General features: G+C 44.9%; 2 protein-coding genes across 6 annotated transcripts in view; one reads left to right on the top strand and one right to left on the bottom strand.

The window, feature by feature from the left end:
- ARHGAP39 (Rho GTPase activating protein 39) overlaps positions 1–54,213 on the top strand; it is a 150,181-nt gene extending 95,968 nt beyond the window's left edge. Inside the window, exons 4-11 of one of the 3 annotated variants that reach the window (XM_070748376.1) lie at positions 13,834–15,229; positions 24,833–25,394; positions 36,500–36,592; positions 39,526–39,599; positions 43,119–43,318; positions 46,192–46,283; positions 47,652–47,821; positions 50,020–54,213. In XM_070748376.1, coding sequence (XP_070604477.1) covers positions 13,834–15,229; positions 24,833–25,394; positions 36,500–36,592; positions 39,526–39,599; positions 43,119–43,318; positions 46,192–46,283; positions 47,652–47,821; positions 50,020–50,214 — 2,782 coding nt within the window. In that variant the 3' untranslated portion in view covers positions 50,215–54,213. The remainder of the gene's footprint in view (positions 1–13,833; positions 15,230–24,832; positions 25,395–36,499; positions 36,593–39,525; positions 39,600–43,118; positions 43,319–46,191; positions 46,284–47,651; positions 47,822–50,019) is intronic. The other 2 variants (XR_011558767.1, XR_011558768.1) reach the window with 2 other exon arrangements.
- An 18,935-nt stretch (positions 54,214–73,148) lies between these two features.
- Positions 73,149–126,833, bottom strand: RHPN1 (rhophilin Rho GTPase binding protein 1). 3 transcript variants are annotated; one of them, XM_070748373.1, is made up of 15 exons: positions 126,286–126,833; positions 113,170–113,285; positions 110,091–110,219; positions 105,360–105,435; positions 102,898–102,975; positions 100,878–101,002; positions 98,437–98,603; positions 94,963–95,150; positions 92,925–93,081; positions 89,790–89,909; positions 87,182–87,376; positions 86,243–86,319; positions 83,386–83,532; positions 75,344–75,502; positions 73,149–73,562 (listed from the first exon to the last, which is right to left on the bottom strand). In XM_070748373.1, the coding sequence occupies exons 1-15, from the start codon at positions 126,376–126,378 to the stop codon at positions 73,362–73,364; spliced, it is 2,028 nt and encodes a 675-aa protein (XP_070604474.1). In that variant the 5' UTR covers positions 126,379–126,833; the 3' UTR covers positions 73,149–73,361. The 3 variants fall into 3 exon arrangements, with proteins under 3 accessions (XP_070604474.1, XP_070604475.1, XP_070604476.1); XM_070748374.1 differs by having other exon boundaries at positions 105,360–105,423; XM_070748375.1 differs by lacking the exon at positions 83,386–83,532.
- Positions 126,834–144,179: the final 17,346 nt, after the last annotated feature.

Genomic DNA, 144,179 nt, shown 5'->3' with positions numbered 1-144,179 from the left:
AGGGTCTTCCTCCTCCTTGGGGAGGATTTTAATTTCGTTCCTTTCTTTTTAGAACGTCTTCAAAATTCGAACGGCGGCTGCGAGCCCTAGTGGTTAGTGAAACCTCAGTTGCCCACGCATCTGCGTCATTTTCCGCCTATGTTTCGTGGCTTTTGGGTGACTCACTGAATGGGGGGTCTAAAGAGTTTGACTGCAGGAGAAACATAAGCGTTTGTCCTTCGGGGGGAGAAACCGGTCGAAAGCCGTCCGCCCGGTTCTCTGAGCCGGCAAAGGAGAGTTAAATAAATGTTAAGAGATGATTGGAAACCGGGAGAGAAAACACCAAAGGGCAAAATGTCACCGTGTTGATATATATAAGCTTTGGGCGGCAGTGACCTTCAAAATCCTGGAGACGGTCCTTTCGCTCGTCTTATAGCATGGAGGATTGTGGAGCAGAGGAGCGGCAGGTAAACATTGGAGGTAGAAGAAGGGACCCTAGAGGTCCTCTAGTCCAACTCCACTGCTCAAGCAAGAGACATCGCTGGGGATTCTTCCTCACCCAGATCCCAAAGGTGCTGTTCTGACCCAGCTCCCCAAACATGACAAAACCTCAATCAATGATTCCTTTATTAGGAGGGCCAGCAGCCCTGGCGAAAGTCTCTCTTTCTCTCACCACAGGCAACTATATATTTTATCCTTCAGCCCTTTAATCCTCTTTGTTGCTCATCTCTGCACTCTTTCTAGAGTCTCAACATCTATCTGTCTGTCTGTCTGTCTAGCTATCTGTCTATCTATCATCTCTATCTATCTGTCTGTCTGTCTGTCTGTCTATCTATCTACCTACCTACCTACCTACCTACCTACCTACCTAGCTAGCTCATCTATCTATCTATCTATCTATCTATCTATCTATCTATCTATCTATCTATCTATCTATCTACCTACCTACCTACCTACCTACCTACCAAGCTATCTCATCTACCTACCTACCTACCTACCTACCTACCAAGCTATCTCATCTACCTACCTACCTACCTACCTACCTACCTACCTACCTACCTACCTACCTACCTACCTACCTATCTATCTATCTATCTATCTATCTATCTATCTATCTACCTACCTACCTACCTACCTACCAAGCTATCTCATCTATCTATCTACCTATCTACCTACCTACCTACCTATCTATCTATCTATCTATCTATCTATCTATCTATCTATCTATCTATCTATCTATCATCTGTCTGTCTCTATCTATCTAACTATCTATCTATCTATCTATCTATCTATCTATCTATCTATCTATCTATCTATCTATCATCTCTATCTGTCTGTCTGTCTGTCTGTCTGTCTGTCTGTCTATCTATCTATCTATCTATCTATCTATCTTTCTATCTCTCTGCTATCTATCATCTATCTATCTATCTATCATCTATCTATCTATCTATCTATCTATCTATCTATCTATCATCTATCTATCATCTATCAATCAATTAATCAATCAATCAATCTATCTATCTACCTATCTATCTATCTGCTATCTATCTATCTATCTATCTATCTATCTATCTATCTATCTATCTATCTATTCACATTTATATGTAATAAGAATTCCCCAGTATTTCTCAGTTATTTTGTTGGATGGACTTTAACTCCCAGAATTTATTTATTTATTTGTCTGTCTGTCTGTCTGTCTGTCTATCATCTATTTATCATCTTCTAACATCTGCCTGCCTGTCCGTCTGTCCATCCGTCTGTCCATCCATCCATCCATCTCCCTCCCCCCCCCGAGATTAGGATTGCCCCCTCCCTCCTTGCCTTTCGCAAACTCCTGAAAACCCACCTCTGCCGTCAGGCAATGGGGAAATTGATTCTCCTGGGTCGTTTCCGTTTTATGTATGGTTTGTTTGAGATGTATGATTGTTTTTTATATTAAGGGTTTTAAATTGTTTTTAACTATTGGATTTGTACTGTTTTGCTGTTGTGAGTTGCTCCGAGTCGCCGGAGAGGGGCGGCATAGAAATCTAATTAATAATAATAATAATAATCATCATCATCCATCCATCCATCCATCCATCCATCCATCCATCCATCCATCCATCCATCCATTATCTGTCTGTCTGTCTATCTATCTCATGGCAACCAAAACTGAATGCAGTATTCTAAATGTGGCTCCTATTTAAATGGTTGTCCAGTAGGACTCCAAGATCCCTCTCACAGTTCCTACTGTTGAACAAGGTATCACATATATACTGTACCTGTGCATTCTTTGGTTCTAACGGAAGGAGCTTCTTGGATGAGAGGCCTTCAAAGAAAAGAAGAAAGAAAGTCCAGTTGCCTTTTAAAAAAATTAAAAGCAACTTTGAGCTAAGCCCACAATGCCTAATTTTAAGCTTGCAGCCTCAAGAAACGTTGGGGCGTAGTTTGCACAGACCTCCCGTACTTCCTGTTTAATGAGACAGAAGGAGAGAATTAATTACATATCAGCCTGGGGAGAAATCGCACTGACTATAATTAAGTTTGGAAGTACAGGAAACGCAAAGGAAAGGCACAGCCTCCTTTAAAAGCAAAACTTCAATTTTGGAAACACTGCATCATTTTCTGCGCAACTATGGATAGTTCTGAACTTGTGGCCAAAATTGAGGCATGAAATTCCGTTGCTAAGTGTTGTGGTTAGCTCTGGCCCAGCTCCTGCCCCAAGGAATGTGCAGGTGGATGTGGGGGAGACATCCACATGCCGCAGGCCTGTTTTGCTCCCAGTAGAATCTGCCGACGAAGCCTCCTTTGACAAAGGAAGCGTGAGTGACAGGGAAGAGAGGAGTTTGGCAGACAGCCCGGGAAGAGATCAGTAATCTGTATCATCCCTGGATTCTGAACAAGAATTAATGACACATCCATGCATGCGTAGAGTGATGCATAGGAGAGAACAACTGAAGAATTATTACAAGAGAAAATGAGGCCACCTGTGGTTTGGTGGGGTGGCTGTAATTAGTGCTACAGATAAAAGTGCAGCCTGGTGTTTTAGCCTCATGGCAGTTTATCTGATTCATTGTTTCATCAAGATTGTGGTTTTTGCTCTTCAGGATTGTGTGTGTGGACTCTCTGGACTTTAGAATTGGACTCAATTTTCCAGTTATTGGGTGAGCAATTGGACTGCATTTAACCTGTGCCTTGTGTGTACCAGAAAATCCCTTTGACATTTAAAAAGGGAGCTGTTTCTGTTTTTCTGTTTATAAAAACTTTTGGGTTTTCCTTTTATCGTGTGGTGTGTGTCTTCCTGGACTAATTACCCTGTGATTACGAGCGGTTGAGACACGCCGGCAGAACACTAAGTGAGGAAGAATTTGCGACCACAATTGCATACAATCGGTATGAATGATATCAGTAGTGAATCATGTATCAACCTAAAAAAGCATGGCAGACACGACAGCCCTACCAGGTAGAAATTCAGCTACTTACTTACGACCATTTGTTTAGCAACCATTGGAAGTTACGACATCACTGAATAAAAGGGATTTGCAACCTGGTCCTTGCAATTTGCAACTCTCGCAAGAGCTGCTGATCCAGTTCTACAGAGGAATTATTGAGTCTGTCATCTGCACCTCTATAATGGTCTGGTTTGGTTCTGCAACCCAACAGGACCGACACGAACTTCAGAAGAGAATCAGAACTGCAGAACAAAACAATGGCTTCCCACCTGCCTTCCATTGAGGACCTGTAGACTGCACGAGTCAAAAAGAGGGCGGGGAAAATATGTACTGACCCCTCGCATCCTGGACACAAACTGTTTCAACTCCTACCCTCAAAACATCACTACAGAGCACTGCACACCACAACAACTAGACACAAGAACAGGTCTTTCCCAAACGCCATCACTCTGCTAAACAAATCATTCCCTCAACACTTATTAAGTCTGCACTACTGTTATTACTAGTTTTTTCTCATCATTCCTATCACCCATCTCCTCCTACTTATGTCTAGGACTGTAACTTGTTGCTTTTTTATTAATATTGATTGTTCCCTCATTGCTTATTTGACCCCTATGACTATCATGAAGTGTTATCTCATGATTCTTGACAAATACATATTTTCTCTTATGTACATGGAAAGCATAAACACCAAAAGCAATTTCCTTGTGTTTCCAATCACATTTGGCCAATAAATCTCATCTCTTCTCTTCTCTTCTCTTCTCTACTCTACTCTACTCTACTCTACTCTACTCTACTCTACTCTACTCTACTCTACTCTACTCTACTCTACTCTACTCTACTCTACTCTACTCTACTCTACTCTTCTCTACTCTACTCTACTCTACTCTACTCTACTCTACTCTACTCCCTTTCCTTTCCTTTCCTTTCCATTCTATATTTTTCTCTTCTCTTCTCTACTCTACTCTACTCTACTCTACTCTACTCTACTCTACTCTACTCCCTTTCCTTTCCTTTCCATTCTATATTTTTCTCTACTCTACTCTACTCTACTCCCTTTCCTTTCCTTTCCATTCTATATTTTTCTCTTCTCTACTCTACTCTACTCTACTCTACTCTACTCTACTCTACTCCATTTCCTTTCCATTCCATTCTATATTCTACTCTACTCTACTCTATTCTATTCCATTCCATTCCATACATCCGTGTTCTCCAGAAGACATAAAATTAACAGAGTCGCATTTGGGCTCCGTTTGTACAAAGAGATATTAATCATCGGTGCTCAATCCGAATCCGTGTTCTTTGGCAAAGCAAACCCAGCAGTAAAAAATGGCACGAACATGTCCAGCCTGCAAGGCCCGGGTGACAGCTTGATGATGCATCGGGGTGGAGAGGCCACCTGGAAAACCCTCACCGAGCCGAGCAGCCGTGGCTTCGTTCCTGTCTGGGACCTCATGCGTCTCTTAAAAAGGGTTTTCAACGCTGGAAAATCACCTCCTTTTTTCTGTCCCACACGCAGCGAGCGTCACAATTAGGTGCAACTCCGATGCAAAGAGCGGAACCAGAGCCCAACTTGAGACGGGGAAAAGTGCAAAGTTCTTTTCTTTTTTCTTTTTCTAAATCATTGAGCAAATGTGGGAAAAAAACACAAATGGCTGCACCACCAACCACGGGCAAATTACTGTATTTTCCGGAGTATAAGACGCACCTTTTTTCCTCCCTAAAAGAGGCTGAACGTAACTTTTTTGAAGCTTTTTTTCTCCAGCCCTAATTAGGTGCTAACCATCTTCCCAGCTCTTTTTTTAAAATTATTTTTTATTTTGAAAAAAAGACAAAACTTTGACATACATACATAGAAAAAACAACAGTGCATACAAAAAAAGGAGCTCTAATCGCCCCGCTCTGTGAGGCTTCGCAGAGGCTTCTCCCCACCCTTTCCAGCTCTGTTTCCTCCCAGGAGATTCCTAGAGAGGCCCCATGGAGGCTTCTCCCCGCCTTTTCCCACCCTGTTTCCTCCCAGGAGATTCTTAGAGAGGCCCCACGGAGGCTTCTCCCTGCCTTTTCTGGCCCTGTTCCCTCCCAGGAGATTCCTAGAGAGGCCCCATGGAGGCTTCTCCCCACCTTTTCCCACCCTGTTTCCTCCCAGGAGATTCTTAGAGAGGCCCCACAGAGGCTTTCCCCCCCTTTTCTGGCCCTGTTTCCTCCCAGGAGATTCTTAGAGAGGCCCCACGGAGGCTTCTCCCTGCCTTTTCTGGCCCTGTTCCCTCCCAGGAGATTCCTAGAGAGGCCCCATGGAGGCTTCTCCCCGCCTTTTCCCACCCTGTTTCCTCCCAGGAGATTCTTAGAGAGGCCCCACAGAGGCTTTCCCCCCCATTTTCTGGCCCTGTTTCCTCCCAGGAGATTCTTAGAGAGGCCCCACGGAGGCTTCTCCCTGCCTTTTCTGGTTACAGTTTCAGAGGCTCGGGTTTGTAAGTGGAAAAAGGTTTTTGAGAAGAGGGAAAAAAAATCTTGAACAGCTGGTTTGTATCTAGAAAAGTTCATAAGTAGTGGTGTTCGTATACTCAAATAACACATCATAGATATGAATGAATAAAATATTCTCATTGAATCCTTTGTTCTATACAAAATTGAATGTGCACAACAGCAGGTGAAATTGATTGTTAATCAGTGTTCCTTCCTAAGTGGACAGTTTGATTTCACAGAAATTTGATTTGCTTGGAGTTATATTGTGTTGTTTAAGTGTTCCCTTTATTTTTTTGAGCAGTGTATATATATATATGTATGTATGAGTATATATATATATGTATATTAGAAATTTCTGGCGATGTTTCGACGAGGTCCCACTCGCGATCTTCAGGCTGGTGTTTCTGTCCTTGTTCTAGGGCAAACACAGCGAGACCTGAGCTGCCTTCCTTCTATAAATACTAGTGGCTGGGTGTGGTTTGATGGCTCAGCAATTGCCTGCTGTGTAGAAACTTCCTGGTGAGTCAGTGGGGTAACACGTGGGGTCATTGATGTAGCTGAAATATGCTGATTAGTTAATGGTTGTGGATTAGGGGTGATATCCTGAGTAGTTGGAGCTTGCAGGCTACTTGGTTGTTTTGCAATGTGTGTTCTGAGTCTGGTTTCAGTTTGAAACCAGTTTGAAACCGGTCTCGCTGTGTTCACCCTGGAACAGGGACAGAGGCACCAGCCTGAAGATGGCGAGTGGGACCTCGTCGAAACGTCGCCAGAAATTTCTAAATCCTACATGGGAAGAAACCCGAATGTACCAAGACCGTCATACCTGTACCCGTGAAATTCTACGAAAACAAATATATGTATATATATTTCTCCTGACGTTTATGGATAAAACCGAATCTCCACCAAGAGCTGATTTCAGGTCGGAACCAGCTTAAAGGAGCCTCGTTCTGTGCCACAGCTACAAGCAACATCAGATGCCATTTCTTTTCCTAATGGCTCCTGTGGCCGACGACCGACGGAGGTTTTTACACACTGGTGGGTTTTAATTACAACAGGTGTTTCCTGCCTGCTCTTTTTTGGAGGCATTTGGTAAACTTATTAATCCTGGGAATGAACAGATTGGCAGGCAGGGCCTCTGGCTAGATGAGTCCCAGCAGTTGAGAAAACTCGGTTGTGCCCGGAAGAGCGATGGCAACGGCAGAACCCAAGAGAAAGGGGTAGGATTCCCCCAACACCCACTCCTTCCCTTGCTCCAAACCAACCTTCAGAGATGCCTGAAGGAAGATGCTCTAAAGCTGGAAGAGAAACAGAGCTGGGAGAGACCTTGTCTACTCTACTCTTCATTGCATTATTCTACTCTACTCTACTCTACCGTACATTACCCTACTCTACCCTACTCTATTCTTCATTCCTGTACTCTATTCTACTCTACTGTACACTACTCTATTCTACTGTAATCTACTCTGCTCTTCATTCTCCCTATTTTATTCTATTCTATTCTTCTCTAGTCTATACTCTTTCTACTCTCCTCTCCTCTCCTCTTCATTCCTGTACTCTACTCTACTCTATTCTACTCTAATCTACTCTGCTCTTCATTCTTCCTATTCTATTCTATTCTATTCTTCTCTAGTCTATATTCTTTCTACTCTCCTCTCCTCTTCATTCCTGTACTCGATTCTATTCTTCATTCTTCCTATTCTACTTTACTCGACTTTATACTCTACTCTATATTCTTTTTATTCTATTCTACTCTACTCTGTTCTTCATTCCTTCTATTCTATTCTACTTTACTCTTCATTCTTCCTATTGTATTCTATTCTCTACTCTACATTCTTTCTACTCTACTCTACTCTAATATATTCTTGTCTAGTCTAGTCTAGTCTACTCTACTCTATATTCTTTCTATTCTACTCTGCTCTATTCTTAATTCCTTCTGTTCTATTCTATTCTATTCTACCCTACCCTACCCTACCCTACCCTACCCTACCCTGCCCTATTCAGTCTATTCTATTCTACCAACCCCTACCACTACCCCTATTCCTATTCCTATTTTTTTGCCTTTTTGGATATCTTATTAATCCATGCAGTGCTCATTTATAATACGAACACACACACACCACCACCCCAAAAGAGAACCATGCACATTTCAGATGCAAATATAGGCTTTGTAGTCCCGAGGACGAACATCCATACCCATCCTGCTGGCTTTTCTCTTTTTGGAGTGAGAAACACTAACGCGAAGGTACAGAGACAGGAGGGAAAGAACAATAAGCCGGAAGTAACGGTGGGCAGGAAATAAAAAGAGAAAAGAAAAGGCATTTTAATTTAGCCTCCACCAAAACCGTTCCATTTGTCTACCCTTTGCAAACAAAAATAAAATCCCTTTTCTTTCTCTCTTTCACCACTTCGTAGGTTGCTTTTTGTTCTTTATTGAACGAACACACTCGCCCTTTTCTCGACGGCGCTTTTATGAAAGCGTTCAGCGGTTAGGAAAACCCATTAGCGGTGCAGGACAATAAAAGCCGACTCTTCGCTGAGCGTTTTCTTCTTTCTTTCTTTTTTTCATTTTTTTTCTATCTTCTTAAATTTGGGAAGGACTGTAAAAATAGATAGAGGTTGTTGCAGTGCGGTTTGGAAATGAGAAGAGGCTTTGTCCTCTAACGCAGTATTTCCCAACCTTGGCAACTTGAAGATATTTGGACTTCAACTCCCAGAATTCCCCAGCCAGCAAACGCTGGCTGGGGAATTCTGGGAGTTGAAGTCCAAATATCTTCAAGTTGCCAAGGTTGGGAAACACTGCTCTAACATGAAGCTAAATGATCTCACGTTGTTGTGTTTTTCCCCCCAAAAGACTTTAAGATTAATCCCTGGATAGTTCAGTGGATTTCAAGCTGGCTGAAGCATAGACATCAGAGAGTTATTGTTAATGGCGAGTATTCTGAGCAGAGTCAGGTTACAAGTGATGTGCCACAAGGGTCTGTTCTGGGTCCTATTCTTTTTAATATGTTTGTGAGTGACATAGGGGAAGGTTTGGTAGGGAAGGTTTGCCTATTTGCCGATGACTCTAAAGTGTGCAATAGGGTAGATATTCCTGGAGGGGTCTGTAATATGGTAAATGATTTAGCTTTACTAGATAAATGGTCAAAGCAATGGAAACTGCAGTTTAATGTTTCCAAATGTAAAATAATGCACTTGGGGAAAAGGAATCCTCAATCGGAGTATTGCATTGGCAGTTCTGTGTTAGCAAAAACTTCAGAAGGGAAGGATTTAGGGGTAGTGATTTCTGACAGTCTCCAAATGGGTGAGCAGTGTGGTCGGGCAGTAGGAAAAGCAAGTAGGATGCCTGGCTGCATAGCTAGAGGTATAACAAGCAGGAAGAGGGAGATTGTGATCCCCTTATATAGAGCGCTGGTGAGACCACATTTGGAATACTGTGTTCAGGTCTGGAGACCTCACCTACAAAAAGATATTGACAAAATTGAACGGGTCCAAAGACGGGCTACAAGAATGGTGGAAGGTCTTAAGCATAAAACGTATCAGGAAAGACTTCATGAACTCAATCTGTAGAGTCTGGAGGACAGAAGGAAAAGGGGGGACATGATCGAAACATTTAAATATGTTAAAGGGTTAAATAAGGTTCAGGAGGGAAGTGTTTTTAATAGGAAAGTGAACACAAGAACAAGGGGACACAATCTGAAGTTAGTCGGGGAAAAGATCAAAAGCAACGTGAGAAAATATTATTTTACTGAAAGAGTAGTAGATCCTTGGAACAAACTTCCAGCAGACGTGGTTGGTAAATCCACAGGAACTGAATTTAAACATGCCTGGGATAAACATAGATCCATCCTAAGAAAAAACACAGGAAATAGTATAAGGGCAGACTAGATGGACCATGAGGTCTTTTTCTGCCGTCAGTCTTCTATGTTTCTATGTTTCTAAGATTACTGTTGCGAAGTAGGAAATGCTGCCACTCACCTTCCATTAGAGAGAAAAAAAACCAACCCAATTTTCAATATCTACCTGGCAGAGTTATGGATTCTCACGTGGGTAATTATATTAGTTACGATTATCCCACTAGGCGAGGCACAGCTTGCTCGGCTAGGTAGAAATGTTACTCCGGGCTTATTTTGAAGGATTGCAGAAGTAGGTGGCGAGGGAAGCCGCCTGGGGTGGGAGCGTCAGCAAATATAGTTCTAACATCCAGGTCCATTGATTTTTCCAGGAAACAAGCTCACTTAGAGGAATCTCAATCACACAAGGCACCAGGTCCTGTACTAGTGGTGGAGAACCTTTTTTCCCCCCTCGTGTGCCGAAAGCGAAAAGGGAGCTGCGGGCGGTTGCGCACGTCAGCATGAAATTTGGCTTTGGCACATGTTCCGGACAACAAATCTCACACGAGGATGTGCGCACGAGTGAGATTTCTGCAATTTCCAGTCGTTCTTTGCTTCTGCACATACAGCGATACCTCGTCATACAAACTTTTCGAGATACAAACCTGGGGTTTAAGATTTTTTTGCCTCTTCTTCCAAACTATTTTCACCTTACAAACCAAAGCCGCCGCCTCTGGGATGCCCCGCCTCCAGACTTCCGTTGCCAGCGAAGCCCCTGTTTTTGCGCTGCTGGGATTCCCCTGAGGCTCCCCTCCCCCCCTATCTGGACCGGGAGTCACTGCTCACAGTCACTCATGCCCTCATCACCTCAAGGCTCGACTACTGTAACGCTCTCTACAAAAGTGTTCGGAAACTTCAGATCATGCAGAATGCAGCTGCGAAAGCAATCATGGGCTTCCCCAAATATGCCCATGTTACTCCAACACTCCGCAGTCTGCATTGGTTGCTGATCAGTTTCCGGTCACAATTCAAAGTGTTGGTTATGACCTATAAAGCCCTTCATGGCATTGGACCAGAATATCTCCGGGACCGCCTTCTACCGCACGAATCCCAGCGACCGGTTAGGTCCCACAGAGTTGGCCTTCTCCTGGTCCCATCGACTAAACAATGTCGTCTGGCAGGACCCAGGAGAAGAGCCTTCTCTGTGGCGGCCCCGACCCTCTGGAACCAGCTCCCCCCAGATATCAGATTTGCCCCCACCCTCCTTGCCTTTCGCAAGCTCTTTAAAACTCACCTCTGTCGTCAGGCATGGGGGAATTGAAATTTTCCCTTTCCCCTAGGCTGATAGAATTTATACATGGTATGATTGTATGTATGATTGGTTCTTTAAATTGGGTTTTTAAAGATTATTTTTAATATTAAATTTGTTCACATTATCTTTTTTATTGTTGTTAGCCGCCCCGAGTCTTCGGAGAGGGGCGGCATACAAATCTAATAAATACAAATACAAATACAAACCCCACCTCCGGACTTCCGTGTTTTTGCGATGCTGCAGGGGAATCCCAGCAGCGCAAAAACGTGCGCTTCGCTGGCAACGGAAGTCCGGAGGTGGGGTTTCCCAGCGAGGGGAGCCTCAGCGAAATCGCAGGATCACAAAAACACGGAAGCCCGGAGGTGGGGTTTTGAGGATTCTGTATTTTTGCGATGCTGCAATTTCACTGAGGCTCCCCTCGCTGGGAAACCCCACCTCCAGACTTCCGTTGCCAGCGAACCGCCCATTTTTGCGCTGCTGGGATTCTCCTGCTGGGATTCCCCTGCAGCATCACAAAAACATGGAAATCCGGAGGTGGGGTTTCCCATGGAGGGGAACCTCAGGGGAATCCCAGCAGCACCAAAATGGGCGCTTCGGCTGGCAAAAGGGGTGAGTTTTGGGCTTGCATGCATTAATCGCTTTTCCATTGATTCCTTTTCCATTTTTTCACCCTACAAACCTCGTCCCGGAACCAATTAAGTTCGTAAGACAAGGTATCACTGTATATGGAATCAGAAAAATAACCGGAAATCTCGGAAATAGAAACCTAGAAGATTGACAGCAGAAAAAGACCTCCTGGTCCACCTAGTCTGGCCTTATACTAGTTCCTGTATTTTATCTTAGGATGGATATATGTTTATCCCAGGCATGTTTAAATCCAGTTACCAACCACGTCTGCTGGAAGTTTGTTCCAAGCATCTACTACTCGTGCGAATATTCCAAGCATCTACTACTAAATTTCATGCTTGTACATGTCCTCATGTTAAATTTGGTGTCCTGTGCATGTGTAGAAGCCAAATCTTACACTGATGTGCATGGGCAGGCAACGGAATTGCAGAGTTCTGTGGAAAGCACACCGTAAGTGGCCGGAAGTGCAGTCTGTCCCTAGCCCATACCCATAATGCAATAGCCTTCCTGCACATCCCGGTCTCTGCACATACATGCTCTGAGCCCCACTCATGCACATATGACCCCCCCCCCCATTTGGGCCTCACATCCCAAAACAGTGGTGGGAGTGAGGGAAAACTCCTTAAAACTCCCTCTGCCATCAGGCATGGGGGAATTGAGGCATTCCCCCTCCCCTGGGCCTATACAATTTATGTATGGTATGCCTGTGTGTATGTCTGGTTTAATAATGGGGTTTTTAAATGTTTTTTAAATTTATTAGACTTGTTGTGAATTGTTCTGTTGTATGTTGTGAGCCGCCCTGAGTCTACGGAGAGGGGCGGCATACAAATCTAATAAAATGAATGAATGAATGAATGAATAAATGAATAAATGAATAAATAAATAAAGCCTCCTGTCCCCAAATGGACCTCTGAGGGGGGGAAGCCTCCTCTTGTGACCTGTCCGTGTCCTGTGCAGCTGGTCACGGATCCCGAGGATCGAGAGACACCTTGGTGTGATGCCCTAGGCCCGTGCACCTGACACCTGAGTCCGATAGTGAGGAGGTTGGAGAGGATTTGGTGTCAGAGGCTGAAAGCCAACCAGGGCCTTCTGCACCTCCTGAGGTGCACATGAGTGACTCAGGGAAAGAGGAGGAGCGTCTTCTTGATGCTAGGGTATGCTGGGCTGCTAGAAGGAAGGAATGGCTAAGTAAGAGGAGGTCTCTTCGTGAATAGATCTGTAGAGGAATTGGCCACGTCCTTAGACTATTTAAGGCTTAGCCACATGATGCTTCAGTGCAGAGGATAACTTTGTTTTGTTCTGGTTTCTCCCTCCCTGCCCCCTCCCCCCCCCTCCCCTCTCTCCTGCATTTTTCTTTAGATTCTTTACAAACCGGCAAATTTCAGCTAATGACATCCGGGCTGTCTACCAAGCTATCATAAGTCCCAAAGAAGGAGATTGCTTTGATTAAAGTAATGATCTGCTTGTTTTGGTTTGTCTTTGGCCTCTGGCCAGTTGTGAAACATAGAAACATAGAAGACTGACGGCAGAAAAAGACCCCATGGTCCATCTAGTCTGCCCTTATACTATTTTCTGTACTTTATCTTAGGATGGATCTATGTTTATCCCAGGCATGTTTAAATTCAGTTACTGTGGATTTATCTACCACGTCTGCTGGAAGTTTGTTCCAAGGATCTACTGCTCTTTCAGTAAAATAATATTTTCTCACGTGGCTTCTGATCTTTCCCCCAACTCACCTCAGATTGTGTCCCCTTGTTCTTGTGTTCACTTTCCCATTAAAAACACTTCCCTCCTGAACCTTATTTCACCCTTTAACATATTTAAATGTTTCGATCATGTCCCCCCTTATTTCCTGAACTTTTAAAAAGATATTTATTATATCTCAGACTTGTTAACTTAGCAAAAATTCAGGAGTTTGAGAAATGAAATATATTGTTGGTTTTAAAACAGTAGCATTGGTATTAGTAGCAATGGTTGTATTAGTGTCATAGCAGGGCAAGTTCTCCAAATGTTTGCCGAAGTAGGAAGCCCCCATAGACAGGCTGGGTCATTTGGGGTTCTACCGATGAAGGCTCTTCTGTCCTGTCTCTTTTTGTGTTATGGATGTAGAGAGAAATGCGACGCCTGTGGACAAGAAGACATCTGTTGTGTTTCTTCCTGATCCCCATTCTTCTTTTTCTCCTCCACTCAGGGCCTCTTCTCTCCGATGGAACACGGGGACAAAGGAACGGATGCTGATCAAGGTGACGGACCGCGAGCCCAGCTTCCTGATGCACCAGGGTAACGGCTACACCCTTGACCATCAGCAGGGCACCCGGTCGCGGAGGCCCTCGGGCGGTCAGCCGTCTCCCAACCTCCAAACCTTTGCCACCGATTCCGACAACTCGGTCTTCTTCCCCGAGCGGAAGCAGTCGCCCTTCCTGAAACGGGCCGACCATGTGGGCAGCTGCTCCCCGCTACTGGGGCGGGGGGACCCTTTCTGCTCCCCAATGCAGGGCCAGCACCGCAAGCACTCCAGCGAGTCGCAGCCGTCCTCTCCGCGCTACGCCTACGAGCCGCCCTTGTACGAGGAGCCTCCCATGGAGTACCAGGCCCCCATCTACGACGAGCCGCCGGTGGATATGCAGTTCGAGGCCAGCGGGAGCTACAAAGCGGGCTCGCCCCAAAAATCCCCCATCCGCAAACCCCACCCGTTCCTGCAGTCGCCCAAACAGGGTTCCAACTCCCCCTACCAGCAGTTGGTATTGACCAAACAGAAAGGCTCGGACCGCTTCATGAGCCTGGAGTACAGCCCGGCGGGCAAGGAGTACGTGCGGCAACTGGTATACGTGGAGCAGGTGGGGTCCAGCCCTACCATGAAGAGTGCCCCCCGCCACAAATACTCCCCCAACCCTATCGGCGGCTCCTACTCGCTCCAGCACAGCCCCTGCCTGATGCGGGACCAGCGCCTGGAGATCAAGTCGGGCGATTACAGCAGCATGGAAGCCGCCGATTTCCGGCACAGCCCTCCGGCCGTCATGCCGCTGCAGGGGGAGGACTCCATGTCCTGCTCCAGCCAGCAGAACACGTTGTCGTCTACGGGTTACTCCCCGGGCAGCCGCAAACGCAAGAGCCGGAAGCCCGCCTTTTCGTACGACCCCAACACGTCGTCCACCGACGGCTCCGGCGAGCGCGACGAAGGCATGCTCGAGGACAGGCCCCTGTCTGCGTGCAGCCGTTCTCCGGGCGGGCGCCTGGAGAGCCGGTCGATGGAGGGAGACTCCTTCAGGGGTTCAGTGGAGCCCTTCCTGGCGCAGGCCCGGCTGGCTTGGGAAGCTCAGCAAGCCCACTACCACATGAGGCAGCGCAGCAGCTGGGACTCCCAAAAGGACGGTTCGGGGTACGAGAGCGACGGGGCCGTGCCGCTGCCGATGCCGGGGCCGGTGGTGCGCGCCTTCAGCGAGGACGAGGCTCTGGCGCAGCAGGAGAACAAGCACTGGAAACGCAACCCGTTTGAGAAGTTGGCCTTTCCGCAGATCCTGTTGGAGAAGAGCGTGTCCGTCCAGACGAATTTGGCCTCGCCTGAGCCGTACTTGCATCCCTCCCAGGTAAGTCCAGCAGGCCGAGGAGTGAGCAGGAAATCGAAGGAGGGCCGATGCTTAGGAGCCCTGGTGGCACGGTGGTTAGTATCTGAAAGAGTAGTAGATGCTTGGAACAAACTTCCAGCAGACGTGGTTCGTAAATCTACAGTCACTGAATTGAAACATGCCTGGGATAAACATATATCCATCGTAAGATGAAATACAGGAAATAGTATAAGGGCAGACTAGATGGACCATGAGGTCTTTTTCTGCCGTCAGTCTTCTATGTTTCCATATTTCTATCAGGGGCGGATTCAACTTACTTCCGCCACTGGTGAGCTCTGTGACTCCAGCGGGTCCGCGCATTGGAGCGAGATTTGGCTCCAGTGCATGCGCAGTGTTCTGTCGGGCTCTCTGGTAGAATCCTCCCAAAAATGCACAGATACAATTTCAGACACACACACGTTTGAAAATTCAAAACAATGTTCTTTATAATGAAAATTCCCTTAAACCAAGCCCTCTTTTGGGATAGCAAAGAGCCCTCGTCTCCAAACAAACTGGTAATTTGTACAAGTCCCTTATCAGTCCTGTGATACTTAGCTTGCAGCTGTGAGGCAATTCACAGTCCTTCTTCTTTCACAAAGTGAAAGCGGGGAAAAATCAGCACACAAAAAGTCAAAGTCAGCAAAGCAGTCACGAAACACAATGATCAGATAATCCTCCACAATGGCCAAACCCACAGGCTGCTCTTTATAGCAGCCTCACTAATTACCACAGCCCCACCCAACCACAGGTGGCCTCATTTTCTTTGATAATAATCTCTCAGTTGTTGCTGCCTATGCATCGCTCTCCGCATGCGTGGCTGTATCATTAATTCTTGTTCCAAATCCAAGGAGGAGAGAGATAATTGATCTCCTTCTGAGCTGTCTGCCACACTCTCCTCCTCCCTGTCACTCATGTCTTCTGGGTCAGAGGAGCCTTCATCAGCAGATTCCACCGGGGGCAAAACAGGCCTGCAGCATGTGGATGTCTCCCCCACATCCACAGTCCTTGGGGCAGGAGCTGGGCCAGAGCTAACCACAACACGCAGGAAGCAAAATCTAGGATTTGCATGTGTGTGAGATTTTGGCAGGGTTTTTTGCTTCCACGCATGCACAGAAACATGCGAAACCGCCCAAATGGTGCTTAGGGATATCTTGGATTGATGCTTATCAATGCTTATGACTTGATGCTTACGGACATCTTGGATTGGGTGGGCTGCCAAAAGGGGGTGTTGGGGTTTCTTTGTAATAGGCATCTTGGGCGCCTTTTTCCTTCAGACTTTGCGTAATGTCCAGCCTGCTTCGCTCAGAATTTAGGACAGCAAAACTCAGAGCCCATTTTGAACTTGGAAGGTCACTTTTACTAAATCAGAAGTGAAGGCAAAGAAAGAAAAAGAGGCTCACAAGATGCCTATGACAAAGTAACCCCAAAGCCCCCACGTTGGCAGCCCAGCCAATCCAATATGTCCATAAGCATCGGGTGGGCGCATCTTCGCTGCCCTGTCACACTACTGCAATGCTCTCTACATGGGGCTACCTTTGAAGAGTGTTCGGAAACTCCAGATCGTGCAGAATGCAGCTGCGAAAGCAATTATGGGCTTCCCCAAATATGCCCATGTTACTCCAACACTCCAACACTCCGCAGTCTGCATTGGTTGCTGATCAGTTTCCGGTCACAATTCAAAGTGTTGGTTATGACCTATAAAGCCCTTCATGGCACTGGACCAGAATACGCCCGGGTACCTGGCCGTGGCTTGGCTGCGTTCCTGCGAAGAACCAATAGGAAAGTCCCGTCGACTAAACAATGACATCTGGCAGGACCCAGGGGAAGAGCCTTTTCTGTGGCGGCCCCGACCCTCTGGAATCAACTCCCCCCCCGGAGACCAGGACTGCCCCCACCCTCCTTGCCTTCCGCAAACTCCTCAAAACCCACTTCAGTCGTCAGGCATGGGGTAATTGATTCCCCTGGGCCGTTTCTATTTTATGTATGGTCTCCAAAATAGAAACATAGAAACATAAAAGATTGACAGCAGAAAAAGACCTCATGGTCCATCTAGTCTGCCCTTATACTATTTTCTGTATTTTATCTTAGGATGGATCTATGTTTATCCCTGGCATGTTTAAATTCAGTTCCTGTGGATTTACCAACCACGTCTGCTGGAAGTTTGTTCCAAGGATCTACTACTCTTTCAGTGAAATAATATTTTCTCATGTTTCTTTTGATCTTTCCCCCAACTAACTTCAGATTGTGTCCCCTTGTTCTTGTGTTCACTTTCCTATTGAAAACACTTCCCTCCTGGACCTTATTTAACCCTTTCACATATTTAAATGTTTCGATCATGTCCCCCCTTTTCCTTCTGTCCTCCAGACTATACAGATTGAGTTCATGAAGTCTTTCCTGATACGTTTTATGCTTAAGACCTTCCACCATTCTTGTAGCCCGTCTTTGGACCCCTTCAATTTGATCCATATCTTTTTTTGGTGAGGTCTCCAGAACTGGACACAGTATTATTCCAAATGTGGTCTCACCAGCGCTCTATATAGCGGGATCACAATCTCCCTCTTCCTGCTTGTTATACCTCTAGCTATGCAGCCAAGCATCCTACTTGCTTTCTGTACCGCCCGACCACACTGCTCACCCATTTTGAGACTGTCAGAAATCACTACCCCTAAATCCTTCTCTTCTGAAGTTTTTGCTAACACAGAACTGCCAATACAATACTCAGATTGAGGATTCCTTTTCCCCAAGTGCATTATTTTACATTTGGAAACATTAAACTGCAGTTTCCATCTCTTCTAAAACGAGGACCCAAATTGTTGGGGACAACAGGTTGACTGTAAACATTTTCGAGAAGGCTGGAAATAAGTCTAAGTGCTATTGCTCCTTCTTTGGGTTCAGACCTGCATTGCTTCCCTTCTCTTTTTACTTTGAAATTGCTGCTGCTGCTGCTGTTGTTCTTGTGGTTACAGTCGGTGATGACAATGAGGATGTGATCCATTCGATCGTGCCAGATTCTTGCCAATCCTCTGGGATTTTGCTTGCTTGCGATGCTGCAGAAACTCAGAAATTGTGTATTTGTTTTGAGCTTTGGTAGCCTTGTGATATAACAAGGCCTAACTTATGTAATGTGTCACATTTGCGTCACTGCACAAATGATAACGGGTTATGCAAGTTGCACCAAGATATCCTTTGTATAGTCCGGTCGGGATGCTTTTGAGGTCAAACATACGGTTCCGAAGGGCAGTTTGGAGAAAACAAGCACCAAGCGAAAAATGGAGAAATTGTGTTTTAGAGAGAGAGAGAGAGAAAAAAAAGGAAAGAATGATTGAAAGCAAAGCAGAAGTCTTCGTTCTGTGGGATCCTTGGTGCTCTCTCAGGGTGATGGGTTGCTTGAAGACGTTTCATCACCCAGCTAGCTAACATCATCAGTGCTAAAAGAGAGTGGGGTTTACAGAAAGGAGGAGGAGGAGGAAGTCTATGACTGTGGGGTCTCTGAGCTTGCTTGTTTTCTTCCAAATGTTCCATTACCCTACAGGGTATCGTCATCAGTGCTAGAACAGAGTGAGGTTTGCACCTTCTAGCACTGATCATGTTACCTAATTTGGTAATGAAACGCCTGCAATAAAACAACCAAGTTCAGAGAGCATCAAGGACCCCATAGTTCTTCTTCTCAGTCCTTCTCTGCCTCCACCTCCTCCTCCCATATTATGGTTGGCTCCGGCCCAGCTCCTGCCCCAAGGAATGTGGATGTGGGGGAAACATCCACAGGCCACAGGTCTGTTTTGCTTCCGATAGAATCTCCTGACGAAGGCTCCTCTGACGAAGGAAGCGTGAGTAGCAGAGAAGGGGGGAGTTTGGCAGACAGCCCAGGAGGAGATCAATCATCCTTATCATCCCTGGATTCTGAACAAGAACTAATGACAGATCCACGCATGCGTAGAGTGATGCATAGGAGAGAACAACTGAAGGATTGGATCGTTTATAAAGGAGGAAATAAGGTACCTGTTCTGTCCCAGCGACGAGCCCCCCCCAAAATAGGCCCCCACAGACAGATTTTACAAGATTTAAGCATGTCATTCTAATATTTTTAGGAGCAGGAAGGTTTGGATTTAGAAATCCAGAAACAAAGCCAGAAATAAGTCTCCTTGGTGCCAGCTGCTATTTAGGGTCCAAAACAGAAAACCAAAAATTCACAGATATTTTCTTTGCTCACACAGCTCTCGTTAGCTGACTCACTCTAAGTTGGCAGGAAGCCCGGAGATAATGAGCCCAACTCCCCAGTTCGTAGTTCATCATTGAAAAAATAATATCCCAAGAGAGAAATCCGAGCAGACCTCTGGAACATGACGGAAGTTGACTTCCGCACTGAAGCATCACGTGGATCAACTTTAAATAGCCTAAGGGTGTGGCCACTTGTTCTAGAGATCTATTAGAAACATACAGAAAAAGACCTCATGGTCCATCTCGTCTGCCCTTATACTACTTCCTGTATTTTATCTTAGGATGGATCTATGTTTATCCCAGGCATGTTTCAATTCAGTTCCTGTGGATTTGTTTGTTTGTTTGTTTGTTTATTTATTTATTAGATTTGTATGCCGCCCCTCTTTGTAGACTCCGCAACCACATCTGCTGGAAGTTTGTTCCAAGCATCTACTACTCTTTCAGTGAAATAATATTTTTTCACATACAAGTCCAATAAATAAATAAATAAATAAATAATTTCTGGAGCCTTAGTTTACCAACCACATCTGCTGGAAGTTTGTTCCAAGCATCTACTACTCTTTCAGTAAAATAATATTTTTTCACATACAAGTCCAATAAATAAATGAATAAATATTTTCTGGAGAGCCTTAGTTTATTTACTGAAACTAATTAAAAAAACCTCCAAATTTTAACTAAGTAAAATTACAAACCATGTAAAAAAAAGTACAAACTAAGTTAAAAAAAAATCCAAATTTTACTTCTAAGGTTTACTTCCAAATTTCAACCATTCAATCCCTTTGTGTATATTATTCAGGCTGCTAAAGTTTAACCCCACAATTGGGTTGTGGGGGGTTTTTTTTTGCTTCTTCTTCTCTTTAGCAAGACTTAATAGAAAATCCGCCTACTTAAATCACCAACCACGGCTTGATCCTGAAGTCCATTTATTTATACCTTAAGGCTGGACACAATATAACTCCAAGTCAATCAAACTTCTGTGAAATCAAACTGTCCACTTAGGAAGCAACGCTGATTGACCATCAATTTCACCTGCTGTTGTGCACATTCAACTTTGTACAGAATAAAGTATTCAATCAAAATATTTCATTCATTCAGATCTAGGATGGGTTCTTTGAGGGTTCCCTTGATTTTTTTTGAGCAGTGTGTTTGTCTGTGTGTATAGTTTTTAATACATTTTAAATGTTCCAGAGATGGCAATGGCCTTTTCATTTATAAATACACCTGGAACTTGCATTTTTAGGACAATTCTTGATATGTGTGTATGTTTGTGGATATGTGTGTGTGTGTGTGTGTGTGTTCGTGAATTTTCACAGGTATAAGTATATAAGTCTTGGCATATTTGTTTTTCTTCCCGTGTAAGTTTCAGAGATTGCTGAGTTTCTGGCCTCCGATCTTGGAAAAGGGGATTAATGCCATTTGAAAGAAGGAAATTTTTTTTGTAAAAATCTTCCTGACAGAAGCTGTGGAAAGGATTTGCTTAAGTGGGGGAAGGAGGAAAGAAGGTTTCCAGAGAAATGAGGATGACTCATCTTTGGGGCCTGCTGGATAGCTTTAAATTTGGAGATCTTAGTCCGCGATGGAAAGCTTGCAGGAGAGACGCAGCAGACAGAAAACCTCTGTTAAATCTACCAAAAAAAATTTCCTTGGGTGCAGAAAGAGTGTGCATGCACGCTATCGCGCATGTACTAGTGCTCACACCCATAATTCAATGCCTGGGTAGGATGAAAACAGCTTCTCCTGTCCCCTGGAGGCTCTCTGGAAGCTGAAAACGCCCTCCCCGATTCCCTCCGGAGGCTCTCTGAAAGCCGAAAACGCCCTCCCCGATTCCCTCCGGAGGCTCTCTGGAAGCCGAAAACGCCCTCCCCGATTCCCTCCGGAGGCTCTCTGGAAGCCGAAAACGCCCTCCCCGATTCCCTCCGGAGGCTCTCTGGAAGCCAAAAACGCCCTCCCCGATTCCCTCCGGAGGCTCTCTGGAAGCCAGAAACGCCCTCCACGATTCCCTCCGGAGGCTCTTTGGAAGCCAAAAACGCCCTCCCCGATTCCTTCCGGAGGCTGTCTGGAAGCCAGAAATGCCCTCCCTGATTTCCTCCGGAGGCTCTCTGGAAGCCAGAAACGCCCTCCCCGATTCCCTCCGGAGGATCTCTGGAAGCCAAAAACACCCTCCCAGAACCTCTGTGCGAGCCAAAAATCAGCTGGCCAGCACACACACACACATTGGAGCTGAGCCAGGGCAACGACACACATGCCAGCAGATATGGCTCTGCATGTCACCTGTGACACCCATGCCATAGGTTCGCCATCACTGGTGTAGGGTTTCCTGCCTATTGTGATCCCGCTGTATAGAGCGCTGATGAGACCCCATTTGGATTACTGTGTCCAGTTCTGTAGACCTCACCTACAAAAAGATAGTGACGAAATTGAAGGGGTCCAAAGACGGGTTGCAAGAATGGTGGAAGTTCTTAAGCCTAAAACGTATCAGGAAAGACTTCATGAACTCAATCTGTATAGTCTGGAGGACAGAAGGGAAAGGGGGGACAGGATCAAAACATTGAAATATGTTAAAGGGTTAAATAAGGTCCAGGAAGGAAGTGTTTTTAATAGGAAAGTGAAACCAAGAACAAGGGGGCACAATCTGAGGTTAGTTGGGAGAAAGATCAGAAGCAACAGGAGAAAATATTATTTTATTGAAAGAGTAGTAGAGGCTTGGAACAAACTTCAGTCACTGAATGTAAACATGCCTGGGATAAACATAGATCCATCCTAAGATAAAATACAGGAAATAGTATAAGGGCAGACTAGATGGACCAGGAGGTCTTTTCTGCCATCAATCTTCTAGGTTTCTATGTTTCTAAGCATGGGGTTGGACTACAAGACCTCCAAGGATCCCTTCCAACACCGTTATGTCGTTAGTCTGTTTTCCTTAAACCATAAAAAGCCATATGCTTCTGCTATTCTGTTAAATTTGGCCTGCTCTCAACCCGTTTTATAATCCCACGAAGCTCTAAGCTTCTAACACATGTTTACCCTCTGCCTAAGATTGATTATAAGCTTGTCCCGAGCTGGTTTATTCTCTACTTGGAAGATGGTTCCAGCAAGAGAAGGAAGAAAGATATTCACCAAACACGGTTGCAAGAAACTCGGAGAATTCTCCCACACCCCTGCAGTGTTTGGAAAGGATTCAGTATCCTTTGGTCATCTTAAGTGTTGATGCAGTGGGAACAGGGGTCAGGAATATCTCTTGGGGGAGGTTTGACCTTAAATGGCAAACAGGTTTAAACTTTTCCTGCACGGAACCCTAGTAAATATTTGAAGGGTGTCACGAAACACTCCAAATCTCAAATTAAAAAACCCACTCCTGGCAAAGGACTGTATTCGCTAACACCACAATCACAGCCTGTGGTTTTAACTCTTTATTTTGCTCTGTGGAAAGTTAGCACGGAGTTCGTCAAAGTGAGATGCAACCCTGGGCACGGCTGGTTGTTTGAGAGAGCTCCTTCTGCTTCGTTAAAATGTTTAGCCTACTGAATTTTTTTAAAAAAAGTTAATTTGTAAGTGTTAATCCTGATTTTTAACCTCTGTTTTTTTCTGTTTCTGTTCAGGCGTTTCTATGGTTTTATATTGCAGAATAAGCCACCCAATTGGGTGAGATGTAAGAAACTTAATGCACAGTTGAGTGAACCAAATGAATAAAACAGAACTTTTAGAAATGTTTCTATTCTGAAGACAAATTTGAGTACATTTTAGCTAATAGGGCAGGTGGCAAGTGCCACCTGTAAAACATTTTACAAATATTTACAAATATTTACAAATATTGTATTGGGGTCGTGATTACTGACAGTCTCCAAATGGGTGAACAGTGCAGTTGGGCGATAGGGAAAGCAAGTGGAATGCTTGGCTGCATAGCTAGAGGTATAACAAGCAGGAAGAGAGAGATTGTGATCCCCTAATATAGAGCGCTGGTGAGACCCCATTTGGAATTATACTGTGTTCAGTTCTGGAGACTTCACCTACAAAAAGATATTGACAAAATTGAAGGGGTCCAAAGATGGGCTGCAAGAATGGTGGAGGTCTTAAGCATAAAACTGATCAGGAAAGACTTCATGAACTCAATCTGTATAGTCTGGAGGACAGAAGGGAAAGGGGGGACAGGATCGAAACATTTAAATATGTTAAAGGGTTAAATAAGGTTCAGGAGGGAAATGTTTTTAATAGGAAAGTGAACACAAGAACAAGGGGGCACAATCTGAGGTTAGTTGGGGGAAAGATCAGAAGCAACATGAGAAAATATTATTTTATTGAAAGAGTAGTAGATGCTTGGGACAAACTTCAGTCACTGAATGTAAACATGCCTGGGATAAACATATATCCATCCTAAGATAAAATACAGAAAATAGTATAAGGGCAGACTAGATGGACCATGAGGTCTTTTTCTGCCGTCAGACTTCTATGTTTCTATGTTTCTATTTTCCTTGTATGTGGATGCTATTGTTAATTTATAATTAATAGTCCATATTTTTTCTCTTTCATTTAAATTGATAGTATAGCCAAATTTTTGAGCCCATTCACACTTTTATCTATCTTTATCTCTTTAAAAAACACCTTTGGGACATCGATATCTCTTCTGTTTTTCCAATGTTGTTGGGAGTGGGGAAAGAAAATTTAGGGATGGGCTTCACCATTCCTTGGATGGTCTCATAGAAACATAGAAAATTGACGGCAGAAAAAGACCTCATGGTCTTATACTATTTTTTGTATTTTATCTTAGGATGGATCTATGTTTATCCCAGGCATGTTTAAATTCAGTTACTCTGGATTTATCTACCACGTCTGCTGGAAGTTTGTTCCAAGGATCTACTTCTCTTTCAGTCAAATAATATTTTCTCATGTTGCTTCTGATCTTTTCCCCAACCAACCTCAGATTGTGCCCCCTTGTTCTTGTGTTCACTTTCCTATTAAAAACACTTCCCTCTTGGACCTTATTTAACCCTTTAACATATTTAAATGTCTCGATCCTGTCCCCCCTTTTCCTTCCGTCCTCCAGACTATACAAATTGAGTTCATGAAGTCTTTTCTGATAGGTTTTATGCTTAAGTCCTTCCACCATTCTTGTAGCCCGTCTTTGGACCCCTTCAATTTTGTCAATATCTTTTTGTAGGTGAGGTCTCCAGAACTGGACACAGTATTATTCCAAATGGGGTCTTCCCACCGCTCTATACAGCAGGATCACAATCTCCCTCTTCCTGCTTGTTATAGCTCTAGCTATGCGGCCAGGCATTCTACTTGCATTCCCTACTGCCTGACTGCACTGTTCACCCTTACGCAAAGCCGTTCCGTCACTGTTTGTCCTTTCTTGCTTTGTCTCCCCAGTCAGAAGACCTTGGCGCCTGCGTCCAGTTTGAGAGCAGCCGCCAAAACCGGAACATGATGCCCAGCAACAGCTGCGTCTTCCCTACCTTCAACCTGAGGAAGCCCTCCTCGGAGACGGACATTGAGAACTGGGCCTCCAAACACTTCAACAAGCACACCCAGGGTCTCTTCCGACGCAAGATCTCCATCGCCAACATGCTGGCGTGGAGCAGCGAATCCATCAAGAAGCCCATGATCATGACCAGTGACCGCAACGTCAAGAAGGAAGCTTGCGAGATCTTCAAGCTCATCCAGATGTACATGGGCGACCGGCGGTCCAAGACGGATCAGCTCAACGTAGCTCTGGAGATCGCCACCAAAGGATGGAGCATGCAGGGCCTCCGAGATGAGCTCTACATCCAGCTGTGCCGGCAGACCACCGAGAACTTCCGCTATGAGAGCCTCGCCCGGGGTTGGGAGCTGATGTCCATCTGCTTGGCTTTCTTCCCACCGACGCCCAAATTCCATTCCTACTTAGAGGGATACATCTACAGGCACATGGACCCGGTGAACGACACCAAAGGTAAGAGGGACTCAACCCAACCGTTGACCTGGCTGTGGTTTTTTTTGTTGGGTACTCAGCTTCTTCCCCCACCAAAAGGCAGGGTTCAAATTTTAAGGCCGAAGGAAGACATAACAACAACAACAACAACAACAACAACAACAGAGTTGGAAGGGCCCTTGGAGGTCTTCTAGTCCAACCCCCTGCTCAGGCAGTGTTCTGTCGGGCTCTCTGGTAGACTGCTCCTAAAAATTCACAGGTACAAATTTCAGACACACACACGTTTGAAAATTCAAAACAATGTTCTTTATAATGAAAATTCACTTAAACCAAGCCCTCTTTTTGGTATAGCTAAGAGCACTGGTCTCCAAACAAACTGGTAATTGGTACAAGTCCCTTATCAGTTCTGTGATACTTAGCTTGCAGCTGTGAGGCAATTCACAGTCCTTCTTCTTTCACAAACTGAAACACACTTTGCTCTGGTTTAGTTTCAAAGCGGGGGAAAATCAGCACACAAAAGGTCAAAGTCAGTAAAGCAGGCACGAAACACACCAAAGGATCAGATAATCCTCCACAATGGCCAAATCCACAGGCTGCTATTTATAGCAGCCTCACTAATGACCACAGCCCCACCCAACCACAGGTGGCCTCATTTTCTTTGATAATCATCTCTCAGTTGTTGCTGCCTATGCATCGCTCTCCGCATGCGTGGCTGTATCATTAACTCTTGTTCTGAATCCAAGGAGGAGCTAGATAATTGATCTCCTTCTGAGCTGTCTGCCCCACTCTCCTCCTCCCTGTCACTCATGTCTTCTTGGTCAGAGAAGCCTTCATCATCAGATTCCACCGGCGGCAAAACAGGCCTGCAGCATGTGGATGTCTCCCCCACATCCACAGTCCTTGGGGCAGGAGCTGGGCCAGAGCTAACCACAACAGGCAGGAAACCCTACATTACTTCAGACAGATGGTTATCCAACATCTTCTTAAAAACTTCCAGTGTTGGGGCATTCACAACCTCTGGAGGCAAGCTGTTCCACATCTTGGTGGCCAACACTGGTGTTCCAAGCTGAGACGTAACAGAATTTGGAAGGGACCTTGGGGGTCTTCTAGTCCAACCCCTGACTCGAGCAAAAGACCCTATACCCGTGATGGCGAACCATGGCATGTGTGTCATAGATGGCATGCAGAGCCGTATCGGAGGGCACATGAGGCATTGCTCTGTGTCAGATCCAGCGCGCACTACTCAGCTAATGTTTGGCCTTGGGGAAGGCAGTTTCGCCCTTCAGAGGCTGCAAGGAAACTTCTCTAAAGCCCCGGAGTGCAAAAAACTGCCTAACGGACAAACTGGAAGTTTGGAAAAACAGACTTCCTGTTTGCCCTTTGTGCTGTTTTTCACACTCCGGAGACTTCAGGGAAGCTTTCTGAAGCCCCGGAGTGCAAAAAATTGTCCAGGAGACAAAACGGAAGTTCGGAAAAACAATTCCTGTTTGCCCGTTGTTTGTTTGTTTGTTTGCTTGCTTGCTTGCTTGCTTGCTCGCTCGCTCGCTCGCTCGCTCGCTCATTCATTCATTCATTCATTCATTCATTCATTCATTCATTCATTCATTCATTCATTCATTCATTCATTTATTTATTTATTTATTTATTTATTTATTTATTTATAGATTTGCATGCTGCCCCTCTCCGTAGACTCGCTATGCTGTTTTTCACACTCCGGAGGCTGCAAGGAAACTTCTCTAAAGCCCCGGAGTGCAAAAAACGGCCCAATGGACAAACCGGAAGTTCGGAAAAACAGACTTCCTGTTTGCCCGTTGTGCTGTTTTTCACACCCTGGAGGCTTCAGGGAAGCTTTCTGAAGCCCCGGGGGTGTAAAATCAGTCCAACGGGCAAACAGGAAGTTTGGAAAACAGACTTCCGGTTTCCCTATTGTGCAACGGGGCAAACCGGAAGTCTATTTTTCTGAACTTCCGGTTTGCCTATTTGCCTGTTTTTTCCGCTGTCCCAGGCTTTAGTGAGGCCTGCGCAGATGCTCAGGGTTGGGTGGGGTGGGGATCGTCTGAACATGTAGGGGCAGTGCGGGGAATGCACCTGCATGTGGGGGAGGGAGTGGGTGCGAGCACTGCGCACAGGCTAGCACATACACAAACCAAAACAGTTTCGCCATCACTGCCCTATACCATTTCCGACAAATGGTTGTCCAGTCTCTTCTTAAAAACCTCCAGTACAGTCCATTTAGCGACATATGTATGACCACTGCAGTGTCCAGGGGTCCTGATTCATACTTACGACGGTTGGGGTGTCCCAGTCACCTTCTGCGATGCCGGCTTCACTTAATGACCGTGTTTCTATATTAACATCCTGCAGCGACTCCCTTAACACAGTGTTTCCCAACCTTGGCAACTTGAAGAAATTTGGACTTCAACTCCCAGAATTCCCCAGCCAGCGAATGCTGGCTGGGGAATTCTGGGAGTTGAAGTCCAAATTTCTTCAAGTTGCCAAGGTTGGGAAACACTGCCTTAACAGACCGATAAAAAAAATACAATGCAGGCTTTTCAACGTATCACTTCAACCAAGTTGAGCAGAATCTCAAGACAGCTTTAAAAAACGATATTTTTTCTTTTCTTTCACTGAAGGGTATTTTGTCCACCTTGCAATATTTGCTGGGAAAAAAATCCTCCAGTTTTGGCCAGCCCTTTAAGCAAATGAACAACCCCTTCTCCAGACTTTCTACAAGAAAATAAACTTGTCTCGTAAAGCTACGTTACATAACTGGTCTACATAATGGCAAACAAATAAAATTCTTCTCTCTCTCTCTTTTTTTGGGTGTGTTTTATATAACTATATATTTTTAAAAATGCCTACGGTAAAAAACAGAACAAAGGAAAAAACAACAGCACAAGGAATTGTGAAATCGCCATCCTAAAATTAGACATGGGAGGCCTCGAAGAAATTTATACTAACAGATTTGCACAGCGGTTTTGATATAAAGGACGATTGTACCACGTCCAATTAATTGGTCTGCTTTGGGTGATATTTGTGTACAGTATTTGGAATGTGATCTTGGGAGTCATAGAATCATAGGACTGAAAGGGACCTCGGAGGTCTTCTAATCCAACCCCCTGCTCAGGTAGGCAACTCTGCACCACTTCATACAAATGGTCATCTAATCTCTTCTTAAAGACTTCCAATGTTGGAGCATTCACAACTTCTGGAGGCAAGCTGTTCCACGGATTAATTGGGAGGGAGGCAGGGAGGGAGGGAGGGCAGAGTGGTTAGAATGCAGTATTGCAGCCTAACTCTGCGCATTGCCAGCAGTCCGATCCTGACCATCTCAAGGTAGACTCAGCTTTCCATCCTTCTGAGATGGGTAAAATGAAGTTGGTTCACTGATGATGTTACCTAGTTGTGTAACAAAACATTTTCAAGAAAACCATTAAACTCGGAGAGTACTAAGAGGAAGAAGGAAGGAAGGTTGGTTCACTCAAGATGTTACCTAGTTGGATATGAAACATCTGTAAGAAAACCATTAAACTCGGAGAGTACCAAAGGGAGGGAGGGAGGGAAGGAAGGAGGGAAGGAAGGAAAGAGAAAGAAGAAAGGAAGAGAAGGAAGGAAGGAAGGATCATTTATGATGTTACCTAGTTGGGTATGAAACGTTTGCAAGAAAACCGCCAAACTCAGAGAGACCCAAGGACCTCCCAGTCCTCCTCCTCCGCTCCACACACCATTCTTCCTTCGAGCACTGATGCTGTTACATAGTTTGGTCTTGAAACGTCTGCAAGGTAACAACCCAGCTCAGAGAAAACCACGGAGCCCTCCTGCCAACCCCGAGCTACAAAGATTCTCCTTTTTTGGCCTTCATCAAAACCAGAATCACAACATCCCGACTTTGTTTTGGCTCAGAACCGGCCATTCCAAGTTTCTGACTCCCAGGACATTTGGTGGTGGGAGTTCCGCAGATGCAACATTTTGCTGTTCCTCGAGACAGGAGAAAGCTGATTTTCTCCTTGTCGTAGGGGTGTGTGTGTGTGTGTGTGTGTGTGTGTGTGTGTCCCATCCCCATTCCACACCCAACAGAGGCCGGCTTGTTCTGAGTTCGACTCAGCCCATCCTCGCCTCTGCCTACCCTCCCATGCCCGGCAGGCCCTGACATTACAACCCCTTGTTCTTTGCTTGTGGCCCTTTTGTGATGCAAGGTTGTGTGTGGGCAACGGCAAGTCGGCCACACAGGCCTTCTTTTGTGCTTTTGTTATTGTGCAGTCGAGACCGGACTGAGTTTCCTCCTCCTCCTCTGTTCCCAATTTAAAACTACAGCCTTGTTTAACCAACAATGGTGGGTTAAATCGAGGCTTATTTTTTTTCCTCTGGAGCCCCCTAGTGTCCTTAACAAAGGATTGGGTAGCATAGAAGTAAATTAAATTAAATTAAATTAAATTAAATTAAATTAAATTAAATTAAATTAAATTAAATTAAATTAAAATTTTAATTTAATTTAATTTAATTTTAAATTTAATTTAATTTTAAATTAAATTAAATTAAATTAAATATTAAATTAAATTAAATTAAATTAAATTGTTTGGATTTGTATACCGCCCCTCTCCGAGGACTTGGGGCGGCTCACAGCATATACAAAAACAGAACAATATTATAAATCCAATTAAAACTACATTAAAAACAACCATTAAATTGTATTAGAAGAAAGTAAAACCTATCAAACCAATCATTCAACACTCATACTTGAAACATTCATTGATCAGGGGGAAGATCTAAAAGTCCCAAGCCTGGTGGCAAAGATGAGTTGATTGATTGATTGATTGGATTTGTATGCCGTCCATCTCTGAGGACTCGGGGCGGATCACAACATATCAGAAACAATATAACAAATACATCTAAAAATCCAATTAATATGGCTAAAAAGATTTTAAAAAGCTCTAATCTGATTTTAAAACATTCATCACCATTCACGCAACAAAACATACTAATACAATCGTCGGTCAGGGGGCGAGGGTCTAATGGCCCCAAGCGTGGCGTCATAAATAAGTCTTTAAAGCTTTTACGGAAGGCGAGGAGGGTGGGGGCGGAGCGAATCTCCGGGGGGAGCTGATTCCAAGGGTCCGGGGCCCCCACAGAGAAGGCTCTTCTCCTAGGCGCCACCAAACGACATTGTCTGGTTGTCGGGACCCAGAGAAGGCCGACTTTGTGGGACCGGACCGGATGCTGGGATTGATGCAGCAGAAGGCAGTCTCGGAGGTAATCTGGCCCGATGCCATGTAGGGCTTTATCGGTCATAACCAACACTTTGAATTGGGTCCGGAAACTAATCGACAACCAATGCATTCCACAGAGTGATGGAGACATGTGGGCATTTCTTGGAAGGCCCATAACCGCTCGCGTGGCTGCATTTTGGACGATTTCAAGTTTCCGAACACTCTTCAAAGGTAGCCCCATGTAGAGAGCATTGCAGTAGTCAAACTTCAAGGTGATAAGGGCAAAGACTCCCTGTCCAGATAGGGCCATAACTGGTGCACCAGGCGGACCTGGGCAAACGCCCCCCTCGCCACAGCTGAAAGATGGTGCTCTAATGTTAGCTGTGGATCGAGGAGGACGCCCAAGTTGGAAACCCTCTCTGAGGGGGTCAACAATCTCCCTCCCCCCAGGGTAATGGATGGACAGATGGACGTGTCCTTGGGAGGTAATACCCACAGCTACTCCGTGTTGTCTGGATTGAGCCTGAGCCTGTTGACACCCATCCAGACCCCAACAGCCTCCAGACACAAGAGCAGTCTTCACATACTTGAGGGATTGCCACAGTGAGGAGGGGGTCACACTGTTTTCTAAGGCCCCAAAGGGCCGGACAAGGAGCAACGGATGGAAGCTGACCAAGGAGAGATTCAACCTGGAAATAAGGAAGAACTTTCTGAGAGCGATCAACCGGTGGAACGGCCTGCTACTGGAGGTTGTGAATGCCCCAACACTGGAGACATTTAAGAAGAGTCTGGAATGCCATATGTCTGGGATGGCATAGGGTCCCCTGCACCAGCAGGAGGTTGGACAGGGTCCCTTCCAAAATGAACTATAAATAAAAAAAAATAAAGTGATAGTAGTGCAGACTTAGTAAATAGTTTGACAGTGTTGAGGGAATAATTTGTTAAGCAGAGTGATGGCGTTTGGGAAAAACTGTTCTTGTGTCTAGTTGTCTTGGTGTAGTAGATGGGTAGATGTAGTCCACAAGTCTTAAAGGGGCCATGATTGGTCTAACGTTGAAGTCTTTCTTGGCAGGCATATTCCTAGGGTGGAAATCTGTCTGTCACTCGCTTCAAATTACTGCCCTGAAGCTGGAAATGTAACTGCTCCTTCTCCAGCAACCTTTGATTATCTCCGTGGGCTGCCCCATGGAAGCCTTTAATTAAATGACCAGGTTCCTGGAGTGACCAGCCATTAAATCAGAAAGGAGGCACCACCAAAATTGCCTGGTCCTGGGTGGGACATCTTGAAAGTGGCCCACGGAGACCTTGGCAAAAACCAGGTCTCGTGGGTGGGTTCACACCGCCTACTTAACACAAACCCATGATGAAGTTCTTAGGGCATGCAGGAAAGACAATATGTTTTTGGACTTAGCCTCCCTTTTTGGTTCAAAGCCCTGGGTTACAACTTCCAAGTTCAAGACACGGTTCCTCCAAAGATGTTGGCCTGACTCCCACAACATCCTGAGATACCGCTGAGCCAACTCCATTTTAAATTCACCTTGTGCAAGTCTAACCGTCCGTGTGATTGAACATGTTATTTTTCTTGAAGATGTTTCCTTACCAAACTAGGTAACATTGTCAGTGTTTAAAGGAAGTGGGGTTTAAGGAGAGGAGAAGATAGGGGAGGAGGAAGAGGAGGAGGAGATAGAGAAGGAAGTGATAGATGAGGGGGAGGAGGAGAAGGAGGAAGAAGAGGAGATAGACGAGGGAAAGATGTTAGAGGAGGAAGGGGGGATAGAGAAGGAGGAGGAGAGAGAAGGAGAAGGAAGATGAAGAGATAACCAAGGAGGAGGAGATGAGGAGATAGAGGAGGAAGAGGAGGAGATAGACAAGAAGGAGGAAAAGGTGTTAGATGAGGAGGAAGAGAAAGAAAGGAAGAGGAGGAGAAAGAAGAGATAGAGAGGGGGAGGAGAAGATAGAGGAGGAAGAGGAGGACATAGACAGGGAGGAGGAAGAGGAGATAAATTAGGAGGAGAGGAGATAGAGGAGGAGGAGGAAAAGTAGAAGGTAGAGGAGGAGGAGGAGGAGATAAGGAGGAGGAAGAAGAGGAGAAAGATGAGGAGGAGAAATAGGAGCTAGAGGAGGGGGAGATAGAGATAGACTAGGAAGAGGAGGAGGAAAAAGAAGAGAAGATACAGGAAAAGATAGAGGAAGAAGAGGAGATAGAGGAGGAAGAAGAGGAGGAAGAGGAGAAAATAGAGGAGGAGGAGGAGGAGAAGATAGAGGAGAAAGAAGAGGGGATAGAAGAAGATGAGGGGAGAGGAGGAGGAGGAGATAGACGAGGAGAAAGATGAGGAGGAGAAATAGGAGATAGATGAGGGGGAGATAGAGATGGACTAGGAAGAGGAGAAGGAAAAAGAAGGGAACATACTGGAAAAGATAGAGGAGGAAGAAGAGTAGGAAGAGGAGAAAATAGAGGAGGAGGAGGAGGAGACGATAGAGGAGGAAGATGAGGGAATAGAGGAGGAAAGGGAGGAGATCGACCAGGAGGTGGAGAAGGATGTGTCGGTGCCTGGAGGCTGTTGGGGTCTGGATGGGTGTCAACAGACTCAAACTCAACCCGGATAAGACGGAGTGGCTGTGGGTTTTGCCTCCCAAGGACAATTCCATCTGTCCGTCCATTACCCTGGGGGGGGAATTATTGACCCCCTCGGAGAGGGTCCGCAACTTGGGCGTCCTCCTCGATCCACAGCTCACATTAGAAAACCATCTCTCAGCTGTGGCGAGGGGGGCGTTTGCCCAGGTTCGCCTGGTGCACCAGTTGCGGCCCTATCTGGACCGGGACTCATTGCTCACAGTCACTCATGCCCTCATCACCTCGAGGCTCAACTACTGTAACGCTCTCTACATGGGGCTACCTTTGAAGAGTGTTCGGAAACTTCAGATTGTGCAGAATGCAGCTGCGAGAGCAGTCATGGGCTTACCTAGGTATGCCCATGTTTCGCCATCACTCCGCAGTCTGCATTGGCTGCCGATCAGTTTCCGGTCACAATTCAAAGTGTTGGTTATGACCTTTAAAGCCCTTCATGGCATCGGACCAGAATATCTCCGAGACCGCCTCCTGCCGCACGAATCCCAGCGACCGATTAGGTCCCACAGAGTGGGTCTTCTCCGGGTCCCGTCAACTAAACAATGTCGGTTGGCGGGTCCCAGGGGAAGAGCCTTCTCTGTGGCGGCACCGGCTCTCTGGAACCAGCTCCCCCCAGAGATTAGAACTGCCCCTACTCTTCCTGCCTTCCGTAAACTCCTTAAGACCCACCTTTGCCGTCAGGCATGGGGAAATTAAACATCTCCCCTGGGCACATTTAATTTATACATGATATGCTTGTGTGTGTGTCTGTTAGTATATGGGGGTTTTTAAATCTTTAAATATTTTAATTAATTGGATTATTATGATTGTTTCACTTGTTGTGAGCCGCCCCGAGTCTTCGGAGAGGGGCGGCATACAAATCCAAATAATAAATAAATAATAAATAAATAAATACACAGAACAGGGGACACCATGCCAATATGCTAGCAGCATCCCCATCAATGCACAGCCTGTGGAGGTCCCTCGTATCATCTCTGAGGCTTTCCAACGCAGGTCCAAGCCCCCGGATTGACAGCCAAGGAAGCCAACTCAAAGTACTGGACCTCCTCCCCTCCCTCAGGCACATTCCCATGTATGGTTGGACTTGCATAAGAAGACTGGAGTGTGGGTTGCAATGTGCTCCTGAATGGACTGTCTTGTTTCGCCCACAAGAACGGACGGGGGGGGGCAGCAATTCAGTGGGACGAGATGGTAACCCCGGGGGTGGGGCCCAGCTGGTCTTCAGAGCGTTTTTGTAGTCTAGAAAGAGTGCGAAGAAGAGTAACATAAATTATTGTGCGACTGGGGCTGAAACCTTACAATGAAAAGTAGCAGGAACGAGATACGTCCGATCTAGAAATAAGGAGACATTTCCTATTAGTGGGAACAACGGACCAGGGGGATGGCTTGCCTTCAGAAGGTATGGATGCTCCAACACTGGGGGGTTTCAAAAAGAGATATTAGAAGGAAATACTGGAAGGAAAATACAGTGTTCCCTCGATTTTCGCGGGGGATGCGTTCCGAGACCGCCCGCGAAAGTCGAATTTCCGCGAAGTAGAGATGCGGAAGTAAATACACCATTTTTGGCTATGAACAGTATCACAAGCCTTCCCTTAACACTTTAAACCCCTAAAGTGCAATTACCCATTCCCTTAACAACTATTTACTCACCATTATTACTGGTACTCACCATTGAATAAGACACTTAGTGATCCTGATATTTATAAACATAATTATTCATTAACAATAATTAATTTTTTGTTATTTATTTGCAAAATGTATTAGTTTGGCGATGACGTATGACGTCATCGGGTGGGAAAAACCGTGGTATAGAAAAAACCCCACAAAGTATTTTTTTAATTAATACTTTTTGAAAAACCGTGGTATAGGCTATTCACGAAGTTCGAACCCGCAAAAATCGAGGGAACACTGTAATACCCCATCTACCTTATACCTCATGAATAAAATACATGAATGTGCAGAACTAACTAAAATGACCTATGAACTGCAAGACAGAGACACATAAGACTTCTATCCAGCCTGGGATCGTTGGTATAATTGGCTGAAACATTACAAATATTCCAAATAAAAATTAATTAAAACTGAAAAGCTATCTTTCAGCTTTCTTAGAAATATTCCAAAAGTGACAAATCTGAAATACTATATACAAGAGAAACTGCAAACCTATCGATAGATGGCTATCCACAAATCATTAAGAACGTTATAAGCTAAAAAGGCTGGAAATAATCTGAACGAAATCTTTAAAGTCGCAGCTTAGCGGTCAACAATATAGTTGACAAATCAATAGTAAAGATCTTCGGATGGTATCATTACAATTCTAAAGAGTTTAAATTTGACTATATAAGATCCAAATACCACATCGTACGAACTCTCATCATACGAACTTTTTGAGATACAAACCCGGGGTTCGGAATTTTTTTGCCTCTTCTTGCGAACTTTTTTCACCTTACGAACCCGCCGCTGCTGCTGGGATGCCCCGTCTCTGGACTTCCGTTGCAAGCGAAGCGCCCGTTTTTGTGATCCTGGGATTCCCCTGAGGCTCCCCTCCATGGGAAACCCCACCTCAGGACTTCCGCGTTTTTGCAATGCTGTAGGGGAATCTCAGGAGGGGAATCCCAGGATTGCAAAAACGGATGCTCCGCTGGCAATGGAAGTCTGGGGGTGGGGTTTCCCAGCGAGGGGAGCCTCAGCGAAATTGCAGCATCGCAAAAACATGGAAGTCCTCGAAACCCCACCTCCGGACTTCCGTGTTTTTGCAGTGGTGTGAATGCCCTTAGCATTCAGGTAATGTATTACAGCACGCACTTTGCGCATGGAGGGAAACAGAATGAGGATGCTCATCTCTAACCTCCCCCACAACGCCAGTCGATGGTCTACTTACCCCTGGCATTGCTCGTTCTCTTCTGCTGGTTTCCTGCTACACAACAGTAGTACCAACTTCTCCCGGGAACATTCCCCGCGAGAGCTACGGGCCTTGTAACCTTACTTTCCCGATAATCCTCGTATTTGCTAGTTGCATTTTCCTGGCCTTGAAGAAATATATTTTGACCCGAAATCAAAACTCACAACTTCTCAAAATATCTTCATGGTGTCTTCTGTGGTGGAGAAGATAAGGAGGCAAGTTCCTTCTCTTTCCTGGGTCTCCTGGTGGGGCCACGGCAAAGAAGGCCTGTGACCTTCTCAAGAACCTTTTTTGAGTGTGCAAACTTTGGAAACGCGCATTGTCCCCACACCTTGTTCTGCCTTTGACTTCTGTCCCCATCATCCTCATCCTTCTCTTTGTTCCTCAGTGACTCAGCACATTAAAGACCTCCTGGAGAGAAACAGTAAGAAGAAGTCCAAATTGAGAAAAAAACCCAAACCTTATGTTGAAGACCACGATGGTAGGGCGCGAGAACCTAACCTTCCTTTAGCAGCTTTTTCTCCTTAGCTTAGACAACACACCTCCCTTTTTCTCTGCAGCTACTTGGTCTCTGCTTGGTCTCCCCATAACACGGCTTCCTTCTTCTTCTAGATGCTAATTTGGGGCGAGACTCTAGATCCTGATATTTTTTGGGTGGTGGTGGTGGAACCTACTTCTAATCACATTTTTCTCCAACACCTACTGACTTTCAAAGTGCTCATGATCGAGGTTGGCTCTTCCACAGGTTGTCCTCTGCAAGTTGACCTCCCACCTCACTGGGGAGTTAGGAATGTAGGGGCCAAGGGTTGAAAGAGGGAATGGCAATTTTCTTATGTAGGAAGGGGGACAGATCTCCTTCCATGTGCCCATCAGTTGTGTCATACCAATGTAACCCGTAATGCCGGTGTCAAAGTTCCAGGTAACATCTGAATTAAATCAGAGTCCTCAAAGTTCCAATTTATTGCCAGAGAACATCCTGGCACCTACGATGGGAAACCTGAATCTAATTTTCCCACTCAGTTGAAAATTCACATTCCACCACCCACAAGCTTGTCACATTGCCCACTCAGGTTGTGCCAGCGTGGCCACTCCTCCTTCTGCTTCCTCCCAGGTGGTGGGCATAGGATGGCCTTGAACCACTGGAGAGAATGCTTTGTGGCAGCATCTGTTCCTTCGTGAAAATCACCCCTCCCAAGTTCCCACAAACATCAGATAGTGTGGCAAGCCGTTAATTTCTCAACAACGTCTGCACCGGCTTGATAGTAAATTCACAGGTAACATAGTTGCACGCAGTGAACCTGTAACCCCAATGTGGGATTGACTGCACGATAACGTTATTTATGGAACCCAGGGTTACTGTGGAACCCATAACACGTCTGCAAAGTTTGATGGCTCCCGGCGGACCCCCTTGAGCAGGGGTCTCCAAACCTGGCAACTTTGAAAGAGTTGTGGTCTTCAATGCTCCCAGAATTCCTCAAAAATGCTGGATGGGGAATTCTGGGAGTTGAAGTCCACACATCTGCTAGGTATTTTCAGTGTCCTGGGAAGACAAGAGGGCAGAGTTGCAGTGGGGGGGCTCTTGCAAAGGGTATACCTGTGGTAGAGATGAGGGTAGGGGCAATGTTTGAGTGTGTCCACCTTCCTGGCAAAGGCTGGGTGTCCTGGACAGAAGACAAACTTCAAGGGCCCAGCCCACCATCCTTCAGGTAAGAAACCAACCAGGGGTAGTATATGTCTCAATCTTTCCACTGAGGGTCAGAGTTGGAGCCACAAGGGTCTTCCGAACATTCACAGACCCCTGGGATTCGACGTTTCTTCGGGAGCCCCAAAGAATCTGCCGTGTTGCCACGACGTTGGCCATGCCCCCCTCCTCAGCCTTTCCATTGCTAGGTGGTTTAATGAGTTTTGCCCCATTTTATGACTGCCTCGCCACTGTTGTTTTGCCGCCTACTAGCAATAGGGCAGGCCAGAATCACTTAACGACCGCCTTCCTAACTGAACACCTCGGGCAGTTCAGTTAACAACGGCGGCAAGAAATGTCGTAAGAAGGATGCAAACCTCACTTCACGACTATTTCGCTTAGCGACGGGAAATTTCAGAGTCAGTTGTGGTGGTAAGTCGAGGCGTACCTGGTTTCTGACTTTCTCAGGAACATTGGGTGAGCGTGTTTGCAAAAGCGGCTCTCCCGGTTTTAATTCCTTTATTGCCCAAGATTGTTGCATAAAATAAGGATGGGCTGGATTATTTGGGGAGAGACGGACGGCTGCAGCTGAAAATGCATTTATTAGAATTCTGCCAGGATATTTAACCCCCGCGTACTTAACCTGGCTGCTAATTTATCCATTTGGGGGTTTTCGTGCAACGTATCCCAAGCAAATCAAGGTCAAAGCTAACCATGCATGACATATAAATAGTAAATTGCAACCAGGAAGAAGGAAGTGAGGATCAGGAACATGCTGGGAGGGAGGGAGGGAGGGAGGGAGGAAGGATAGAAGGAAGAAAGGTAGGTAGGAAGGAAAGAAGGACAAAAAGAATGAAGGAAGGTTGGAAGGAGGGAAGGAAGGATAGAAGGAAGGAAGGGAAAGGGAAGGGAAGGAAAAGAAAGAAAGAAAGAGAAAGAAAGAAAGAAAGAAAGAAAGAAAGAAAGAAAGAAAGAGCGCCGGGGTGGCACAGTGGTTAGACTGCAGCATTTCAGGCTACTTCAGCTAACTGCTGCTGTAGTTCAGCAATTCAATTCTCACCACCGGCTCAAAGTTGACTCAGCCTTCCGTCCTTCCGAGATGGGTCAAATGAGGACCCAGATTGTAGGGGGCAAGAGGCTGATTCTATAAGCTGCTTAGAGAGGGCTAGAAAAGCACTAGGAAGCAGTATATAAGTCTAAATGTTATTGCCATTGCTAAGGAAAGAAGAGAGGGAGGGAAGGAGGAAGGGAAGGAATGATGGGAGGGAGGGGAGGGAATGGAGGAATGAAGGAAAGGGAGGAAGGAAGGGCCGAGGTGCCGCAGTGGTTAATGGGCAGCACCGCAGGCTGCTTCTGCTGATTGCTGGCTGTAGCTCACCAGTTCAAATCTCACCACCAGCTCAAGGTTGACTTGGCCTCCCATCCTTCCGAGGGCGATGTGCTGACTCTGTAAACCGCTTAGAGAAGGCTGTAAAGCACTGTGAAGCGGTATATAAGTACGGTAAGTACTACTGCTATTGTCTAAGCAGAGTCTCAGCTCCACAGACAGGAAGGAAGGATTGCTTGCCATGGGACCTCTTCTGCAGACCCCTCACTGTTTGCGTGGCTTCTTCTCACTCGTTGCTTGGGTCTTTTCTCTTTGGCTCTTCCTCCTGGGTTGGCGGGCTCATAAATTGTCTTTGCTCTGACTTCCTCTCCCTTTCTCTTTCTTCCTCCCTTCCTCTCTCTTGTAGGGGTGGCGGTAAGCACTTACGCCAAGTATTGCTACAGCAAGCTCCAGAAGGCAGCGTTGACTGGCGCCAAGAAGGTATCTCTTTCCCCTTTCCCTCTCTTTGTCTTTCGAGGTGGCCTTGGGACGCCTGATTTGGTGGCTATGTGATCCTGGGAATGCATGGGGTGGTTGGGTCAACGTTGAAAGCCAATCCCAAGACGTTGGCAGCGTCTCTCCCAAATCTTGACCTTGACGCATGTCAACGAGAGAGCCAAGACGTACAACTCAACCTTCTGGCCCCTTGTCCTTTTGCCCAAGAGGGGAAAGTTGGTGGAGAGGTTAACTCAAGAGCTTCTCGTCCAGATGTTATTTGGCTTACCAACAATTTCCGCCCCCCAAGGATTCAGAGGACATTGAGAACTCCAGAATCAAGGTCCATCAAAAACATCCCCTCAATGGTTGGGCTTTACTAGATAAGTGGTCAAAGCAATGGAAACTGCAGTTTAATGTTTCCAAATGTAAAATAATGCACTTGGGGAAAAGGAATCCTCAATCTGAGTATTGTATTGACAGTTCTGTGTTAGCAAAAACTTCAGAAGAAAAGGATTTAGGGGTCGTGATTTCTGACAGTCTCCAAATGGGTGAGCAGTGTGGTCGGGCAGTAGGAAAAGCAAGTAGAAAGAATACTTGGCTGCATAGCTAGAGGTATAACAAGCAGGAAGAGGTCTCACCAGCGCTCTGTACAGTGGAATCACAATATCCCTCTTCCTGCTTGTTATACCTCTAGCTATGCAGCCAAGCATTCTACTTGCTTTTCCTACCGCCTGACCGCACTGTTCACCCATTTTGAGACTGTCAGAAATCACTACCCCTAAATCCTTTTCTTCTGAAGTTTTTGCTAACACAGAACTGCCAATACAATACTCAGATTGAGGATTCCTTTTCCCCAAGTGCATTATTTTACATTTGGAAACATTAAACTCCAGTTTCCATTGCTTTGACCATTTATCTAGTAAAGCTAAATCATTTACCATATTACAGACCCCTCCAGGAATATCAACCCTATTGCACACTTTAGACTTATCGGCAAATAGGCAAACCTTCCCTACCAAACCTTTCCCTATGTCACTCACAAACACATTAAAAAGAATAGGACCCAGGACAGACCCTTCTGGCACACCGCTTGTAACCAGTTTCTGCTCAGAATACTCGCCATTAACAACAACTCTTTGATGTCTACGATTCAGCCAGCTGCAAGTCCACTGAACTATCCAGGGATTAAGTCCAATCTTCACTAATTTATCTATCAGCTCTTTATGTGGAACCGTATCAAAGGCTTTGTCGAAGTCCAGATAGGCAATATCCACTGCAAAAAGTATAATTTTTGCAGTGCGACGGCACACAGTAACTGAATTTAAACATGCCTTGGATAAACATATATCCATTGTAAGATAAAATACAGGAAATAGTATAAGGGCAGACTAGATGGACCATGAGGTCTTTTTCTGCCGCCAATCTTCTATGTTTCTATGTTGTTTGTAGTTCTGTCTCTCAGATTTAAAGGCAACTTCTACAGAGATGCAGAAATAAAGAAAACAAACCATGTCCCGAGTAGTGCCCGACCTCAATCCATGTATACAGTGAACCCTCGATTATCGCGAGGGTTCCGTTCCAAGACCCCTCGCGATAATCGATTTTTCGCGATGTAGGGTTGCGGAAGTAAAAACACCATCTGCGCATGCGCGCCCTTTTTTTTTCATGGCCACGCATGCGGAGATGGTGGAGGTGGGGAGCGACGAAAGTGCGGAAGCCGACAGATTGCTTTGAATGTCGGCTGCCCCCAGCACCCGCTCGCCCGCCGCTCGCCCGCCCTTCGCCCGGCCACCCGCCGTTCGCTCGCTGCTCGCCCGGCCACCCGGGTTCGGGGGGGTGCTGGGAAGCCCCCCAAGCCGGCTGCGACCTTTTAAAACAGCCGCGCCGCTTCCCAGCTGACTCCCGAAGCCAAACACGGAAGTGGGGTTTTTTTTTAATTAATTTTTTTTTTTAAATCGCGATATAGCGTTTTGCGAAGATCGAGATCGCGAAACTCGAGGGATCACTGTAAATGTTTTTTTTTCTACCACAAATTCTATTATCCTCTTTCCGTGGTGGGTTCTTTTACTGTGGAAATCATCTCCTTGGAGAAAGAATGTTAGTACAGTGGTACCTCTACTTAAGAACTTAATTTGTTCTGTGACCAGGTTCTTAAGTAGAAAAGTTTGTAAGTAGAAGCAATTTTTTCCATAGGAATCAATGTAAAAGCAAATAATTTATTTTATTTTATTTTATTTATTTATTTATTTATTAGATTTGTATGCCGCCCCTTTCCGTAGACTCGGGGCGGCTCACAACACAATAAAAACAGTTTATAACAAATCTAATAATTTACAATATAAAATATTTAAAAACCCCATTATTAAACAGACATACACACAAGCATACCATACATAAATTGTATAGGCCCGGGGGAGATATCTCAGTTCCCCCATGCCTGACGACAAAGGTGGGTTTTAAGGACTTTGCGAAAGGCGAGGAGGGTAGGGGCAGTTCTAATCTCTGGGGGGAGCTGGTTCCAGAGAGTCGGGGCCGCCACAGAGAAGGCTCTTCCCCTGGGGCCCGCCAACCAACATTGTTTAGTTGACGGGACCCGGAGAAGGCCCACTCTGTGGGACCTAATCGGTCGCTGGGATTCATGCGGCAGAATGCCTGCAAACCCATTAGGAAAGAAATCAAAGCTTGGAATTTGGGTGGGAAGAGAAGGAGGAAGAAGAGGAGGAGGACAGTCAGTGCTGAAGGAAGAAGGTGGGGTAAGGGGAGTCAAAAAAATCCAAAACTTTAAGGCTTTAAAAAAAAAAAGGAGGACTCTGAGGCTGCACCCAGAGAAATGAAAATGCTCCGTTCACTCTGGGCTGCCAGAGCCTCCTTAAGCGCCACCCAAAGGCTCCTCTGGCAGCCCAGAAAAGCCCAAGATGGCCTGGATTAAAGGGGGAATGGCAGAAAATTGGCCAGGCCTTTGTGCAGCTTTCAAATTGCCTGGGAAATTTTTCCAGGCTCGGGTTCTTAAGTAGAAAATGGTTCTTAAAAAGAGGCAAAAAAATATTTTTTTAAAAAAAATTTTAAAATATTTTTATTGAATATATACATTAAAAACAGGGTACAGAAAAGCAAAAGGGATATATATAATATGCATTCTAACATTTATAATTTACTTATATAGTACACGTAGGTGGGGAGGGAGAAAAGAAGAAAGGTAGGGGGTTGGGGAAGAAGGGAAAGAGATATAAGGGGAAGGGGGATAGGAAATTGGAACAAAAGGGGAGTGGTAAGAAGAGAAGGCCAGCGTTAGAGCTGGGGCTTTCATGCTTTGCGGCCTGTGGTTCTTAAAAAGAGGCAAAAAAATCTTGAACACCCGGTTCTTATCTAGAAAAGTTCTTAAGTAGAGAAGTTCTTAAGTAGAGGGACCACTGTACTGTTGTTGGTGCTACAGATGGTATTCCAGGTCAGTGGAGACCCCTTCCACCGGAGCATTGTGACAGCCCGTTCGCTACCTGTCCCAAATGTGCTCCTCCTTCGTAGGGTCTGAAGAAGCCGAACATCGAAGAGATCCGTCACGCCAAGAACGCCGTCTTCAACCCATCCATGTTTGGAAGCTCCCTCCAAGAAATCATGAACATGCAGAAGGAGAGGTACCCGGACCGCCAGCTCCCATGGGTCCAGACCAGGCTATCGGAAGAGGTGCTGGCGCTCAACGGAGACCAGACCGAGGGCATCTTCAGGTAATCTCCCGAGTCTGCGGAGAGGGGCGGCATACAAATCTAATTAATAATAATAATAATAATAATAATAATAATTATTATTATTATTATTATTATTATTATTATTATTATTATTATTATTATTATTATGTCAATACAACACAGCAAACGAGATCACTATGCTGGATTTCATATTTCATCACCAGTTGGGCGCTTCCCAAGCACCAAGGACTGCGTGATGTAGTTGTTGTTGTTGTTGTTGTTGTTGTTGTCATTATTATTATTATTATTATTATTATTATTATTATTATTATGTCAATACAACACAGCAAACGAGATCACTATGCTGGATTTCGTATTTCATCACCACTCGGGCGCTTCCCAAGCACCAAGGACTGCGTGATGTAGCGACGAATTATGTTTGCCGATCCCAGTAAAGTGGCCTTTTGCAATTGACAGGTGGAGATTTTGTCAATTCCGATGGTTTTCAAATGTCCGCTGAGATCCTTTGGCCCTACACCCAGCGTGCCAAGTACCACTGGGACCACTTTCATGGGCTTATGCCAGAGTCGTTGCAGCTCGATCAGAGACGCCGAGAAGCAAAGCAGGGTCACAGAACTTCCAGTTGATAACGCTCCACATGGCTGAAAGGGCTGGCCTGCCTTTTAAACCCTGCTGAGGAGAACCACACCCAAACCCAGTTGTTGCCAATTCAGTGATGCCAATACCTTTCTAATTGGTCCCATCTCTGAGCTGCACATCTCTGTCGCATGTCAATTATAGCCTGTGCTTCCTCATCCAATGAAGCCAGGCTACTGGCTGGGGAGAGCCCCCCCCCCCCCGGGGCTCTCAGGCTGCTCCCCCTCATCCTCTTCCTGACGTTCCTCTCCCCCATCTGCCTGGTCCTCCCCCTCCTGTTCACTGTCCTCCTCCTCTGGGCCTGGATCCAGCAGAGACGCAGCCGGTCCCTGAGGAGACTCAGGCTGAATCACAACACTAGGTGGGCGCGGCATAGATGTCCTGGGTTTCTGGCACCTGAGATGGACAGTGAAGAAGATGAGGGGTCTCAAACTCAATTTACCCGGGGGCCCCTAGAGGTAGAGTCTGGGCCACATCAGGTTTTCCACAAGAAAAGCTCTTACAAAAACATTCCAATGTCATCCAATGTCTTTATTTTTTCATCTTATTTTGTGTTAAAAAATAAAAATAAATTCATAAATTCATAAGGAAAAAATAAATAAATCAGTAATAAATAAATAAATGAAAATGATAATAATAATACAGCAGACATATATACTGAAGAAACATAGAAACACAGAAACATAGAAGTCTGACGGCAGAAAAAGACCTCATGGTCCATGTAGTCTGCCCTTAGACTATTTCCTGTATTTTATCTTAGGATGGATCTATGTTTATCCCAGGCATGTTTAAATTCAGTTGTACTGTGGATTTATCTACCACGTCTGCTGGAAGTTTGTTCCAAGGATCTACTACTCTTTCAGTAAAATAATATTTTCTCATGTTGCTTTTGATCTTTCCCCCAACTAACCTCAGATTGTGTCCCCTTGTTCTTGTGTTCACTTTCCTCCGCACACAACACTGGAAAGTGCCATTCGTATCAAACTCAGGCCGCGCTAACATTAAACTTTGATATTATTATTATTTATTAGATTTGTATGCCACCCCTCTCCGAAGACTCAGGGCGGCTCACAACAGTAATAGGAACAATATAACAGTGAGACAAATCTAATATTAAAATAAAACATATCTAAAACCCCAACAATTTTAAACCATACAACACATACATACCAAACATAAAATATAAAAGCCTGGGGGAGGATGTCTCAGTTCTCCCATGCCTGGCGGTATAGGTGGGTCTTGAGTAATTTGCGAAAGACAAGGAGGGTGGGGGCCATTCTAATCTCTGGGGGGAGTTGATTCCAGAGGGCCGGGGCCGCCACAGAGAAGGCTCTTCCCCTGGGTCCAGCCAAACGACATTGTTTGGTCGACGGGACCCGGAGAAGGCCAACTCTGTGGGACCTTATTGGCCTCTGGGATTCGTGCGGTAGAAGGCGGTTCCGAATGTATTCTGGTCCAATGCCATATTGAGGTGGGGGCCGCGAGTTTGAGACCCCTGGGGAAGAAGAGGAGGGGGTCAGGGCCAGCTGCCCTTCCCAGGTTTATTGAATCATCACTTCCTGTGAGGAATGACTTTGCATTTCCTGTGCTGAGTGACTCAGGAGAAGAGGAGGAGGATGCTAAAGTCGCCGAAAATTGGCAAAATCTCAGGCGCAAGAGTGTCCTCGCGTGAGCTTTGGCCTTCTGTGCATGCGCAGAAACTGAATTTCATGCCCACTGGCCTCTTACCGTTTCCAGGATGGCCACACGGGCCTGATCGGATCACATCGCGAGTCCAATCCGCCACGCGGGCCTTGGGTTTGACACCGAGTCTTCGGAGAGGGGCGGCATACAAATCTAATAAATAATAATAATAAGAGCCGAGGTGGCGCAGCAGGTAGAGTGCTGTACTGCAGGCCACTGAAGCTGACTGTAGATCTGTAGGTCAGCGGTTCAAATCTCACCACCGGCTCAAGGTTGACTCAGCCTTCCATCCTTCCGAGGGGGGTAAAATGAGGACCCGGATTGTGGGGGCAAGAGGCTGATTCTCTGTTAAAAAGTGGTGTTGCTAATATGTTGTAAGCCGCCCTGAGTCTAAGGAGAAGGGTGGCATAAAAATAAATAAATAAATAAATAAATAAATAAATAAATAAATAAATAAATAAATAAATAAATAAATAAATAAATAAATAAATGATAATAATAACAACAACAACAACTCCGGCCCGACGTGTCTTCCGTTTTCTCTGAAGCACTCCTTTCTCTCTCTTCTGCAGAGTTCCCGGGGACATCGATGAAGTCAACGCTCTCAAACTGCAGGTGGACCAGTGGAAAATCCCCACCGGTTTAGAAGACCCCCATGTTCCTGGTGAGGGTGACAATGTGAAGGACATCTCACTGGGAGCAATGAGAGCAAACTGGCGGCGGAGGCATCCCTCCCCTCTCCTCCTGCCCCTCCTGACCGGCTATGGTGGGGCCGGGAGGGTGTGCACGAGAGGGGGAGGAGGAGGAGGAGGTTGTGTCCATTGCTCTGCGAACCTGGCTTTCCAAAAGGAAGGTGAAAAAAAACCAGCCATCGAAAAGCCCAAAAGAAAGCAGGAAGGGCTTTTTGTTAAGTGTTAAAGAGTGTGCAGAGTAATCTCTTAGTAAAAAGATACACATACACAAAAGAAACATGGAGGTTTTGCAGATATCTAGCTTATAGCCCAAACGTACTATTAATAATTCAGTAATACAGTGGTACCTCTACCTACAAACGCCTCTGCTTACGAACTTTTCTAGATAAGAACCGGGTGTTCAAGATTTTTTTGCCTCTTCTCAAGAACCATTTTCCACTTACAAACCCCAGCCTCCGAAACTGTAACCAGAAAAGGCAGGGAGAAGCCTCTGTGGGGCCTCTCTAGGAATCTCCTGGGAGGAAACAGGGCCGGAAAGGGTGGGGAGAAGCCTCTGTGGACCCTCTCTAGGAATCTCCTGGGAGGAAACAGGGCCGGAAAAGGCGGGGAGAAGCCTCCTTGGGGCCTCTCTAGGAATCTCCTGGGAGGAAACAGGGCCTCCACCTTCCCTGTGGTTTCCCCAATCGCACGCATTATTTGCTTTTACATTGATTCCTTATGGGAAAAATTGCTTCTTCTTACAAACTTTTCTACTTAAAAACCTGCTCACAGAGTGAATTAAATTCGTAAGTAGAGGCACCACTGTAAAATCCAGATAGATTCACAGGGTGTCCAGCAAACCTGGAAGGAAAATAAGGGAATGATCAGGGATATCGGTGGTTCAGGGAAATATCAGGGAACTCGTGAAAAAAAGGGTGGGGGGAAAACAAACTATTAAAATGTTTAAAAGTCAGGGAAAAATCATGTCCAAAAAAAAAAAGGGATTGCGCTGCCTGGCAGAGTCAAGCAAAAATTAGCATGACTGTGGTGCTCAACTTGCTTCCTCAGCTACCGATATTTCTCCACGGCTTAGCCGTTTGGTATGACATCATTTACGAAGGTGCCTTAACTAGATCGCAAGTTAGAGGAAATGTCAGGGAAGTGTCGAGGTACACCCATAACAGCTCATGCGGCTACATTCTGGACTATTTGCAGTCTACGAACACTCTCCAAGGGTAGCCCCATGTAGAGTGCGTTGCAATAATCAAGTGATCCTTCTGGTCCAAATAGGGCCGCAACTGGCATACCAGGGGAACCTGGGCAAAGGTCCCCTTCCTGATTCCTCCCCTTTCTCCCCGCAGCCTCCTTGCTGAAGCTCTGGTACCGGGAACTCGAGGAGCCTCTGATCCCGCACGAGTTTTACGAAGAGTGCATCACCCACTACGAGAACCCCGAAGCTGCCATCGCTGTCGTCCACTCCCTGCCCAGGATCAACAAAATGGTGCTTTGCTACCTCATCCGTTTCCTCCAGGTAGGGCCGCTCCGGAGTCCAGCTTACTGAGGGCGGTGGTCTTCTACACATGTGCAGGAAGCGAAATCTTGTGAGAGGCTGTGTGAGATTTCAACAATTTCTTTGCTCCCATTTCTTTGCTCCCTGAGACTCCCCGAAATCTCGCACATGCGCGCATCCTCTCGTGAGATTTTACTTCCTGCATATGTGTAGAAGCCAAATCTAGTTTGGATGCGTGTGCCTGCCCGCCAGTCACCCGGAATTGCATGCACAACTCCGTTTTCACTACCGGTACACAGTGTGATATGAGTACTGGGTAGCAACCCATTACTGGTCACGTGACCATCCTTTGTGACTTTCTGACAAGTAAAGTCAATAATAATAATGATGATGATGATAATAATTTATTACATTTGTGTGCTGTCTCTCTCCGAGGACTCGGAGCGGCTCACAACAACAATACACAGTGTACAAATCTAACGTTAAAAGAACAATTTAAAACCCTTCTTATAAAAAACAAACACACAACCTAACAGACCATACATAAAAAAAACATAGGGGCATATCAGTTTCCCCATGCCTGGCAACATAAGTGGGTTTTCAGGAGCGTTTGAAAGGCAAGGAGGGTGGGGGTACTCCTAATCTCTGGGGGGAGTTGATTCCAGAGGACCAGGACCGCCACAGAGAAGGCTCTTCCCCTGGGTCCCGCCAGATGACATTATTTCGTCGATGGGACCCGGAGAAGGCCAACTCTGTGGGACCTGATCGGTCGCTGGGATTCGTGCGGCAGAAGGTGGTCCCGGAGATATTCTGGTCCGATGCCATGAAGGGCTTTATAGGTCATAACCAACACTTTGAATTGTGACCGGAAACTGATCGGCAGCCAATGCAGACTGCGGAGTGTTGGTGTAACATGGGCATATCTGGGAAAGCCCATGATTGCTCTCGCAGCTGCATTCTGCACGATATGAAGTTTCCGAACACTTTTCAAAGGTAGCCCCATGTAGAGAGTGTTGGGAATCTGGGGAAGCCAGATTCTTTTAACAACTGTGTTACTAATTTAACAACTGCAGGGATTCATTTAACAAATGTGTCCACACAGGTCTTAATATGGGACAAAACTCACTTAACACATTTTTTGCTTAACAATAAAAGTTTTGGGCTCCACTGTAATCGTAAGAACCTCAGTGGTGCAGTGGTTAGAGTGCAGTCCTGCAAGCTACTTCTGCTGATCAACGGCTGCCAGAAGTTTAGCAGATCGAATCTCAGTAGGCTCAAGGTTGACTCAGCCTTCCATCCCTCTGAGGTGGGTAAAATGAGGACCCAGATTGTTAGGTTGATTCTTTGTAAACTGCTTAGAGAGGGCTGCAGAGCACCGTGAAGTGGTATATAAGTCTAAATGCTATAATGCTATAATGTTAAGGGTGAGGACCACCAGCAGTATATAGATTTATTTTATTTATTTATTTATTTATTTATTTATTTATGTATTTATTTATTTATTTATTTATTTATTTATTTATTTATTTATTTATTTATTTATTTATTTATTTATTTATTTATTTATTTATTTATTTATTTATTTATTTATTTATTTATTTATTTATTTATTTATTTATTTATTTATTTGATTTTTATGCTGCCCTTCTCCTTAGACTCAGGGCGGCTTACAACATGTTAGCAGTAGCACTTTTCAACAGAGAATCAGCCTATTGCCCCCACAATCCGGATCCTCATTTTACCCACCTTGGAAGGATGGAAGGCTGAGTCAACCTTGAGCAAGTGATGAGATTTGATCCGCTGACCTTCAGATCTACAGTCAACTTCAGTGGCCTGCAGTACAGCAGTCTACCTGGTGCGCCACCCCGGCTCTTTATAGAAACATAGAAGACTGACGGCAGAAAAAGACCTCGTGGTCCATCTAGTCTGTCCTTATACTATTTCCTGTATTTTATCTTACGATGCATATATGTTTATCCCAGGCATCTTTAAATTCAGTTACTGTGGATTTACCAACCATGTCTGCTGGAAGTTTTTTCCAAGGATCTACTACTCTTTCAGTAAAATAATATTTTCTCATGTTGCTTTTGATCTTTCCCCCAACTAACTTCAGATTTTGTGCCCTTGTTCTTGTGTTCACTTTCCTATTCACTTATCTCAGCTGTGGGTTTGCGAACCTCAGAGTGACACCTCTTTTCCCCTCTTCTCTCTTCTCACAGGTGTTCGTGCAGCCGGGCAACGTGGCCATCACCAAGATGGACGTCAACAACCTTGCCATGGTGATGGCCCCCAACTGTCTGCGCTGCCAGTCAGACGACCCGCGGATTATTTTTGAAAACACCCGCAAGGAAATGTCCTTCATCCGGGTGCTCATCCAGCACCTGGACACAGGCTTCATGGAGGGAGTGCTATAGCCCCTGTGCCAACAGGACCGGACCGCAGTTGGACAACCACCACCTGGATCTTATCCCGTATCCCAAAGTCAGTCAGTGAGAACCATTTTTTTTCGATGCAGCAGGAGACGCCAACCTTGCGAAGCACACAAAGAGAAAGCGGTGGACCACTGACTTTGCCGTCTTGGCTAGGCCAACGTGGGCATCTGAAGTTACCCAGGGACCCCTTGGGGCCTGTGCGGTGGACAAAATGAGGACACCCTCCTGGCCACAACTTCATCTGGAGTGTCTAGACAAATGGACAATCCGACACCCTTCGGGAGAACTGTGAACCAAGGTAGAAAGGCCAGGAGGCCTGTCTACCCCCCCATCCCAACGAAATTAAGTCTGTCCTGTGGAAAAGGGGGGGGCACACAGTACCTGGTTTGGGTAGCCGAGGGAACGTTTGAATGGGTCGATGTGGGAGGGCCAATGTCCAAGATGGTAGATGAATCCTTGTCAGACGAATCAGAGGAGTAGGAGGGGACGAAAGATGATAGGATGCAGATCACAAAGACCGGCGTTGCGGGGAAAGTGGACTGGCCTCCCATGAGGTCAGTTAGTCTGACTGCTTCTGTGGAAGGGGAGGGGGGTGCATCAGATTGACCATTGAGAACTCTTAAGGGTGGGGCTTGGCACTTCCGGATGCTATGGATCAGCTGTTGGCGAGGCTCGGACACCTGCAGGCTTTTAAGATTTGAGGACAACGTCCCCGTCCTTTTTCCTTCCTTGTTGCAGCACAGTCACTGCCAAAAGGGGGCAAGCCATGCAGCTCCCCACCCCACCCACCCCCCAATCTCAACATCTCAGTGCCCCCCAAAAGGCCACCCTTGAAACGGGAAGGGAATAACGAGAAGGGGTTTCGTTCTGGTCACTCGTTTTTTCTTGTCGGACGGAGTTTTATACACTGTGATAGCAGAACCGGAGCACTTTCTTGACCTTGTCCTTAAATGAAGGGGCGTGTGTGTATGTGCGTAAAGGTTATCAGGCCCTCCTTGAGCCCCGCGGCTTTCCAGTTGAGTGGTGATGACGACAAGAAGTGGGGTGCCCCGATCCTGGCGTTGTCCATTCTCTCACCCAGCCTCATCCCAGCCTCCTTTCCTATACTCAGTGCTTCGGCGTTAGAGAAGATGGCTCCTGCTCAGGTCCACAACCAATTCCTCACGGCACCTTAAGTGATATACTTTAGTTGGATCTGGGGCATTCTCCACCACCAGGTTTTCAGATTTATTAATTTTTTCGTTCTCCCCGAAGAAAGGAGCCAAGTTCTATTCCATAGGCCAGAAATGAAAGGCGTCCAGCAGTAGTGGTGAAAATAAACCTTCCCATAAGGTGTCCTCTGTCCCAAATGCTTGTACCCAGGTATCTTGCACATCCTTATGGGGCAGGGGGGGAAATAAGGCATTTAGAGGTAGGGGTTATGGGGTGGAATGTTTTATGTAAGCCACATTTGAGCATGTTTAACATGCTTCTGCAAACATGGGAGATGGTTACTGATCCCTACCCAACCGTCTTCAAAAGGAGGGACTCTCCTCCTTTTCACGTTTATTTCTCACCTTCCACTGTTGAAATCTGATTTCTTCCCCCTTCAAGAAGCAAAGCCAGTTTCCCAAGACGAAAGAAAATCAGAGCAACAATTTGACTTTTGCCATCACGAAACATACGGGAGATGTAGTCTCTGGATCCGTAGAAACATAGCTCCTATCTCCCCCCCGGGTCCAGGAACGGACAATCTCGTCTTGCGTTTGTGCACATATGTGCGGAGGAGGAGGTAGGGCTCATCGAAGGGAAACTAGGTGGTCCTTGGATGGGACAGTTGGTGGAGAACATCCAGGATTCTGGCCTACAGAGGTAGAGAGTTCCGACACAACAGGGTGTCTGTCACACCACATGTTTCTTGCCCTCCTGCCTTCCTGATTCCTACAGTGCACCAGACCCATATCAGCCCTCTCTCCACTTGACCAAAGGCCAGGAAGGTGGCCTTTGAAGGTCTGTAGAGTTGAATGAGCTGTTGTAGTGAGGGGCCTCCTCCCACCAAGGCAAGTCCACTTCTGGGATACTTGTCGGCCGTGGTGGAGCTACCTACACATGTCTCACTTGCTGTGGTGAATAGCATCTTTCATTGCTTTTAGAGAAGGATGCAAGAATGCTCCCAGGGGATTGTTGGCTGCTCCTGGCCAACTGGAGGAGAGGGTCCCTTTCACCCCTTGGGTGCTAAGCAGTTCTTGGAGGAGCTTGTGGTTTCCAGAGAAAAGTGCCTTTTTATTCCAACGGACCAGAGCCCTCCCACCTGCAACTTCCTTCTTGAAAAAGAACAGCCCAGCCCATCCAACTCTCTTTATCTTGAAATAATTCCTGGTGCAGAGAGTTTACTCCTGAATCGCACCCTGGTGCAAGTTAAAGTACGGAGGAGCTACCTAGTTGGGCAACTCAAGGCCACCGATCATCTTGTTCATTGTTTGGGTTAGTGCTCCGCTCCCTTAAATGACCCGGCAAACACAGGAGGTGGAAAACAACGTGAGCGGAAGTGTTGACTTTCCCACTCGGGGACCAGTCCAGAAAAAGGTCGAGCTGATTGGCTGGAATGCCAAAGATTTGGCACGGGCAGCCTTTGCGATCAACATTGGGGGCTCCTCCACCCTCAGTAAACTGGAGTTCAGCTGGAACTCCAAGTGGGAAAACCAGGGCCGCCAGTCTTCCAGCCTGGATCGTAAGAATCCAACCGACTCCCTTCTATTCAGGAAGCCCTTTCCCGGCCTAGCAGCTTCAGTGGCGGGTTGTTACCAATGTGGGCCACACTATAACTCCAGTTGCAAACGCGCAGCTCTGGGTGACCAACGGGTGGGTGCGCGCATACGACAGAGATTTTGCTTCTGCGCATGCACCAGAAACAAAATCTTGCTCAAACGCATGCCCTCGCCCATCACCCGGAGCTGCGCATGGAGTGCATCAGTAGCGGCGGTAAATAGGAACACCCACCTGAGCAGCTCAGGTTCGCCGATGATCTTTTCGGCTGCGGGAATCCCTGCTTTGTTTGCACTTAGGGTCAGTGGGAAACAGCCAACAGCGTGGAAAGAGAGAAGGACCAAAGACTCCGAGCCCGGTTTGCAAAGCCCTCGGCCCCTCTTTTTTCAACAGTCGTCGATTTAATCGGCTTAGAAAGTCTCTGGCCATGATGCCTTTTGTTTTTTGTAAATAGGAAGGAAACCTGCCTCTTTTTACAGCTGTATTGGAATCTGAGTGGGGCTCTTTTTGGGGCGGTCAAGAAGAATGATGGTGGACAAACTGCCCTTCGCATCAGGGGCCTGGCTATGAATTTTGGGGAATTTGCAGGGTAGATAAACAGGTCAATCTGATGCAGATGAACGGAGAATAACCTCATCTTAACCGCAGGCACACAATTTCTGTCCTTGAGAGAATTTATTATATAGAGAGCAGGGTTTCCCAACTTTGGCCACTTTAAGATGAGTGGACTTCAACTCCCAGAATTCCCCAAGCCCAGGGAATTCTGAGAATTGAAGTCTACCCCATCTTAAAGCAACCAAGGTTGGGAAACACTGATAATAGAGGTATTATTCCCCCCAATCTGATATCCACCTCCAGCAGCGTTAGGATTGCAATTCCCAGCATCCTGGCTGTGGAGGATGGGAATTGCAGTCCCACCCCAGCTGAATTGTGTGTGTGTTCGGGGGGGTGAACAGGGGTTCAGTCACGTGGTTACAAAGCTATCACGGAAAACCGACGCGATCCGTTGGCTAACCACAGAACGGAGTTCCGGAGTTGTAAATATCATTCATGCCAACTTTTATTTTTCTTCGTGCGTGAGAAGAATGCTCTCTCTCTTCTTCTTTTTTTTTGTTATTTATTCGGTTGTTGCTTTCCAGCATTTTGCCTCCCCTCTCCCCCCACCCTTCAGAAATATATTTATTCCTGCTCTTGGGAATGAAGCTTTCCGATGACGATTAAAGGGTTACACGCAAAGTCTCCTAAGCAGCCTGGCTTTTGTTTCCCAGAAATAACGCATGGGTGGGCTACTACGGTTGGTGAAATTGGGATGGGTTGAATGGCCCATGGTAGACAAATGAAGAACCCACACGTGCACGCACTCACAAACACACACCATTTCCAGCTCATTAACAAAACAATACATTGGAAGGGACCTTTATTTTTATTTTATTTTATTAATTGGACTTACAGGACAAAAAAAGGGAAACACTTGACTTTTTGGCATCATAATGTTTGAACATGTTCAAATCAATCAAAACTTGACATATTTTAATGTTTTTAAAAAAAATTATGTTATTTGACAGAAATTTAAGGAAATGGGTTATAACCTTCTAGAAATGGCAAACCTCTGAGACTTTCAAAGAGGCCAAATTGTTGGTGCTCAAATGGCAGGCGCTGGTGTCACAGAAAGTGCCCGAGTGTTTGGCATTTCCAGAGGAAATGTCTCAAAAGTCATGACAGTTTTTGAAAAAGAAGGGAAAATGTCCTCAGCCAAGCACAGGTCTGGTCGAAAGTCGAAGTTGTCTGAGAGAGACCATCGGACTCTAAAGCGAATTGTTAGAGCGGATCGCAAGACCGAAACTCCTAAAATCACTGCAGGGCTCAATAGACACGTACAGAACCCAGTTTCCACGAAAACTGTTTGAAGGGAGCTTCACAAATCTGGATTCCACGGAAGAGCTGCAAGGTGTTTCCATTTCTTTGTCCACCCCCTGTAAATGACGTTCCTCTCCGTAGACATGGGGTGGCTTACAACATTTTGATAAAAATATATAATATATAAAACATTTTTAAGCCAATTAATAGAATAGTTAATTTAAAAATTATCTTAAAAACAAAAATCAAACTGTCACATACATACTATCACATCAAATACATTCATTGGGCAGAGGCTAGGGTCTAATGACAACATAAGTACGTTTTCAAAGTCTTACAGAAGGCAAGGAGGGTGGGGGCAGTGCCAATCTCTGGGGGGAGTTGATTCCAGAGGGCCGGGGCCACCACAGAGTAGGCTCTTCCCGGCATTGTCCGGTTGACAGGACCCTGAGGAGACCAACTCTGTGGGACCTAACCGGACACTGGGATTCGTGCGGCAGAAGGCAGTCTCGGAGATAATCTGGTCCTATGCCATGTAGAGCCTTAGCGGTCTTCTAGTCCTACCCTTTGTTCAAGCAGTGGACCCTATACCAAAATGGTTGGCTGGGGAATTCTGGGAGTTGACGTCTACAAGTATTAAAAGTTTTCAAGGTTGGACAAATGGTTGTTCTATACCAGTGATGGCGAACCTTTTTTGGTTCACATGTCAAAATGGTGTGTGTGCAAGTGCCCACACCCACAATTCAATGCCTGAGGAGGGCGAAATCAGCTTCCCCTGCCCCCTGGAGGCCCCCTGGAGGCTGGAAACGGCCTGTTTTCCAACTTCTGGTGGCTTCAGTAGGCTAGTGTTTTGCCCTCTCCAGACTCCAAAGGTAAAAGCGCCCTCCCTCATCTCCCCAGAGGCTCTCTGGACGCCAAAAACGCCCTCCCAGAGCCTCTATGCAAGCCTAAAATCAGCTGCTCATCACATGCACATTGGAGCTAAGCTAAGACAACTGCTCAAGTGCCAGCAGATATGGCTCCGTGTGCCACCCGTGGCACCCATGCCATAGGTATGCCATCACTGAACTAGACAGTAGGTAGTTTATTTATTTATTTATTTATTAGATTTGTATGCCTCCCCTCTCCGAAGATAATATGATAAGAACCTAAGAAGAGCCCTGCTGAACCAGGCCAAAGCCTATCGAGTCCAGCATTCTGTGTCACACAGTGACCCACCAATTGTCCATGGGGATCTTGAGGATGCTCTCAATCGTCCCTCTATAGCAGTGTTTCTCAATTGTTTTCTCTTGTGTCCCCCGAGGAAGAAGTAAACATTTCGCGCCCCAACTCTCCGCTGGGACAATTGTTTGCAATATTCAACAGGTTTTTGCTGAAAAAACTCAAGCGGCTTCTCAGCGTGTTTCGGATGTAATGTGTTTAAGTGACGCCTTAATTTATTTGGCTTCATGCTGTCCACTGTCAACATTTTTAGACACAGTAAACATACCGGTCTTTCCTCGTCTCCCACCGTAGCCAAGCGCTACATACGCTTCATCGTATTTTCTTGGAGGACTGATTCGGGGTTGTGGCCAGCTGGCGATCTCTGCCGGTTTGGCAAGGGGCAGCAAATTTCTGTCACCGGTTCAGGCGAACCAATCTGAACCGATAGCAACCCACCACTACCCTCAATCTACCAATAGCAACGTCATCCCTGCCTTTTCCTTCTCTGACCGAGACAAGAGTGCAATTCCTGCTTGGTAACTTCTGTGTGGATAACCAAAAAACACTGCATAGCCAGGAATAAAAGAACCCCCTAGTCTTGGTGTTTGGAGGTGGCGTGGTCATGTGTGCACACAATACACATCCCACATGGTGACTGTTCTGTCGAGCTCTCTGGTAGAATCCTCCCAAAAATGCACAGATACAGTTTCAGACATACACATGTTTGAAAATTCAAAACAATGTTCTTTATACCGAAAATGCAAATAAACTGAGCACTCTTTTTGTATAGCAAAGAGCACTTGTCTCCAAACAAATTGGTAATTTGTAAAAGTCCCTTATCAGTTCTGTGATACTTAGCTTGCAGCTGTGAGGCAATTCACAGTCCTTCTTTCACAAAGTGAAACACACTTTGCTCTGGTTTAGTTTCAAAGCGGGGAAAAATCAGCACAAAAAAGGTCAAAGTCAGTAAAGCAGTCACGAAACACAACGATCAGATAATCCTCCACAATGGCCAAACCCACAGGCTGCTATTTATAGCAGCCTCACTAATGACCACAGCCCCACCCAACCACAGGTGGCCCCATTTTCTTTGATAATAATCTCTCAGTTGTTGCTGCCTATGCATTGCTCTCCGCATGTGTGGCTGTATCATTAACTTCTTGTTCCGAATCCAAGGAGGAGTTAGATAATTGATCTCCTTCTGAGCTGTCTGCCCCACTCTCCTCCCTGTCACTCATGTCTTCTTGGTCAGAGGAGCCTCCATCAGCAGATTCCACCAGGGGCAAAACAGGCCTGCAGCATGTGGATGTCTTCCCCACATCCACAGTCCTTGGGGCAGGAGCTGGGCCAGAACTAACCACAACAGGTGACCTATGGAGATTCTTTATCATGCAGGTCATGGTTGTCCCAAAGGTGTTTTTCAAAAGGCAACTGGACTTCCTTTGTTTTTTCCTTGAAGTCATTTCACTTCTCCATTGCATCTGGAAGGAGAGTCCAACATGGGTATTACTCCAATCCTATTGGTAGAGACTGAGTTAGAAATTTACATATTTATTGAGCACCGCCCCCTCTGCTCTCCCCATGAGCCAGTTTTAAAAACTCAGTCAATGAGTAGAGACACACTGAGTTGTAGCTTAAGGTTTTAATGATGTACAAAAATAGAAAATAAATTGTGAATAAGTTGTTTTTTACCGTTTTAATCCCTTTGCTTTGTTTTTCAGGACATCAAGATGCAAGAGGATTCAGACGGTCTGGGGTCTCTGCCCTCAGCGGGCACCACCCCCAACGAACCTCCTCAGGGGTACGGCATTCCCCCAGAGGGAGCACCCCGCAGAGGAGCATCCAGCCGGGGGGTCCCTGGCCTCCGAGGCCATACCGAGGCTGTCAGCCGAAGGTGGGGGGGTCCGCCCCCCCCACTGGGAGGCTTGAAGCCGGCTCGGAATTGCCGACTTAGAGAGAAGGAGCCGAGCGCCTCACAGCTGATGGCAGCGAGCCGCTAAAAGGACAGCCGCCGCCGCGGCAGCCCCGAAACCGCCGATGCAGCGGAGCCGGACGGAGAGCCATGAAGGCAAGGAGCCTGCCGCCCCGGACCGGACTGAGAGGCCCCAAGGCCGGGGGAGACCCAGGCAATAGCCCACGAAGCCGCGGAGGCTGGGCGCGGCCATGTTGGGGCTAATTTAGGCGGCAAGCGCCGTTTAGGCGCGAGATCGGCTGGCGGCTGGCCAATTAGGCGCGAAAGGGCTGGGACGCCCTAATGCGCACGCGCAAATCCCGGGCAACCGAGGGCGCCATTTTTTCTGCCGAATTGTACTGACGAGGTGGGCCTGATAAGCTACCGGAGGTCAGAAAGCAAAGAAAACGTGATTTACAGTGCCTGGCAGCCGTGAGTAATATGGAGGACACCCAAGGGAAGGAGGTCCCGAGCTCTCCCGCACCATCTAAGGAGAAGGTTAAGGGGAAGCCTAAGGAAAAGGCTAAATCCCATTCATCTGCCTCCTCCTCCTCCATTAAGGAAGCTGAGAAGCGCATTAAAGCGCTGGAAAAGAAACTTGAGGCGGCATTGCAGGCATCCCCAGCGGGGCTCCCTTTGGGCCAGAGGCATTCTTCAGAACCCCTATCACCAGCTACCTTCGGGCCTACAGGGGTGACATCAGCAGGTGATTGGTCCCCAGACCGGCAAGTCCTGCCCCTGCCCCAGAGCATGCCTTCCCCCAGCACATCATGGGCTAGACCAGGCTCAGCAGGCCATGCTGGAGGGAGTTACCAGGGGCCAGCAGCCACATTCACCCCCACTGCAGCGGGCTTGCGATCCCAGCCTGGGGCGTGGCAGAATCTGCCTCCAGATCTACAAGAGCTCATAGTAAATGCTTACTCACAAAATGTGGCACCGGAGGCCCAACAGTACGGGAGGCCCCCCCAACAAACAATGGGTTCGTGGTCGGCACCGCCCCCCTCGGGTTTGGGGTCCTTGTTAGAGGAACAGGAGCAGTTTGAGGACAGCGATCCGGAATTTGGCTTTTCAGAAGATGAAAATGTTCCTGAGCAGCCACCTTCGATTGGCCTGTTTAAACCGGCGTTGTTTAGAACCTTGCTATCCAAAGCCAAGCAGGTAATGAACTTGCCGGGCGCTGCTAAAACAGCGGAGGCCGCTGAGTCAGAACAAGCCTCGGCCTCGCTCCTGGATGAACCCCAACCCGAGTCCGACCACTTTCCCGCTTCAGGCATATTCGTAAAGGGCATAAAGAGACCGTGGCAGCAGCCTGCAGCGGCACAGGGCCCTTCCAACATCGAGAGGAAATTTTACACCTTTGATGAAGAGGTGGAAAAGCTGCTGGAATTCCCGCCAATTGACCAGCCGGTCGTGACGCTTGTCTCCAGCGCCTTGGTCCCCTCCGAGACTGGGGAAAGTCTCAAACCAGAGGAGAGGAAAGCGGAAACGCTGCTGCGCAAGGCGCACCTGATGTCCGGCTGGGGATTCAGGGCGGCAGCAGCCGCGTCATTTATCAACAGAGCATCACTAATGTGGATCAAAGAGATGCAAGCTCGACTGGGACCCGAAGACGGACGTCTCCGCCAGGACTTAAGTAAATTGTTGGCGGCGACCGAGTTTTCGGCGGACGCTACCCTCCACGCGGCTAAATTCTCCACAAGGAGCATGGCAACCACGTTGTCATCACGCCGGCTTTTGTGGCTGAGAAACTGGCAGGCCGACCTTAAGTCTAAGTGGCGCCTCGCCTCCGGCCCCTTCCAGGGCTCCACCCTTTTTGGAGATCTTCTGGAAAAGGTCCTAGTGGAGGACAAGGATAAGAGGAAGGTCCTCCCTAGAGCCAACAGACGACCGGACAGAAGGTTCACTCCGTATTCACGGCGTCAGTCCTTTCGATGGGACTCCAACACGGCCTCTAACCAGGGCCAACGCTCCTTTTCCCAAGGCCAGTACAACCAACAGGCCTATAGGAGCGACCGCGGCGTCTTTCAGGACAGACAGAGAGGATATCATCAGTCCAGGAGACCCTTTCGCGGAAATAATTCGAGAGGGTTTAAACGCACGAAGTGACTCAGCCGCACTTCAACCCCTGGGAGGGAAACTGCAGGACTTTGGCAGAGCCTGGCAGGCAACCTCCTCCGACCAATGGGCTCTAGCTACAGTCACACAAGGACTCAGGCTGGAGTTTGTACAACCACCGCCAAGCCGCTTCTTACACTGCCCACTCATAAAGGACATTCAAAAGAAACTACAACTGCGCAAGGAGATCGCCCACTTACTCGACATTCGAGCGATAGAAGCGGTCCCGCAGCCGGAGGAGGGCAAGGGGTTCTACTCCATGATTTTCATCGTGCCCAAATCCTCAGGAGGCTGCAGGTTGATTCTCAACCTGAAGCAACTGAACCTATTTATAAAATACCGAAGGTTCAGGATGCACTCGCTGCAGACCATTCTAGCGTCCATCAGAAAGCAGGACACGTTAACATCCATAGACCTCAAGGAGGCCTACTTGCATGTCCCAATACATCCGGATCACCGCAGATTCCTGCGATTTTGCACCGAGGGACGGCACTTCCAATACAGAGCCATGCCGTTCGGCCTGTCATCGGCCCCTCGAACGTTTACCAAGCTCTTGGACGTGTTGACCGCCAGCCTACGGGCTCGATCCATCAGACTCATGGCCTACTTGGACGATATACTCATTTTGTCCAGGTCCAGAATAGCAGCAGAGAGAGATCTCATCGAGACACTGCGTACGCTGGAACTCCACGGGTTCACAGTCAATGTGGAGAAAAGCCAGTTGACACCTACCACCAGGCTCCTACACTTGGGAGCGATTATAGATACTCAAGAAGGCACTGTGTCACTATCACAGGAGAGACAGGACAATATCAAACAATTGATAGCCAGTATCCAACGGGGACCAGTCCAGCTTTCCTTGCTGTCAAAGGTACTGGGAACCCTAGTATCTGCCATTGGTATCGTTCCATGGGCCAGATTCCATATCAGGACATTGCAATGGTTCCTTTTACCGGTTCAGAGGACCAAGGAGAGTCATTCTCACAAACGGGTTCATTTGCCCCGGAAGGTCAGGGACTCCCTGAAATGGTGGACATCGGCAGCAATCAGCAGAGGATCTCCATTCCAGACAAGGGACCAGATAATCCTAACCACCGATGCCAGTCTTACCGGATGGGGTGCCCACGTCGGAGCTCACATGGCTCAGGGACTGTGGACGACAGAGGACCTTACATCAGGCAACATAAATTTCCTGGAATTAAGAGCGGTATTCTTGGCTCTGCAGACATTTGCACCTCTGGTTCAACATCAGCACGTGTTAGTGCTTACGGACAACGTGGCGACCAGGGCCCACCTGAATCATCAGGGGGGCACAAGGTCGCAGCGTCTCATGGAAGAGACGGAGGCTCTCTTTCTGTGGGCCGAACAACATTTACGGTCCCTAACAGCAGAGCACATTGCGGGCGTCAGCAATACACAAGCGGACTGGCTGAGTCGGTCCACCTTGGACCAGTCAGAGTGGAAGTTGGATCCAAGCCTTTTTCAACAAATAGTACAACGGTTTGGCCTTCCGCTGGTGGATCTCTTCGCCAGCCCCCGGAACACCCAGCTTCCAAGGTTTTACTCTCGATTCCCACAGCCAGGAGCGGAGGGGATCAACGCTCTCCGGACATACTGGCCGCCGGGACTGCTGTACGCGTTTCCGCCAACAAATCTGATACCACGAGTGGTGGACAAACTCCTGCGAGAGAGGGCGGAGGTGTTGTTAGTAGCCCCTCATTGGCCTCGGCGGCCGTGGTTCTCCGACCTGGTGGCACTGTCGGTGTCCCCGCCCTGGAGGATCCCGGACTGCCTGATATCGCTCAGCCAAGGGGAACTTCAACATCCCGATCCCCAGTGGCTCCAACTGACCGTTTGGCATTTGAACGGGTCAGGCTACAAGGATTGAAGCTACCAGAGAAGGTCATTGAGACAATGCAGGCCGCAAGACGTCCATCCACTTCACGGATCTATCAGTCGACATGGGCGGCCTTTTGCAGTTTCTGCGACAAAAGGAACCTCAATATTGAACAGGCTTCGGTCATTACAGTCCTGGAGTTTTTGCAGACGGGTCTTGATCGAGGACTAGCGCCCAACACCCTAAAACGACATGTGGCAGCACTCGCGACCATAATACGAGTGGAAGGAGTAAGATCATTGACTTACCATCCTTGGGTGAAGGATTTCCTGCGGGGAGCTTCGAACCAACACTCCCCACCGATTCGGCGGTTTCCCTCGTGGGACCTCCAGTTGGTCCTCAAGGCCTTGACGAAACCACCGTTTGAGCCCCTAAGATCTATTCCGCTGAGACTACTGTCACTTAAAACAGCCTTTCTAGTGGCAATTACGTCTGCTCGGAGAGTGTCAGAGTTGGCGGCCTTGTCGGTTCGCCCTGACCTTTGTATCTTTTACCCAGACCGAGTGGTGTTGAGATTAGATCCGTCCTTTATACCGAAGGTCAACTCGGAATTTCATAAGAAACAGGAATTAATTCTTCCAGACTTTTGTACACACGGCAGCCACCCGTCTGAATTGAGGTGGCATAAGATCGATGTACGCCGTGCGGTCAAGATTTATATCAGACGCACAGAAGGTTGTCGGAAGTCGGAAAAGTTGTTTGTTTCCTTTGCATCAGATAAGGAGGGACTTGGAGTTTCATCGGCGTCCATTAGTCGTTGGATCAGGGAATGTATTGCGGAGGCATACAGAGCCCGTAACCAACCGGTACCCCCAGGAGTGACGGCTCACTCAACAAGGAGTGCGGCGACCTCAGCGGCCTGGGCTACTCAGGCGTCCATAGATGACATCTGCAGAGCGGCAACATGGTCGACGCCGTCAACTTTCATTCGACATTACAAAGTGGACTCCTTCGCCTCAGCAGAGGCGGCTTTTGGGAGACGTGTTTTACAACGTGTTTGTTTATCTCCAACGTCCCTGACAAGACCTTCTCCCTCCCATGGGCCGTAAATCTCTGGTATATCCCATGTTGGACTCTCCTTCCAGATGCAATGGAGAAGAACCGTTGTACCTACCTGAATGGTCTTCTCAGTGCACTGGAAGGAGAGTCCAAACCCACCCGATACAGTTATGGGTGCAGGGACGCCGGAGTGGTCAGTTAGTCAGTTAATGGTTGTATAATAAAATTTGGTTATCCTCTTACTATGGTTTCTTTCGTTTTTAAAACTGGCTCATGGGGAGAGCAGAGGGGGCGGTGCTCAATAAATATGTAAATTTCTAACTCAGTCTCTACCAATAGGATTGGAGTAATACCCATGTTGGACTCTCCTTCCAGTGCACTGAGAAGACCGTTCAGGTAGGTACAACGGTTCTTCTCAATTAGAATAGAGCTGGAAGGGACCTTGAAGGTCTTCTAGTAAAGCCCCCTGCTCAACCCTATATATGTGATGGCGAACCTATGGTAGCATGCAAAACCATATCTGCTGCCTCATGAACCATTGCCCGAGCTCAGCTCCAGCACCCGGCTAATTTTTGGCTTGCGTGGAGGCTCTGGGAAAGCGTTTTCAACCTCTGGAGGGGTTGGGGAGGCTGATTTTGTCCTCCCCAGGCTCCAAGAAAATCCCTGGAATCTGGAGAGCTGGGCCAGCTAAACCCATTTCATTTTTTTCATCACCTTAGTTCAGTGATGGCGAACCTATGACGCGTGTCAGCACTGACACGCGTAGCCATTTTCGGTGACACGCGGCCGCCGGAGAAACAGGGAGCTTTAGGGAGTGCAATTGCAACCGCAATTATTATTATTATTTTTCCTCTCCCCTTAATTAAGAGGCCGCCGATATTTGCGATGGCTTGGAGGGGCGAGAACACCGCCTCCCAGCTGGGCGTGCCTGCGCAGAGCGCAGGCTCCCCAACACGCTGCCTTTGGCAGCACAAGCATGCCTGTCCGGCCGGGGGAAGAATCGCCCTAGCCGGACATCAGTTTCAGCTGGGGGGGGCGCTGCCTCCCAGCTGATTGGCGTGGCGCCAAGCGTCGGAGCCCACCACGAACGGTGGTTGGCTCGCAGGGGCCGCTGGGAGCGAGGGGAGGGGTTGCAGGCCTATTTCAGGGCCTGCACCCCTCGCCCCTCTGCTCCCTGCTCGCCTTCCAGAACGGTATTAAAGGAGACGGTGCTAAGGTAAACCCTTACCGGGTTATTAATTGGTAATTTAAAAAAATCATGCCGGGCTCGCAAAAAAGAGAGTCTGGAAAAAAAACCCTGCGTGGACGTCGCGCCATTTGCTTCCCCCTTTGGCGGCTCATAATTAGATTTTTACAACCCCCCACCCCCCTTGATAAGCTTTTACTTGAATCTGAACACTTTGGGGGTTCGCCAAAGAGAGAAACGTGAGCGAGAGGGAGAGAGAAAGGGAGGAAGAGAGAAAAGTGAACGAGAGGGAGAGAGAAAGGGAGGAAGAGAGGAAGAGATAAATATAAAGGGAGAGAGGGAGAAAGAGAGGGAGGGAGGGGAAGAGGGGAAGGAAGGAAAAGAGAGAGAGAAAGAAAAAAGTGGAAGGAAGAGAGAAGGAAAGAAAGGAAGGGAGAGAGAGAGCAAGAGAGAGAGAGAAGATAGGAAGGAAGAGAGAGAGGGAGAGAGAGCAAGAAAGAAAGAGTGAGAGAGGAGAGAGGAAGGAAGAGAGTGAGAGAGTGAGAGTGTTTTTTTCTCAAGGTGGCACACCACCCGAGTTATGCTCGGTTTTTTGGCGAATTTTGACACACCAAGCTCAAAAGGTTGCCCATCACTGCCTTAGTTGTTCTTCTCTGCATTTTTTCCAATGTCTCAACATCTTTTTTTAGATATGTAGTGGTGATCAGAATTAGATGCAGGGTTCCAGGTGTGACTTTACTATGGCTATAAAGTAAACAGAAGAAGAACTGAAGAAACTCCTTGGATCAGAAGAAAAATGTATTTAAGGGGGGGGAAACCCTAAAAAAGACCAGTTGTCTTTTGGAAGGCACTTTTGGGAATCAGGTGATCACATGATTGGCGGTCCACTCGCCTTTAATGTGACAGGCAGCATCTCGGTCTTATGAATGCAATCTTTGATGACTTTTTGCCAGTTTCTGGCCTTTGCTTTTAATTTCTGGCAAACCCCCCCCCCCCCACTCCAGCCGTTGGATAAAATGAATTTATGTAATAACAGCTGCGTTGTTTCATGCTTGAAAACAATGTTGTAAAATCAGGTCCAGCCACACGCGGTGAGCTGCTTAATGATCACAATGATTTATGACAGTAATTCCGGCCTCAGTTACAATTATAAGCCGAGAGTTATTATATCAGCCGCACACAACAGGTGGAAAGATTGCCACCCATTCCAGCAAACACCATTCAGTATTTTTCCTTGTTTTCAAAACTGAGGCTTGTGAAGAACTTTCCCATAGAATAAAAGCCAAATCGAAAAGAAAACAGGAAAGAGGGGTCTGAAAAAACAAGCAATTAAAAAGAAGGGGGGGGGGTAACCCTCCAAAGAAACATAGGACTGTCTTCTGGCCTTTTCAAATTATGATCTTATTGCAATCTCCCGCTTTGTCTTGAGTCTTATTTATTTGTTTGTTTGTTTGTGTGTTTATTATTTACTTACTTACTTACTTACTTACTTACTTACTTACTTACTTACTTACTTACTTACTTACTTACTTACTTACTTACTTACGTACTGTTCTGTCTGGGTGCCCCCAGACTTCAACACCAACTGGAAAAAACAGCCAGACACGCTGGTAAAAGCAAAGGCACTTTATAGTTTGGAAAATAAACACAGAGAAAAACCTGTTCTTCCCAACAGGCAGGCTATGAGGCTTCACAGCAGAGTCCTGATGGCCAGACAATACAGCAGACTTCTTGCTGGCACACACACCACTGTAGAGAATAAGACCCACGCCTTTCCCCCCAAGGTTTCAGCCTTCAAGGCCACAAGCCAGAATCAGAGACGCCAAAGATCACAGCCAGGTCCCAGGACTCCCAAAGATAATACTCCACAATACAGGAAGGGTGGGTCTGCCTTTTCAGCCTTTCTGGGGAGAACCACACCCAAACCCAGCTGTTGCCTATTTAGGGCTGGAAATACCTGGCTAATTGTCCCCTTCGTTGTGCTGCTCTTCTCTGCCTGAGATCGATGATGGCTTGTGCATTTTCATCTAAGGACTCCAGGCTGCTTGCTGGGGAGAGCTCCACCCCGGGGGACTCAGGCTGTTCTCCCTATCCCTCGGCCTGATATTCCTCCTCCCCGTCTGCCTGGGCCTCCTCCTCCTCCTCCTGTTCCTCCTCCTCCCTCTCTGAGCATGGAGCCGGCAGAGGTTCAGCCGTTCCCTGAGGAGCCTCAGACGGAATCACAACACGTACGTACATACGTACGTACGTACTTACTTACTTACTTACTTATTTGTATGCCTCCCCTCTCCGTAGACTCAGGGCGGCTATTTTATCTCTCCTTTAATCCACATTAAATTAATTTACAAATTTCAGGTTTTTTTCTCCCAGAGATTCCAAGTCAACTGAACACTGATACCTGTTATTTTTTCCCAAGACTTTGTTCCAAAGAGGCAACTGGATAGCGTTCTATCTAGGTGAGACACCAGCAGGAATTAAAGTTCACACAAACAGCCGGAAAGTATAAAATTGAGATATATTGCTTTGGAATAGAATAGAATAGAGTAGAGTAGAGGATCTTGCCTTCTCTTTCTGCTCAAGATCCCCATGGACAATTAGGGGGCCACTGTGGGACACATGGTATGGCTAAAATTCTGTAGAGATTCCCAGTCCTCAAATTGCAAACTACAGGAACCATTTACACCACTCAGGTGAAGAAGAGACAAACCTCCAAGTGGCCTAAACCACCCTCTAAAAGGATGCAAATGACCAGCTCCCTGCAAGGAATATAAATCCCATACCCCACCATCCAGTCAAAGCTGAAGAAGATCTCTGGGGTGAGAAGCAAGAACGTCTTCAGGGGAAAAAACAAGGAAGTCCAGTTGCCTCCTGAAAAAGCACCCTTGGAACTCAAAATTCCTCCCATTTCCCCAAAGCTACATTGCAATATCCATCCAGGAAGAAAAATTTGCAAAGGAAGAGGAAGATAAATATCAAGCGCTGTAGAGATAAACCTTGACTTACAACCACTCGCTTAGTGATAGAAGGCACTAAGGCGCTGAAGTGACTTATGACTACTTTTTCACACATAGAAACATAGAAGTCTGACGGCAGAAAAAGACCTCATGGTCCATCTAGTCTGCCCTTATACTATTTCCTGTATTTTATCTTAGGATGGATATATGTTTATCCCAGGCATGTTTAAATTCAGTTACTGTGGATTTATCTACCACATCTGCTGGAAGTTTGTTCCAAGGATCTACTACTCTTTCAGTAAAATAATATTTTCTCATGTTGCTTTTGATCTTTCCCCCAACTAACTTCAGATTGTGTCCCCTTGTGTTCACTTTCCTATTAAAAACACTTCCCTCCTGGACCTTATTTAACCCTTTCACATATTTAAATGTTTTGATCATGTCCCCTCTTTTCCTTCTGTCCTCCAGACTATACAGATTGAGTTCATGAAGTCTTTCCTGATACGTTTTATGCTTAAGACCTTCCACCATTCTTGTAGCCCGTCTTTGGACCCGTTCAATTTTGTCAATATCTTTTTATAGTTCAGGTCTCCAGAACTGAACACAGTATTCCAAATGTGGTCTCACCAGCACTCTATATAGCGGGATCATAATCTCCCTCTTCCTGCTTGTTATACCTCTAGCTATGCAGCCAAGCATCCTACTTGCTTTTCCTACTGCCTGACTGCACTGTTCACCCATTTTGAGATTGTCAGAAATCACTATTCCTAAATCCTTCTCTTCTGAAATTTTTGCTAACACAGAACTGCCAATGCAATACTCAGATTGAGGATTCCTTTTCCCCAAGTGCATTATTTTACATTTGGAAACATTAAACTGCAGTTTCCATTGCTTTGACCATTTATCTAGTAAAGCTAAATCATTTACCATATTACAGACGACTCCAGGAATAACCTCCCCAGGTTGTTCATGTGACCAAAATTCAAGATACTTGGCAACTTAGCACGTGAAGGAGGTAGCAGGTCACCCGAACAGGGTGGCTGGGCATGAACCTGCGGACGCAATAAGAGCGGGAAAATGTACCCATTTTGCCACCCGTATTGCCGTAAGTCCTAGTGTTCGGTTGGATTCGGATTTATTGGCTCTCCACTATCACTTAATTCACTTAACAACTATTGTTCTGTCTCAAGTTCCGAGTCCCCAATAATCAGATGCACACCAATTGTATAACTAATAAAAGGATTTAATATTTACAAAGTCTGAGTCTTTTAAGAGTCCTTTAAAAGTCTTTTCAAAAGGAGAACCAAATGTAGCAAAGTCTTCTCTCTGGCCAGAGTCCCAGAGAGAAGATAATGTCTGGATATATAGGTTACCTTATATGGTAACACAATGAAATATCATCCAGGATTGCTGATCATGACAGATAAACACAATAATAATCACCAAGTGAAGCAAGATTTCAAAGGTGTAGATATCAGAAGTTCACTGGATAGCCAAAACTAATTAGCAAAGCCGAGGATGAGCTCTTTCGGAACAGAAGCCGAATTTCAAGAGCTGATATGAGATATTTCCGAAATGAACTGCGTTGTTCTCTGCAAAGAGGCATGGCGTGCCTCACACTTAAATAGTGCGAGGGCATGACCCAATAGCCAGTAGTGCTACTCACATTCAAATCTCCTCCTAGCCACCCACTCATGTCTCTTAGATGCCCTGCGGACCCTGGCATCCAGAACAGGCTTCTCCTCTTCTCCTGAGTTACTCATCTTTGCGTGCCAAAAGGGATGTGTGTCGGTGTGCTAGCATGTGTATATGTGCCCACATCCCTTCCCTCCCTCCCCTCCACATGCGCAACTGGCGCGTTGCCCCCCCGTGGATGTGCACAGGTTTTTGTAGGTGAAAAAAAATGAGCAAACGGGTAAAACGGATGGGAAAACACACCTCTGGTTTGCCCACTGTGCTGTTTTTTGCACTGCTGGGCTTCAGGATTTTTTTGTTTTGCCTCTGAGGCTTCAGGGAAGCTTTCCTGGAGCATCTGGAGGTTGAAACAACCTTTCCCAAGGCAGAAAATGAGCTGCCCAGCAGGCACATGCATGCCCTCTGATATGGATCCACATGCCATGGGTGGCATGCATGCCATAGATTTACCATCATGGCCCTACACCATTTCAGACCAATGGAAGTAAAATTAACATCTGGTTCGCCTGAACCAGTCCAAACCAGCTGAATCTCACCCACGTTGGCCTCTTGCCTGAGCAGCAAAGGAAATTGAGGACCTCTCATGACTGGACCTTCTGGGATGCTGTTGAGCTCCAAAACAATTTATGGGGAGCAACCTTTTGTTGTAACATCACCTGACTATTGTTAATTATGAAGCATGGAAACATAAGTTCAACTCCATGTCATGTGAATAAAAGATAAAGGTGACCTTGAATCCAAGGCTTGACATTCTTGTCCCTCAAAGATGGTAATCTCTTGGATCAAAGGATCTTTGATTTGCGGGCTGTTTTGAGTGGTCCACATCCGGCTCAACTCGTCACAGATTTTGAGCACTAGGAAACAGATGAATACTGGCATCGCAGGCCAGTGTTCTTGCTATGAGAGTGAGAGTGGAAGGGAATTGGAGACTGGGGAACCACCAGAGACTGTAGCACCCCCAGTCAGGGGACTTAGTGAGTTAGAGGACAATGGGGAATCAGAGGAGGCCGCCGTTAGATGCAAGAGTCAGGAGAATGTGGTCTAGGCAGGAATATTTAGAGGAAGGGTTCTTGGCATTAATAGATCTATGGGACACTTGGCCACGCCTTGCCAGTATATAGGGACTTTCTAAGGGAACATAAGCATGGCAGACAACATTCCTCATCTTGGATGCCAGAGAATTGGAGCTGAGAGGATTTTCAGAGTTCCAATCCTTTCCCTTCATGCCTGTGTGATGCTCTGCACCTTTTTTTGCTGAACCGCGAGTCTGTTCAAGCTGCCGCAGACCCTTCAAGAGCTAAGATTTATAGGCCTCTGGCTCATAGTTCAGTCAGCAGGACATTCTTTAGAATTAACCAGCCAATTGCATGTTTTGTTTCCCAAGGAGAGGCCAACTTGGCAAGCTGGGCTTTGATGTACCCCAGCTATTCCTCCACAGGGAACAGTTCAAGCTGATGCTGATGGTATTGCGGGCACTCGCATGCCTGTTGGCGCAAGATTTCGCTTCTGCACAGGCACAGCAAGTGAAATCTCATTTCAACAGATTTCAATATTTTTGCTTCTGCGCATGTGCAGAAGCAAAAAATTGACGAAAACAGCTGAAATTTCACTTGCGCATCTTCATGCGAGATTTTGCTTGCTGCGCACGCACAGAAGCAAAATCTCACACAGGAGCACAGGGGCATGCATTGAAGGTGCGTAGCTAGGCATGCATCCCAAAAATCGCTACCGGAATGTAGCACCTTACTATTCCAGTAGTAGGCCATCACTGGTGGGTTCCACTTACCTTTGCCACTGATTCAGATAGCGATGTTTCGCACATGTGTGCATGCTCCACTTACATCCGCTTGCACAATTTTGCTTCTGGGTATGCTCAGTAGCAGGATTAAGCCCGAAACACAGTTGAAGAGTTGATCAGCTGTGCTTTCGGCAAAGAAATAAAGGTCAGTATTAACTGGGGGAGCATTGTGAGTGGTCCACGTCTGGCTCAGCTGGTCACGGATTTTGAGGACCAAGAGATGGATGAGTACTAGCATCACAGGCCAGTGTTCTTGCCATCTGAGACCGAGAGTGAGAGTGAAGGGGAGTTAGGGACTGAGGAACCACCAGAGACTGTAGCACCCCGAGTTAGGAGATTGAGTGAGTCAGAGGATGATGGGGAATTAGAGGAGCAGGACCCCCAGTTAGATGCAAGGGTCAGGAGGACGTGGTCCAGACATAAGTATCTGAAAAGAAGGGGTTCTTGGCATTAATAGGACACTTGGCCATGCCTTGACAATATATAAGGGACATTCTGAGGAGAAGCGGGAGTGGTGAACAACATTTATCATCATGGCGGTTGGTGAATCGAAGCTGAGTGAACTCTTTGCTTTCACAAACTTCTTATTTGTGCCAGTTGTCACTGAACTGTAAATTTGGTCAAGCTATCAGAGACACTTCAAGAACTGAGATTTATGACTCTTGGCTCGCAGCCCGGGGTCTGCTGTCTCTGCTCATTAACTGGGAACGCTGCTGTTGTGGTTAGCTCTGGCCCAGCTCCTGCCCCAAGGACTGTGGATGTGGGGGAGACATCCACATGCTGCAGGCCTGTTTTGCCCCCGGTGGAATCTGCTGATGAAGGCTCCTCTGACCAAGAAGACAAGAGTGACAGAGAGGAGGAGAGTGTGGCAGACAGCTCAGAAGGAGATCAATTATTTATCTCCTCCTTGGATTCAGAACAAGAGTTAATGATACAGCCACGCATGCGGAGAGCGATGCATAGGCAACAACAACTGAGAGATTATTATCAAAGAAAATGAGGCCACCTGTGGTTGGGTGGGGCTGTGGTCATTAGTGAGGCTGCTATAAAGAGCAGCCTGTGGGTTTGGCCATTGTGGAGGATTATCTGATCGTTGTGTTTCGTGACTGCTTTACTGACTTTTACCTTTTGTGTGCTGATTTTTCCCCGCTTTGAAACTAAACCAGAGCAAAGTGTGTTTCACTTTGTCAAAGAAGAAGGACTGTGAATTGCCTCACAGCTGCAAGCTAAGTATCACAGAACTGATAAGGGACTTGTACAAATTACCAGTTTGTTTGGAGGCGAGGGCTCTTTACTATCCCAAAAGAGGGCTTGGTTTAAGGGAATTTTCATTATAAAGAACATTGTTTTGAATTTTCAAACGTGTGTGTGTCTGAAATTTGTACCTGTGCATTTTTGGGAGGATTCTACCAGAGAGCCCGACAGAACAGCTGACAGCATGAGATGCTTCTGAGTTAACTAGTTGATGGCCTGAATTTGTTAAACAATAATACTTTTGCCATGATCCATGTTTGAAGCATGTGTGGCCTTTCTTTCTGCTCGTTGACCCATCCGGACAGAACAGGGGGTAGGCAGGAGGGCCCTTTTCCAAGCCATCCATAGAGGGAAAGAAAAGGAAAAATTCCCTATTTTTTTTTAAAAAAAGATGGCTGTGCCCACGAATTGGCACTGACCAGCGAGCCGCTACAGGTTCGGGCGAGTAATGCGTACAGTTGGAGTCCTGTGTACAGTTCTGGTCCCTGCACCTCAAGGAGGATAGAATGGAACTGGAAAAGGTGCAAAAAAGGGGCAACAAGAATGATCAAGGAAATGGAGCACCTCCCTTATGAAACCAGGTTGCAACGCCTTGGTCTCTTCAGCCTTGAAAGACGGCATTTAAGGGGTGACTTGATCGACGTGTATAAAATCATGCATGCGATAGAAAAGGTGGATGGAGAAAAATTATTTTCTCTATTACACAATGCTAGGACAAGGGGACCCTCCCTAAAGCTCATAGGTAGGAAACTGAGGACAAATCAAGGCAAATATTTCTTCCCCCAGAGGGTCGTTAGTTGATGGAATTCCCTTCCAGAAGAGGTCGTGACAGCTGTCAGCCTGGAGAGATTCAAGGCAGGATTAGACAGATTCAGGGAGGCCAAGTGTATCATACGTGGTTATTGAAACGGATGTCCATGTGCCGCCTCTATGTTGGTTGAGGCAGGTAGGATTCCCTTGGGTCCCATTTGTTGGGGGTCAAGGAAAAGGGAGGGTCTTGCCTTCTCTTTCTGCTGAAGATCCCCATGGACAATTGGTGGGCCACTGTGGGACACAGAATGGTGGACTCGATGGGCTTTGGCTCGATTCAGCATGGCTCTTCTTATGTTCTTCTGAAGCCACCCCAGATCATTCCTAATCTCCAATAATGCCCAGCCCAATGCCTCCAGAAAAAGATCTATCAACTAAGCCAGTTGGCCACAACTGGCTCCCCAATCTCTGGTTTTATAGAGGCAGACAACCCATAACGACAAAGCTTCATCTTAAGTCATCAGGATGTTTAGTGGTGCAGAATTAATTTTTCTCCTAAGGCACATTCCTACCCCCCCAACCCCCCCCCCCCAAAGCAAGGCAATAACAACTCTGGTCCACCTTCCCAAAAATGAGTCTCATTTGAAGAGGTCCCCAAAACGTCTCCTGTAATGGACGCTCGTTTCTCCTCTTCTCCAGTCCAGGGATGATGGATCTGGGCAGCATCAGTGGGTCAGTGTGTTATCGCCCACAGTGAAAGGGAGGGTGGCGGATCCGCAGCTTTTGCTGCGCTTGGTCTTCCGTCCCCAGGCGAGGAGACCCCCGGAGGCCTTGCTTGGTAGGGGGGTCTTGCGGCTGTTCTCTTTGTTGCTTTTCAGCACAGATCCCGCTCCGGAGGTCGCGGCTGTCGGCTTCTTGTCCACTTTCTGGAGAAAAAAGGGAAGGCCAGATGTTCAAGGATAGTGTCAACCTTGAAGGCATGACGAAATAAAGAGAATCTTACATTTCCGATTGTACAAGGGGGAAATTGCAATACTGAGTACAGTGGTACCTCTACCTACAAACGCCTCTACTTACGAACCTTTCTAGATAAGAACCGGGTGTTCCAAGATTTTTTTGCCTCTTCTCAAGAACCATTTTCTACTTACAAAAGCGAAACTCTGAAACTGTACCCGGAAAAGGCAGGGAGAAGCCTCCGTGGGGTCTCTCTAGGAATCTCCTGGGAGGAAACAGAGCTGGAAAGGGTGGGGAGAAGCCTCTGTGGGGCCTCTCTAAGAATCTCCTGGGAGGAAACAGGACCAGAAAAGGCAGGGAGAAACCTCTGTGGGGCCTCTCTAGGAATCTCCTGGGAGGAAACAGGGCCGGAAAAGGCGGGGAGAAGCCTCTGTGGGGCCTCTCTATGAATCTCCTGGGAGGAAACAGGTCCAGAGAAGGTGGCAAGAAGCCTCCATGGGGCCTTCCTAGGAATCTCCTGGGAGGAAACAGGGCCAGAAAAGGCGGGGAGAAGCCTCTGTGGGGCCTCTCTAGGAATCTCCTGGGAGGAAACAGAGCTGGAAAAGGTGGGGAGAAGCCTCCATGGGGCCTCATTGGAATCTCCTGGGAGGAAACAGAGCTGGAAAAGGCAGGGAGAAGCCTCCGTGGGGCCTCATTGGAATCTCCTGGGAGGAAACAGAGCTGGAAAGGGTGGGGAGAAGCCTATGTGGGGCCTATCTAGGAATCTCCTGGGAGGAAACAGAGCCGGAAAAGGCAGGGAGAAGCCTCCGTGGGGCCTATCTAGGAATCTCCTGGGAGGAAACAGAGCTGGAAAAGGCAGGGAGAAGCCTCCGTGGGGCCTCTCTAGGAATCTCCTGGGAGGAAACAGGGCATCCACCCTCCCTGTGGTTTCTCCAATCGCACACATGATTTGTTTTTACATTGATTCCTATGGGAAAACTTGCTTCTTCTTACAAACTTTTCTACTTAAGAACCTGGCCATGGAAAGAATTAAGTTTTAAAGTAGAGGTACCACTGTATAGTGATGATGAACCTTCTTTCCCTCAGATGCCAAAAGAATGTGTGTGCATGCTATTGTGTATGTGCGAGTGCCCACACCCATCATTCAATGTTAGGTCCACAATGGAGCCCCAAATTGATGTGGCTAAGTGAGACAGTTGTTAAGTGAGTTTTTCCCCATTCTACAACCTTCCTGGCCACCGTCACTTAGTGAATCACCGCAGCAGTTAAATTAGCCACCCGGGTTGTTAAACAAAATTGGCTTCTCCATGGAGTTTGCTTTCCAAGAGGTGGCACAAAATGAGGATGGTGCAACGGTTGTTAAGTATGAAAAATGGTCACAAGTCTGATATAACTAGATGTAAAAGACTGCAAATGATAGCAATAGCATTTAGACCTATAGACTGCTTCATAGCGCTTTCCCAGCCTTCTCTAAGAGGTTGACAGAATCAGCCTCTTGTCCCCAACAATCTGGGTCCTCATTTGACCCACCTGGGAAGGACGGAAGCCTGAGTCAACCTGGAGCCGGTGGTGAGATTTGAACTGCTGAACTGCAGCTGGCAGTTTGCTGAAGGAGCCTGCAGTGCTGCACTCTAACCTCTGCGCCACTCGGGCACTTTCAAACCCTGTCTTGGAGACCCCTAGGGTCCCAGAAAAGTTGGGTTCCACCCTACTCCATCATTCCCCCCCCGCCCCCCCATTCTCCTGGCCTTACCGCGCTCTGTCCTTCCGGGGGCAGCAGAGTGATAACGCCCACCGTCACCCCTTCCTCTCCGGCCACCTTCAACAGCTGCACCACATCTGCGTGTTTGGACCACCGGCAATCTTGGTCATTGATGGAGACAATGTAGTCTCCTTCCTTCAGACCAGCTTCCTGTCGAGGTGAAAAATGGATATAATTTGCTAGAGTTGGTTTAAATGAGAGGAGAGAGGCTGGGAAGGAGAGGGGAGGGAGGTTAAAGCCTATTAGAAATAACAAGAACAGAGTTAGAAGGGACCTTGGAGGTCTTCTAGTCCAACCCCCTGCCTAGGCAGAAAACCCTACACTACTTCAGACACATACCCAACATCTTAAAAACTTCTAGTGTTGGAGCATTCACAACTTATGGAGGCAACTTTAATTGTTCTCCCCGTCAGGAAATTTCTCCTTAGTTCCAAGTTGCTTCTCTCCTGGGTTTATTTATTTATTTATTGTTAGAGTTGAAAGGGACCATGAAGGCCATCAAGTTCAACCCTCTGCCCAAGAAGGAACCCTATAGTACACCAGTCAAGTGGCAGTTCAATATTCTCTTAAAAATGTCCAGAGTGTTGGAGTTCACAACATCCGCTGGTACGTTGTTCCATAGGTTGATCGCTCTGACCGTCAGGAAGTTCCTCCTTATCTCCATGTTGAATCTCTCCTTGGTCAGCTTCCAGCCGTTGTTCCTCGTCCGGCCCTCCCGTGCCCTGGAGAATAAAATGACCCCCTCCTCTCTGTGACATCCCCTCGTATACTTGTAGACTGCTATCATGTCCGCTCTGGCCCTCCTTTTCTCCAGGTTATCCATGCCCAGTTCCCCCAGTCTCTCTTCGTAAGTCTTGGTTTCCAATCCCTTAATCATCTTGGTTGCTCTTTTTTGCACCTTCTCCAGAGTTTCAATGTCTCTTTTGAAGTGTGGTGACCAGAACTGAATACAGTACTCCAGGTGTGGCCGGACCAGGGCGTAGTAGAGTGGTATTAAGACTTCCCTGGTCTTGGAGTGTATCCCCCTGTTGATGCAGCTTAGGATTGTGTTGGCTTTTTTGGCTGCTGCTGCACATTGTTAGTTTCCACCCGTTGCTTCTCGTTCTACCCTCGGTTGCTTTGGAGAATAGCTTGACTCTCTCTTCTTTGTGGCAACCCCTGAGAGATATTGGAAGGCTGCTATCATGTCTCCCCAGGTCCTTCTTTTCATTCAACTAGCCATGCCCAGTTCCTGCAACTGTTCTTCATATGTTTTAGCCTCCAGTCCCCTCATCATCTTTGTTGCTCTTCTCTGCACTCTTTCTAGAGTCTCAACATCCTTTTTACATCGTTGTAAAAAGTGAATGCAGTATTCCAAGTGTGGCCTTACCACACTACAGTGTTCCCTCGATTTTTGCGGGGATGCGTTCTGAGACCGCCCGCAAAAGTCGAATTTCCGCGAAGTAGAGATGCGGAAGTAAATACACTATTTTTGGCTATGAACAGTATCACAAGCCTTCCCTTAACACTTTAAACCCCTAAACTGCAATTTTCCATTCCCCTAGCAACCATTCAGATTATTACTCACCATGTTTATTTATTAAAGTTTATTAAAAAAATATTTATTAAAGGCGGACGAAAGTTTGGTGATGACGTATGACGTCATCGGGCGGGAAAAAACGTGGTATAGGGAAAAAACCCATGAAGTATTTTTTAATTAATATTTTTGAAAAACCGTGGTATAGACTTTTTGCGAAGTTCAAACCCGCGAAAATCGAGGGAACACTGTATACATATATGCACATGAAGAATGCTTGCAGGTACTGGGTATGGCTAGCCTAGGGAAGAGAAGGACTAGGGGATTCGGGATAGCAATCTTCCAATATTTGAAGGTGTTGTGATTCAGCCTGAGGCTCCTCAGGGACCGGCTGCGTCTCTGCTGGATCCATGCCCAGAGGAGGAGGACAGTGAACAGGAGGGGGAGGACCAGGCAGACGGGGGAGAGGAAAGTCAGGAAGAGGAGGAGGGAGAGCAGCCTGAGAGCCCCGGGGGGGGGGCTCTCCCCAGCTAGTAGCCTGGACTCATTGGATGAAGAAGCACAGGCTATAATTGACATGAGACAGCGACGTGCAGCTCAGAGACGGGACCAATTAGAAAGGTATTTGCATCACTGAATTGGCAACAGCTGGGTTTGGGTGTGGTTCTCCTCAGCAGGGTTTAAAAGGCAGGCCCGCCCTTGCAGCCTTGTGGAGCGTTATCAACTGGAAGTTCTGTGACCCTGCTTTGCTTCTCGGCGTCTCTGATCTTGGCTTGTGGCCTAGAAGTCTGGAAGACTTGGGGGAGGCGTGGGTTTGTTATCTCCAGCGTTGTTTTTGACAGCAAGAATCCTGTTTTATTTCATGGCCTTTGTGAAACCTCTGTGAAGTTCCAGTGTGTACCTGTCTGTAAGAACAGTTTTTGTTACCTGTGTTTGCTTTGCATTATATAAACTGCCTTTGCTTTTTACCAGTGTGTCTGGCTTCTCTTTTTGGTTGGTGTTGGCTTCTGGAGGGACCCAGACAGAACAGAAGGGCTGTCACAGAGAGAAAAGGATCAAGCTATTCTTCAAGGCAGCCCGAAGGCCAGACAGGAAACTACGGGTGGAAACTGATTAAGGAGAGATTCAACCTGGAAATGAGGACAAACCTTCTGACAGTGAGGACTATCAACCAAAGGAACCAGTGAGGACTTCCCCCAGAGGGTCCTTGGTTGATGGAATTCCCTTCCAGAAGAGGTTGTGACAGCTGTCAGCCTTGATAGGTCCAGAAGGGAAGTGTTTTTAATAGGAAAGTGAACACAAGAACAAGGGGGCACAATCTGAAGTTAGTTGGGGGAAAGATCAGAAGCAACATGAGAAAATATTATTTTACTGAAATAGTAGTAGATCCTTGGAACAAACTTCCAGCAGACGTGGTTGGTCAATCCACAGTGACTGAATTGAAACATGCCTGAGATAAACATATATCAATCCTAAGATAAAATACAGAAAATAGTATAAGGGCAGACTAGATGGACCATGAGGTCTTTTTCTGCCGTCAGTCTTCCATGTTTCTATGATAGCTTCAGGGCAGGATGAGACAGATTCATGGATGTCAAGTGTATCATAGGTGGTGATTGAAACGGATGTCCATGTGCCGCCTCTATGTTGGTTGAAGCAGGCAGCGTTCCCTTGGGTCCCATTTGTTGGGGGTCAAGGGACAGGGAGGGTCTTGCCTTCTCTTTCTGCTCAAGATCCCCATGGACAATTGGTGGGCCACAGAATGCTGGACTCGATGGGCTTTGGCCTGATTCAGCTGGGCTCTTCTTAGGTTCTTATGAACAGAAGTTGTCTTCGGAAGTTGTGGGAACGTCAACCCTGGAGGCTTTGAAGAAGAGATTGGACTGCCACCTGTCAGAAACGGTGTAGGTTTCCTGCTTGGGTAGGGGGTGTGGACTAGACTAGATGATCTACCAGGTCCCTTCCAACTCTGTTAACCTGTAATAATAATAATAATAATAATAATAATAATAAAAACCTTGGGGAGGTGGAAGAGGAAAGAGGAATGACACCGGACCAGATTATCTCAGGGACCGCCTTCTGCTGCACGAATCCCAGCGACCGGTTAGGTCCCACAGAGTCGGCCTTCTCCGGGTCCCGTTGACTAAACAATGTTGTCTGATGGGACCCAGGGGAAGAGCCTTCTCTGTGGAGGCCCCGACCTCTGGAACCAGCTCCCCCCTGAAATTCGAACTGCCCCCACCCTCCTTGTCTTTCGGAAACTGTAATAATACAGTATTGGATTTGTTATTATGTATTGTTTTTATCTTGTTGTGAGCCGCCCCGAGTTTTCGGAGAGGGGCGGCATATAAATCCAATAAATCTAATCTAATCTAATCTAATCTAACTTCTTAAAACCCAACTCTGCCGCCAGGGATGGAGGAACTGGTATGGTATGTGTTGTATGGTTTTTTAACTATTGAGGTTTTATCTATCTGTCTGTCTGTCTGTCTATTTCTTTTAATATTAGATTTGTTTTACTATTATGGTCTTTTACTATTGTTGTGAGCCACCCTGAGTCTTCGGAGAGGGGCGGCATACAAATTAATAATAATAATAATAATAATAATAATAATAATAATAATAATAATAGAGACATCTCCCCCGGGCCTATACAGTTTATGTATGGTATGTTTGTATGTATGTTTTTCTTTTTAATAAGGGGTTTTTAATGAGTTTTAATTATTATATTTGTTATATATTTTGTTATTATTGTTGTGAGCCACCCTGAGTCTACGGAGAGGAGCCGACCGGAGTTTGCGGAGAGGGGTGGCATATAAATCCAATAAATCTAATCTAATCTAATAAATTGAATTGAATTGCATTGAATTGGGGACTATCAACCAAAGGAACAGAAGTTGCCTTTGGAGGTTGTGGGAACGTCATCCCTGGAGGCTTTGAAGAAGAGATTGGACTGCCACCTGTCAGAAACGGTGTAGGTTTCCTGCTTGGGTAGGGAATTTGGACTAGACTAGATGATCTACCAGGTCCCTTCCAACTCTGTTAACCTGTAATAATAATAATAAAAAACCTTGGGGAGGTGGAAGAGGAAAGAGAAAGGCAAGAGGGGGGGGGCATGGAAAATGAGGTGGGAGGTTGGGAAACACACCACCGAAATAGCTCCATCAAAACAAAACTTTTTCCTGTTGTTTGCCATCTGGCAGCTGGTCTTCTGGACATAAAGCACGGCCGCTGGGTCAGGCCGATCGGTTTACCTCTCATGGCTCATGGCTCCTGACAAACTATCCTCCTGGGCCATTAATTTTGCATGCTCCTCCATTGAAGTTCCACACAGTGGCCGAGGTCACCACATTCTTTGTGACTTGGGCGATGAAAGTCCTTCTCTTTGTGTCCAAGGACTCGGGTTCCATCAATCTGTTCTCCCAGGCCCTGGAGTTCTCAGAGGAACGCCGGACGACCAGTTTTGGAGATGAAGAGATGGCTCTTTAGTAGTTGAAACCCAAGCTAACTGGCCGAGAACCAACTGACCGTTTGATCAACTTTGTTGGGGGTTCTTCGGCTTCTATGCAACTTCTCCCACAGCACATTCTCACCCTGACCCAAGACTAACCCTGCAGTTGCAGCTCACAAGATAACACTTAATGACAGTCATAGGGGTCAAATAAGCAATGAGGGAACAATCAATATTAATAAAAAACTTAAGACATAAGCAACAGGTTACAGTCCTATGCATAAGTGGGAGGAGATGGGTGATAGGAATGATGAGAAAAAACTAGTAGTAACAGTAGTGCAGACTTAATAAGTGTTGAGGGAATTATTTGTTTAGCAGAGTGATGGCGTTTGGGAAAAACTTGTTCTTGTGTCTAGTTGTCTTGGTGTGCAGGGCTCTGTAGCGACATTTTGAGGGTTGGAGTTGAAAAAGTTTATGTCCAGGATACGAGGGGTCAGTACATATTTTCCCCGCCCTCTTTTTGACTCGTGTAGTATACAGGTCCTCAATGGAAGGCAGGTTGGCAGCAATTGTTTCTTCTGCAGTTCTGATTCTGTGTCGGTCTTGTTGGGTTGCAGAACCAAACCAGACAGTGATAGAGGTGCAGATGACATACTCAATGATTCCTCTGTAGAACTGGATCAGCAGCTCCTGCGAGAGTTACAAATTGCAAGGACCAGGTTGCAAATCCCTTTTATTCAGTGATGTCGTAACTTCCAGTGGTTGCTAAACAAATGGTCATAAGTAAGTAGCTGAATTTCTACCTGGTAGGGCTGTCGTGTCTGCCATGCTTTTTTAGATTGATACATGATTCACTACCGATATCATTCATACCGATTGTATGCAGTTGTGGTCGCAAATTCTTCCTCACTTAGTGTTCTGCCGGCATGTCTCAACTGCCCGTAATTACAGGGTGATTAGTCCAGGAAGACACACACCACACGATAAAAGGAAAACCCAAAAGTTTTTATAAACAGAAAAACAGAAACGGCTCCCTTTTTAAATATCAAAGGGATTTTCTGGTACACACAAGGCACAGGTTAAATGCAGTCCAATTGCTCACCCAATAACTGGGAAATTGAGTCCAATTCTAAAGTCCAGAGAGTCCACACACAATCTTGAACAGCACAAAAACCACGATCTTGACGAAACAATGAATCAGATAAACTGCCATGAGGCTAAAACACCAGGCTGCATTTTTATCTGTAGCACTAATTACAGCAGCCCCACCCAACCACAGGTGGCCTCAATTTCTCTTGTAATAATCCTTCAGTTGTTGTCTCCGATGCATGTGTGGATGTGTCATTAATTCTTGTTCAGAATCCAGGGATGATACAGATGATTGATCTCCTCCTGGGCTGTCTGCCAAACTCCCCTCTTCCCTGTCACTCACGCTTCCTTGGTCAGAGGAGACTTCGTGGGCAGATTCTACAGGGAGCAAAATAGGCCTGCGGCATGTGGATGTCTCCCCCACTACACCTCCACATTCCTTGGGGCAGGAGCTGGACCAGAGCTAACCACAACACAAAAGTAACTGCTATATCTCCCTGAGATGCTGTTTCAAGGTCACCCCACTCAGGGAAGAAGGCAGGTACATATCAACTTAAAGTCATGGTTCTCAAAATATTGTTCGTTTATTTTGTCAAGTATGTATTGGTGGTATACAAAGATATAATAATATTCATATACATGATACTAGTAAGAGAGAAACATTAGGACAGGGGACGGAAGGCACGCTGGTGCACTTATGCACGCCCCTTGCTGACCTCTAAGGAATCGGGAGAGGTCAACAGTGGATAGTCTAAGGGTCAAGTTTTGGGGGTTAGGTGACGATACTACAGAGTCTGGTAGTGAGTTTCATGCATCAACTACTCGGTTACTAAAGTTGTATTTCCTGCAGTCGAGTTTAGAGCAGTTTACTTTAAGTTTGTATCTATTGTGTGCTCGTGTGATGTTGTGGTTGAAGCTGAAGTAGTCGTTGACAAGAAGGACGTTGTAGCGGATGATTTTATGGGCTATTCTTAGGTCGTGTTTAAGGCGACGTAGTTCTAAACTTTCTAAACCTAGGATTGTAAGTCTAGTTGCATAGAGTATTGTGTTGCAAGTAGAAGAATGGAGGGCTCTTCTAGTAAAGTATCTCTGGACATTTTTTAATTTCCAAAATGCGGCGCGGGTTCCAGACAGATCCTGCTTGAACTTGATTGGCCATAGAGGGAATCAGTGATGGGAGACAATGAAGGAAGGAAATAGATGTATTTAGGATTTTGGCGCACAATCTTCAGTTCCAGCTATGTGTTAGAGAAAAGTAAAGATTCCCCTGCAAATCTGTGAGCGCTCCAACACTAATGACACAATCTGAAGACGTGGTTGGTAAATCCACAGTAACTGAATTGAAACATGCCTGGGATAAACATATATCCACTGTAAGATGAAATACAGGAAATAGTATAAGGGCAGACAAGATGGACCATGGGGTCTTTTTCTGCCATCAGTCTTCTATGTTTCTATGTTTCTAAAGGGTTAAATAAGGTTCAGGAGGGAAGTGTTTTCAATAGGAAAGTGAACACAAGAACAAGGGGACACAATCTGTGTTTAGTTGGCGGAAAGATCAGAAGCAACAGGAGAAAATATTATTTTACTGAAAGAGTAGTAGATGCTTGAAATAAACTTCCAGCAGACATGGTTGGTAAATCCACAGTAACTGAATTTAAACATGCCTGGGACAAACATATATCCATCCTAAGATAAAATACAGGAAATAGTATAAGGGCAGACTAGATGGACCAGGAGGTCTTTTTCTGCCGTCAGTCTTCTATGTTTCTAATGACCTTCAAGAAAAGACTGGACTGCTATTGGACTAGCGTGATGTAGCGTCTCCTGCTCCAGCAACGGGTTGGACTAGATGACCTGCAAGGTCCCTTCCAACTCTAATAATAAGTAATAAATAAAACACACTGGGAACTCCTCTTAAGATTTCCAAAGCAACCCTGGATCCCAGCTTGGCTGTTAAAAGGAGGGGTAACTCACCGCTGCACATCCACCAGCGATGACCCCAGCAACCAGGACCGGAGAATCGCCTCGCAGGGTGAATCCAAAGCCGTTCGCTCCGCGGACCAAGCGCACCGTCCGTGTGGCATGCCACTTATTCTTGGCAGAGAAAACGGAGAGGGGTCCCTGGGGAGGGGAGGGAGGAAGGAAAAAAAACCATGGAGCTGGTTTCAGGAGCCACCACGCTGAAGTTGGGTTGGGCAGAGCTACTTGGCCCATAATCTATTGGGCAGAGTGAGAGTTTTGCTACAGTCTTTGGTTGTTCCTCAGTCTCTAACTCCTCCTCACTCTCAGACTGAAGTGTCCATCTCCCAGTCTCGAAATTGTGATCAGGTGAGCTGGTGGTGGACCAGTCACAACACTTTTGGCACACGTGCCATACGTTCGTAGCCACGGGCCTAGGCAAAATTATTCTACTGGCAGAATGGAAAGATTAATTAATTGATTGATTGATTGATTGATTTGATTTGATTTGTATGCCGCCCCTCTCCGAAGACTCGGAGCGGCTCACAACAAGAAAACAAAATACAAATCCAATGATTAAAACAGGAAAACAGTTAAAACCCTTGATTTAGAAACATAGAAGACTGACGGCAGAAAAAGACCTCCTGGTCCATCTAGTCTGCCCTTATACTATTTCTGTATTTTATCTTAGAATGGATCTACGTTTATCCCAGGCATGTTTAAATTCAGTTACTGTGGATTTACCAACCACGTCTGCTGGAAGTTTGTTCCAAGCATCTACGACTCTTTCAGTAAAATAATATTTTCTCACGCTGCATATGATCTTTAACCCAAGAAAAGATTTAAAAACACTCCTACAACCCAAACAAACCACACATAAAAATGCATGGGCTGAATGTCCAGCCTCGCTGAAAAACCTTTGGAAGAGCTACAGATTACTCTTGGAAAAGTTGAGAGCTGGATGGACAGAATCAAAGGGATGATTTCCAGCAGGCGTGGTTGGTAAATCCACAGGAACTGAATTGAAACATGCCTGGGATAAACATAGATCCACCCTAAGATAAAATACAGGAAATAGTATAATGGCAGACTAGATGGACCATGAGGTCTTTTTCTGCCATCAATCTTCTAGGTTTCTATGACCACTGTCCTTGGAACAGCTATTATCCCGCTGTATAGAGTGCTGGTGAGACCACATTTGGAAAACTGTGTTTAGTTCTGGAGACCTCACCTACAAAAACATGTGGATCAAATTGAACGGGTCCAAAGACGGGCTACAAAAATGGTGGAAGGTCTTAAGCATAAAACATATCAGGAAAGACTTAATGAACTCAATCTGTATAGTCTGGAGGACAGAAGGGAAAGGGGGGACATGATCGAAACATTTAAATAGGTTCAAGGGTTAAATAAGGTTCAGGAGGGAAGTGTTTTTAATAGGAAGGTGAACACAAGAAGAAGGGAGTACAATCTGAGGTTAGTTGGGGGAAAGATCAGAAGCAACGTGAGAAAATATTATTTCATTGAAAGAGTCGTGGATGCTTTGAACAAACTCCCAGCAGACGTGGTTGGTAAATCCACAGGAACTGAATTTAAAATGCCTGGGATAAACATAGATCCACCCTAAGATAAAATGCAAGAAATAGTGATGGACCATGAAGTCTTTTTCTGCCGTCAATCTTCTATGTTTCTATGTTTCTATGTATTAACTATTCCTGGAGACAAGTGGAGATGGTGAACATTGGTTAATGCAACACTTGATAGCAACTAAGTCTATGAGAAAATTACGATTTTACTCTTGTGTCCATCAATTTTCTTGGGTGAATGTGAATTCTTGCATTATGAAAGTGGGAGAACCATGTAGAAACATAGAAACATAGAAGTCTGACGGCAGAAAAAGGCCTCATGGCCCATCGAGTCTGCCCTTATACTATTTTCTGTATTTTATCTTAGGATGGATATATGTTTATCCCAGGCATGTTTAAATTCAGTTACTGTGGATTTATCTACCACGTCTGCTGGAAGTTTGTTCCAAGGATCTACTACTCTTTCAGTAAAATAATATTTTCTCATGTTGCTCTTGATCGTTCCCCCAACTAACTTCAGATTGTGTCCCCTTGTTCTTGTGGATACTTTCCTATTAAAAACACTTTCCTCCTGGACCTTATTTAACCCTTTAATATATTTAAATGTTTTGATCATGTCCCCCCTTTTCCTTCTGTCCTCCAGACTATACAGATTGAGTTCATTAAGTCTTTCCTGATACATTTTATGCTTAAGGCCTTCCACCATTCTTGTAGCCCGTCTTTGGACCCGTTCAATTTTGTCTATATCTTTTTGTAGGTGAGGTCTCCAGAACTGAACACAGTATTCCAAATGTGGTCTCACCAGCATTCTATATAGCGGGATCATAATCTCCCTCTTCCTGCTTGTTATACCTCTAGCTATGCAGCCAAGCATCCTACTTGCTTTCCCTACCGCCTGACTGCACTGTTCACCCATTTTGAGACTGTCAGAAATCACCACCCCTAAATCCTTTTCTTTTGAAGTATTTGCTAACACAGAACTGCCAATACAATACTCAGATTGAGGATTCCTTTTCCCCAAGTGCATTATTTTACATTTGGAAATATTAAACTGCAGTTTCCATTGCTTTTACCATTTATCTAGTAAAGCTAAATCATTTACCATATTACAGACGCCTCCAGGAATATCAACCCTATTGCACACTTTAGAGTCATCGGCAAATAGGCAAACGTAGCGGTGTAGCGGAGTGTACACTGGAAATCATAACACACAGGTCTGTGGTTCTATGAGGGCGAGGTCTTTGTTGTCCACACCAACACAATTCTCTCACAGTAGGTATCATACTTACCAGTCTATGAAAGATGTCTATGACCTTCACCTTGGAGAAGTTGGGAGATTTGATTTCAGGTCTCTGATGGGTTTTGGCTAGAACAACACAACAGGAAGGAAAAGGTTACAACTTTGGAACTTGGCTTCTTCCATACTTTAGTTCATACTGAAGATGGATCCAAGATTTTTAAAAAAGTCCATGCACTCAAATACAGACTTTGACCCTGGGCAAGTTAGCAACAGCAATCACATTTAGACTTATATACTGCTTAAACTGCTTTTACAGACCTCTCTAAGCCATTTACAGAATCAGCCTCTTTCCCCCCAACAATCTGGGTCCTCATTTGACCAACCTTGGAAGGATGGAAGGCTGAGTCAACCTTGAGCCGGTGGTGAGATTTGAACTGCTGAACTACAGCTAGCTGGTAGCTGAAGTAGCCTGTAGTGCTGCGCTCTAACCACTGTGCCATTCCGGCTCTTAGATAGAAAGAAAGAAAGAAAGAAAGAAAGAAAGATAGATAGATAGATAGATAGATAGATATAGATAGATAGAAAGATAGATGATAGATAGATAGATAGATGGGTAGATAGGTAGATAGGTAGATAGATAGATAGGTAGATAGATAGATAGATAGATAGATAGAAAGATATATGATAGATAGCAATAGAATTTAGACTTATCTACTGCTTCATAATGCTTTTCCAGCTGTGTCTAAGTGGTTTACAGAATCAGCCTCTTGCCCCCAACAATCTGGGTCCTCATTTGACCCACCTTGGAAGGCTGGAAGGCTGAGTCAACCTTGAGCCGGTGGTGAGATTTGAACTGCTGAACTACAGGGGCATGAAGTGCTGCACTCTAACCACACCGACTCTTTAGGATATGACTGGCAAGGGCTGCCATCTGACGGATCACAACCTGTTGGCAGACAAAGCCCAACGCACCCACTTCTTCACTTACGATGGATGTCCGGAGCTTCTGCGGTTTCAAAGAAATCTTCTTCGTGGTCAATTTCGGAGTATTTGCCGAGGGACCGTTTGTGGGCCAGGGAGAGGACCTCCTGCAAGATATCCATCTTCCTCAAGACCTTGCACAAGCTGTGGATCCTCATGGCCTCCTCGTGACCGATTATGGCTTTCTTGAGGTGGGCTTTCCCTGCAAAAACACAACACAGGTGGGTCCACCTTGGAGAACCAGACCCTACAGCCCTTGGGTTGACCACTTTTCTGAAAGGAGATGGTTGATCCTTTTCTACCTTTGAAGAGTGTTTGGAGACTGCAGGTAGTACAGAACGCAGCCGCGCGAGCGATCCTGGGCCTCCCGAGATATTTATTTTATTTATTTTTATTTTATTTATTTATTTTGTCCAATAAACAATACACGAATCCCAACGACCAGTTAGGTCCAACAGAGTGGGTCTTCTCCGGGTCCCGTCAACTAAACAATGCCGCTTGGCGGGACCCAAGGGAAGAGCCTTCTCTGTGGCGGCCCCGGCCCTCTGGAACCAACTCCCCCCAGAGATTAGAATTGCCCCCACTCTTCTTGCCTTTCGTAAGCTACTTAAAACCCACCTCTGCCGCCAGGCATGGGGGAATTGAGATACCCTTTCCCCCTGGGCCTTTACAATTTTATGCATAGTATGTCTGTATGTATGTTTGGGGTTTTTTTTTTACTATAATGGGTTTTAATTGTTTTTAGTATTGGATTATTGTTATATGCTGTCTTATTATTGCTGTTAGCCACCCCGAGTCTCCAGAGAGGGGCGGCATACAAATCCAATAAATAAATAAATAAATAAAATATTCAAGAGGGTAGACATGAAGTATTATATATAAAGAAAAGATATAAAAGTAGAGGAGAAGATATATGAAAGGAAGAAAAGATATATGATATATGGGATAAGGAGAGACAATTGGACAGGGGACGAAAGGCACACTAGTGCACTTATGTACGCCCCTTACTGACCTCTTAGGAACCTGAAGAGGTCAATCGTGGAGAGTCTAAGGAAGAAATGTTGGGGGTTAGGGGTTGACACTACTGAGTCCGGTAATGAGTTCCACGCTTCGACAACTTGATTGCTAAAGTCATATTTTTTACAGTCAAGCTTGGAGCGATTAATATTAAGTTTGAATTTGTTGCGTGCTCTTGTGTTGTTGCGGTTGAAGCTGAAGTAGTCATTGACAGGCAGGATGTTGCAGCACATGATATGCCCATGTCTCTACAACAGTGTTTCCCAACCTTGGCCACTTGAAGATATCTGGACTTCAACTCCCAGAATTCCCCAGCCAGCAAATGCTGGCTGGGGAATTCTGGGAGTTGAAGTCCAAATATCTTCAAGTGGCCAAGGTTGGGAAACACTGCTCTACAACACTCTGAGAGCTGCACGGGTTGCCGATTAGTCTCAGAACACAATTCAAAGTGTTGGTTATGACCTATAAAGCCCTACATGCCATGGGACCAGATGACTTATGGGGCCATCTTCAGCCTCATACATTGCCTCTTCATTTATAAATACACCTGGAACTTGCATTTTTAGGACAATTCTTGAAAAATAAAATAAAAGAAACCTTTCAGTGCCCAGGAAGAGTCACACCTGCTCCACCCATCAACACAACTGCCTAGCAAAATGGTCCTCTAAATTGTGACAGTTGACAGCTAAAAATTCTAGCAACTCTTACTCTAAATTTAAATACAACCTGCCGAGCCGACGGAAACGAGCTGAATTTTTTTATAAAATGGAAGTGGTTCTACGAGAAGAAAGTTCTCCAATTCACACCAACAAAAAAATGTTGCCCCTCTTATAGGAGGCAAGTCTACGTTCTGGATGTGAAAGCGGAGCCTTCCGGAATTCATGACACAAACTAATGTCACAATATAAAAGTTCTGCTTTGTTGGCTAGGGGACAAGAGTCCGAAAGAGAGAGAAACATAGAAACATAGAAGTCTCAGGGCAGAAAAAGACCTCCTGGTCCATCTAGTCTGCCCTTATACTATTTCCTGTATTTTATCTTAAGATGGATATATGTTTATCCCAGGCATGTTTAAATTCAGTTACTGTGGATTTACCGACCACGTCTGCTGGAAGTTTGTTCCAAGCGTCTACTACTCTTTCAGTCAAATAATATTTTCTCATGTTGCGTTTGATCTTTCCCCCAACTAACCTCAGATTGTGTCCCCTTGTTCTTGTGTTCACCTTCCTATTAAAAACACTTCCCCCCTGAACCTTATTTAACCCTTTGACATATTTAAGTATTTCAATCATGTCCCCCCTTTCCCTTCTGTCCTCCAGACTAGACAGATTGAGTTCATGAAGTCTTTCCTGATACGTTTTATGCTTAAGACCTTCCACCATTGATGGTGGCCTTTTGACTTTGCTCACGGGACCTTGGGACACTACAATCCATCATAAATCCTGTATAAGCCACTTGCCAAGCTAACTATTGGTTGTAATTGAGGAGTGCCTAACACTATTAGCAGCCTAGGTCTAAGAGATGCCCCTGTTCCTGTTTGACTTCTGACTTTCATTTCTGCACCCTGGTGTTTTTCAGGGGGTGGTGGGTGTCACTTACCTAGTCGCCGCCGTGCTTCCTGGTCTTGCAAAAGTAAGGAAGGAGCCGGTCCTTCTGGCATGGAGACGTGAAACTGGAGGAATGTTTTTTCATGCTTGGGAAAATCCACCTCTGGTGTAGCTACAGAAATAGAGAAGATAGGAAGGAAGGATGGAAATATGCTGGACCTTTCTTGTCTTAGATTAGATCAGTGCTTCTATTTCCCCCCCCCCCTTCCAACAGATTATTTTATTTTTATTTATTTTTATTTTATTTTATTGATTTTGTCCAATACACAATGAGGGTTTTAGTGGGTATACAGTATATCTATATACACAGTAAAATACATGATGAAGGTTATACAAACATAGAAACATAGAAGACTGACGGCAGAAAAAGACCTCATGGTCCCTCTAGTCTGCCCTTATACTATTTCCTGTATTTTATCTTAGGATGGATGGATGTTTATCCCAGGCATGTTTACATTCCGTTTCTGTGGATTTACCAACCACGTCTGCTGGAAGTTTGTTCCAAGGATCTACTACTCTTTCAGTCAAATAATATTTTCTCACGTTACTTTTGATCTTTCCCCCAACTAACTTCAGATTGTGTCCCCTTGTTCTTGTGTTCACTTTCCTTTTAAAAACATTTCCCTCCTGAACCTTATTTAACCCTTTAACATATTTAAATGTTTCGATCATGTCCCCCCTTTTCCTTCTGTCCTCCAGACTACTATGAGGAGATACTCATAGTAAAATATATCTAAGAAAGAAGAGAAGAGAAGATATAGGAATAGAACATATTTATTTATTTTTTATTTATTTTGTCCAATACACAATGAGGGTTTTAGTGGGTATATATCTATATACACATAGTAAAATACATGATGGAGGTCATAGAGGAGATACTCATAGTAAAATATATCTAAGAAATAATAGAAAAGAAGATATAGTAATAGAACATATCAATGAAAGAATAAAAGACGAGATATAGGAATAGAAGAAAGGTATAGGAGATATAGGAGAGCAATAGGACAGGGGACGGAAGGCACTCTAGTGCACTTGTACTCGCCCTTTACTGACCTCTTAGAAATCTGGATAGGTCAACCATGGATAATCTAAGGGTAAAGTGTTGGGGGTTTGGGGATGATACTATGGAGTCCGGTAATGAGTTCCACACTTCGAGAACTCGGTTACTGAAGTCATATTTTTTACAGTCAAGATTGGAGCGGTTAATATTAAGTTTAAATCTGTTGTGTGCTCTTGTGTTGTTGTGGTTGAAGCTGAAGTAGTCGCCGACAGGCAGGACGTTGCAGCATATGATCTTGTGGGCAATACTTAGATCTTGTTTAAGGTGTCTTAGTTTTAAGATTTCTAGGCCCAGGATTGAAAGTCTAGTCTCGTAGGATGTTCTGTTTCGAGTGGAGGAGTGAAAGGCTCTTCTGGTGAAGTATCTTTGGACATTTTCAAGGGTGTTAATGTCTGAGATGCGATATGGGTCCAAACGGATGAGCTGTATTCAAGGATGGGTCTGGCAAAAGTTTTGTAAACTCTGGTAAGTAGTGTGAGATTGCCAGAGCAGAAGCTATGTAGGATTAGGTTTACAACTCTTGAAGCCTTCTTGGCTATGTTGTTGCAGTGGGCTTTGGCACTTAAATCTTTTGTTATTAGTATACCGAGGTCTTTAACCGAGTGGGGATTATCTGTGATAATTTGATTATTCAGTTTGTATTTGGAGTTCAGATTCTTCTTCCCAATGTGTAGGACAGAGCATTAACTAATTGAGATTTGGAGTTGCCATGTGTTAGACCACTCAGAAACAGCGTCAAGGTCTTTTTGGAGAGTAGTTGTGTTATTGGTGGTGTTGAAGAGTTTAACATCGTCGGCGAAGAGGACACAGTTGCTTGTGTTGTAATCGCAAAGGTCATTGATGTAGAGAATGAAGAAGATTGGTCCCAGTACACTACCTTGGGGGACACCGCTTTTATCTCCCAAAGGACTCTGGAAAGATACATCATCATGGCTGACCCATTCAATGTTCCTTTTTAAATGTTGCTTCTAAATCAGGGGTAGGTCAAGTTGGCTCTTCTATAACATGTGGACTTCAACTTCCAGAATTCCTGAGCTAGCATGATTGGCTTAGGGATTCTGAGAATTGAAGTCCACAAGTCACAGAAGAGCCAACTTTGCCTACGCCTGTTCTAAATCCTTTAAGAAGGAGGGAGGGAGAGAGAGAGAGGAAGATAAAAAGGAAGGAAGGAGGAAGGGAAAGGCAGAGAAGGAAGGGAAGGAGGAGAGAAGTGGAAGAGAGGAAGATGAGAAGGGAAAGGGAAGAAAGAAGGGAGGGAGGGAAACAAAGAGGAAGGAAAAAAGGAACGATTGAAAAGGAAGAGGAGGAAGAGAAGTGGGAGGGAAAAGATGAGAAGGGGAAGGAAAGGAGGAAAGAAGGGGGGAGGAAGGAAGATGAGAGGAGGAAGGGAAGGGAAGAAGGGAGGGAAATAGAAAAGGAAGGAGGAAGGGAAAGGAAGGGAAGGGAGGGAGGGAGAAGTGGGAGGGAGGGAGATGAGAAGGGAAAGGGAAGAAAAGGAATGGAGGGAAAGAATGAGGAAGAAAAGAAAGAAGGAAAGAAAGACCAAAAAGAAAGGAAGGAAGGAGGGAGAGAAGTGGGTGGGAGGAAGATGAGAAAGTGACGGGAAGAAGCAAGGGAGGAAAGAAGAAGGAAGATGAAAGGAGGAAAGGAAAAGGGAAGAAGGGAGGGAGGTGGAGAAGAAGATAAGAAGGAACGAAGGAGGAAGGGAAGGGAAAGAAAGGGAAGGAAGGGAGGAAGGAGAGAAGGAGGAGGGAGGAAGAAGGGTAAGGGAAGGCAGGAGAGAAGGTGGGTGGGAGGGAGGAAATTGAGAAAGAATAGGGAAGGGAAGGGAAGGGAAGAAGGGAAGAAAGAAGGAAGGGTGGTAGGAAGGAAAAAAAATAAATAAATAAAGAAAGAAAGAAAGAAAGAAAGAGGGGGTATGAAAAGAAAAGAACAGAGGGAGGAAAAATAACCAGAGACTTCACCATATAACACGAGTGCTCTACCTACAGCTCAAACCTGGTTCTTCCCTACACCATTAGAGTTCAGGCAGAACAAGTGAAGCTCTTGGCAACCGTGGTTACTCACCGGGGCAGTCGCAAAGTGCAACCGCAGCGTAGTAGTGCGAGAGGGCCTTGAAGTGCTGGGCTTTGACATGCACCATGGAGGCCCAGGAGAAAGGCACGTAGTCCTTGACGTGGGGCTGGGCCATGGTCTGGTGCACCAAGGAGTACACCTCTTCCACCTGTGGAGGCAAGAAGAGGGGGCAAGCTGAAGAAGGGAAGTCCAAGGAAGAGGACAAGCATCCCTTGAGGGCCACCAGAAGGACATCTGGCTTGGCTTCCATAGCTAAGATGCTGGGTTCGCGATGGGGAATTTCTTGCAGCTGGGGTGGAAGATTAAGATACAGGTTGGGTGACGTTAGGTGAGGGTCATTGGGAGGGGATTTGATGGATGGGGAGAGACTGCGTGGGTTGGTACTCCACAAGCAACTCCATCAACAGACCCATCTGTTCTGTCTAAGCGAGAAGCCCCCCAAGAAATAGGTCCAAACACTGCCGGAGTATACTGTTGTGAGTGGGTCACATCCGACTGAGCTGGTCATGGATTTTGAAGAGAACGAGCCGGGTTCGTCTGGCTATCCTAGGCCAGCTGAGTCTGAGAGTGAGAGTGAAGGGGAGTTGGAACCTGGGGAACCACTAGAGACTTAGAACACCTAGCTATAGTAGTGTCTGAGTGTGAGGATGATGAGGACGTGGAGGACCCTATGTTAGATGGGAGAGTCAGAAGAACGAGAGTCAGGCATGAATATCTCTATAGACGAGGGTCTAGGCATTGAATATCTCTATGGGACATTTGGCCACCTCTGGCAGGGTGTGTGGAAAAACAACGCTCCAAAAATGGAGAGCAGAAGCTGGAAGCTGAGAGCCTCCTCTCCTAATTCCCTGGATTTTGAAATCTGCTTTTGACGGGAGCTAGAAAAACTGTCTCTGAACTAAGTGAGTAATTTGTCAAAGCAAAGACTTGATGACTGAGAATTTATGACCCTATCCTGGCGGGCATCCCGGACTTGTTCATTTCTGAGCTTCTGGCAGGCCCATTGGGGTCATTTTTCACCCCCTTCCTCAAGCCTATGGGTGGCAAAAACCTGACCCAAAGGGCCAATCAGAAGTTCATTTCTGAGCTTCCAGTAGGCCCATTGGGTCCATTTTTCACCTTCTGCCTGTGGATGGTGAAAAGCGGACACAACGGGCCTAGCCGAAAGTTCATTTCTGAGCTTCTGGTTGGCCCGTTGGGTCTGTTTTTTACCATCCACAGGCCCCGGAGGCTTTCCTGAAGCCTGAAGTGGCTGAAAATGGCCTCTCCCACCCCACCCTTTGGAAGGCCGAAAATCAGCTGGCTAGCGCGTTGCAACTGACATAGGGCAATAATAATAATAATAATAATAATAATAATAATAATAATAATAATTTATTAGATTTGTATGCCGCTCCTCTCCGAGAACTCGGGGCAGCTCACAACTATAATAACAAAGTACAAATCCAATATTTTAAAACACAATTAAAAAAAACACCCTTTTTAATAAAATAATCACAGAACCCAACCAAACTACACATAAAAAAGTAGTTAGGGGACGTGTCAATTTCCCCCATGCCTGGCAGCAAAGGTGAGTTTTCAACAACTTATGAAAGGCAAGGAGGGTGGGGGCGGTTCTGATTTCCGGGGTGAGTTGGTTCCAGAGGGCTGGGGCCGCCACAGAGAAGGCTCTTCCGCTGGGTCCTGCCAGACGACATTGCTTAGTCGACGGGACCCGGAGAAGGCCAACTCTGTGGGACCTAATAGGCTGCTGGGATTCGTGTGGCAGAAGACAGTCCCGGAGGTAATGCCCCGAGTGCCCTCAGGTATATGGCTCCACTTGCCACCTGTGCCACCGCGCACCACAGTTTCGCCACCTCGGCTCTAAACTCTACTGAAGCCGTTACCTAGAAAGGTAACAAAATGTTCGGAAACCAACCCCCCACAAGCTTGGGGAAGGAAGCTTTCTCTCCAGCTCACTGTGCTTGGTCCTCTCTGGTGGGACTCAAGAGGCCTCTGTTCCCGTGCCCCCCATCCTCGGATACCCTACCCGGGCTGCTTCTTGGGCGAGTTGCAGGTAGACGAGGAAGTCGCTCTGGGCTCTAAGCAGAAGAACCTTCTCGAAGACGCATTCCTGCACCTGGGCGATCATCAGACGGACCAGCATGTTGAGGGAAGGGCTGCTCATGTCGAGGCTGGGGGCGTTGGAGAAGTTCTCCTTCAGGTAGTTGAAGGCGCCTGTAAAACGAGAGCCCTGAGGAGGTCTTCCACTTAGGACCATGTTTCCACCACTAAGCGGGAACGTTTTGCAACCTTTCTCGATGTGAGAACCAGAGCCACTGTGAACCAGAGCCACTGTGTAAGTTATTCGCCTGGTTGTAATTGTTTCCCTGTTGTCCGTTTGCTTACCCAAAGGTCGCAAAAGTGAACCAGAGCCACTGTGTAAGTTATTCGCCTGGTTGTAATTGTTTCCCTGTTGTCCGTTTGCTTACCCAAAGGTCGCAAAAGGGGAATTATTTATTTATTTATTTATTGGATTTGTATGCCGCCCCTCTCCGTAGACTTGGGGCGGCTAACAACAGTAATAAAAACAGCATATAAACAATCCAATATTAAAACAGTTAAAAACCCTTATTATAAAACCAAACATACATACAGACATACCATGCATGAAATTGTAAATGCCCAGGGGGAAAGAGCATCTCAATTCCCCCATCCCTGGCGGCAGAGGTGGGTTTTAAGAAGCTTACGAAAGGCAAGGAGGGTGGGGGCAATTCTAATCTCTGGGGGGAATTGGTTCCAGAGGGCCGGTGCCACCACAGAGAAGGCTCTTCTCCTGCGTCCCGCCAAGCAACATTGTTTAGTTGACGGGACCCGGAGAAGGCCCACTCTGTGGGATCTAACTGGTTGCTGGGATTCGTGCGGCAGAAGGCAGAAGTCAGAAGGAATGGCATGACTTGGGGACAACGCAACAGGCACAAGTACATGCCAGTTTCCAAGCATGTCGGTTTTGGTCACGTGACTGTAGGGAGGCGGCAACGGTTGTAAAGGTGAAAAACGGTCCTAAGTCACATTTTTTCACGGCTATGGGAAAGGGAAAGATTTGAATTCACACCCTGGGTTAAATTAAGCTGTACTGAGTCGGGGGGGGCGGGGATTTGCATTCTAGTGGGGAGCCCCCACCACAACACTGGCGTCTATAAACTTGGCCAGTTTAAAACGTGTGGACTTCAACTCCCAGAACTCTGAATTCAGCAAGGGAATTCTGGGAATTGAAGTCTACAAGTCATAAAGTCCCCACGTTTGGAGACATCAATCTTAGCCAATTGGAGATTTTATTCAGTTGTGGAAATGGTTTATTTCTTTTTTTTTCTTTAAAAAAAATAAATTTATTAATCATTAACACCAAAAAGAAGACAAGACAAATACAGAACAAAGACAAACCCCCCCCCAAAAAACCCACCCAAAAATAAAACAAACATAAATTTTCCAACCTACATGTTAGCATTGCTACTACAGCGTTCAAACTATTATTTTCTATATTCATTTACATGAGTCTTGGCCGTGTTAATTTCACACTTATATCCAGTATTTTACATTAAAGGAATAATAAAGAATAACAAGATTGCTAAAAAATAACATATTTGACTGTAATGTAAATGTTTAAAATTTTAAATATTTTTTTGGGTCAGCCCGATTATACCATCTATTCCATGACTGGTAGAATTCTGTGTTGTCTTTTTGTCGAATTTCCATTGTCATTTTGTTCATTTTCTGCAATTTCATAGATTTTATTTATTATATTTAAGGTTGATGGAATGTTACTTAATTTCCAGGTTTGCGCAAATGTGATTCTGGCCACAGTAATTATGTGTATTATTAAGTATCTGTCCTCTTTTGATATTTTTTGCTTAATAATTCAAAGCATGTAAACCAAGAAATGGTTTATTTCTAGTCCTCGACTTACAATGTTTTGTGTAGTAGCCCCCCAAAAAGAACTAAACAATATAGGTTGGCAGGACCGCAGGGGAGAGTCTTCTCTGTGGCTGCCCCGGCTCTATAAAACCAACTGCCACCTGCCCCCGATGTTCAGGGTTATTTTAGCTGGGTTTATAATTGGGGTTTTATAATTATTGTTATATTTGACTTCCTTTTATTATTGTACTACTGTATTGTTTTAAGCCGCCCTGATGGTATTGGGCGGCATAGAAGTCCAATAAATTAAATTAACATAGAAACCTAGAAGATTGACGGCAGAAAAAGACCTCCTGGTCCATCTAGTCTGCCCTTATACTATTTCCTGTATTTTATCTTAGGATGGATCGATGTTTATCCCAGGCATGTTTAGATTCAGTGACTGTGGATTCGCCAACCACGTCTGCTGGAAGTTTGTTCCAAGCATCTACTACTCTTTCAGTAAAATAATATTTTCTCACATTGCTTCTGATCTTTCCCCCAACTAATTTCAGATTGTGCCCCCTGGTTCTTGGGTTCACTTTCCTATTGAAAACACTTCTCTCCTGAATCTTATTTAACCTTTTAACATATTTAAATGTCCTCCAGACTATACAGATTGAATTCATTAAATCTTTCCTGATAAGTTTTATGCTTAAGACCGTCCACCATTTTTGTAGCCCGTCTTTCAATTCAATTCAATCTAATTTATTAGATTTGTATGCCGCCCCTCTCCGAAGACTCAGGGCGGCTCACAACAATAATAAAAACAATATTCCAGCGGAAGCAAATCTAATATTAAAAAGCACATAAAAACCCTATCATATTTAAAAAAGCAAACAACATATACATACCCAAACATAAATATTAAAAAGCCTGGGGGAAAGGTGTCTCAACACCCCCATGCCTGGCGGTATAGATGGGTCTTGAGTAATTTACAAAAGACAAGGAGTGTGGGGGCAGTTCTAATCTCCGGGGGGAGTTGATTCCAGAGGGCCGGGGCCGCCACAGAGAAGGCTCTTCCCCTGGGGCCCGCCAAACGACATTGTTTGGGACCCGGAGAAGGCCAACTCTGTGGGACCTTATCGGTTGCTGGGATTCGTGCGGTAGCAGGCGGTTCCGGAGGTATTCTGGTCCAATGCCATGTAGGGCTTTAAAGGTCATTACCAACACTTTGAATTGTGAGCAGAAACTGATCGGCAGCCAATGCAGACCACAGAGTATTGCAGAAACGTCTTTGGACCTGTTCAATTTGATCAATATTAATAATTAAATTAAATTAAATTAAAAGATTGTTGTGGCATTCCTGTAAATCACAGAACCAAAATTCAAAGCACTTGGCCAACTGGCATGTATTCTGTTCCCTTAAGCAAAACCTCGCTTAAGAACAGAAACTCTGCTCCCAATGTTCGTCATAAGTCGAGGAACTACCCGTATATATGAAGATCGAGCCGTGTCCTGCTAATCTTGGTGCGGAATATCACGTTGCATGAATCCCACCTCGACACTAGGTGCTCCTCCAACTCCCAACTGGAAGAGTTGAGAGAAAACTTCCCCAAGGTCAACCTACCCGATGCCTTTTGGAAGGCTTCAATGGCGCAGTCCACCCCCTGCAAAGTGGTGCGGTCCTGGCGTGCCCCGATCTGGGTGTGCAAGGCTCCGATATTGAAAAGCACGCTTCCTTTCTCAAAAGCCAGAGCCCGCTGGTGAGAGGGCACGCCCGTCAGCGAATCGTACCTGGGAAGAAGAGCGGAGCAGTAGCATTTATAACCTTTAGACTTATATACCGCTTCACAGTGCTTTACAGCCCTCTCTAAGCGGTTGACAGAATCAGCCTCTTGCCCCCAATAATATGGGTCCTTGAACCATCTCAGAAGGAACGATGGATGGATGGATGAATAGATGGATGGATGGAAAGCATTTAGACTTATATGTCGCTTCCTAATGCTTTTACAGCCCTCTAAAGCTATTTACAGCCTCTTGCCCCCAACAATCTGGGTCCTCATTTCACCCACCTCGGAAGGATGGATGGATGGATAGATAGATAGATGGATGGATAGAATTTAGACTTATATGTCGCTTCCTAATGCTTTTACAGCCCTCTCTCAGCTATTTATAGTCTCTTGCCCCCAACAATCTGGGTCCTCATTTCACCCACCTCGGAAGGATGGAAGGCTGAGTCAACCTGGAGCCGGTGGTGAGATTTGAGCAGTTAACTGAAGTAGCCTGCACTGACCACTGCAACACTCTGGCTCTATCCATCCATTCATTCATCATCCATCCATCCATCCATCCATCTTTCTCTCTCTCTCTTTCTTTCTTTCTCTGGAGTGCATTTTTCTGAACTTATTATTATTTATTATTATTATTTATTGGATTTGTATGCCGCCCCTCTCCGTAGACTCGGGGCAGCTAACAACAGTAATAAAAAACAGCATGTAAATCCAATACTAAAACAACTAAAAAACCCTTATTGTAAAACCAAACATACATACAAACAAACAAACATACCATGCATAAATTGTAAAGGACTAGGGGGAAAGAATATCTCAGTTCCCCCATGCCTGATGGCAGAGGTGGGTTTTAAGGAGCTTACGAAAGGCGAGGAGGGTGGGGGCTATTCTAATCTCCAGGGGGAGTTGGTTCCAGAGGGCCGGGGCTGCCACAGAGAAGGCTCTTCCCCTGGGCCCTGCCAAATGACATTGTTTTGTTGACGGGACCCGGAGAAGGCCCACTCTTTGGGACCTAACCGGTCGCTGGGATTCGTGCGGCAGAAGGCGGTCTCATAGATACCCTGGTCCAGTGCCATGAAGGGCTTTATAGGTGATGACCAACAACTTCCGGTTTGTCCGGTGGGGGATTCTTTTGCCTCTGGAGCATCCGGGGGACGAAACAGCCTTTCTCAAAGCCGAAAATCAGCTGGCCAGCACACGCATGCACGCTGGAACTGATGCGGGGCAAAGTCTTGCGTGCGCTCTGATACGGCTCTGTGTGCTACCTATGCCATAAGTTCGCCATCATGGCCCTAGGGAGTTCGGCAGCGTAGAAATATAACTAAATCTGTTTGGAAACAGTTCGCTTAAATATGTGAGTCAACGGAAACAGTTGACCAATAATATCTCTGTCTCTCTTTCTTTTTCTATCTTTCCCTTTCTTTCTTTCCTTTCCTTTCCTTTCCTTTATTATGTACAAATTCAATTTAGGCCTATGTGATAAACTATAACAAATATATAGAAACATAGAAGCATAGAAGACTGACGGCAGAAAAAGACCTCATGGTCCATCTACTCTGCCCTTATACTATTTCCTGTATTTTATCTTACAATGGATCTATGTTTATCCCAGGCATGTTTAAATTCAGGTACTGTGGATTTACCAACCACGTCTGATGGAAGTTTGTTCCAAGGATCTACTACTCTTTCAGTAAAATAATATTTTCTCATGTTGCCTTTGATCTTTCCCCCAACTAACTTCAGATTGTGTCCCCTTGTTCTTGTGTTCACTTTCCTATTAAAAACACTTCCCTCCTGAACCTTATTTAACCCTTTAAGATATTTAAATGTTTCGATCATGTCCCCCCTTTCCCTTCTGTCCTCCAGACTCTACAGATTGAGTTCATGAAGTCTTTCCTGATACGTTTTATACTTCAGACCTTCCACCATTCTTGTAGCCCGTCTTTGGACCCGTTCAATTTTGTCAATATCTTTTTGTAGGTGAGGTCTCCAGAACTGGACACAGGATTCCTAATGTGGTCTCACCGCTCTATATTTAACGGATTTAGAATCTATATAAAAAAAAGAATGGTAAACTGCTGAAATGCAAGCCTAAAAACTTCAACCAATGTGTTTGTCAACTTTGTTTATTTTAATTGTTCAATAAAATCTATCTTTTAAATTCAAAAGAAAAAAGTAAAAGAAAAGAAATATAACTAAATAACTAAAAACGTGCATACATGGATACATACATACATACGTACATACATACATACATACTGGAAAAGGCCCCACTGACCAGTGGAAGTAAAGTCCCAGGTTGTGATGGGGTGAGAAGAAACGGTTCTCGAGGAAGTAGAGCTGGCTGTAATATTCCATCAGGAGTTCAAGGCCCGCCTTGTTCCGGCTGGGTGTCCGCATGGCCTTTTCGGAGGTACAAGAATGGGAAAAAGATAAAGAGCCATGAGTAACAGAATAAAACAGTTGGAAAGGGGCCTTGGAGGTCATCAAATCCACCCCTCTACTCAAGCAGGAGACCCTATCTATTCCATTCCAGGCAATCTCTTTTTAAAACACTTCCAGTGTTGGGAGCATTCACAGCTTCCGGAGGCCAGTAGTTCCACTGGTTAACTGTTCTGTCAATAGAGATATGCAGTTAACAGAAGTGGAAGGGACCTCGGAGGTCATCTAGTCCAACCCCCTGCTCGAGCAGGAGATCCTATCCCATTTTTGACAAACTGGTTGTCCCATCTCTTCTTTCAAAGCTTCAAAGCGATGGAACAGCAGGTTGCATTCCGAAGGGAACACCTTATTTTAGCACAGGTGAGAACTCCAAATTCAATCTCCCCCTCATATAGAGAAACACCTTTCGGCTGTGGTGAGGGGGGTGTTTGCCCAGGTTCGCCTGGTGCACCAGTTGCGGCCCTATTTGGACCGGGAGTCACTGCTCACAGTCACTCATGCCCTCATCACCTCGAGGCTCGACTACTGTAACGCTCTCTACATGGGGCTACCTTTGAAAAGTGTTCGGAAACTTCAGATCGTGCAGAATGCAGCTGCGAGAGCAATCATGGGCTTCCCCAAATATGCCCATGTTACACCAACACTCCGCAGTCTGCATTGGTTGCCGATCAGTTTCCGGTCACAATTCAAAGTGTTGGTTATGACCTATAAGCCCCTAAGATAATCTTTCCCCCTAGGCTTCTACAATTTATTGCATGATATGTTTGTATGTATGATTGGTTTTATAACAAGGGTTTTTAGCTATTTTAGTATTGGATTGTTACATTCTGTTTTTATCACTATTGTTAGCCGCCCTGAGTCTACGGAGAGGGCGGCATACAAATCCAATAAATAAATAAATAAATAAATAAATAAAATAAATAAATATGACATTTACAGTCACAAACACTCTCACACACAAACACTCTCACACACGTACACACAGAGGGCTGGTAAGTATGTGAACATCTAGAAGGTGCATCATTGAGACTCAAATTCAATTGGTTGCCGATCAATTTCAATTCAAAGTGTTGGTTATGACCTATAAAGCTCTTCATGGCATCGGACCAGAATATCTCCGGGACCGCCTTCTGCTGCACGAATCCCAGCGACCGATTAGGTCCCACAGAGTTGGCCTTCTCCGGATCCCGTCGACTAAACAATGTCGTTTGGCGGGGCCCAGGGGAAGAGCCTTCTCTGTGGTGGCCCCGATCCTCTGGAACCAGCTCCCCCCTGAGATTAGAACTGCCCCCACCCTCCTGGCCTTTCGTAAGCTCCTTAAAACCCACCTCTGCCGTCAGGCATGGGGGAACTGAGATAACTTCCCCAGGTCTATACTGTTTATGTATGGTATGTTATGTGCATGTTTTCTTAAATTATGGGTTTTTAGTTTTAATTATTAGATTTGTATTGTACACTGTTTTTCTATTACTGTTGTGAGCCGCCCCGAGTCTACGGAGAGAGGCGGCATACTAATTTAATTAATAATAATAATAATAATAATAATAATAATAATAAATTCTGGAGTTCTCATTGCGATGCTATGCCTGCCATGTTGCCAACTTGCCCCCCCCACACACTACATCCACTCACAACACACAACACCCACCCCTATCCCAGATGCCTTTGCCGAAAGGTGTGCAAACATCTGGAAGGCTGCAGGTGAGACACTGCAACTGAAATTCTTGAGTTCCTCATTGCGGTGCTACAACTGCCATCTTGCAAACTGTTCTCCCCACACAACACAACACACCCACGCAGACAGAAAGACCAGATGCCTTTTGCCCTCAAAGTCTTCTTGCTCAAAAATCACACACCTGCCGCAAATCCACCAAGGTTTTCAGCTCAACCTCGTAAGAGTTTTCGTCTTCCTTGTAATGTTCTTTAATGACGGCCTGGAATCACGCACAAAATAGAAACACAGTTGTTATAATCTCCGGTGGAAAATATATTGATTGATAAAAGATATGCAGATGTGCAGATATGGAGAAATTGAACCATAGAATTGAAAGGACAAAATGAGTTGGACTGTTATAAGGTTTGCACGAAATGAGATGGGAAAAATAAGAGTAAAACAGCATGGCGGTGTGGAAAAAGACTAAGAATCGGTACAATGGAAAGATATGATATATTGTGTTGTGGTTAGCTCTGGCCCAGCTCCTGCCCCAAGCACTGTGGATGTGGGGGAGACATCCACATGCTGCAGGCCTGTTTTGCCCCCGATGGAATCTGCTGATGAAGGCTCCTCTGACCAAGAAGACATGAGTGACAGGGAGGAGGAGAGTGGGACAGACAGCTCAGAAGGAGATCAATTATCTAGCTCCTCCTTGGATTCAGAACAAGAGTTAATGATACAGCCACACATGCGGAGAGCGATGCATAGGCAGCAGCAACTGAGAGATTATTATCAAAGAAAATGAGGCCACCTGTGGTTGGGTGGGGCTGTGGTCATTAGTGAGGCTGCTATAAAGAGCAGCCTGTGGGTTTGGCCATTGTGGAGGATTATCTGATCGTTGTGTTTCCTGCCTGCTTTACTGACTTTGACCTTTTGTGTGCTGATTTTTTCCCGCTTTGAAACTAAACCAGAGCAAAGTGTGTTTCACTTTGTGAAAGAAGAAGGACTGTGAATTGCCTCACAGCTGCAAGCTAAGTATCACAGAACTGATAAGGGACTTGTACAAATTACCAGTTTGTTTGGAGACGAGTGCTCTTGGCTATACCAAAAGAGGGCTTAGGTTAAGGGAATTTTCATTATAAAGAACATTGTTTTGAATTTTCAAACGTGTGTGTGTCTGAAATTGTATCTGTGCATTTTTGGGAGGAGTCTACCAGAGAGCTTGACAGAACAATATGTGAATTGTAAAATATGAAATTTGGGTGTGGATTTTTGGGGAAAAAATGTTATAAAGATAAAAAATCAATAAAAAATTTAAAAAACATAGTGGTTATTGTTAGCTTGCTTGCCTGAAATTCCCGCTTTCGAGGTCAATGCAAAATCAAGTCCTTGACTTAAGACCAGAATGGAGTTTTCTGTTCTGCGAGAAGTTTAATTAAATCCATTTTGTGACATTTTTAATCACAATTTTTGCCACTGCAGCAAGTGAATCATGGCAGTTGTTAAATTAGTCACAGTGTTGTTAAGTGAGCTTTGCTGGTCAGGAGGTTGAAAAAGGAAGTCACGTAATGCAATATACCTTTCTATTTCCATTACAATAATATGCAATGTTGTGTTAGTAACTTATGTATAATCCCCCCAAATTCTTGGTCCATACCTATTTAATTTCGGTAGAAATCATTTTTCCACACTGCAAACTCTCTAATTTTGTCCTCCAACTAAACCAATTATCCTCTAATTAAATTTTATCACTGATATTATTCCTTCAAATGTTTAATACAAACAATATTTCTAACTTGTTAAATACTAAGCCTTAGTGCCTCCTTCCTCTCCATATACGAGTCTACGGAGAGGGGCGGCATACAAATCTAATTATTATTATTATTATTATTATTATTATTATTATTATTATTATTATTATTAATAATACATTTTTCTAAAAACTAAAAACCTCTATATAGCCTATCTATTATTGAAGACTAAAAACAAATACGAACAAACAAATTTCAGTTTTTTTTCATCTCCCTCTTGGTGGTATAGAATCCCAAATTTTTAGATGTGTTCCAAACCCAATTAACACAACTCCTATCAGTATTAAAAGTCCTAAATTTTACTCTAAATTCACATGTATATTTCACAAATTTGATATCTCATACAATGTAATTACAAAAAGAAAAAAAATTAAAGCACCTCAGCACCATTATTTTAATTTTTATCAATCTTTTAGGTCATCCTTATTGTTGTATTCCATACTTTCATAATACTTATCGAATTCATCTTATTTCCTATTAATATATTTCATTCATTTTACAAGCGTCTGAATTTTGATCACACGACCATGGGTAATTTTTTGCAACAGTCGTAACTCTGGAAAAACAGCCATAAATAACTTTTTCCAGAGCCGTCATAACTTTGAACGGTCACTAAACGGACTGTTCTAAGTCGAGGACAACCTGTAAATTGCTTTCTTCAATTCTATCTCCACCACCAAAACCAGAGAATTTCACCCCAGTTCCCCCCCCCCCAAGGGAAACTCAAGTTTTAGGAGAATAGGAATGAATGAGAAGGCCAGCAGATGTAAGGGCTGTTTGGTAGCCATCTCTTTGCATCCCTTAAAAGGCTGGAGATTGGATCACCAGATCACCTTCTGCCAGATCTCCTTACCTTCAGAGGAGCTGCCCAGTCCAGTTCTTTGGTCTCCTTCAACCCCAAGGGGATCATCGGGACGCTAATGGAGTCACTGAAAAAGAGAGAGAGGGAGAGGAAGAGGAAGAAAGAGAGAGGGAAAGAAACAGAGGGGGTGAGAAAGGAAGAGAGCAAGAGAGAGAGAGAAAAAGAGGGAAAAAGAGAGCAAGAGAGAGATAGGAGGGAGGGAAAGAAAGAAAGAGGAGAGGGAGGGGAGAGAGAGAAAGAGAGGGAGGGAGAGAAAGCAAGAGAAAAGAGAGAGGGGAGAGAGGGAGAAAAAGAGGGGAAAGAGAGCAAGAAAGAGATGAGAGCGAAAGAGAGAAAAAGGAGAGACAGAGAGACAGAAAGAGAGACAGAAAGGGGAGAGGGTGGAGAAAGAGGGAGAGAGAAAAGAGGGGGAAAAGAGGGCCAGAGAGAGAGAGGAAAGAGAGATAGGAGAGAGAGAAAGAGATAAAGAGAAGAGAGAGAGAAAGAGCAGGAGGAAGAGAAAGAGAGGGAGAAAGGAAGAGAGAGAGAAAAGAGAAAAAGAGAGCAAGAGAGAGAGAGAGAAGAGAGAGATAGGAGGGAGAGAGAGAGAAAGAAAGAGAAGAGAGAGAGAGAAAGAGAGAAAGAGAGAGAGGAAAAAAGGAAGAAAGAGAGAGAGAAAAGAGAAAAAGAGCAAGAGAGAGATAGAGAGAAGAGAGAGATAGGAGGGAGAGAAAGAGAGAAAGAGAAGAGAGAGAGAGGAAGAGCGGGAGTAAGAGAAAGAGAGAAAGAGAGAGAGGAAAAAAGGAAGAAAGAGAGAGAGAAAAGAGAAAAAGAGAGCAAGAGAGAGAGAGAAGAGAGAGATAGGAGGGAGAGAAAGAGAGAAAGAGAGGATGGAGAGACCGAGAGAGACCGAGAGAGGGGGAGAGAAAGTGAAAGGGGGAAAGAGAGCAGACGGGGGGGAGAAAACGAGGGGGGAGAGAGGGAGAGAGAAAGAGAAGAAAGCGAGAGAGAGAGGGGCAGAGTGAAAAAGTAAGGGAAAGAGAGAGAGAGGGGGAGAAGGATGAGAGCAAATTTTGGAGGGGCCACACAGGCCCAATTACAGATATTTCTCAGCATAAAACTGTTCATTTAGTGACCATTCAGAATTATAACCGCACCGAGAAAGGAATGTTTTTCACTGTTTTACGAGTGTTTGAAGCATCCCCATAATCATGTGATCCAAACTGGGATGCTCGTCAACTGGTCCATACTTATGACGGCCGCAGACGATTCGCCTAACAACCGGGTCCTTTACTTAACAGCTGCAGTGATTCTCTCAATCAACGTGGCAAGGGAAGTCATAAACCGGGGAAAAACATCTCACTTAACAACCAGCTCACTTAGCGACCTAAATTTCGGACTTCATTGTGGGCTTTTGACTTCACTTGGGATCACGTATGAATCAGTTGCCAAGTATCCGGATTTTGATCCCGTGATTGTGAGGAACGCTGTCACGCCCGTTAAGTGTGAAAACCGGGCCCAAGTCCCTTTTTTGTAACCGCCGTCGTAACTTCGAACCTTTGCTAAACGAACGTTCGTAAGCCAAGGACCTCAATTATGGCAAAATTCTCTCCCAAACGTTTAAGTCTTCGGAGAGGGGCGGCATACAAATCTAATAAATTATTATTATTATTATAATTATTATTATATTTTTATTATTATTATTATTATTATTATTATTATTATTATTATTATTATTATTATTATTATTACTATTTCTATTACTATTATTACTGTTACTGTTGTTGTTATTGTTATTGTTATTATTGTTGTTGTTATTATTATTATTATTATTATTATTATTATTATTATTATTATTATTATGTCAGTACAGCACAGCAAACGAGATCACTATGCTGGATTTCGTATTTCATCACCAGTCGGGCGCTTCCCAAGCACCTAGGACTGCGTGATGTAGCGGCGAATGATGTTTGCCGATCCCAGTAAAGCGGCCTTTTGCAATTGACCGATGGAGATTTTGTCAATTCCAATGGTTTTCAAATGTCCGCTGAGATCCTTTGGCACTGCGCCCAGCGTGCCAAGTTCCACTGGGACCACTTTCACGGGCTTATGCCAGAGTCATTGCAGCTCAATTTTTAAATCTTCGTATTTCACTAATTTCTGTAGCTGCTTCTCCTCAATTCTGCTGTCTCCTGGGATTGCGATGTCGATGATCCATACTTTCTTTTTCTCCACAATCACAATGTCTGGTGTGTTATGCTTCAGAATTCGGTCAGTCTGAAGTCGGAAGTCCCACAGTAGTTTTGCTTGCTCATTTTCGACCACTTTTTTGGGCTTATGATCCCACCAGTTCTTTGCCACTGGTAAATGGTAGTTCCGGCACAAGTTCCAGTGGATCATCTGTGCCACAGCATCATGTCTATGCTTGTAGTCAGTCTGTGTGATCTTTTTGCAGCAGCTGAGTATGTGATCGATTGTTTCATCTGTTTCTTTACAGAGTCTGCACTTTGGATCGTCTGTTGATTTTTCAATTCTGGCTTTGACAGCATTTGTTCTAATGGCCTGTTCTTGTGCCGCCAGTATTAGTCCTTCTGTCTCCTTTTTGAGTGTTGCACTTGTAAGTCATGACCAGGTCTTTTCTTTATCCACTTTGCCTTCAATCTTCTCCAAGAACTGGCCATGCAATGCTTTGTTCCGCCAACTGTCCATACGACATTGAGTTACAGTTTTTCTGTACTGGTCCTTCGTTTGCTTCACAATTATTATTATTATTACTGTATTATTATTATTATTATTATTATTATTATTATTATTACTACTACTACTACTACTACTACTACTACTACTACTACAGTGGAACCTCGACATACGAGCAGCTCTACTTACGAGCTACTCAAGATAAGAGCTGGGAGGGGAGTGACATTTTTGTTCGCCTCCCGAGCTCACATTCGGGATACGAGCGCCAAGGAGCTGTCTCCTGAAGCCGAAAGCTAACTTCCGCGTTCGGCTTCAGGAGACAGCTCCTTGGCGCTCGTATCCCGCGTGTTTTAAAAGGTTTCAGCCGGCCTGGGGGGCTCGGGGGGGGGTGCTGGCAAGCCCCCCAGGCCGGCTGCAACCTTTTAAAACACGCGCGCCGCTTTGCAGCTGTCTCCTGAAGCCGGAACGCTAACTTCCGCGTTCGGCTTCAGAAGACAGCTGCAAAGCGGCGCGCGTGATTTAAAATGTGGCAGCCGGCCTGGGGGGCTCGGGGGCTTCCCCCCGAGCCCCCCAGGCCGGCTGTGACGTTTTAAAACACGCGCGCCGCTTTGCAGCTGTCTCCTGAAGCGGGAACGCTAACTTCCGCGTTCGGCTTCAGAAGACAGCTGCAAAGCGGCGCGGGTGTTTTAAAACGTCACAGCCGGCCTGGGGGGCTCGGGGGGAAGCCCTCGAGCCCCCCAGGCTGGCTGCCACGTTTTAAAACACGCGCGCCGCTTCGCAACTGTCTCTGAACGCTAACTTCCGCGTTTGGCGGCAGCGGTTTTTTTTGTTGTTGCACGGATTAATTGACTTTACATTGTTTCCTATGGGAAACAATGTTTCGTCATACGAGCGTTCTGACTTACGAGCCTCTTTCCGGAACCAATTAGTCTCGTAAGTCGGGGTTCTACTGTACTATTATTATTATTATTAACAAGCTGGTTAAAAGTGAGTCAGATGATCTTGTTTGTTCCAGGACATGTTCTCAACCCCGTCGAAGTTCGTCACTGCGTGAGTCAAATGTGGAAAATTGGCCAGAGGATTTTGAAAGTCAGGAAGTCCGCTGGGAGGATTCCAATTCTCTTCACTCCGAAGAAAAAGGCTTATTTCCAAAGCTTATTGGGGTTTACTTCTCAGGAAGAAAACAGCAAACGTATGACCACAAACATTTCAGTCCTTAAGTGAGCTTTGCTCCACATTATACGACCTTTCCTTGCCGTCAGCGGTTAAGGGGAATCGATGCAAGGGAATAAAGTTCATAAAGTCTTCGGAGAGGGGCGGCATACAAATCCAAGTAATAATAATAATAATAATAATAATAAAAATGGCACGTGATGGCTGGACCCCAGGAAAAAATAGTTGTATTCTGTATATAAGGTGCACCAACATTTCCACCCTCTCTTAAGGGGGCAAAAGGTGCATCTTATACTCTGAAAAATACGCTACGTTGCAAAGGACAACTTACCGTATTTTTCAGACTATAAGACGCCCCGGTGTATAAGACATGCCAAGATTTCAAAGAGGTAAGAAAAAAAAAGTTTTTCTCCTTGGCGGATTCCAGGAGTACTCTGCAGGCCTTCCAAAACCTCTGCGCACCCTGTTTTTCACAAAAATGGACCCATTTTTTACCTGTTTTTGCAAAATATGGGACACATTGGTCTGAGAAATCTACAGAGGGCTCCTGGGGGCTGGTGGAAGGCAAAAATGCCTGTTTTGTGAATTTTTTGCCCGTGGTTTTTTTTTTGCAAAAATGGGAGTGTTTTTGCCTTCCCCCAGCCCCCAGGAGCCCTCTGCAGGCCTCCCAAACCCCCTTTGCAAAAAATGGGCCCATATTTTTGCAAGAAAAGGGACGTGGGGGCAAGGCTTTGGGAGGCCAAAAACGGCTATGCACAAGACAAACATTTCTACCCTCTTTTACTCTGAAAAATATGGTTAGTTGCAAAGGGCTACTTCATTTCCCAACCCCTGAAGTCCACCGACAGGCTTGACAGCTGCCAATCCCCTCACCTGTCATTCTGGTAGACCTCCATGCAACTGTTCAACTCTTCCAGTTCCTCCTTCAGGAGCTGCAAGTTGGAGTTGACGTAGCTGAGTTCCAAAGCAATCGTCTCTTTGACTTTGTGGTTACTCGTGGCCCTGAGACGAAAGGGAAGAAAAGAGGGGGGGGGGAATGAATTAAACTCCTACAATTTAGTCCGCGGTGTACAACGGTCCATTTTGCGACCGTTCAAAGTGACGATGGTACTGGGAGAAGAGGCTGACGACTGTTTTTCAGAGTTACGACCGTTCCAGTTTCACACTTACAACGGCTGCAGCGTCCCAAGCAGGTGTGGATTCCCAATTCTGCTGCTACGGGTGCGTTTGTGCGCAGCTTTGCTTCTGCTATGGGCGCAGGCATCCCAGCGAGATTTTGCTTCTGCGCATGCGCGGAAGGAAAAATTCACCAAAAATCGCTGAAATCTCACACGTGCGCGGTTGTTCTCATGAGATTTTGCTTCCTGTGCATGCACAAATGCCAAACCACACTCGGTTACCTGGAGTTGTGCACGCAATTTCATTTTTGCTACCGGTGCAGTGTCCCCTGTCATTCCCCCCAATATAGAAACATGGAAGATTGACGGCAGAAAAAGACCTCCTGGTCCATCTAGTCTGCCCTTATACTATTTCCTGTATTTTATCTTAGGATGGGTAGATGTTTATCCCAGGCATGTTTGCATTCAGTTTCTGTGGATTCACCAACCACGTCTGCTGGAAGTTTGTTCCAAGCATCTACTACTCTTTCAGTAAAATAATATTTTCTCATGTTGCTTCTGATCTTTCCCCCAACTCACCTCAGACTGTGCCCCCTTGTTCTTGGGTTCACTTTCCTATTGAAAACACTTCTCTCCTGAATCTTATTTAACCCTTTAACATATTTAAATGTCCTCCAGACTATACAGATTGAATTCATTAAATCTTTCCTGATAAGTTTTATGCTTAAGACCGTCCACCATTTTTGTAGCCCGTCTTTCAATTCAATTCAATCCAATTTATTAGATTTGTATGCCGCCCCTCTCCGAAGACTCAGGGCGGCTCACAACAATAATAAAAACAATATTCCAGCGGAAGCAAATCTAATATTAAAAAGCACATAAAACCCTATCATATTTAAAAAAGGGTGAAAATTATTATTATTATTATTAATTAGATTTGTATGCCGCCCCTCTCCGAAGACTCAGAGCAGCTCACAACATGCAATATACAGAGTACAAATCCAATATTAAAAACAGTATTTAAAACCCTTATAATAAAAAACAATCATACAACCCACATAAACCATACATAAATCATAATAGCTGAGGGGTATATTAATTTCCCTATGCCTGGTGACATACGAAAGGCAAGGAGGGTGGGGGCAGTCCTGATCTCCGGGGGGAGTTGATTCCAGAGGGCCGGGCCCGCCACAGAAAAGGCTCTTCCCCTGGGTCCTGCCAGACGGCATTGCTTAGTCGACGGGACCTGGAGAAGGTCAACTCTGTGGGACCTAATCGGTCGCTGGGATTCGTGAAGGGAGGGGTGGGTTGTGTGGGCCCAGCCAGGAATGGGATTTGGGGGTAGTAGCATATTGCTACCGATACAGTAAAGGATGGCGCACCGGTAGTGATCGCTGCACTGCACATGCAACTTTAGTTAGCTTGTGTGTCTGTCCTGGTGTGTTTTTGCTCCCGCGCATGTGGGGATGTGCGCACGAGGTTTTGGTAATTTTTTGCTTCCCGGGGTGTCCAGTAAACCTGGAAAACAGGGAAATCGGGGAATTATCAGGGAGATTATCAGGGCATTCGTAAAAAAAATATGGAATTTATCAGGGGGGGAAATCAAACTGTATTAAAATGTTTAAAAGTCAAGGAAAAATCATGTTAAAAAAAACAAAAAACAGATCGCGCTGCCTGGCAGAGTCAAGCAAAAATGAGCATAACTGGTAACAACTTGCTTCTTCAGCTACTGATATTTCTCCATGGCTTAGCCGTTTGGTATGATGTCATCTACGATCGCACCTTAACTAGATCGCGGGAAAATGTTAGGAAAATATCAGGGAATTTCAAAATGCTTTCTACCTGGACACCTTAGAAACATAGAAACATAGAAGACTGACAGCAGAAAAAGACCTCATGGTCCATCTAATCTGCCCTTATTCTATTTCCTGTATTTTATCTTAGGATGGATCTATGTTTATCCCAGGCATGTTTCAATTCAGTTACATTGGATTTACCGACCACGTCTGCTGGAAGTTTATTCCAAGCATCTACTACTCTTTCAGTAAAATAATATTTTCTCATGTTGCTTTTGATCTTTCCCCCAACTAACTTCAGATTGTGTCCCCTTGTTCTTGTGTTCACTTTCCTATTAAAAACACTTCCCTCCGAGACCTTATTTAACCCTTTAACATATTTAAATGTTTCGATCATGTCCCCCCTTTCCCTTCCGTCCTCCAGACTATACAGATTGAGTTCATGAAGTTTTTCCTGCTACGTTTTATGCTTAAGACCTTCCACCATTCTTGTAGCCCGTCTTTGGACCCGTTCAATTTTGTCAATACCTTTTTGTAGGTGAGGTCTCCAGAACTGAACACAATATTCCAAATGTGGTCTCACCAGCGCTCTATACAGAGGGGTCACAATCTCCCTCTTCCTGCTTGTTATACCTCTAGCTATGCAGCCAAGCATCCTACTCGCTTTCCCTACCGCCTGACTGCACTGTTCACCCATTTTGAGACTGTCAGAAATCACTACCCCTAAATCCTTTTCTTCTGAAGTTTTTGCTAACACAGAACTGCCAATACAACAACCTTGGCTTTCTCTCATGCACAGAAGCAAAAAAATCGGTGAAATGTCTCACACGCATGTCCCCTCACAAGACTTTGCTTCCAAAGCTGCACATGCAACGCATTGGTAGCAGCGGTAATAGGAATCCGTCCCTGTTTGGGTGTTTTCCGAGCTGCACCGAATTTTAGCTAGAGGTTCTCCCGAACCCCTGCGCACCCCCAGCAGCTCCACCCCAAACATTATTCGGGTTTGCCCTTAGGATGCTACTTTTACCCCACGCAAACCTGAACAGATTCTCGGCCCCGGTTCTCATCCTCATCTCTTTGTTGATCTGCTGGTTGATTCTGGCGCGGCGGTGTTGCAACTTGGTGCGTTGGGTCTGGGCCAAGGAGTCGCAACCCTGCCGAAAAAAAGAGAAAAAAAGAAAAGAAAAAGAACTTAAGCATAAATGATCTGAAAGCAGAAACAAGGGCTGGTTTTCAGCCAAGTGAAATTTAATATTTTTTTAACAACCTTGGAAGGGACCTTGGAGGTCTTCTAGCCCACCCAATGCTTAGGCAGGAAACCCTACACCACTTCAGGCAAATGGTTAAAACTCTTCTTTAAAAGAGTTTCCAGTGTTGAAGCATTTACAACTTCTGAAGGCACATAACATAGAAACATAGAAACATAGAAACATAGAAACATAGAAACATAGAAACATAGAAACATAGAAACATAGAAGACAGACGGCAGAAAAAGACCTCATGGTCCATCTAGTCTGCCCTTATACTATTTCCTGTATTTATCTTACAATGGATCTATGTTTATCCCAGGCATGTTTAAATTCAGTTACTGTGGATTTACCAACCATGTCTGCTGAAAGTTTGTTCCAAGGATCTACTACTCTTTCAGTAAGATATTATTTTCTCATGTTGCTTTTGATCTTTCCCCCAACTAACTTCAGTTTGTGTCCCCTTGTTCTTGTGTTCACTTTCCTATTAAACACACTTCCCTCCTGAACCCTATTTAACCCTTTAACATATTTAAATGTTTCGATCATGTCCCCCCTTTTCCTTCTGTCCTCCAGACTCTACAGATTGAGTTCATGAAGTCTTTCCTGATACGTTTTATGCTTAAGACCTTCCACCATTCTTGTAGCCCGTCTTTGGACCCGTTCAATTTTGTCAATATCTTTTTGTAGGTAAGGTTTCCAGAACTGAACACAGTATTCCAAATGTGGTCTCACCAGCGCTGTATATAAGGGGATCACAATCTCCCTCTTCCTGCTTGTTATACCTCTAGCTATACAGCCAAGCATCCTACTTGCTTTTCCTACTGCCTGACCACACTGCTCACCCATTTTGAGACTGTCAGAAATCACTACCCCTCAATCCTTCTCTTCTGAAGTTTTTGCTAACACAGAACTGCCAATACAATACTCAGATTGAGGATTCCTTTTCCCCAAGTGCATTATTTTACATTTGGAAACATTAAACTGCAGTTTCCATTGCTTTGACCATTTATCTACTAAAGCTAAATCATTTACCATATTACAGACCCCTCCAGGAATATCAACCCTATTGCACACTTTAGAGTCATCGGCAAATAGGCAAACCTTCCCTACCAAACCTTCCCCTATGTCACTCACAAACATATTAAAAAGAATAGGACCCAGAACAGACCCTTGTGGCACGCCACTTGTAACCTGTCTCTGCTCAGAATACTCGCCATTAACAATAACTGATGTCTACGCTAACTGAGGCAGAGTACCAGCAAATAGCCCGAGCCTGCAAAGATAAGTTGAATATCTGACTTAATTTTCATATTTTTCCAGCTGGATCTTCCAAGCACAAATTAAATTAAAAGCATGGGTAATATTTACCCAGCAGCTTCCAGAGTGTGCTAAGTGGTTCACACATACATTACAGGTAATATTGTGTCCCTGTTTATACAGCAGATGAAAAATGTTTTTTTTTAATTTATGTAGTGATCTTGCCAGAATGAATTTACTTTGCAAGACTGATTTTAGATGTGGGAGTAACACGCAGGGTTGTCTCAACTTTCAGGATATTTTCTGATAAATCTCCTTACGATGTGTTCTCGAGGAAGGAGGCTTAGGGCTTTAATGCTGCAAAGGGAATCATGTGTTGATCTTCCAGCTTCATTTCTAGAAAATGCACTCATAATTGTCAGAAGTGAAAACAAAAGTAAACTTCCACTACCACCACCTGCCCGACTCGGATGAGTTCTGGGTCCTGTTGCTGCCGGTTTGCTCAGGGTTGCACCATGTGTGTGCGCCCACAGCGATGAAAAATAGCTTCTGCACATGCACAGAAGCAAAAATTGCCTTCTGCGGATGGGCAGAAGCAAAATCCAAGATGGCGGCACACGCGGAGATACCAACAGAATTAGATCCGTGATGTCATCACCGAATTATTAATGGTTCTAAAGAACCAGTTAAAACCAGTACGGACCCACCTCTGCCCCCACTTCCAATAAAAATTGAATCTTTCCATCGAGATACAGTGGTTACTCCACTTAAGAACTTAATTCGTTCCGTGATCAGGTTCCTAAGTAGAAAAGTGTATATGGAGAAGCAATTTTTCCCATAGGAATCAATGTAAAAGCAAATAATGCGTGCAAACCCATTAGGAAAGAAATAAAAGCTCTGAATTTGGGTGGGAGGAGGAGGAAGAAGAAGAGGAGGAGGACAGTCGCTGCCCAGAGCGAAGGGAGAATTTCTTTTCTCTGGGAGCTGGCAGAGGTTTATTCCCTCTCCAAGCGCCCAGAGAAAGAAAAATGCTTCGTTCACTCTGGGATGACAAAGCCTCATTAAGCACCACCGAAAGGCTCCTCTGGCAGCCCAGAAAAGCCTGAGATGGCTGGGATTAAAGGAGGAATGGCAGGAAACTGGCCGGGCCTTCGTGCCGCTCTCAAATTTCCTGGGAAATTTGTTCTTAAGTTGAAAATGGTTCTTGAGAAGAGTCAAAAAAATCTCAAACACCCGGTTCTTATATAGAAAGGTTCTTAAGGAGAGGCATTCTTAAGTAGAGGTACCACTGTATTTCCATAAATAATTATATATTATATATAAACTTCAGATCATGCAGAATGCAGCTGAGAGAGCAATCATGGGCTTCCCTAAATATGCCCATGTTACACCAACATTCCGCAGTCTGCATTGGTTGCCGATCAGTTTCCGGTCACAATTCAAAGTGTTGATTATGACCTAGAAAGCCCTTCATGGCACCGGACCAGAATATCTCCAGGACCGTCTTCTGCCGCACGAATCCCAGCGTCCGGTTAGGTCCTACAGAGTTGGCCTTCTCCGGGTCCCATCGACTAAACAATGTCGTTTGGCGGGACCCAGGAGAAGAGCCTTCTCTGGGGCAGCCTCAACCCTCTGGAACCAGCTCCCCCCAGATATCAGAGTTGCCCCCACCCTCCTTGCCTTGCGCAACCTCCTTAAAGCCCACCTCTGTCGTCAGGCATGGGGGAATTGAAATTTTCCCTTCCCCCCTAGGCTTATAGAATTTATACATGTTATGCTTGTTTGTATGATTGGTTTTTTAAATTGCGGTTTTTTAGATTATTTTTAATATTAGATTTGTCTACATTGTTTTTTTTTAATTGCTGTTAGCCGCCCTGAGTCTACGGAGAGGGGCGGCATACAAATCAAATCAAATCAAATCAAATCAAATCAAATCAAATCAAATCAAATCAATCAATCAATAAATAAATAAATACATACTAATCTAATATATATTGTATAAATAATTGTGAAGAACAGTTGCAGGATTTGTGTATGTCTATTTTAATAAAAAGAAGAACTAGGGGTGACATGATAGCAGTCTTCTAGTATTTGAGGGCCTGTTGGAAGTACCTCTTTTCCAAAATACCAGAAGACAAGACAAGAAGCAATGGATGGAAACTGAACGGTGAGTTCCCAAGATGCTGACTGAAGTGCACAAAATGGACAGAGTCAGTGTCACCCTAGAATTTCTTGACCGTTTTGAGATTGAAGGTGAAGCTTTTCCCAACTATATAGTGACAGGAGATGAAACTTGGGTTGTTCACCATACTCCAGAGAGCAAACGTCAATCAATGCAGTGGCGCCAGACCCAACTGAAGGGGTCCAAAGACGGGCTACAAGAATGGTGGAAGGTCTTAAGCATAAAACGTATCAGGAAAGACTTCATGAACTCAATCTGTAGAGTCTGGAGGACAGAAGGAAAAGGGGGACATGATCGAAACATTTAAATATGTTAAAGGGTTAAATAAGGTCCAGGAGGGAAGTGTTTCTAATAGGAAAGTGAACACAAGAACAAGGGGACACAATCTGAAGTTAGTTGGGGGAAAGATCAAAAGCAACGTGAGAAAATATTATTTCACTGAAAGAGTAGTAGATCCTTGGAACAAATTCCCAGCAGACCTGGTTGGTCAATCCACAGTAACTGAATTTAAACATGCCTGGGATAAACATAGATCCATCCTAAGATAAAATACAGAAAATAGTATAAGGGCAGACTAGATGGACCATGAGGTCTTTTTCTGCCGTCAATCTTCTAGGTTTCTATGTTTCTCCTTCAGGCAAAAAATTCCAAACTCAGCAATCGGTGAAAAAAATCTTGGGCCCCCATCGCAGCAGCGTTCATGCCCTTTGCATTCAGGTCCTGTATGACAGCGCGCAGTTCGCATTTGCAGGGAAATTGAATGAGGACGCTCATCTCTAACCTCCACCCCAAGGCCTGTCGATGATCTACTGACCCCTGGCACCGCTCGTTCTCTTCCCGCTACACGATAGTCCTATCAATTTCCCCCGCGAACATTTTCCCCGAGCTACATGTCTTGTAACCTAACTTTCTGGATAACGACCAGTTAGGTCCCACAGAGTGGATCTTCTCCGGGTCCCGTCAACTAAGCAATGTCGCCTGGCGGGACCCAGGGGAAGAGCCTTCTCTGTGGCGGCCCCGGCCCTCTGGAACCAACTCCCCCCGGAGATTAGAACTGCCCCCACCCTCCTTGCCTTTCGTAAACAACTTAAAACCCACCTCTGCCGCCAGGCATGGGGGAATTGAGATCCTCTTTCCCCCTAGGCCTTTACAATTCTATGCATGGTATGTCTGTATGTATGTTTGGTTTTTATATTAATTGATTTTTAATCATCAATAGCAAATTACTATTGTACACTGTTTTATTGTCGCTGTTCGCCGCCCCGAGTCTCTGGAGAAGGGGCGGCATACAAATCCAATAAATAAATAAATAAATAAATAAATAAATAAATAAATAAATAAATAAATAAACTCTTGAAGTTGTAAGGTAGAAATTTATTTATTTTATTTATTTTATTTATTTTATTTATTTTATTTATTTTATTTATTTTATTTATTTTATTTATTTTATTTATTTTATTCATTTTATTGATTGCATTCATTTTATTGATTGCATTCATTTTATTGATTGCATTCATTTTATTGATTGCATTTATTTTATTGATTGCATTTATTTTATTGATTGCATTTATTTTATTGATTGCATTTATATGCCACTCACTCCGAAATGGAGTCTGAGTGGTTTATTTGTTTGTTTTGTCCAGAACGTATTGGTGGTATGCAAAGATATAATAATATTCATATACATGCTACTAATAAAAAAGAAACATTAGGACAGGGGACAGAAGGCACAGCTGGTGTATTTTTTGCATGCTGGTGCATTTTGAAAAAAAAAATAAAATCAAAATTTTTCCTGGAGTTAACTCATCTCGGTGGTGGATGGATGTACGTGGGAGAGAAGGCAGTGTTGTTATTGTAAGGAGAAACAATTCCTGTAAATGATGAAATGAAACTTTTTCAAGAAAGAAAGGCCCCTTTGAGAGAGAGGGTTGAGTCAGCGAGGAGGAATACCCCCGGCTGACCTTAGGATAAAGCCCTCCGTTCCACCGGGACAAAGAACAAACCCCCAGCCCTTAGCAACCCAGAGGACCAGTTGTATCAGGATTCTAGAGCCTGCCCAGCTCCCCATTTGCTATCCCAAACTGGGAAAAACAAGGAGGGGGCATTCCATTCGGCTGAAGTCCACAGCAAAGTTCAGTTAAAAGAAGAATATAGGATGGGATGGGAAGGAAAGGAAAGAAAGGAGGAAGGAAAGGAAAGGAAAGGAAGAGGGAAGAAAAGGAAAGGAAAGGAAGAAAAGGAAGGAGGAAGGAAAGGAGGGAAGGAAAGGAAAGGAAGAGGGAAGAAAAGGAAGTAAGGAAGGGAAGGAAGGAGGAAGGAAAGAAAGAAGGTGGAAGGAAGGAGGAAGGAAAGGAAAGGAAAAGAAAGGGAAAGGGAAGGAAAGGCAGAGGGAGAGAGAGAGGGAAGAAAAGGAAAGGAAAGGAAAGAAAAGAAAGGAAAGAGGGAAGTAAAGGAAAGGAAGGAAGGGAAAGAAGGAGAAAGGAAAGAAGGAAAGGAAGGAGTTAGGAAGTAAATGAAAGGAAAGAAAGGAGAGGGAGAGGGAAGGAAAGAAAAAAAGAGGGAGAGAGAGAGGGAAGCAAAGGAAAGGAAGAGGGAAGAAAAGGAAAGGAAGTAAGGAAGGGAAGGAAGGAGGAAGGAAAGAAAGAAAGAAAGAAGGAAGGTGGAAGGAAGGAGGAAGGAAAGGAAAAGAAAGGGAAAGGGAAGGAAAGGCAGAGGGAGGGGAGAGGGAAGGAAAGGAAAAGAGAGGGAGAGAGAGAGGGAAGAAAAGGAAAGGAAGAGAGAAGAAAAGGAAAGGAAGGAAAGGAAAGAAAAGAAAGAGGGAAGGAAAGGAAAGGAAGGAAGGGAAAGAAGGAGGAAGGAAAGAAGGAAAGGAAGGAGTTAGGAAGTAAATGAAAGGAAAGAAAAGGAGAGGGAGAGGGAAGGAAAGAAAAAAAGAAGGAAAGGAAGAAGGAAGAAAAGGAAAGGAAGGAAGGGAAGGAAGGAGGAAGGAAAGAAAGAAGGAAGGAGGAAGGAAAGGAAAGGAAAGGAAAAGAAAGGGAAGGAAAGGCAGAGGGAGGGGAGAGGGAAGGAAAGGAAAAGAGAGGGAGAGAGAGAGGGAAGAAAAGGAAAGGAAGAGGGAAGAAAAGGAAAGGAAGGAAAGGAAAGAAAAGAAAGAGGGAAGGAAAGGAAGGAAGGGAAAGAAGGAGGAAGGAAAGAAGGAAAGGAAGGAGTTAGGAAGTAAATGAAAGGAAAGAAAAGGAGAGGGAGAGGGAAGGAAAGAAAAAAAGAAGGAAAGGAAGAGGGAAGAAAAGGAAAGGAAGGAAGGGAAGGAAGGAGGAAGGAAAGAAAGAAGGAAGGAGGAAGGAAAGGAAAGGAAAAGAAAGGGAAGGAAAGGCAGAGGGAGGGGAGAGGGAAGGAAAGGAAAAGAGAGGGAGAGAGAGAGGGAAGGAAAGGAAGGAAAGGAAAGATAAGAAAGAGGGAAGGAAAGGAAAGGAAGGAAGGGAAAGAAGGAGGAAGGAAAGAAGGAAAGGAAAGAGTTAGGAAGTAAAGGGAAGGAAAGAAAAAAAGAAGGAAAGGAAAGGAAGAGGGAAGAAAAGGAAAGGAAGGAAGGGAAGGAAGGAGGAAGGAAAGAAAGAAGGAAAGTGGAAGGAAGGAGGAAGGAAAGGAAAGGAAAAGAAAGGTAAAGGGAAGGAAAGGCAGAGGGAGGGGAGAGGGAAGGAAAGGAAAAGAGAGGGAGAGAGAGAGGGAAGAAAAGGAAACGAAGGAGTTAGGAAGTAAATGAAAGGAAAGAAAAGGAGAGGGAGAGGGAAGGAAAGGAAGATACAATGGTGTCCAAAACTCATCGCCAGGTCTGCAAAAACTCTGGGGCCCCTTCCTTCACCCCGTTTATTTTTCTTCCCCTTTGTCCCACAAGGCGGCAGCCCCATCTCCATGCGCAGCATTTTAGAGGGGTTGAAGGTTGTCATGGCAACCGGTGGCTGGGCCCGTTATCTCTTCTGCCGAATGAAAGTCCATCTGCTTCCGGCTGGGCCTGCTTGCTTTGTGGGCTGCCCGGCCCGATATTGACAAGGGGGGGCCTGTCGGATCTCTTCCGAACAAACCAACCCAATAACAAGGGGGCACAATCTGAGGTTAGTTGGGGGAAAGATCAGAAGCAACATGAGAAAATATTATTTTACTGAGAGAGTGGTAGATCCTTGGAACAAACTTCCAGCAGACGTGGTTGGTAAATCCACAGGAACTGAATGTAAACATGCCTGGGATAAACATAGACCCATCCTAAGATAAAATACAGGAAATAGTCTAAGGGCAGACTGGATGGACCAGGAGGTCTTTTTCTGCCGTCCACCTTCTATGTTTCTACCTTTCTATCTTTCCTGCTTGCTCCTGACTTCAGGGAGTTGCAGTAGACCGACAAGGTACTTCCCCACTTGCAAAATCAGTAGAGGCAGCCAAAAAAAATATAACGCCTTAAATGTGTGAAATCACGGGTGATAACAACTTCCGCTGGTTTTCTGTTGGCAGGGAATTCTCTTTTGCAAAACTAAACGTGGCCACACCCAACCAGCTGTGTAGAAAGGAGTTGTGAGGGTCAGCTTGTGAATTTGGATTGTCTTACCCCAATCTGGTATCCTACACTTCCTGAATCTCTATCCCAGTGATGGCGAACCTATGGCACGGATGCCACAGGTGGCACGCGGAGCCATATCTGCTGGCACACAAGCCATTTATCTATCTATCTATCTATCTATCTATCTATCTATCTATCTATCTATCTATCTATCTATCTATCTATCTATCTATCTATCTACATTATCTATCTATCTATCTATCTATCTATCTATCTATCTATCTATCTATCTATCTATCTATCTATCTATCTATCTATCTACCTACATTATCTATCTATCTATCTATCTATCTATCTATCTATCTATCTATCTATCTATCTATCTATCTATCTATCTATCTACCTATCTACATTATCTATCTACCTATCTACATTATCTATCTATCTATCTATCTATCTATCTATCTATCTATCTATCTATCTATCTATCTATCTATCTATCTATCTATCTATCTATCTATCTATCTATTAGATTTGTATGCCGCCCCTCTCCGTAGACTCGGGGCGGCTAACAACAATAATAAGACAATATAAACAAATCTAATATTTAAGTTTAAGTTAAATTAAGAAACCCTAATTTGAGAAACCAATCATACATACAGACATACCATGCATAAATTTTATAAGCCTAGGGGGAAGGGAATATCTCAATTCCCCCATGCCTGATGACAGAGGTGGGTTTTGAGGAGCTTACGAAAGGCAAGGAGGGTGGGGGCAACTCTGATTTCTGGGGGGAGTTGGTTCCAGAGGGTTGGGGTCGCCACAGAGAAGGCTCTTCTCCTGGGTCCCGCCAGTTGACATTGTTTAGTCGATGGGACCCGGAGAAGGCCAACTCTGTGGGACCTAACCGGTCTCTGGGATTCATGCGGCAGAAGGCGGTCTCAAAGATATTCTGGTCCGATGCCATGAAGGGCTTTATAGGTCATAACCAACACTTTGAATTGTGACCGGAAATTGATTGGCAGCCAATGCAGACTGTGGAGTGTTGCTGTGACATGGGCATATCTTGAGAAGCCCATGATTGCACTCGCAGCTGCATTCTTCACAATCTGAAGTTTCCAAACACTTTTCAAAGGTAGCCCCATGTAGAGAGCATTACAGTAGTCGAGCCTCGAGGTGATGAGGGCATGAGTGACTGTGAGCAGTGAGTCCCTGTCCAAATAGGGCCGCAACTGGTGCACCAGGCGAACCTGGGCAAACGCCCCCCTCGCCACAGCTGAAAGATGTTTGTTATTGCCCTAGTTCACCTCCAGTGCGCTTGTGTCTGCCGGCCAGCTGATTTTTGGCTTGCACAGAGGCTCTGGGAGGGCGTTTTTGGCTTCCAGAGAGCCTCGGGGGGGGAAGCTGTTTTCGTCCTCCCCTTGCATCGAATTATGGGTGGGGGCACTCGTGCATGCGTGATAGCGCACATGCATGCTCTTTCGACACCCGAGGAAAAAAAGGTTAGCCACTTGGATTCTGGTACTGGCAGTTGAAGTTCTACCATTTGAAAAGACACCAACTTGGAAGAAGGACAGGTTGGCGTGTTTCGGAGGAAGACTAAGAATATTATTACAAATCCCAGCGGCCGATTAGGTCCCAAAGAGTTGGCCTTCTCCAAGTCCCATCGACCAGACAATGTCGTCTGGCGGGGCCTAGGGGAAGAGCCTTCTCTGTGGTGGCCCCGGCCCTCTGGAATCAGCTCCCTCCAGAGATTCGCACTGCCTCCACCCTCCTCGCCTTTTGCAAGTGTCTTAAGACTCACTTATGTCGCCAGGCATGGGGCAGCTAGATCATGCCCCCCCCCAACTATTAAATGTGATGTGTGGTTGTGCCTGAGTTGATTGATTGTTTTTAACATAGTGGGATCTTAGCTTATAGTTTTAATTAATTAGATTTGTATACATATTGTTTTTGTATTGTACCCTGTGAGCAGCCCCGAGTCTTCGGAGAAGGGTAGCATAAAAGTCTAAGTAAGTAAGTAAGTAAGTAAGTAAGTAAGTAAGTAAGTAAGTAAGTAAGTAAGTAAGTAAGTAAGTAAGAAAGAAAGAAAGAAAGAAAGAAAGAAAGAAAGAAAGAAAGAAAGAAAGACCTCCACTGAAAAAGTGGTTGCAAAACTACTGTGGGACTTCCGACTTCAGACTGACTGAATTCTGAAGCATAACACACCAGACAGCCTGATCATGGAGAAAAAGAAAGTATGGACCATCGACATCGCAATCCCAGGGGACAGCAGAATTGAGGAGAAGCAGCTAGAGAAATTTGCGAAATACGAAAACCTGAAAATCGAGCTGCAATGACTCTAGCAAAAGCCCGTGAAAGGGGTCCCAGTGGTCCTTGGCACGCTGGGTACAAGACATTTGAAAACCATCGGAATTGACAAAATCTCCACCTGTCAATTGGAAAAGGCTGTTTTACTGGGATCGGCAAACATAATTCGCCGCTACACAACGCAGTCCTAGGTGCTTGGGAAGCGCCCGATTGGTGAAATATGAAATCCAGCATAGTGATCTCGTTTGCTGTGTTGTATTGTTATAAACAACAATAACAACAACAGAGTTGTAAGGGACCTTGGAGGTCTTCTAGTCCAACTCCCTGCTTAGGCGGGAGATTCTACGCTACTTCAGACAAATTTCAGTAGTGGGTTCCTACTGGAACCATAAAGGACGCTGCATCAGTAGTAAAAGTTGAGTTGCGTGCACAGCTTTGAATTTCTGACATGCGTGTTCAAGCATGTTTTTGCTTCTGCACTTGAAACAAAATCTCGTGAGCGAATGTGGGCGCAAGATAGATTTTGGTGATTTTTTTTATTCTATTCTATTCTATTCCCATTCCATTCCATTCCATTCCCCTAACAACCATGTTCTGGAGACCGCACCTACAAAAAGATATTGACAAAATTGAATGGGTCCAAAGATGGGCTACAAGAATGGTGGAAGGTCTTAAGCATAAAACGTATCAGGAAAGACTTCATGAACTCCATCTGTAGAGTCTGGAGGACAGAAGGAAAAGGGGGGACATGATCGAAACATTTAAATATGTTAAAGGGTTAAATAAGGTTCAGGAGGGAAGTGTTTTCAATAGGAAAGTGAACACAAGAACAAGGGGACACAATCTGAAGTTAATTGGGGGAAAGATCAAAAGCAACATGAGAAAATATTATTTTACTGAAAGAGTTGTAGATTCTTGGAACAAACTCCCAGCAGACGTGGTTGGTAAATCCACAGTAACTGAATTGAAACACGCCTGGGATAAACATCCATCCATCCTAAGATAAAATACAGGAAATAGTATAAGGGCAGACTAGATGGACCAGGAGGTCTTTTTCTGCCGTCAGACTTCTATGTTTCTATGTTAAGTGAACTCATTGTTTGCTGCTTTTTTTTTGGGGGGGGGGGGGGGCTCAAAACCAGATATAAATGTGTTTTTGATTTTTTTTAAAAAATGGAAATTACCCTCCTCTGACTGTGTAACTCTGCAAACTGCTATAAATGTTGGGGATAGGATGGCCATCAGAATCAATTTTATGTACAGGTCGAGGACTGTATTGTGCAGTCACAGTAAAGTCAAATAGAAATATTTTGTTGTGGATTTCCAAAGCCCATAATTCACCACCCTCTGGCATTGTTCAGATCACAGATCCTCTGTTTCCTTTTTTTGATCTCAGGCAGGAAAGATTAAACTGTCATTTTTCTTTCCGCTTGTTCAAAGTCAACAAGGAAAGGAATAATAATAATAATAATAATAATTCTAGCATAAACCTGTTGAGAGAAGCAGCAGCATCTGTTGTCGAACAGGTGAAGTGATTTAGATTGGACGAAACTGGGCATAATTGCAGAGAAGGATTTCGGAGTTTTAGTGGACAATCAACAATCAACTAAATACGAGCCAACAGTTTGTGGCAGCAGCCGAAGAAGCCAATGCAATTCTAAACTGCATTAACAGAGGGATACTCTCTTCATTCTCTACATCAATGACCTCTGTGACCATATCGAAAGCAACTGTGTTCTTTTTGCCGACGATGTGAAACTTTTCAATACCACTGACAACACACTCGCTCTCCAAAAAGACCTGGACTTTGTCTCAGACTGGTCTAACACCTGGCAACTTCAAATATCAACCAACAAATGCTCTACCCTCCACATTGGCAAAAAGAATCCAAACCACACATACAAACTGAATAAACAATCTCTCACTGCCAACCCACACTCGGTAAAAGACCTTGGAATACTAATATCGAATGACCTAATTGAAACATGCCTGGGATAAACATAGATCCATCCTAAGATAAAATACAGGAAATAGTATAAGGGCAGACTAGATGGACCAGGAGGTCTTTTTCTGCCGTCAGTCTTCTATGTTTCTATGAATGAGGAAGGAAGGAAAGAAGGAAGGAAAGAAAGAGAAGGAATGAATGAATGAAGGAAGGAAGGGATAAACATAGATCCATCCTAAGATAAAATACAGGAAATAGTATAAGGGCAGACTAGATGGACCAGGAGGTCTTTTTCTGCCGTCAGTCTTCTATGTTTCTATGTTTCAGCCCTTGTGGTTCAGGAGAGGTGGTGAGTGAGGGACACATACTCCTGAGATGCTACTTTTATACAGACATTAGGAAAAAACATAATTTGCCACTAATTGCAAGGTGTCCTGGCCACTCAGATACTGCCTATCTCCAGTGGCTGCCAATCAATCAATCAGTCAATCAATCAATCAATCACCTTGGTTGCCCAGCCCTGGCCAATCCCTTACTCTCTCTCCCACGGAAAGAAATGTGGCAAAGACAAAAAAAAAGGGAAAGTTGAGCTGTTGGCAGGGAGAAATCTAAAAAGGAAAAGCCCCCCCCCTTTGCCCCCATGCACCCCCTTCAGCCTCACCTTCTGCAAGTTGCGGCTCTTGCAAAGATGCCCGGAGAAGGGGGGGTCCCCATCCACTCCCCCTCCTGGGGGGCTCTCCTCTTCGGGGCTCATCTCGGTTGCCTCCAAGTCAGCATCCGTCCGGGGGGGGGAAATCTCAGACCTCCACCTGCTCCCCCACTCCTGAAGGTGGAGGGGACTTTTCCTGATTAGCTTGGTGGTGGTCCTCCTTACCCCACCTCCTCTTTAAAAGGAGTCCTAAAAGCCTCCCCGCATCTCCCCTGGGGGGATTTCAGGGCGGGAGGGTCTTTAAAACCGCTCCATCAACGGACCCCCACCCCCCCAATAAATGCCAATAAATGCTGGATTTTTTTTTCTTTGCAAAATTTGGATGTCAAGGCTTTGCAAAGTTGGGGGGGGGTTGCAAAAAATAGGAAGGGGGGCATGCAACTTGGAGCTCCCTCTCCCCGGTCTCGCGCCGCCCCCTCCTTCCCTACCCGGAGCCCCGAAAAGCTTCGACTCGCGTCCAACCCTTTTTCCTTTTTTTCCTCTCCCCTCTCCAGCCTCGGGCAAAGGGGCCGGCCTTTTTGTCCAATGGCGGAGCCCCGTGGTCTTGGAAGGGCGGCTCCTCCGGCCAACCCGGAGAAGGGAAGGGAGAGGGACCCGCCTCCCAAGGCTATTTCCCAGGGGAGGGAAGGCGGAGCCGGCGGGGGGCGTGGCTCGATCTCCAGGGGCAACCCCGGGGATTTAGAACGCGGTGACGTCACCAAGGGAAAAGGGCGGGGGGAGGGTCGCCGCTCCCTCGCTCGTTTTTGAACTTTGAAGGGGGGGGGCTGCGGGGGAGAAGACCCTTCTGAGGGAGAGGAGAGGAGAGGAGAATGAAAAGCAGGGAAGAGAAGGAAGAGAAGAGAAAGAGAAGAAAGAAACGAAGAAAAGGAGAAGAGAAGAAAGAGAAGAAAGGAAAGAGAACGAAAAGAAAAGAGAAGTGGAAGAAAAGAGAAAGAAGGAAGAGAAGAGGAAAATGAAAAACAGGGAAGAGAAGGAAGAGAAGAGAAAGAGAAGAAAGAAAAGAGAATAAGAAAGAAACGAAGAGAAGGAGAAGAAGAAGAAAAGAAAAAGGAGGGAAGGAAGAGGAGAAAGAAGGAGAGGAGAAAAAAGAGAAAAGAACAGGAGAAGAGGAGAGGAGAAAGAAAAGAACAGAAGGAGAGAAGGAGAAGAGAAGAAAAGAAATATAAGAGAAGAAAGAAGAGAAGAAGAGCAGGAAGAGAAGAAGAGCAGGAGAAGAAAGAGAAGAAAGAAGAAAGAAAAGAGAAGAAACAGAAGGAGAAGAGGAGAAGGAGAGGAAGAGAAGGAGAAAAGGAGGGAGAGAAGAACGAGAAGAAGAGAAGAAAGAGAAAAGAAAGAAAAGAAAGGGAAGAGAAAAGACAAGAAAGAGAAGAGCAAAGAGAAGAAAGAGAAGAAAGAAAAGAGAAGAAAGAAGAGAATGAGAAAAGGAGGAAGAGAAGAATGACAAGAAGAGGAGAAAAGAAAGAAAAGAAGAGAAAGAGAAGAGAAAAGAGAAGAGAAGAGAAGGAAGAAAAGAAAGAAGAGAAGAAAGAGAAAGGAAAAGAGAAGAAGGAGAAAACAGAATTGGAAGGGACCTTGTAGGTCATCTAGTCCAACCCCCTTCCCCAAGCAGGAGGCCCTACATCATTTCTGACAAATGGCAGTCCAATTGAAGTCCAATATGGACTTCAGAGGAGAATCAAAACTACAAAACAAACAAACAAACAAACCCAAAAAGAATTGCTGCCAATCTGCCTTCCATTGAGGACCTGTATACTGCACGAATCAAAAAAGGGAGCAGTGAAAATATTGACTGACCCCTCGCATCCTGGACACGAACTGTTTCAACTCCTGCCCTCAAACTGTTGCCACAGAGCACTGCACGCCAAGACAACTAGACACAAGAACAGTTTTTTCCCCAACGTCATCAGTCTGCTAAACAAATCATTCCCTCAACATTGTCAAACTATTTACAAAGTCTGCAGTACTATTTCTACTAGTTTTTTCTCATCATTCCTATCACCCATCTCCTCTCACTTATGACTGTGTGACTGTAACTTGTTGCTTATATCCTAAGATTTTTTATTAATATTGTTTCTTTATTGCTAATTTTACCCCTATGACAATCATTAAGTATTGTACCTTATGATTCTTGACAAATATACCTTTTCTTTTACTACTCTGAGAGCATCTGCACCAAAGACAAATTCCTTGTGGGTCCAATCACGCTTGGCCAATAAATAATTCTACCTATTTCCAAAATTATGCCCTAGTTCCAGCAAAAATATTATGGTTCACTTTAGTTTTGTTTTGTTTTCCCCCCAATGCCATCACTCTGCCAAACAAATAATTCCCTCACCTCTGTCAAACTATTCACTAAGGCTGCATGACTATTACTATTAGCCTTCTCATTGTTCCTATCACCCATCTCCTCCCATTTATGACTATAGCTGTAACTTGTTGCTTGTATCCTTATGATTTATATTAATATTGATTCTTTCGCAATTTCTTATTTGACCCCTATGACAATCATTAAGTCTTGTACCTTGTGATTCTATTCTATTCTATTCTATTCTATTCCATTCCATTCCATTCCATTCCATTCTATTCTATTGAAAGTCTCCAGGGGTGAAGCACCCACAACTTCTGAAGGCAAGCTGAAGGCAATCTCACTTTCAGAAAATCCCTCCTTATTTCCAGGTCAGAAACTATGTAGAGTTTCCAGCTTGGGTAGGGGGGCTGGACTAGGTGACCTACAAGGTCCTTTCCAATTTTGTTAATCTAAAGGATATCAAGACTCTAGAAAAAGTGCACAGAAGAGCAACAAAGGTGATCAGGGGACTGGAGACTAAAACATATGAAGAATGGTTGCAGGAACTGGGAATGGCTAGTTTAATGAAAAGAAGGACTAGGGGAGACAGGATAGCAGCCTTCCAGTATCTGAGGGGCTGCCCCAGACGGTAGGATAGATGGAAACTGAACAAGGAGAGATTCACCCTGGAAATAAAGAGAAAAATTCTTTTCTAAAATGTTTACATTATTTTATTTTATTGTTTTAAACATCTCAATATTTTAATATAGAAGTACTGTAGACCCATTTTCAAAGATTATTTCTAATTGGTAATATACAATATTTCATATGTTTACAAGTTCCACATTTTCATCATTCATTTCCCATTGTTTCACAGTCCTTTCTTTTTTTTTAAAAAAAAATCCAGTTGTACCATCTATTCTATATTTCATAATATTCTGAATTATTTTGTCCTTTGAGTTCAATTGTCAGCCTATCCATTTCGGCATCCCAATAATTTTTGTCTATTAATACATTTTATTTATCTATCTATCTATCTATCTATCTATCTATCTATCTATCTATCTATCTATCTATCTATCTATCTATCTATCTATCTATCTATCTATCTCTTTATCTCTTTATCTCTTTATCTCTTTATCTCTTTATCTCTTTATCTCTTTATCTCTCTCTTTATCTCTCTCTTTATCTCTCTCTTTCTCTCTCTCTTTATCTCTCTCTTTATCTCTCTCTTTCTCTCTCTCTTTCTCTCTCTCTTTCTCTCTCTCTCTTTCTCTCTCTCTCTCTCTCTTTCTCTCTCTCTTTATCTCTCTCTTTATCTCTTTATCTCTTTATCTCTTTATCTCTTTATCTCTTTATCTCTTTATCTCTTTATCTATTGGATTTATATTCCGCCCCTCTCCAAGGACTCAGGGCAGCTTACAACATATAAAAGAAAACAGTGAAATACAATAGCTAAATCCAATTAAAATTAAAACTAGATAAACTAATCTAAAATCCCCAATTTGTTAAAAAATCAATCATATCCATTCAGACAGCAATCACACATAACATTTTTGGATAAGTATAGTAAAAAAGGAGAAATTTCTGACAGTGAGAACAATCAACAAATGGAACAGAAGTTGCCTTTGGAAATTATGGGAATCCCTGGAAGCTTTCAAGAAAAAACTGGACGGCCCTTGGTCAGAAATGATGTAGGGTCTCCTGGTTGGCAGAGGGGTGGACTGGATGACCTCCAAGGTTTTATTTATTTATTTATTTATTTACTTACTTACTTACTTATTTATTGGATTTGTATGCCACCCCTCTTCGCAGACTCGGAGCGGCTAACAACAATGATAAAAAAACAACATGTAACAATCCAATTTAATAAAACAATTAAAAACCCTCATTATAAAACCAAACATACACACAAACATACCATGCATAACTTGTAATGGCCTAGGGGGAAGGAATATCTCAACTCCCCCATGCCTGGAGGCATAAATGAGTCGAGTAGTTTACGAAAGCCAGGGAGGGTGGGGGCAGTTCTAATCTCCGGGGGGGGAGTTGGTTCCAGAGGGCCGGGGCCACCACAGAGAAGGCTCTTCCCCTGGGGCTCGCCAAACGACATTGTTTGGTCGACGGGAGCCGGAGAAGGCCAACTCTGTGGGATCTTATCGGTCGCTGGGATTCATGCGGTAGCAGGCGGTTCCGGAGGTAATCTGGTCCACTGCCATGTAGGGCTTTAAAGGTCATGACCAACACTTTGAATTGTGACTGGAAACCGATTGGCAGCCAGTGCAGGCTGCGGAGTGTTGAAGAAACGTGGGCGAATCTTGGAAGCCCCACGACGGCTCTCGCGGCTGCGTTCTGCACGATCTGAAGTTTCCGAACACTTTTCAAAGGTAGCGCCATGTAGAGAGCGTTACAGTAATCGAACCTCGAGGTGATGAGGGCATGAGCGACTGTGAGCAGTGACTCCCTGTCCAAATAGGTCCCTTCCAAGTCTTCTGTTATTCTCTATTCTGTTATTCTGGAAGTCGGCATTTGTTGAGCAGATAAAAGAAGGAAAGGACGTCAGGAGAAATCTAAACTAACAGTAGTATCAGTGCTGGCTTTCTCAGCTCCAATCTGTTTTTCTTTGCAAAAGTCGATTCGGCCTGGGCGATGATAGGTATGGCTGGAGGAGGGAGCCGGAAAGGAGCTTTAGATACGACCCAAAGTCTTCTCCAGCCAGATCCCCCATTTCTTTCCTGCTCTGATGCTGATAGGGATGTTTTCCCTGCTCGCTGGAGATACGCAGAAGGCAGGAAAGCCTGAGAAATCTCCCAATAGCTTTTGGTTTATCTTGGGCTGCATATGTATAATTAGGACAATAGCATTGGCGGTGATTTGGAGCACAGGACAAACATGATAGAGACCAGGGATGGTGCAATTAACGACATGATTAAGGGACTGAAACCAAGACTTACGAAGAGAGACTGCGGGAACTGGGCATGGATAGCCTAGACCAGGGGTCGGGAACCTATGGCTCGCGAGCCAGATATGGCTCTTTTGATGGCCGTATCTGGCTCGCAGACAGGGCTCCTACCTGTCTATGGCCCGGGCCCCGGCGCCCGCCAAAAACTCCCCAACCCCGAAGAGAAAACCCCCGCCAGCCCCCTCCTTCCCTTCCCACCCTGCCCTCCTTCCCCGAGGCGTCCCTTGCCCATCATCCCCTGCCGGCCAATGGGGCAGCGGGACTGCTAGATGGGCAGCTCTTCCGGCGAGGGTGGGCCTCCGCCCGCGCAGAAAGCATCCTCCCTCACACCCAGCGCCAGCCATGGGAGCTTCCGCCGCCGCCTTCCGCAAGGCCCCCAGAGGAGCCGCGTGGGTCTTCTCCTGGTGAGTCACCGCTCCCAGAGTGTAGGGGGGGGAGCTTTGCAACCTGCAGCCGAGGCGTCCCGGGGACTTGCAGCAGGTGAGAATCGCCGCCGGAATTTCCAGCAAGACAAAAGAGAAAAAAAAGTTTCGCTTCGGAAGCAGCCGGGAGTCTGTGCTTTTGACAGCCCCCCCACCCCCCGCTTCGTTTAGGGGCGTGGAGGAAATGCCGCCCGGGTGACAGGGGAGCCGATGGTAATCGCCCTTTTGATAGCTGGAGCAATTAAAAAGGGGAGGAGCTCCGGGCCAGGGAGGGGAAGGCGAGGGGGGGGTGCATGAAGGAATGCCTCCCTCCCTTCCTCCGGTATAAAAATCCAGGTGAGGCGTCGCGAGGGCTCCACGCGGGGTCTTCCGGCCCGGCCCACTCAGGAGCAAGAGAGGGACAGAGAGAAAGAAAGAGGGACAGAGAAAGAAAGAGAGGGACTGAGAGAAAGAGGGACAGAGAAAGAAAGAGGGACAGAGAGAAAGAAAGAGAGGGACAGAGTGAAAGAAAGAGGGACAGAGAGAAAGAAAGAGAGGGACAGAGAGAAAGAAAGAGAAGAGAGAGAAAGAAAGAGAGAGGGGGGAGAGAAAGGGAAAGAGGGAGAGAGAAAGGAAGAAGAGAGATAGAAAGGGAGAGAGAGAGAGAAAGCAGGAGACAGAGAGAGGGAGAGAGAAAGGGAGAGATACAAAGAGTGAGTGAAAGAGAGAAGAGAGATAAAGAAAGAGAGAAAGAAAGAGAAAGAGAGGACAGAGAAAGAGAGAGAGAGAATTAGAAAGACAAGGACAGAGAGAAAGGGAGAGAGAGAAAGAGGAAGAATAAATATTAAATATTGTATTTGTTCCCATTTTGTTTTTTACTTTAAATAAGGTATGTGCAGTGTGCATAGAGATTTGTAAAATAATAAAATAGATAATTGACATAACTTACAATGCGTTGTGTGACATGTCCAACGTTCCATCTTCTTTCTTCTGCGAATGCCTCAAAGCTGGCATTCTCTCAACATCAGGTGGGAAGAATGCCAGCTTCCAGTCATGCGCAGGAAAAAGAAGAAGCCAGACTGCTGGACTGATGTCATGCATCGCAAGCTCACAATGTAAGTTATTTATTTAATTTTTTTACTGCTAATTACCATTGTTTCAGTCCAGTTGTGGCTTTATACAGCAGGGAGGAGCATTCCTTGCTGTACTAAGTGAACATTGGAGCGATTGATCTGTCAATGGCCCTTTAAACATATTGTACGGCTCTCGCGGAATTATATTTCAAAATATGTGGCGTTTACGGCTCTCTTAGCCAAAAAGGTTCCTGACCCCTGGCCTAGACCAACAATGTGCAGTAGCAGCTTAAAACTCCAACACAATCCTAAGCTGCATCAACAGGGGGATACACTCCAAGACCAGGGAAGTCTTAATACCACTCTACTATGCCCTGGTCCGACCACACCTGGAGCACTGTATTCAGTTCTGGTCACCACACTTCAAAAGAGACATTGAAACTCTGGAGAAGGTGCAAAAAAGAGCAACCAAGATGATTAAGGGACTGGAAACCAAGACTTACGAAGAGAGACTGTGGGAACTGGGCATGGATAGCCTAGAGAAAAGGAGGGCCAGAGTGGACATGATAGCAGTCTACAAGTATACAAGGGGATGTCACAGAGAGGAGGGGATCACTTTATTCTTCAGGGCACAAGAGGGCCGGACGAGGAACAACGGCTGGAAGCTGACCAAGGAGAGATTCAACATGGAGATATGGAGGAACTTCCTGACGGTCAGAGCGATCAACCAGTGGAACAATGTACCAGCGGACATTGTGAACTCCAACACTCTGGACATTTTTAAGAGAAGATTGAACTGCCACTTGACTGATGTACTATAGGGTTCCTGCTTGGGCAGGGGGTTGAACTCGATGGCCTTCATGGTCCCTTTCGACTCTAACAATAAATAAATAAATGAATAAATGAATGAATGAACGAACGAACAAACAAACAAACAAACAAACAAACAAACAAACAAACAAACAAACAAACAAACAAACAAACATGGTTTTTAACTGGTCATTTATTTATTTATTTACTAACTAACTAACTAACTTATTTATTGGACTTCTTTTTTTAATTTTAAAATAAACTTTACAAATAAGCAATGAAGAAACAATCAATATTAATAAAAATCTTAGGATACAAGCAACAAGTTACAGTGATACAATCCTAAGTAGGAGGAAAAGGATGATAGGAATGATGAGAAAAAACTAGTAGAAATAGAAGTGCAGACTTAATAAAAAGTTTGACAGTGTTGAGGGAATTATTTGTTCAGCAGAGTGATGGCATTGGGGAAAAACTGTTCTTGTGTCTAGTTGTGTTGGTGTGCAGTGATCTGTAGTGACGTTTTGAGGATTGGAGTTGAAACAGTTTATGTCCAGGAAGCGAGGGGTCAGTAAATATTTTCACGGCCCTCTTTTTGACTTGTGCAGTCTACAGGTCTTCAATGGAAGGCAGGTTGGCAGCAATTGTTTTTTCTGCAGTTCTGATTCTCCTCTGAAGTCTCTGTCGGTCTTGTTGGGTTGCAGAACCGAACCAGACAGTGATGGAGGTGCAGATGACAGACTCAATTATTCCTCTGTAGAACTGGATCAACAGCTCCTTGGGCAGTTTGAGCTTCCTGAGCTGGCGCAGAAAGAACCTTCTTTGTTGTGCTTTATTGATGATGTTTTTGATGTTAGGTGACCATTTTAGGTCTTGAGATATGATAGAACCTAGAAATTTTATGGTCTCTACTGTTGATACTGTGTTGTCTAGTATTGTGAGAGGTGGAAGGATGGAAGGGCTTCTCCTAAAGTCTACCACCATTTCTATGGTTTTGAATGTGTTCAGTTCTAGATTATTCTGGTCACACCACAACCTCCCGTCTGTATGTGGATTCATCATTATCTCGAATGAATCCGATCACTGTTGTATCGTCTGCAAACTTCAGTAGTTTAACAGATGGATCATTTGAGATGCAGTCATTGGTGTATAGAGAGAAGAGAAGTGGTGAGAGTACACAGCTTTGGGGGGACCCTGTTGCTAATTGTACAGGTATTTGATGCGATTTCTCCTAGCTTCACTTGCTGCTTAGGTTTAGGTTTAGGTTTATTGGATTTATATGCCGCCCCTCTCCGCAAACTCGGGGCGGCTCACAACAATAATAAAAAACAGTATAGTACATAATACCAAATCCAATGCCCACCCATCTAGTTACAATTTAAAATTAATAATCTCATAAAAACAGTATATATAAAAAACAGGCACACAGTCAATCAATCAACAAAACAACATGGGCAAGGGGGAGGTGTTTTAGTTCCCCCACCCCATGCCTGACGGCAAAGGTGGGTCTTAAGGAGTTTACGAAAGGCAGGGAGGGTGGGGGCAATCCTAATCTCAGGGGGGAGCTGGTTCCAGAGGGTCGGGGCCCCCACAGAGAAGGCTCTTCCCCTGGGTTCCGCCAGACGACATTGTTTAGTCGACGGGACCCGGAGAAGGCCAACTCTGTGGGACCTAACCGGTCGCTGGGATTCGTGTGGCAGGAGGCGGTCCCGAAGATATTCTGGTCCGGTGCCATGAAGGGCTTTATAGGTCATAACCAACAATTTGAATTGTGACCGGAAACTGATCGGCAGCCAGTGCAGACTGCGGAGTGTTGGAGTGATATGGGCATACTTGGAGACGCCCATAATTGCTCTCGCAGCTGCATTCTGCACGATCTGAAGTTTCCGAACACTTTTCAAAGGTAGCCCCATGTAGCGAGCGTTACAGTAATCGAGCCTCGAGGTGATGAGGGCATGAGTGACTGTGAGCAATGACTCCCGGTCCAAATAGGGCCGCAACTGGCGCACCAGGCGAACCTGGGCAAACCGCCCCCCTCGCCACAGCTGAAAGGTGTTTTTCTAATGTGAGCTGTTGATCGAGGAGGACGCCCAAGTTGCGGACCCTCTCTGAGGGGGTCAATAATTCCCCCCCCAGGGTAATGGACGGACCAGATAGAATTGTCCTTGGGAGGCAAAACCCACAGCCACTCCGTCTTGTCTGGGTTGAGTTTGAGTTTGTTGACACCCATCCAGGCCCCAACAGCCTCCAGGCACCGGCACATCACTTCCACCACTTCGTTGACTGGACATGGGGTGGAAATGTACAACTGGGTATCATCGGCATATTGATGATACCTCACCCCATGCCCTTGGATGATCTCACCAAGTGGTTTTCATGTAGATATTAAATAGCAGGGGGGAGAGGACCGACCCCTGCGGCACCCCACAAGAGAGAAACCTCGGGGTCGACCTCTGACCCCCCACTAACACCGACTGCGACCGACCGGAGAGGTAGGAGGAGAAACCACTGAAGAACAGTGCCTCCCACTCCCAACCCCTCTAGCCGGCGCAGAAGGATACCATGGTCGATGCTATCGAAAGCCGCTGAGAGGTCAAGGAGCACCAGGACAGAGGACAAGCCCTGTCCCGGGTCCGCCAGAGATCATCCATCAACGCGACCAAAGCAGTTTCCGTGCTGTAGCCGGGCCTGAAACCCGACTGTTGAGGACCTAGATAATCGGCTTCATCCAAGGACCGCTGGAGTTGAAGTGCCACCACCTTCTCGACAACCTTCCCCATGAAGGGAAGGTTGGAGACTGGACGGTAGTTATTAAGCACGGCTGGGTCCAGGGAAGGCTTCTTGAGGAGGGGGCGCTTCCTGTCTGTTGGGAGCCAGATCCATTATTATTATTATTATTATTATTTATTTATTTATTTTATTATTTATTAGATTTGTATGCCGCCCCACTCTGTAGACATTATTACTATCACTATCACTATTACTATTATTATTTATTAGATTTGTATGCCGCCCCTCTCCGAAGAATTATGCCATAATAAGAATTATGTATATTTTCTTTTATGTACACTGAGAGCATCTGCATGAAAGACAAAGTTCTTGTGTATCCAATCACACTTGGCCAATAAAGAATTCTGTTCTATTCTATTCTTCCATTCCACTTTCTTCTCTCCTCTCCTCTCCTATTCTATTCTATAATAAGAATTATGCCATAATAATGTTACAGAGCCATAATGTAGATTTATGGGTTTTTTGTTGAGTGTGATACATCAACTAAGCCCACTGAAGCTGATTCAACCAATCATCGTTGAGCAAATCAAAGTTTAATGTGATTTGTGACCTCACAGACACACGAAGCTGATATTGTAGGACATCACCTAGTAGTTGATGCAGCTAAGTTTCTGCTCACCTTGGCTTGAGGATCTTCAACAAGAGGGAGATCTTCCATGACTCATGATTCATTCCAAGCCCATCTCTCTTGACACTGAAGATCAATTATCCCTCCTTTTTTTTTTTTAAGATCCTATATCTAGTCCAGATTTTTGAGCAGCAGGAAACTCCTTCATCCCTTCCATCTACATTTTCTCTAGGTAAAAGTTACACTACATTCCTCTTTTTTTAAAAAAAAAATTTTTTTTAAAATTATTTTTCATTAAACAAAAACAAACAACATTCAACATTCAAGGAGCTACCATTACTCCGCTTATCGCAGAAGTCTAGCTAATACAAAAAATTTCCCCTAACTATAATCAGATCAATACAGAAATATAACACACACACTTTATATTCTTGTTAAATTTAACTCTGTATTCTTTATGTTAATTAATTTTCTTACCTATAAAATATCAAGCACTTAAACTAGTAATAAAAATATAAAAAAGTAACACTTTAAAATTTATAATATTGCAAAAATACTCTATGTTTATATTGTTTTTAAACTATTACATTCTATCTATCATTATCATGTTATAAATTTTTTGAAAATTCACTTATTTAGTATAACTAAAAAAGAGAAACCTTGTCATATTAATTTCTAAGTGTTCTCTCATGTATGCATACAGTTAACTTTCAAATTAATAAGTTCCATAATTATAAATTCTTACTTATTTAATTTTACAACTATTTTTAAAATTCCACCATTTATATACTTTGTCCCATATTTTATAAAATTCTGTTTCAGCTTGGTTATTCAAATGTTTTGTCATCATATCTAGTTCTACACATTCCATAATTTTTTAAAATACTTCTGCATATTTTGGTATTTCCTTTTCTTTCCATTTCTGTGTGAATGTAATTCTTGCCGCAACTGAAATATGTATTATTAAGTAATACATTTCTTTTTTATACTTCATATCTAAAATACCCAGTAGGAAGAATTCAGGAGACTTTTTAATCTTCTCATTTGTTATTTCTTTTAACCATTTCTCTACTTTGTTCCAATATTTCTTGGCTTCAGGGCATGTCCACCGTGCGTGAAAATATGCACCAATTTCTTTCTTGCGCAGATGGGAGAAACATTAGGAAACATTTTAGAGATCCTCTTATTGGCTTGTCTTCCAATCACTTGACTATTGTCTTCTCAAACAAGGAGCCCTGAATGTCCTGTAGATCAGGTGTCACCAACCTTTCAGACCTCGGGGACCCCCAAATTCATAATTTTATATCTCGTGGACCACTAATATGGATTTTTAAAAAAAAAGATATATAGTATTTAGTGAAATATAAAAATGCAAATAATTTTTCAGTGGCATACAGGTTGAGTGGGCTGCATATACAAGCAGGAAAATTAATCCATTATTTTTATTTTCTTTTTTAAAAATAATTTTTATTCATTTATAAACTTTAAAAAAATATATATAAAAGGAAAAAAAAACCAAACAAAGATGACATTATATAATATGAACCAAAAATGAAAATGAAACGTCTGTGCATACATTTTTACCTTTAAGGTTATTTTATGGTACATATATTGATTAATCCATTATTTTTCATCTGCCCAAAAACTCTGTTTTACAGGATGAAGTTGAAATCTTACAATGATCCAGAGCTTTCAACAGAATGAGTTTATCACAGCATAGAATCGAATCTGTCTCAAAAGCTTTCTATTAGGATTATATGTTAGGTTTTATATGCAATTTTTTTAATATATAATTTTCTTGAAATTTTTAGCAAGATAAAAAAATTTCAGATATGAGAAAAGAAGTGAAAAAAATAAATCAGAAATGAAATAGAAAAAAAGAAAAGAAAAATAGTTTCTGATCTTATTAAAAGTTATTATAAATGTATTTATACTTTACCCTCTCTCTGGGATTACCTCATAACTTTTCCATAAAGTCACCTTTGTAATCTTCAAACTCATAAATTTAAAAAAAAACCCAAAACACACCTATAAAGATCATAAGATTTTTACCTGCTATTTTTTAAAAAATAAATTTTAAAAAAGTAAATTAAAAAAAAAATTTTAAATTAAATTTATGGAAGTCTAAAATACAAATAAAAGTGAAATTATTGGGAAAATGGAGAAAGGAAAAAAAGGAGATTTTTCATGTGTTTGTCTTAAATTCTTTTTTTTCTTCCAGAACTCTCGAGAATGCCATGGATTCCACCCTGTGTATGAGAAAAGAAGTGAAATAAATAAATAAATCAGAAATGAAATTTAAAAAAAAAATAGTTCCTGATCTTATTAAAAGTTATTATAAATGAATTTATAGTCTTCGGAGAGGGGCGGCATACAAATCTAATAAATTATTATCATTATTTATACTTTACCCTCTCTCTAGCGGTTACCTCATAACTTTTCTATAGAGTCACCTTTGTAATCTTCAAACTCATAAATTACAAAAAAAAGTACGCCTAAAAAGATCACAAGATTTTAAACTATTTTTTAAAAAAATTAAATTTAAAAATTTAAAATAAAAAAAATAATTTTAAAATTAAATTTATGGAAGTCTAAAATACAAATAAAAGTGAAAATATTGGGAAAACGGAGAAAGGAAAAAAAAGGAGATTTTTCATGTGTTTGTCTTAAATTCTATTTTTTCTTCCAGAACTCTTGAGAATGTCATGGATTCCACCCTGTGTAATGGACACGGTGTTCCTTATCTCAGGTAAATTAAATACGAGCCAGACGTGTGCGGCAGCTGCCAAAAAAGGCAACACAATCTCAGCTTGCATTTATTATTATTATTATTATTATTATTATTATTATTATTATTATTATTTTCAATATATTTTATTAGTTTTCATAAAATAGACAATACTGACAAACATAACATCAAACACAAAAATGGGGTTGTATCTTCCCCGCTTATTCAAAAAGTAAAAATTTCAATACAGAAAAAAGAATACTTAAAAAAAAATACTTAAAATCAACTTATTAATATAAATGAAAAGAATAAATTTGTTTGACTTTTTATAGTAGGTCTTAATATATAAACTAATTCTAACATAATTCTAAAAATCTTATCCCTACTAATTCTAATATAACACTTAAATCATATCTCTACTAATACAATTATCTTATTTGTTTATTTGTTTGTCTTAGCTTTTTATTCATTTCTTCTTGTTTATCCATATATACACTTTGCATTATTAGAGGGATAGAATCAAGATCCCACAATCGTATTCCAACTTCGTTTTAAATTGTTGGTATAGGATTATAGTATTCACTTTTTCTCTCTGTGTGTTTTTGCTTCTGGCCTGCACATATGCGTGGGGTGGGTGTGCGGAGGTTGTGTGCTCGTGTAAGGGGAGGACACTGCCTAATGGGGTTGGGCAGGGGACAGGGCAAAGTTGACTCTTCTATGACTTATTTATTTTATTTATTAATTAGATTTGTATGCCACCCCTCTCCGTAAACTCGGGGCAGCTAACAATAGTAAAAAGACAATATGAACAAATCTAATCTTAAAGTAATGTAAAAAACCCCAATTTAAGAAACCAAGTCTGCGGAGAGGGGCGGCATACAAATCTAAATAAATAAATAAATAAATAAATACAGACATACCATGCATAAATTTTATAAGCCTAGGGGGAAGGGAATATCTCAATTCCCCCATGCCTGATGACAAAGGTGGGTTTTAAGGAGCTTACGAAAGGCAAAGAGGCTGGGGGGCAACTCTGATATCTGGGGGAGTTGGTTCCAGAGGGTCAGGGCCGCCACAGAGAAGGCTCTTTCCCTGGGTCCCACCAAATGACATTGTTTAGTCGACGGGACCCGGAGAAGGCCAACTCTGTGGGACCTAACTGGTCGCTGGGATTTGTGCGGCAGAAGACGGTCCTGGAGATATTCTGGTCCGATGCCATGAAGGGCTTTATAGGTCATAACCAACACTTTGAATTGTGACCGGAAAACCGATCGGCCAACCAATGCAGACTGCGGAGTGTTGGTGTGACATGGGCATATTTGGGAAAGCCCATGACAGCTCTCGCAGCTGCATTCTGCACGATCTGAAGTTTCCGAACACTTTTCAAAGGTAGCCCCATGTAGAGAACATTACAGTAGTCGAGCCTCGATGTGATGAGGGCATGAGTGATTGTGAGCAGTCCAAATAGGGCCGCAACTGGTGCACCAGGCGAACCTGGGCAAACGCCCCCCTCGCCACAGCTGAAAGATGTTTCTCTAATGTGAGCTGTGGATTGAGGAGGACGCCCAAGTTGCGGACCCTCTCTGAGGGCTTCAATGATTCCCCCCCCCAGGGTAATGAACGGACAGATGGAGTTGTCCTTGGGGAGGCAAAACCCACAGCCACTCCGTCTTATCAGGGTTGAGTTTGAGTCTGTTGACACCCATCCAGGCCCACATCACTTCCACTGCTTCACTGACTGGACTACAACTCCCCAGAATTCATGAGCCAATCATGCTAGCTCAGAAATTCTGGGAGTTGAAGTCCACATGTCATAGAAGAGCCAGCTTTGCCTACCCCCTGGGTTAGGGCACACACGTGTAGTATCGCGCACACCCTTTTGGCACTGGAGCAAAAAAAAAAGGTTTGCCACCCCCTGAGATAGTCCATCATTTGAGTGTGATGGGAATTGTGCTGTGGGGGGCAGTATGTGTGTGTGGTGGTGGAGGGGGAAGAGGGTCCCAGGACCCTTAACAGATTTTGGGGTTTTCCGCAGTTAAAATCCCAGATTATTGCTTGGGGACGGTGCAGCTGAGTTTTATGCACCCATCCGAAGACCCCTTCTGTCCAGTTATAATAATAATAATAATAATAATAATAATAATAATAATAATAATAATTTATTGGATTTGTATGCCACCCCTCCCCGTAGACTCGGGGCGGCTAACAATAATAAACACAACATGTACAATCCAATAATAAAAAACAACTAAAAACCCCTATTATAAAACCAAACATACATACAGACATACCATGCTTAACTTGTAATGGCCTAGGGGGAAGGAATATCTCAACTCCCCCATGCCTGGCGGTATAAATGAGTCTTGAGTAGTTTATGAAAGACAGGGAGGGTGGGGGCAGTTCTAATCTCCGGGGGGAGTTGGTTCCAGAGGGCCGGGGCCACCACAGAGAAGGCTCTTTCCCTGGGGCCCGCTGAACAACATTGTTTAGTCGACGGGACCCGGAGAAGGCCAACTCTGTGGGACCTTATCGGTTGCTGGGATTCGTGCAGTATCAGGCGGTTCTGGAGGTACTCTGGTCCAATGCCATGTAGGGCTTTAAAGGTCATGACCAACACTTTGAATTGTGACTGGAAACTGATCGGCAGCCAATTCAAGCCACGGAGTGTTGAATAAATGTGGGCGAATCTTGGAAGCCCCACGATGGCTCTTGCGGCTGCGTTCTGCACGATCTGAAGTTTCCGAACACTTTTCAAAGGTAGCCCCATGTAAAAGCGGTGTTCCCCAAGGTAGAGTACTGGGACCAACGCTCTTCATTCTCTACATCAGGGTTTCCCAACCTTGGCAACTTGAAGATATCTGGACTTCAATTCCCATGCTGGCTGGGGAATTCCGGAAGTTGAAGTCCCAATATTTTCAAGTTGCCAAGGTTGGGAAACACTGCTCTACATCAATGACCTTTGCGATTACATCACAAGCAACTGTGTCCTCTTCGCCGACGATGTAAAACTCTTCAACACCACCGATAACACAACTACTCTCCAAAAAGACCTGAACTCTGTTTCTGAGTGGTCTAACACATGGCAACTCCAAATCTCAACTAGCAAATGCTCTGTCCTACACATTGGGAAGAAGAATGTGAACTCCAAATACGAACTGAATAATCAAATTATCACAGATAACCCCCACTCGGTTAAAGACCTTGGTATACTAATAACAAAAGACTTAAGTGGCAAAGCCCACTGCAGCAATATAGCCAAGAAGGCTTCAAGAGTTGTAAACCTAATCCTACGTAGCTTCTGCTCTGGCAATCTCACACTACTTACCAGAGCTTACAAAACTTTTTCCAGACCCATCCTTGAATACAGCTCATCTGTTTGGAACCCATATCGCATCTCAGACATCAACACCCTTGAAAATGTCCAGAGATACTTCACCAGAAGAGCCCTTCACTCCTCCACTCAAAGTAGAATACCCTAAGAGACTAGACTTTCAATCCTGGTTCTAGAAAGCTTAGAACTAAGATGCCTTAAACATGATCTAAGTATTGCCCACAAGATCATATGCTGCAACCTCCTGCCTGTTGGCGACTACTTCAGCTTCAACCACAACAACACAAGAGCACACAACAGATTTAAACTTAATATTAACTGCTCCAAACTTGACTGTAAAAAATATGATTTCAGTAACCGAGTTGTTGAAACGTGCAACTCATTACCGGACTCTATAGTGTCATCCCCAAACCCCCAACACTTTACCCTTAGATTATCCCCGGTTGACCTATCCAGATTCCTAAGAGGTCAGTAAGGGGCGAGTACAAGTGCATTAGAGTGCCTTCCGTCCCCTGTCCTATTGCTCTCCTACATCTCCTATACCTTTCTTCTATTCCTATATATCTTCTTCTATTTCCTGTGTTTTATCTTAGGATGGATATATGTTTATCCCAGGCATGTTTAAATTCAGTTACTGTGGATTTACCAACCACGTCTGCTGGAAGTTTGTTCCAAGGATCTACTATTATTTCACTGAAAGAGTAGTAGATCCTTGGAACAAACTTCCAGCAGACGTGGTTGGTAAATCCACAGTAACTGAATTGAAACATGCCTGGGATAAACATATATCCATCCTAAGATAAAACACAGGAAATAGTATAAGGGCAGACTAGATGGACCATGAGGTCTTTTTCTGCTGTCAGTCTTCTATGTTTCTATGTTTCTATGTTTCTATTCTT

Source organism: Erythrolamprus reginae, chromosome 3 (genome assembly GCF_031021105.1).
Source record: "Erythrolamprus reginae isolate rEryReg1 chromosome 3, rEryReg1.hap1, whole genome shotgun sequence".
NCBI classification, from domain to species: Eukaryota; Metazoa; Chordata; class Lepidosauria; order Squamata; family Dipsadidae; genus Erythrolamprus; species Erythrolamprus reginae.
Note: the sequence above shows the minus strand (reverse complement) of the source record. Positions and strands in the feature narration are given on the sequence as shown.

What these genes read in the sequence shown, in the direction of transcription:
- RHPN1 (XM_070748373.1), bottom strand. Translation starts at nt 126,378, where the DNA reads ATGAGCCCCGAAGAGGAGAGCCCCCCAGGAGGGGGAGTGGATGGGGAC. An exon ending in AGAGCCGCAACTTGCAGAAG is followed by an intron (nt 113,286 to 126,285) that starts GTGAGGCTGAAG and finishes TTTTTTCGGCAG; the next exon opens with GGTTGCGACTCCTTGGCCCA. An exon ending in CCTTGGTGGATTTGCGGCAG is followed by an intron (nt 101,003 to 102,897) that starts GTGTGTGATTTT and finishes ACCTCCGAAAAG; the next exon opens with GCCATGCGGACACCCAGCCG.